Source organism: Manis pentadactyla, chromosome 8, assembly GCF_030020395.1.
Source record: "Manis pentadactyla isolate mManPen7 chromosome 8, mManPen7.hap1, whole genome shotgun sequence".
NCBI classification, from domain to species: domain Eukaryota; kingdom Metazoa; phylum Chordata; class Mammalia; order Pholidota; family Manidae; genus Manis; species Manis pentadactyla.
The window spans coordinates 66,071,428-66,215,606 of NC_080026.1; the positions used below are offsets into that span (position 1 = coordinate 66,071,428).

Sequence of the window (144,179 nt, forward strand, 5' to 3'; positions counted from 1 at the left end):
ATGACCCAAACTCCACATGCCCGATTTTCTGTATCTACTTTTAATTTAGAACCTACTGAAACAAGGAATAAGGAATGATTGACTTATATGGGGACAGTGTATGACTCACGATAACATCCACAAATGCAGAGGGAAAAGGACTTTCCAGACTGAGGGGACTGCATGAGTCCGGCATGAGGCTTGAGAGCCTTGAGTAGTCCAGTATAGCTAGAGAGGAGAGGAAGCGGAAATGGGGATGTGGTAAAGTGGCAAACAACTGCAAATGCCAATGCAAATGCCAATGGATATGAATTTATCTCTGGTAGACGGTGGGGAACCACCGAAGTGTTTTTAAAAGAAGGAAGTGGTTCATGAAATTTGTGTTTCAGTAATATCATTCTGGTGGCTGTGCAAGGGTGAATTCATTTTTTAAAATAGACTTTTCTAGAATAGCTTTAGGTTCACAGAAAAACTGAGTATATAGTACAGAGTTCCCATATAGCTCCCTCTCCCCAGTTTATTATTAATGTCTTGCATGAGTGTGGTATATGTTATAATTAATGAATCAAGATTGATATATTGTTAACTGAAGTTCATAGTCTACACTAGGGTTCACTCTCTATGTTGTACAGTTCTGTGGGTTTTGACAAATGCATAATATCACAGACTCACCATTAAGTACCATACAAAATCATCTCCCCGTGCTAACAAATCACTTGCACCTTACTTATTCATTACTCTTCCTCCTTGTAAAGCCTTGGCAACCACTGATCTGAATAGTGTTGCCTTTCCCAGAATGTCATATAGTTGGAATTACATGCTATATGGATGTTTCAGACTGGTTTCTATCTCTATCTCTTAGTAATATGCAGTTAAGGTTTTTTCAAGTCTTTTTGTGACTTGATAGCTCATTAATTTTGTTAAGTCTATTTTTTATATTTTCCTTCAATAAATATTTATTGAATTACTAAACTTCTAGATCAGTGTTCAGTGGACACACGCAAGACCTGAGGACAGTGTAGTACTGTATTGGATGCTGAGGATAGAGCAGGGAACAGAATGGACAAGGTCCCTGCTGTCATAGTTGACAGTCTAGCATGGGAGACAGAGAATAAAGAAGTAAACAAATCATTTCAGAGAGTGATAAGTGTTACTGAGAAAATAATACACTAGTATTACTTAGAGACTGGGAAGCTGATTTAGATTGCTCGGGTAGTAAGGAAAACCTTTCTGAGGCAGACACCCAAATGAGGAGGCATTAACCATCAATTATCTAGTGCCACAATAATACTGTATAATAAACCACTCCAAAATTCAGAGACTTAACATAATAACTAGTTATTATTGATCATGAGTTTACAGGTCAGCTGGGCTCACACATGCATCTGTAGGCTGCTATAGGTCAGGTACGTGGCTATACTGACCCTGGCTGGGGCTTGTGTGTTTGGGGGCTGCGGGCTGTTGACTGGTGTAGGATGACCTCAGCTCTTTCCCACGTGGCTTCTTACTCTCCAGCAGGCTAGTCCAGGCCTGTTCTCACGGTGGAGGCAGGGATCCAAGAGAGAATGTGGAAGCATTCAAGGTTTCTTAAGGTTCAGGCTCAGAACTATATCATTCCTGCTACATTTTTTTGGGGGCCAACCCAAGTTACAAGGCCAGCCCAGTTTCTGGGAGGAGTTGCAAAGTCACATTGCAAAAGGTGTGGCTACAGGGGGGTTTAGCAAATTCAGGTGATTTTTCACACTTAATATCCCATTTTACTTAAAAAGCTTTTAATTCCACCAGGAAGTTCAAACATTCTAGACTTAATACATGCTTAATAAAATACCCTCAAAATATAAAAATAAAAAATAGAACTACAGGGAGAAATTAACAAAATTAATCTTACAGTGGGAGGTGTTCTGTGTATGAGGCCCTATTTTAGTTGTGTGGGGCACACAGCAGTGAACGAGTCAGCAATCTCTGTCCTCAAAGAATTCATATTCTAGTGGAAGAAAACAAATAATAAACAAGTTAATATGTAAATAAAACAAACATGACAACTGCTCTGGAGAAAAACAAGAGGAAAAGGAGATATGGAGTGCTGGGATGGCAGGGTGAGGGGTTTAACTTCAGTAGTCTGGCCAGGGTAGGCACCATGGAGGAGACAGTAAGAGAAGACATGAAAGAGGCGAGTGAGTCACGTGCTTATCTGCAGGACTAGTGCAGGGAACAGCAGTACAAAGCCCCTGAGGCAGGAGCTGGTTTGGCAGGTTCTAGTAGTAGACAGAGGTAGGCTTAGAATGTGGGATGGGAGGGATGGGAGGAGTCAGGGCCGGATTGTGTAGGGCCTTGCAGGCCATGAGAAGGATTTTAGATTTTAGTTTTGGTGATGGGACATCCCAGGAGGGTTTTTGTTTGGTGGTGGTAGAGTATCATAGAGCATTACAGGTGAGGACTCTGGGGAGAAGAGGGCTGTTTCTACATAAGGGTCAGGTAGCTAGACCTTCAGAGGTTGCTGGGTACCAATCTTTGTCAGGCAACATGTCCGCAGAGAATTTCCCTTGCTTTGTCTTTCAACAACCTAGATATCAGGTTATTCCCCAAGGGATGTTGCCATCTCTGGAGAACATATTCCAATTATCCTGGAAAACAAGGTAATTGGGATTATAGTAGTATTCACCTTCTCAATTCTCAGAATGACAATTTATCCAGAGCAAGAACAAAAGGTAACTCCAGAAAGCACTCCCCTTCCTCTTGGGAAGACTCAGTCAATAATCTGTGGAGCCACAGGTCATGTGAAACTATTGTTAGTTTCAAGTCACTTCTAAGATATAATCTTACATGAAAGAAGGAAATAAATGGCATTTATAAATTTATGAATAAATTTATATTTATTGAGCACCTACTATGTGCCACACACTCTTTTAGGCACTAGGGATATAGCAGAAAACAAGACAGGCAAAGATCTCTGCCTTCATAGGGAAGATAAACACACAAAATATGTTATATGTTAGAAGATAAATGCCCTGAAGAAAAACAAAGCAGCAATAGTGAGCAAGCATTTGGGAGTGGGAGGTATTACAATTTAAAATAGGCTGGTCTGCCCAGTATGGGAGGAGATCAGGGCTGAGGAGTGTCAAAGAGGTACGGGCAGGATGCCCACAGCTTGTAGGGCACTGTAACACAGCCATTACCACATGCAAGTGTGTGATTTAGAATGTTAATCCACTTTATGACAAGGAAAAATTTACCACAGCTAATGTAGTAATTTCTAGCTTCTAGTTCTCTGAACTGAATCCTATAAGTTGTAATGTATTTTACTACAGATTATCAGAAAAAGCCTACACAGCTCTATTCAGTAACTCCAGTTCTGACAGTTCTTAATCCTGGGTGAGAATAAAGGCACAGCAATGGTAGAGCAGATTCTTCTATTAGCATTCTTTGCAGGATTTTCTTTTTTCAGCTAATGGAAAGGAGTCCACTTGAGGACTCAAGGTAGTAGGGATTCCACCCTCTTCCAGGCAGCATACAGGAGGGTAGCCTGCAGCATCAAAGGGAACGAGCTTGGCTCAAAGCTGTGATTTCAGTTTCTGGCATAAATATGAGATTTAATTAGGAAAAAAATCACACACCACAGAGCTTGCATAGGACATTCTCACAAACAAAAAAGCACCTACTGGCTACCTAGTTTGTGTATGCAAAGCAGATTTGAATGAATTGAAGAGAACCAATCTAGAGTGGGGGACAAGCAAGTGGTAGAGTATTCGCTGAGGGAACAAAAGCAATAAACAAAAGCAATAAAATGAAAAAAAGCTGCCTGCCCATGTGTAACCCATGGTGGAGGTGAGCTCATTCTGGTGTGGGAATTCAGGGCCATGGCAAGGGAATCGGGTAGGGTTGCCGGACATTTGCTTGCTTCAGTGGAACCAAGGAGTAAAGGTGGTTGTAGGCCCAGAGTCTAAACTTCCTCCAGGAGGGGCCAAAGCTTGTCCATTCCAGCCATCATGCAGCAGCTACAGCCAAGGGGCGCATCCAGGACACAAGGACTGTAGAAGCAAATAACTGTGATTGTGGGGGGCCACTTTGCTGTTATTCCAGGAATACACAGGAGGCCAGCTTCCAGGCCTTTTCCCCAAGGTGCTAGAAGAGCCAGCCATCACTGATCCATGTGTTGAAATGTCCACGGCCACGTCCATTTTATTCCTAATTGCTGCACCCATCCTTGCAAAGCATGTTCAATAAAGTGGGTGCTTTGATTGCTCTTAATCACCTGTGGCCGGCCATAGGCTGCAAGGAGATGCATTAGGCCCCTCTTGGTGGTTTGTTGATCTGCACGTGCAGGGAACTCCTTCTGGGCTTGGCTGACTTCTTCAAAGGTCAATGGCAAGCCCCACCAGTGGCCTACAGCCCACATGGGCAACAAATGCTGATATGGCCATTGGGCCACATCAGAGGCAGGATTTCCTTCCAGCCAGCACACCTGGGCCAGTGTGTCTGCTTCATCATTCACTGGGGATGCCAAAGGCAAATGGCCAGTCACATGATATATGGTAGGTGTCTGTGCCACACCACTCCATGGCCTTTAGGTCCAGTCTCTCACCCACCCTGCAATGGGATAGGTGGTTATTACCTTGGTTGGAGCTGTTCTGGCAATGGGCTCCGTAGCCAGCAAGGCGTGGTATATAGCAGCCAGTTGCTTCTCTATCAAGGTGACCTGGACCTCTGCTCCTTTCTATAGTTGTGACCAGGCTCTGGCCAGCAGCAGGAGCAGCAGCAGTGGCAGAAGCAGTAGCTTTGGGTTTGGGCCACGGGCAGGGGTCAGCATGTCCAGCAGTGGTGATGGTGCTTCCACAACCACATAAGTGTAGACACATGTCCCTCGGCGTGAGCGCCACTTCTCCCCATCATTTCTAGGGGCAGCCCAACCAAAGGTTGCACCCATTATAACAGATTTTGGGTTCAGAGGAACCCTATCGACTATGCCAGATGTAAGTCCGGGGAAAGGAAATCCCGGGGCAAAATACCTCTAAAAACCGAAATCAGTCAAAGAGAGAAATGAAGCTTAAAATCCATTTATTGCTCACAAACTGCAGTTCTGGGCTGTCTCTCTTTCCTGCTCCAGCAGAAGCAAAACCGGCCTCCCCTCCCCTCTCAGGTACAGATAAGCCCTCTTTGCCCAGGTAATTACCCCTTGATATGGAGATGAACTTCTCTCCACCCCTGAGGAATGATGCAAATACACTAAAGCCATACTTCTTTCCACCTCTGAACGCCTATTGATATGCAGATATACTAAAGCCAGGTGAGATATTCTGGAAATATTACAATTTTACCCACACACATATATAAAGCTTGCATAAACTAAACACAATGTTTTACTTTTCATCATACCATTTTCTACCAGATTCAAGAACATCTCCCAAGTAGTAATGAGTAACCAGTGTTAAAGTTTGATTCCCTCATTAGTTACACCTTGAGCAAATGTCATCCTCTTTCCATTTCCTCACCTGCAAAACAGGGATAATGGGCAGGGATGCAAAAGAAGTCTGGCACCCAGAAGAGCCTGGCATGGTACCTGATGCATAATAGATCCTTGGTGTTCACCCCTGCTCCTCCCTGATCTTAATGAAGAAGATTAGATTGTTGTCAAATGTTCTGGGTGTGCTTTAAAACAGTGCTTATCAACTGTTAATGTGTGGCCCAATTACCTGGGCAATCGTGTTAAAGGTCAGTCTTTTGATTCAGTGGAGTTGGGGACAGGGCTTCTGCCTTCTCAACAAGCTTCCAGGTCATACTTATGCTGCTGACTGTAGATTAGGCTCTGAGCAGCAAGAATTTAACACGAACTTCATTATTTAACACAATTACCACACAAAAAGTCCTTAAAAGGGCTCCACAGCTTATGTGTTTGTTTAAAAAATTAACTCTTCAGCTTCATGCAGTCACTGACCCAAACACCCAGCACCAGCCAGGCCAGGGCAGAATGAATATGTCCTTTGGCCCTTGAGGTTCACAGCACTCAACTCTTCTACAGGAATGGTCCCTCCACCTCTCTTGGCTTTTTGGTCTTAACCTTTGCCTCTGATGACTATTGCCCCTTAATTAGCATCCACTACTCTGTCATCTGAATAATTACAGTAAGTGCAGCTTGCACTCCTGCTAGCAATCTTCAAACTGATAAAAAACAAGATTTTACGCTGATTTTTTAAGAAGACAAAAGTGACCCAAATAGAAGTCACCCGCATACCACCAACAGTGGAATACATACCTGTTCTTCCATTCAAATATGCTATGGGAAGAGTTGATTTATTTTGAAATAATCAAGAGAAAGTACTGATGTATTTGGTTAATTGTAAATACCAATATAAGTGTAGCAAGCAGTCGGTAAAACAATTCAACCACACTAAAATCCACCTTAAACTCCTACTGGGAAGGGCTGCAGGATCTCTGAACGGTTTTTTTCTTTTATTCGGAGTTTCCGCAAATACTGGAGGGTCTTGGTAATTTATGGGTGCATTCAAAGTAAATTATCCATTTGTAGAAGAGGGGGCGGGCTTTTCACTGAAAGCAATTAGTAGTTTTCTAATTTCCCAGGTGGATCTCCATTAACAACCCACCAAACAGCCGGGCCGTCTGAGCCGGATGAATCACGCATCGCAGAATGAACAGAACGCTGTCTTCCCACTGCAGCCTTAAAAACCAACCAACCAACCAAACCTTCCAACTTTCTAACTTTCTGAATAGGTAATACATTTCCTGGAAAAAAACCCTCGAACAGCACAAAAGAGTGTACAGCGAAAAATATTCTCCTCCCATCATTACCCACCTCCCTGTCCTCCCAAGAGACGATCACTGGCTCATTTCCTAAAACTTTTTATTAGGGAAAGTTTAAAGAATGCAAGCAGAGATACTGGTATGAGCCCCATGTACGTGTCCCTCTGGCTTGTTTTACTCTTCCTCGCCCAGTTTGTAGTTATTTTAAAGAAATTCCAGATGCCATATCATTTTACCCACCAAAACTTTAGTATGTCTTTTTTTTTTAAAAAAAAACATATGAGCTATCGCACCCAACAGGTTAACGGTAATTCCTTAATATCATCCAGTATTCTCTGGCTCACTTTCAACCGGTGCGAGACAGACGGACGGAGAACTACGAAGCCAAGGGTGAGAGGTTGGAGGGGGCGCATTAAACAGCCGAGGTTGACATCTCTCGCGGTCGTCGCGTGCCTAGGGTCCCCGGCCTATAGGTTTCGGTCGTCGTTACCTGCTCCGGGCCAGCACCGGCCAAGCAGAGTCGAGGGCGTCTTTGAGACACGAGCAGGGTCCCGCCTCCCCACTCCCGGGCGGTGGCCCCAGAGGGCCTGGCGCAGCTGCACAACCCACCGTCCCCCGACACTGGCGGGTCCCTGGAGGGGAAACGATTGACACAGCTGCCTGCACTGTGCCCTCCCCCTCCCCCGTGGCACGTGAGTCTCCCGGCATCGCCAGCAGCTGGAAGTAGCTCCCGAACCCCCGCGGACCAAACCCGCTGCAACCCTTATCCCGCCTCCCGCTCCCGCGCCAGGCTCTCATCGCAGCGACCTCGCGGACCCGGACTACAACTCCCGTCGGGCCTCGCGGTTGGGCCAGTGGCGGGGGCCGGAGCATGCGGGGAGCGGCGCCTGCGCGGCGGTTTGAGTAAGCGGCCGCGCGATTGGCTGCGGGGTCAAGTATCCGCGCGGGGCCTGTGGGAAGCGAAGTGACGGAGCGAGCCGCTGTTGGAGGAAGGAGGTGGGGGCCGGGAGCGCAAATGGCGTTGAGATGGTTCAGGGCCCTGTTCAAACTCCAGCGCTGACCATTCACCGGCGGAAGCGGCGGCGCAGGAGGCGGCGGTGGCTCAGCGGGAGCACGTAGGGGACTCTGGTACCGGCTCCGGCAGCGGCGGCCAGAGAGGCCTAGGCCCGGGCCCGGCTGGCGGCGCTCAAGGCGGGGAGGGAAGTTGCGGTGCCGCCGCTCCTCCCCCCCTCCACCGGTTTCCTATTTACCCAGAGCAGAGTTGCGGGTTCTGACGGTGGCGGAGCCCCTTGCCTCTTCGAGCGCGAACCGGCCCTGTTCTTCCGCGCGGGGCTCCCGCGCCCGTCGGTAGGCCTTTGGGAGTGGGAGAGGTGGAGGCGGCCCGAGGCCAAAGCACCCGCCAGGCGCCAAGGGTAAGTGAGGTTTCGGGCGGCTGCCTAGGCCCGGAGCGAGCCAGTAAGGGTAGGGGAGACGGGGGTCTGGGAAGAGGTGATGGAAGTCTCGCTAATCTCATCCACCTAGCCTCTGAGGAAGTTGGGCAGGGAACGACCTAAAGAACTCTCTCCTTCCTCCTATTTTTCCTTTTTCTGAGTTCTTTCCGGGCGGCTGCTGATTACTTTGCTCTACGAGCGTGATCCAATGTGTTGGTTTCAGCCCTGAGTCGTCTGCGGTCTTTTCTTCCGTCCCGGCCGCCACCGAGGCCTTGCACTGCCCTGGGGATTCGGTGGCAGAAGCTTCCGGGGCGTCGGAAGCAACATCCCTTTCCTGGGCGGTGGGGGTGGGGAGGAGAAAAGTTGCTTGAGCTTGCAGCGGAGGGGGCCGCCTCTGCAGCTACCTCCCGGCGCACCGCCGCCCACAAGGTGAGGATTTCTGGGTGGTTAGGTTTGCCTTTTCCAGCTTTCATTTCTCAACGAAACCCCTAAACCTTTGGGGATCCGAAAGACGCTACATTTGGATTGGGGTTAAGTGTGAGGACTTTTGATCGCAGTGTAATTTGCTGGAAATTCGACCTGCTTTAGGTTTAAAGGCAGAGGCCCAACGACCGTAGAGAGTTATGAATCATTCTTTCCTTTTTAGTTAGGTTAGTCTTTGGAGTTTGAAGCCTGAGCAAGATAGCCTGTATACTTGAGATATACTTAACATATCATGTCAATTATGTCCACTTATTTTTGAATTTGTACGTACTTTACACGCTAGGCTTAGAAAATGCCATTACAATAGTGTGTCTAGAATTTAAAAGCATTATGGGAAACTATAAAGGAAATCAAAAGTAGGGGGTATTATATAATGAACTGCCAGGTACTCGTCGTTCAGATTCAGCAGTTACTAACTCTTAACCAAATATTTCTTATCTACACACTTTCCATTCCACACTTAGAGAATTTCTTGACATTTCGTCAATATTTGAGCATTTATTTGTAAAAGACATGGACTCTTAAAATAGAAGGATGATTTTCTAATCGCTTAAAATAATTAACTCCTTAATAGCAAATATTTATCTGCAGACTTTCAACGTGGCAACAGCGAATGCTTTGAGCCATTTTTCCAGTTAGGTTTCTGAGGGTCTAAAGGAGCTCAGGTCTAGATTATCGGTTTGGCTTTTTTATGTGACTACCGTGTACTTGTATCCAAAATGTTCCAGCTTTGTTCGTGTTTATGTAAATGTAGGTCTATAGAACAGGGCTTTACGTTGTTGGAGGAATGAAAGAAATGACTATTTGTTCATGTAGTTGCCAAATATAGTTTTGTTTAGGCTATACTTAAGAAATATAAGAAGATTATTTAGTGTAAATCTATCATAGAAATAGAAATATATCTTAGAAAAGTTTTGTGACTTCTTAAAAGGTCTTCAAACAAACAATATTCTCTTAATGCAGGTGTGTATGTTGACTAAATTATTATTTTGTCAAATTAGAATTGGCTTCTAACCAAACAAGGTTTGAAGCCTTGGGAAAATCCTCCAGTTGAATATATGTAGAAGTAAATTCATAGTGATTCATTATAAATTTCAAGAATTAAAGTTAGTAAAGAGAAGACATACCTATAGGTCAAACACATTCAAAAGTATAAATCAAATATCATTACTGTATTGTAAATTTCAAAGTATGAATTTTTTTCCAAGTTCCTAGGCAATTCTTCATTTTTTTTCTAGTTTAACATACTGATATTTAAACTTCAGAAAGACAAGCTTTAAGAAATTGGTAAGAATTGATAGTTTAAAAAGTACTATAACTTGCTTTAGAAAATGTTTGGCTTTTGACTTACTGTCCTTAAAATTTGTCCTAGTATTTGTTATTATGATGTAGAGAAGTCAGATAAATCAGTTTACCCTTTATAAAGCGAAGGGAAAAATAAAAGTTACTTGTTTGTATTGCTTGTATAATAATCCATGTACCTGTGTAATAATATGCTGGAATTAACCAGCTCCAGAAAATGTAACTCAGCAAAAAAAAAAAAGCACAGCACTATAGGGACAAGGAAGATGAGTAAGTGTGGTTTCTTAACAGTTAGGGAGATGACCAACTAAGGAACGTTTTTCAAGTACCGTGCAAATTATGAAGGATCAGAATATATAAAGCTGGGTTAAAAGCTGTAGATTCTAATACATGAGAAAATAACACAATTTTTCTGACTTTTTCTTCCTCATATGAATAAGTGCTCTGAAATTTCAAACAACTAAATTTAGCCAATTATTTGATATTTTTGGGATCCTGAAAAAAATGGAGCATTTTATGCTTAAGATTTTATACAGGGGTAATTACCTTATTCAGACTATTTCTTTTAAAGTGATTTTATGAGACTAGTAAGTAGATTGATGTGATTGATTTTCTACTATAAGTTGGTTTTGGCGTTGTTGTATCATAAAGTTGGTTAGTGCTTTCTTCCTTCGTAAGTAGCATATGAATAAGTACTCATTGTAAAAGAAATTGACCTGTGGAAGTTTATAGAGTAAGAAAGAGCCTCTCTTTACACTTCTGCCCCCAATTTATTCAGTCATTTAAAAGATTTTTGTCTTGAATGTTGAAAAGACGCATGAGGAGAATCTCTGGATTCTTTTTATATTCAGTTTTAACACTTGTTAAGTATTTGGTGATTATATATTTTCTTGCATTTTTTTTTTTCTCCACAGAGAATATGAAACAGGTGTCAAAATGACATCCAGATTTGGGAAAACATACAGTAGGAAAGGAGGAAATGGCAGTTCAAAATTTGATGAAGTCTTTTCCAACAAACGGACCACCCTTAGCACAAAATGGGGGGAGACCACATTTATGGCTAAATTAGGGCAGAAGAGGCCCAATTTCAAACCAGGTATCCAAGAAGTTCCGAAGAAACCTAAGGTGGAAGAAGAAAATACTGGAGATCCTTTTGGATTTGATAGTGATGATGAGTCTCTACCAGTTTCTTCAAAGAATTTAGCCCAGGGTAAGGGTTCTTCTTACTCAGAATGTAGTGAAGCTGCTCAGCTGGAAGATGTCACTTCTGTACTTGAAGCTAATAGCAAAATTAGTCATGCTGTGGGTGAAGACAGTGTTGTATCTGATAAATGCTTAAATTTGGAGGATACTTTGCTTGGGAAAGAAAAGAGCACAAATCGAATCTTAGAAGACGATGCAAGCAAAAGTAGCTGCGCTAAATTAATAACTGCAGGTAAGTTTTGATTTTCTTTATTCCGAGTCAAGAGTTTTGTGTAGGCCATTTAGTTAAATCACTTAAATTCTAAAGTATACTACTTGGAGTTTCTTTTGCGTATATCACTAATGGGGACTGTAGATATTTTGCAGAAGAAATTTGAGAACTTTAAAGAAACTAGTTGGGAGTTGAAATTTCACCTAAACAACTTGAGTATTAATGTTTCCAGACTATTATTCATGGTACGTTTTAGGAAGAGTCTTTCCCTAACTCTCCATTTCCAATAAGAAAAATTTCATTTTATTGTGTTACAAACAAATATATCTCATTGCTGTTAACTGTGGAGGATTTGGATTGTTATATTGATAATGAAAATGAGATGAGGATTAGGTTTGGGAGTGTTAGACTTTCTCCCAAAACTAGTTTAGAAGGATTAAGGAGGTATTGAGTGGAAATACCGAAGAGTTAAACTTAATTGCAAATTGAGACTAGTTTGGATTCTGTTCAGCACTGGTTGCAACTTGAATTAATGGGTTCTAATCTACAAAACTAGTTGTATTAAAAAAATTTTTTTTTTTTGGTATCATTAATATACACTTACATGGGCAACATTGTGGTTACTAGATTCCCCCTATTATCAAGTCCCCACCACATACCCCATTACAGTCACTGTCCATCAGTGTAGTAAGATGCTATAGAATCATTACTTGTCTTCTCTGTGGTATACTGTCTTCCCCGTGTCCCCCCACCCCACGTTATGTGTGCTAATCGTAATGCCCCTTATTCCCCTTATCCCTCCCTTCCCACCAGTCCTCCCCAGTCCCTTTCCCTTTGGTAACTGTTAGTCCATTCATGGGTTCTGTGAGTCTGCTGCTGTTTTGTTCCTTCAGTTTTTGCTTTGTTCTTATACTCCACAGATGAGTGAAATCATTTGGTACTTGTCTTTCTCCACCTGGCTTATTTCACTGAGCATAATACCCTCTAGCTCCATCCATTGTTGCAAATGGTAGGATTTGTTTTTTTCTTATGGCTGAATAATCCATTGTGTATATGTACCACATCTTCTTTACCCATTCATCTACTGATGGACACTTAGGTTGCTTTCATGTCTTGGCTATTGTAAATAGTGCTGTGATAAACATAGGGGTGTATATGTCTTTTTCAAAACTGGGCTCCTGCATTCTTAGGGTAAATTCCTAGGAGTGAAATACCTGGGTCAAATGGTATTTCAACTAGTTTGTATTTTTAAAATGTTAATTTGTAAATATGGAATCTAGTGTTCATTCTGAAAACACTATTTTATCAGTTGTATCCCTACTCCTTTTGTAAAGGATTTGAGATTTGTAGTAAATGATAGAAGTTCAATTGACTAAAAGACTGAAGAGCTACAAGTGGAGGTTGCAGGGAGAACAGTGTACATGCCTTATCAGCAACAGGGCAAGGATGGCACCATAGTTGGAAACAGACCTTAGTTTTCGACTTCTTGGCAAAGTTTAGGGATATCAAAGGTTATGTATAGGTCTTGTATTTTGAAAGGAAGTAAATAAAAAACTTTACTAGTACTGAATTTTTGAGAGGAATTTGTCCTTTGGAGGCTTTAATATAAGGCACCACAGACAGTATAGTAAAAGACCACCTTGAATAATTCTGCTAAAATGCTGAACATTTTCCACTTTTTTTCTCACCCTGGATGGGAGGATGAGCCAACTGTTATTGTCATTCCCTTGATCTTCCCAGTTAATTCTGATTTGGCTGTCCTTATGCTTTTCTCATATTTCTCATGAAGCATCTTTCATAACTTAAGTAGATTAAATTTTCATTTAAAAAAAGCATAAAACTCCTAGATCAACTCCTGAAAAATGTATTCTAATCATAGAACTAATGAGCCAAAATGAACTGTTAACTCAGCTGTCATTTTTTTAGATGAGGCTCAGAGAGGTCAAGTGACTGTCCAAGGTTGGCAAGTGGCAGAACTGGAATGAGGTTTATTTACTGATTTTCAACATGTTGAGCACCTTCTGTGTGTCCTCCACTGTGTTAGGCTACGGAAGTGCTGTTCTATTTCAGTTACCTAGTGTTCTCACACCATATCTTGCTAGTGTTGATTCTGTTAATTCTGATAGTTAATCCACAGTGCAGTGCAGATAGCCTGGAGAAAGGAAGATGAGGCTGTGGAAGTGGTGCAGCTGGTAAAGAAAGGGAGACACAGGCTTTCCCAACAGTTATCTTTGGGAGAGGGTGGTGTTTAAGTGGGGGAGAATAGGAATTTGGAAGTTAAATATTCATAGGCAGTAGGTGCTTATATAGCTTTGCTGATGTTACATCTATATATGTCCAAACTGCCATTTGAAGTTGTTTGGTGAGAACTGGAAACCTTTTTCTGTAGAAATGAGATACTAGGTTCCCATTCTAATGTAGCTGAATTGTATTTGTGCTGACAGGGTGGTCTAACTAGGAATCCAGACTCCATTATGATAGGTTTGTGAGGAAAAAAATGTATCCTAAAGTAAATGTTCAAGAAGATACTGTCACTCTTCCTTCCTCCTTCACAAGGCACCCTTAGTGGGAAGGGAATGGTGTAGTACTGTGAATATTTATTCCCTCCTCTCCCATGGCTGCCTGGAGTTGCTGCAGTGCTGGCAACCCCTGTAGGATAAGAAGGGAAATTTGAAGGAGTGCTTTTAATTGTCACGGCAGTGGGGGTCTTAGCCCAAGTTCCTGTAAACCATGTTTATAAGTTGTTTATAGTTCTGGGAATACTTTTATGTTATGACTTTTCTTTGCTTCTCACCTGTAGCATTTGGGCATTTCCCTGTGTCTGAACTCTTCTTAAATTATGTCTGTCAGGTTGTCGTCATTGCCTTTACTCTTACTCAGAAAGTCTCTGGTTTTAGCTGAAGTTTACAAACCCAAACCTAAGTCTTTGATAAAAGGATTCTGCACATCTAAAGTGGCTCCTAACACTTTTTGAATTGGAGATTCTTTTGGTAATGATACAATTTTGGACTCAAGTAAAAGTGTTTGTACATGTACTTAGTGCAGAAATTCTTTGCAGGTCATGTTCAGGCATTTTATTCTAGACCCTTTGAGAAATTTTATGGTCAAGCTTATTCAAAATGTGCAAGTTAGGTTCCATAGTATCCTTCCAGTGAAGTGTTCCTGCTCATTCAGATCATTTTTCACTTTAGAATCATATCACATCATTGAGAAGGGCTTATGCAAGCTCCAGCATATTGTATCATTACTGTTACAGTAAAACATATCATAAAAACATTAAGTTTTATACAAGGAGTATGTGGTTAATTATTAGCTAGTATTATAGTTCTTCGTTTTAAATTATTATGCCAAGATAGTACAATACCTAAAAAAAAATGTGTCTTATTTGAAGAGGAAACTCAATGAGGTTCTGATAAGACATAATGGTTGCCATTTTCCTATAGATGCTTGATGGGTAAGGGAACCAGAAGCAAGATTACAAACTGTGAGTGAAAACTGGAAGGAAGGATTGAGTTGCCAAAACTTCCTAACTCTTAATTTAAAAACAAACAGAAAAACTTGTACCAGCTTCAACAGTTGTCAGTATATGGCAAATCTTGTTTTCATCTATTCTACACACTACTTTTTCCACTTTCCATCCTGTATCCCCTGGATTATTTTAAAAGCAGGTCAGGATTTCTTATTTTATCTGCCTATACTTTAGTTGTAGTTAGTATTAAAGCCAATAAATTCTAAAACAGGTGTGCCACTTAAAAATGACTTAGCCAGGACCTAAAAGTTTGTCCTTTTAAGAGACCTCAGAGTAGTCTTTTAAAAGTGTGGAATCCATGGCTATGTGCATTAGGAGTAAAAGAAGGCTGCTTTTGACATACATGAGGCTACTTCCATTTTCCATCTTTGTGCTTTCTGCTGCAGGTTTTTAATCTGGACTTTACAGTAAAGTGTGCAAAGACTTACATTTTTACTTGGCAACTTGTGTTGCCAGCCAGCTGGAATTCAGTCTACACATCCTGCCAGATACTGAGATAACTACTGCATAGGCTCTTAATTTGCATGACTGGTTTTGTAGCCAGTAAATTTTTCCCATTTGCTTAAAGCTGTACTGATTATTTAAATAAATAAGTTAGAAGGATGTTATTGTCAAAAAGTTAAGAATTTTGATTTAGAACTGAAGATGATTTTTAGAAATTAATTGTTTTATTTCTGAAAGCACTAAATGGACTGGGAACTTGTGACCTGAGATGACATTGTCTACTGGGTAAAGTGCAGGTGATTAATAAGGATTATTAAATAATACTGAAAGTATTGTATCAGCAAGATTTACTTACTTTCAGTTAGATATTTCATTAGATTATTGTATAGGATATACTTGTCATACCTAAAGTCAGCTTCTTTGAAGAGAAGTGGATAAGAGACCTATTCCTTATTGAATTCTTACTTTGTGCCAAGCCCTTTATATATCCATTGATCCTTAATCACAATTTTGTAAGGCAAGTGTTAACTCACATTTTATAGAGGGTAGAGCATAGTTCAGAGAGGTTGAAAAACTGAACTGTCACATGGAAGACCTGAGAACCTCCAGTGTTATTTTTGTAACAGTGCTGCTGTATTCTGATGAGAGTGAACCTAGTTTTATCATATTTAAAGCCTGTGTTGAGAAGAACAGATTGTCACTATATGATCACGTTTATCTTGATATTGGGAATAACCCCGTTTTAATAAAGAACAAATTATGGATTTACCTTAATACATTGATAATTTCTATTGCCTCTATTTAAATAATTTTCAGTAAGAATGATGGCCAAACAATTTATTATACTCAGTGAATAAAATTGACATTTTTAGAAGTAATAAGTATCTTCTTTTAATTTTTTGTGCTGCATACAAATGGAAATTCAACAATATCATTCTCATATTTTAATTGAAGTATACTTGACATTATATTAGTTTCCTGTGTGCGCCATAGTAGTTGTACGTACATATATGTTACAAAATGCTGTAAGTGTAGTTACTTACTATCCCCATACAAAGTTATTACATTATTATTGGCTACATTCCCCATGCTGTATTTTTCATTCCTGTGACTTAACATATTTTATAACTGGAAGTTTATACCTCTTTACCCCCTCACCTATCCCCTAACCTATCTTCTAATTCCCCTTTCCGCTGGCAACCACCAGTTTGTTCTCTGTGAGTATTTCTGGGTTTTTGTTGTTTGTTATTTGTTTTTGTTAGATTCCTCATGTAAGTGAAGTCATATGGTGTTTGTCTTTCTCTGACTTATTTTACTTGGCTTAGTATTCTCTAGGTCTGTCAATGTCAAAATGGCAAGATTTCATTCTTTTTTTGTGGCTGAGTAATACTCCATTGTGTTTATATTACAGCAGCATCTTTATCCATTTATCACATATTCTATCTGTTGATAGACACTTAGGTTACTTCCATGCCTTGGCTATTGTAAATAATGCTGAAGTAAACATAGGAGTGCATATATCTTTTTGAGTTAGTGATTCTGTTATCTTTAGGTAAATGCTCAGAAGTGGAAGAACTGAATAGTATGGTAATTCTGTTTTTAGTTTTTTGAGTAACTTCCATTCTGTTTTCTGTAGTGGCTGTACCACTCCCACCAACAGTGCATGAGGGTTCCCTTCCCTCTACATCTGTGCTAATACTTGTTATTTGTTGTCTACTTAATAATAGCCGTTCTTACTGGTGTGAGGTGAATCTCACTGTGATTTTGATTTGCTTGTTTCCCTGATGATTAGTGATATTGAGCATTTTTCATGGAGACATGAAATTTCATGGAGCATGTCTTCCTGGAGACATTGTAATTTTAATTTATCTTAAAGTAGAACTTTAATTTCTTGTGGAAGATTTTCTTAGTAAAAAGAGGATAATTCTTAAGGTTTGAGCAATAACATACCTGCAGGTGACCGCTGACAAGTATCTCCTCAGATCCACATTTGACTACCTTCCATGGAGGGTAGTATATTGGAAACTGTAAGCATAGTGCCCTCTAGGAATAGCTATTGACTTCTGCTCGTAATGATAAATAATGGCTTCTAAAACAATGACAGCACGTTTGTATTATACTTGATACTTTTCATACCATTTTCCATATGTATTCCATAGTCTTCTAATTTAGAGCCTGATGATAGATTTTTCTGGTCCAGTTCCTTACTCTGTAGGAAGCAGTCCTCAACTTTTCCAGAGCCCTGATGATAGAGGAGGATGAGTTTGTTGATAGGAAGGTCTAGAGACTGCCTTCCTTCCTAGCATCGAGCTATTATTTTAGAGTTCTCTATGTGCTGAGTGTTGGGTGTATGTCCATTACACCTGCTTATTCACATTCTAGTGAGCAAGACAGATAGAATAAAGAATAAGGTGTGATGAAAATTATGGGAAAATAGAGGGTGCTGTGAGATGTATAATAGGTTCATTTACCTGGTCTGAGTGAGGAGTGGGGCAAGGTTGACATTTAACTAGAGACCTACTGGTACACGAGAAAGGTAAAAGTGGCAAAGCTTGATGACATGGGCAGTGAGGAAAAAGGAGATACCAAGAATGATTCCCAAGTATCTAATGTGAGCAGCTGAGTAGATGGTAGAGTCATTCATTTAGATAAGGGGATGTCTTAAGGGAAAGTAGTTCAGTTTGGGGCATATTGGGGTTTAAGATATTTTTGATAAGTTCAAGAGGCAGTAGAATCTCCTGGTGTGGAACTTAGATCTAAGTCTTGGTTGGAGATGGTAAGTTTGAGGTTCAACATGTAAATGTTTGAAAGTATAGGATTAAATAAAGTCATTAAGGAGAATGTAAGAGGAAAAAGTACTGAAATAATGGGGAAAAGAGGAAGAAAAACTAGATAAGGAAATTGAGTAAAAGCAGTGAAAGTACCTGAAGGAAAATCAGGCAAGTGGTATTTTATAGAAGCCAGCAGAAAGGTGTTGTCATGAAGGATCAACTGAACTCATATGCAAAGTCAAAAAAAATGAGAACTAAAAAGCACAGATACTGAAGTTTGCAGCTTGGATTGGTGTGGTCTTGAGTAGCGAGTACATAGTGAGGAAATGGGGTTAGCAAGTGCATGAAACTTGTTAAAGATGTTTGAAGGGGAGAAGAAAAAGTGAAGCTAGAAATGTGTGAGGGGTTCTGAAAGGTCTGATGGCATGAGAGAGCCTTGAATCATAGAATCCAAATCATGGGGGAGAGAGGTCTTGGGAGAAGGGATGCTGCATTTCCTGGACCAGAGGAAAGATAGGTTTAAATGTGAGTTTAGTGGGAGGATGGGAGATGAGGTGATCTATGGATGAAGTATTTTTTTCCCCATAAAATGACAGAAGAGGTTATCTCTGAAAGGCAGAAAAGGCAGGGCAATGTGGGGATGGGAGGGGAGGGGCAAATGTGTTGCAGAAAGTGGAAGAAGGAGCTGTCAGGAGAATTTCTGGACATTATTAAGGCCTTACTTTAAGTTTATATCACTAAAAACTTAAGGTCACTAATCTGCTTACCGTGTGAGTGAGTGTGTTCCCACCTCTAGTAGATCCTGTTGGCTGGACACTGCACAGAATATAGAATACTAGATTGGATAATTAGCGTTAATTATAAATGTGGAATGACCACATAGAGGAGAGAGAGAAAGAATTTAGGATATTGCCGAGAGTGATTGAAATGATGGACTGTGGGATTTAAAATGTTTAGCAACTGGACAAAGATGGTACATAGGAGAAGGGACAGATGAGTGGTTGGTATACTGAAATTCTTCTAGGTCAAGAATGGGATTACTAGAACAAGGAAATTGGAAAGTTAGTAGATTGTGATTAAAAAGTAGGTTATTTGAAAATGGAACAAAATAATAGCAGACTCACAGACACTGAGAAAGGACCAGTGGTTACCAAGGGGGAGGGTTGGGGTGGGTGTGGGGGAGAGTGAAGGAGATAAAGGAGCACAGTAATTCGCAATCACAGTGTAAGTTGGTCTTGATAGTACAACACAGATAATAAATACAGTTAATGATTCTGTAACATCTTACTACATTGATAGATAGTGACCTCACTAGAGGGGTTAGGATTTAACTGTTGAACCACTGTGTTGTATATTTGAAACCAACATGAGATTGTATGTCAATGGTACTTTAATTTAAAAAGTGGGTTATTTGATTTTAATATTTAAGAGGCAAAGTCTCTTGGGTTTTGTCAAGTTTGTGGCCGAAACTGAGAACTGGTGGCTGAGATGGAGTGTAGAAGACTTGATGGAGAAGGTTAATGAACTGGGAGGTCAGAGGTTTGGGATTTGGTGGAGTTCATAATGATAGCAAAACTGGCATGGAGAGGTAGATTATAGATTTCATGTAAAATCCTTAAATAAGTGAAGAATAAGGTTGTTAGATGACAGTTGGGAAAATTTGAGAGCTAACTAGGTGGCTCAGCATCAAAATAATGAGTTTTTAAAGAGGGTGAAGGAATAATAGATTTATAAAAGGTTCTGGAGAGCCTGCTTAACAGTGATCTCAGACCATCTTGCTAAGAGATAGTAGAGGGCCCTGCAGGAGAAGAGGCATCCTTAGGCTTCAGGTGGGGCAAGGAAGTGGTAGAGGGAACCAGCTCTCAGGTATATGTGAGTGTGCTGATCACTGAGGCCTCTGGTCTTAAGGGTTTGGGTGGTGGTGGGTTTTTGGAATATGAGATTGGAGAGTAGTGCAGATATATTTTGAGTATTAGAGTACAGGAGAAGGTAGATGACAAGATTTGTTTACATTTTGGATCATGACCTAAAGAAACAGATGAGAGGCATAGTGGCCTTAGAACCAAATTTTCCTAGAGTAGTTTTTAAACCTTTGGTCACAAATCATCTGACAAGTTTTTAAAAACTGTTCTCACTTCATGGCTCACTGTATTTTTAAAGTTTGCATCTTGATTTACCAGTCAGGGTCTTAACTGGAAGAAGATGGCATGCTGCATTTAGGCTAAGACCAGGAAGGTTTTTTTTTTTAATAAAGAAGCTTTTTACAAAGGTGTGAGTGGGATGTTAGGGACTGTACAAAGGATGATGCCCTAGCCTTGGTTACCTGTGTCAGTAAGTTTTCTTTCTGGCCTTCCTTTTTTTATTTAAAACACTACTGTGTTGTGGTGTGTCAGATTCTGTGTGCTGTAAATTCCTTGATCAGTTCCTTTTTGATGTTGGGCTTCCTTTTAAGTTGCTTAATTTTTCAAACACCACTTAATAATTGTGACTGTCAACCAGTAACTTATATCTACTATCCCTCATCCAAAGAATGGGAAACTTATTCACATTTCCTTATCGTGTCAGTTTAATCTTGGAATTTAGGAAATATTTTGGATTATAGGAAGTGTGTATATTTTACATTAACACCTCATCAGGGTCTGAGGTGGCACTCTAATCAAAGATAGCGTTTCTTCAGAAAAAGAAAATACCATCCCAAGTAGGAAGAATACAGTAAGTAGCCTCACTTAGATGAGGTCAGGTTTTACTTCAGAATGCATTATGAGAAAACTTAGTTTTCAGAGCTTTTGGATATTGGAACTGAGAAAAAAGCTTGTGAATTTATAATGGTACCTGTCTCAGGTGGATGCTATGAGATTAAATGAATTAATAATGGAAAGTATTTAGAACAGTACCAGGACATAACTGAGGGCTTGGTAAGTATAAATATAGGTTGACTTTGAATTTTTTTTCCAGCTTTGACATAAAACATTATGTACTTGGATTTTTACTTGTGAGCGAAGAGTATATTTTTATAAGTTATTAACTCATTTCTATGTCTTTTTCTTAATTACCTCTTTGTAGCTCTAGCTTCCTTTTTCACTGGGATGTTGCACTTCCTGAGATGTAAGAATTCTTAACATATTAAGGAAATTAGCCTTTTGCATTTCCCTAATCACTAATGAGCATGTTTCATGTGATTATTTTATTTTAGTATAGTTTCTTTGGTGATGTCTGTTCAGATTTCTTGTTCATTTTTAATTGGGTCATTTTCTTATTGAACTTCAAGAGTGTTTTATTTATGTTGGACATAGGTCTTTTATCAGATATTTATTGTAGACATTTCCTCTGAGTCTGTGGCTTGTGTTTGTATTCCTTTAACAGTGACTTTTGCAGAGCAGAAGTTATTAGTTTTAAGTCCCATTTTTATCAAATACTTTTATGACTAGGGAGTACACTCTGTTCCCTTGGCATCTTCTTTGTTGGACAGCTCTAATTGATCTTTAATGTTCTTGTTCATTAGCCCTTACAGTTTTGAATTGAATAGTTATAGCCCTTAATATAGTTACAGAAGTGAATGATGTCTACACGTGGAATAAGCTTGTTCCCTCTTTTCATGACAGCCACTTAGATATTTAAAGGCAGCTTACATCTAATGGCAGCACCCCTTATGTCCCAAATTGAACTTTTATAGTTACCTCAACTGTATGTCATGGGTTATGGTCTCCAAAGCCACTTCTCTATCATCTGTACAGTCTCCTTATCAGAACTCAAAGGTTTTGTTTAAATTTAGTACTCAGCACATCATGTGATATACATTTATTTGCCCTACACATTATAATTTTAACTTCTTCATCTGGCCCTCTTTCTATTAGTGTGGGTTAAGATGGTTACCTGCGTTAGTACTTGGGCTTTTAGTAACCACCATTACAGGTAGTGTAATATAATAGAACTTGATGTACAGGTCATTTTATGAGGTGTTGGCCATTGGTTTGATTGGTAACCTTTGACATCAGTAGCTTCTCTGAACCTGTTTTTCCTCATCTGTGTAATGATTTGTTTGGTGAAAGTGAAGGAAATATTGTTACTTTCTGACAAGGGTGAAGGAAATATATGTTGTTAATGTATATAAGACCTAGCATAGTTATACAGATGTATACATCTGTGTGTGTGTGTGTATCCAGTTTCAAAATACATTATTTTATAGCCAGTCTTGTTTCATTTTTATTCCCACCTTTATCCCCATTTTTTCGCAATAGATTATTTTGAAGCAAATTCCAGACATTGTACATCATACATAAATATAATCCTTTAACAGATAAGGACTCCAAAAAGGATAACTACAGTACCACGGTTACACTTCAAGATACTTAATATGTACGTTTGCCAATTACTATGTTTTAAGCTTTCAGAGAGACTATTTATAAATTGTATATAATTCATGAGATATGAAAGTCTTTTCCCTTATCCTCATCCGTCAGGGCAACCATATCTGTACATAATGTAGACCTGCCTTATTATTTTAATTTTTTATTGGCATACAGTAAAATGTAGGAATCTTAGTGTACAGCTTGATGGATTTTCACATGTGTATACACTCATGTAACCATTGCCTTGTTAAACATACCAAAAATTCTCACTATTATTTTTCCCTGCTTCATCTATTTCACCCATAGTTCAACTCCTACTCCTCCCACAGTAAGGTAACCACATTCTGTTCTCTGTGTTTACAAGTCTGTTTTAGTTTTGCTTGTTTTGTTTTTTAGATTATATATGTAAGCGAAATCATACAGTATTTATCCTTCTCGGACTTATTTCACTTTTATAATACCTTCTAGATCCATCCAAGTTGTTGCAAGTGGCAAGGTTCATTATTTTTTGGTTGAGAATATTCTGTCATGTATATGTACACCTCTCTTTTTTTATCCATTTATTAATGGACATTTAGGTTGTTTCCTTATTTTGGCTGTTGTAAAGAATGCTACAGTAAACATGTATGGGTACATTTATCTCTTAGGATTAGTGATTTTTTTTCCTTTGTGTAAATTCTCAGAAGTGGAGTTAGTGGGTTGTATGGTATTTGTATTTTTAGTATTTTGGGAAACCTCCATGCTGCTTTCTAAAGTGGCTGTAACAATTTGCAGTCCCACCAGCAATGTACAAGCAAGCGTTCCCTCTTTTCCGTTGCCTCATCAGCACTTGTTATTTCTTGTCTTGTCGATATTAGCTGTTCTCATGGTGTGAGGTGATTATTTCATTGTGGTTTTGATTTGCATTTCCCCGATAATTAGTGATGTGGAGCATCTTTTCATGTGTCTGTCGGCCATCCCTGTGTTGTCTTTGGAAAAATGGCTGTTCGGGTCCTATGCTCATTTTTTAATCAGATTGTTTGTTTGTTGTTGAGTTATGTGAGTTCTTTGTAATATTTTGGATGTTAGCCCTTATCAGATATATAATTTGAAAATATATTTTTCCATACATAGTTTGCCTTTTCATTTTGTTGTTGATGGTTTCCTTTGGTATGCAAAGCTTTTTAGTTTAATGTAGTCTCATTTGTTTATTTTTGCTTTTGTTTCCCCTGCCTGGGGGAGACATCCATAAAAAAAATTCCTAATGCTGATGGGCAAGAGTTTATTGCCTTTGTTTTCCTCAAAACAGTAGTTTCATGGTTTAGGTTTTTATATTTATGTCTTTAACACATTTTGTTTTTGTGTATTGGATAAGAGAATGATCCAGCTTCATTCATTTGCATGTAGCTGTCCAGTTTTCCCATCACCATTTATTGAAGAGACTGTCTTTTCCCCATTGTATATTTTTGCCTCCTTTGTCATATATTAATTGACCATTTAAGTGTGGGTTTTTTCCTGAACTTTTTTGTTTTGTTCCATCGGTCTGTTGACTCTGTTCTTGTGCCAGTACCATACTGTTTTGGTTACTGTTCCTTTGTAGTATAGTTTGGAATTGCAGAGTGTGGTATCTCCTGCTTTGTTGTTATTTCTCAAGATTACTTGGGCTCTTCGTGTGTGTGTGTGTGTGTGTGTGTGTGTGTGTTTCCATATAAATTTTAGGGTTATTTGCTCTAGTTCAGTAAAAAATGACTGGTGTTTTGATAGGGATTACATTGAATCTGTATACTGCTTTAGGCAGTGTGGCCATTTTAACATTATGAATTCTCCCTATCAGTGAGCATGGAATAGCTTTCCATTTATTTGTGTCTTCAGTTCCGTTCACCAGGGTCTTACAGTTTTGAGAGTAATGGTCTTTTACTCCTTGGTTAAATTTATTCCTGGGTATTTTATTCTTTCTAATGCAGTTTTAAATGCCTCATTCTTTTTTTTTTTTTTTGATATCATAAATCTACAGTTACATGAGGAACATTGTTTACTAGACTCCCCCCATCACCAAGTCCCACCCCATACACCCTTACAGTCACTGACCATCAGCATAGTAAGAAGCTGTAGAATCACTACTTGTCTTCTCTGTGTTGTACAGCCCTCCTGAGCCCCACCCCCACAATATGTCTGCTAATAGTAATGCCCCCTTTCTTCCCCCCCTCCTTACCCCTCCCTTCCCACCCATCCCCACCAGTCCCTTTCCCTTTGGTAACTGTTAGTCCATTCTTGGATTCTGTGAGTCTGCTGATGTTTCCTTCCTTCAGTTTTTTCTTTGTTGTTATACTCCACGGATGACTGAAATCATTTGGTACTTGCCTTTCTCTGCCTGGCTTATTTCACTGAGCATAATACCCTCTAGCACCATCCATGTTGTTGCAAATGGTAGAATTTTTCTTCTTCTTTTTTTTAATTTTGGTATCATCAATCCACAATTACATGAAGAACATTATGCTCACTAGGCTCCCCCCTTCACCAAGTCCATCCCACATACCCCTTCAGAGTCACTGTCGATTAGTGTAGTAAGATGCTGTAAAATCACTACTTGTCTTCTCTGTGTTGTACAGCCCTCCATGTGCCCTCTCCACACTATACATGCTAATCGTAATGCCCGTCTTGATCCCCGCCCTTGTCCCTCCCTTCCCACGCATCCTCCCCAGTCCCTTTCCCTTTGGTAACTATTAGTCCACTCTTGTGTTCTGTGATTCTGCTACTGTTTTGTTCCTTCAGTTTTCCTTTGTTCTTATACTCCACATATGAGCGAAATCATTTGGTACTTGTCTTTCTCCGCCTGGCTTATTTCACTGAGCATAATTCCCTCTAGCTCCATCCATGTTGTTGCAAATGATAGGATCTGCTTTTTTCTTATGGCTGAGTAATATTCCATTGTGTATATGTACCACATCTTCATTATCCATTCATCTACTGATGGACATTTAGGTTGCTTCCATATCTTGGCTATTGTAAATAGTGCAGCGATAAACATAGGGGTGCATCTGTCTTTTTCAAACTGGAGTGCTGCATTCTTAGGGTAACTTTCTAGAAGTGGAATTCCTGGGTCAAATGGTATTTCTATTTTGAGCATTCTGAGGAACCTCATACTGCTTTCCACAATGGTTGAACTAAGTTACATTACCACCAGCAGTGTAAGAGGGTTCCCCTTTCTCCACAACCATGCCAACATTTGTTGTTTGTCTTTTCGATGATGGAGATCCTTACTGGTGTGAGGTGATACCTCATTGTGGTTTTAATTTGCATTTTTCTGATGACAAGTGATGTGAAGCATCTTTTCATGTGTCTGTTGGCCATCTGAATTTCTTCTTTAGAGAACTGTCTATTCAGCTCCTCTGCCCATTTCTTAATTGAATTTGCTTTTTGTTTGTTGAGGGGTGTGAGCTCTTTATATATTTTGGATGTCAACCCTTTATCAGATCTGTCATTTATGAATATATTCTCCTATACTGAAGGATACCTTTTTGTTTTATTGATGGTGTCCTTTGCTGCACAGAAGCTTTTCAGCTTGAAATAGTCTGTCTTGTTCATTTTTGCTTTTGTTTCCCTTGCCCCAGGGAGATATGTTCATGAAGAAGTTGTTCATGTTTATGTCCAAGGGATTTTTGCCTATGCTTTTTTCTAAGAGTTTTATGGTTTCATGACTTACATTCAGGTCTTTGATCCATTCAAATTTACTTTTGTGTATGGGGTTAGACAGTGATCCAGTTTCATTCTCTTACATGTAGCTGTCCAGTTTTGCCAGCACCATCTGTTGAAGAGACTGTCATTTCCCCATTGTATGTCCATGGCTCCTTTATCGTATATTAATTGGCCATATATGTTTGGGTAATGTTTGGAGTCTCTACTCTGTTGCACTGGTCTGTGGCTCTGTTCTTGTGCCAGTACCAAACTGTCTTGATTACTGTGGCTTTGTAGTAGAGCTTGAAGTTGGGGAGCGAGATCCCCCCACTGTATTCTTCCTTCTCAGGATTGCTTTGGCTATTCAGGGTCTTTGGTGTTTCCATGTGAATTTTTAAACTATTTGTTCTAGTTTGTTGAAGAATGTTGTTGGTAATTTGATAGGGATTGCATTGAATCTGTATATTGCTTTGGGCAGGATGGCCATTTTGACGATATTAATTCTTTCTAGCCAAGAGCATGGGATGAGTTTCCATTTGTTAGTGTCCTCTTTAATTTCTCTTAAGAGTGTCTTGTAGTTTTCAGGGTATAGGTCTTTCACTTCCTTGGTTAGGTTTATTCCTAAGTATTTTATTCTTTTTGATGCAATTGTGAATGGAATTGTTTTCCTGATTTCTCTTTCTGCTAATTCATCGTTAGTGTATAGGAAAGCCACAGATTTCTGTGTGTTAATTTTGTATCCTGCAACTTTGCTGAATTCTGATATTAGTTCTAGTAATTTTGGAGTGGAGTCTTTAGGGTTTTTTATGAACAGTATCATGTCATCTGCAAACAGGGATAGTTTAACTTTTTCCTTACCTGTCTGGATGCCTTTTATTTCTTTGTGTTGTCTGATTGCTGTGGCTAAGACCTCCAGTACTATGTTGAATAAAAGTGGGGAGAGTGGGCATCCTTGTCTTGCTCCCGATCCTAAAGGAAAAGCTTTCAGCTTCTCGCTGTTAAGTATGATGTTGGCTATGGGTTTGTCATATATGGCCTTTATTATGTTGATGTACTTGGCCTCTATACCCATTTTGTTGAGAGTTTTTATCATGAATGGATGTTGAATTTTGTCAAATGCTTTTTCAGCATCTATGGAGATGATTATGTAGTTTTTGTCCTTTTTGTTTATGGAGTGGATGATGTTGATGAATTTTCGAATGTTGTACAATCCTTGCATCCCTGGGATGAATTCCACTTGATCATGATGCATGATAATTTTGATGTATTTTTTAATTTGGTTTGCTAATATCTTGTTGAATATTTTTGAATCTATGTTCATCAGGGATATTGGTCTGTAATTTTCTTTTTTTGTGGTGTCTTTGCCTGGTTTTGGTATTAGAGTGCTGTTAGCATCGTAGAATGAGTTTGGGAGTATTCCCTTCTCTTCTACTTTTTGTAAAAGTTTAAGGAGGATGCATATTAGGTCTTCACTAAGTGTTTGATAAAATTTAGCTGTGAAACCATCTGGTCCAGGTCGTTTGTTCTTAGATAGGTTATTGACTACCAATTCGATTTCTTTGCAGGTAATTTGGTCTATTCAGATTTTCTGTTTCTTCCTGGGTCAGCTTTGCAAGGTTGTATTTTTCTAGAAAATTGTCCATTTCTTCTATGTTGTCTAGTTTGTTACCATATAATTTTTCATAGTATTCTCTCATAATTCTTTGTGTTTCTGTGGTGTCTGTAGTGATTTTTCCATTCTCATTTCTGATGCTGTTTGTGTGTGTAGATTTTCTTTTTCTCTTGATAAGTCTGGCTGGGGGTTTGTCTGTTTATTTTCTCAAAGAACGAGCTCCAACTTTCATTGATTGTTTCTATTGTTTTATTGTTCTTGATTTTATTTATTTCTGCTCTAATCTTTATTACGTCCCTCTTTCTCCTGACTTTGGGTGTCATTTGTTCTTGCTTTTTTAGTGTCATTAATTGTGAGTTTGGACTGTTCATATGGGATTGTTCTTCTTTCCTGAGGCAGGCCTGTATTGCAATATACTTCCCTCTTAGCACAACCTTTGCTGTGTCCCACAGATTTTGCAGTGTTGAGTTATTGTTGTCATTTGTCTCCATATATTGCTTGATCTCTGTTTTAATTTGGTCATTGATCCATTGATTATTTAGGAGCATGTTATTAAGCCTTCATGTGTTTGTGAACTTTTTCGTTTTCTTTGTGTAATTTATGTCTCGTTTCATACCTTTGTGATTTGAGAAGCTGGTTGGTATAATTTCAATATTTTTAAATTTACTGAGGCTCTTTTTGTCGCCTAGTATATGATCTATTTTTGAAAATGTTCCATGTGCACTTGAGAAGATTGGATATCCTGTTGCTTTTGGATGAAGTGTTCTATAAGATGTCCGTTAGGTCTATCTGTTCTAATACATTGTTCAGTGCCTCTGTTTCTTTACTTATTTTCTGTCTGGTTAATCTGTCCCTTGGAGTGAGTCATGTGTTGAAGTCTCCTAAAATGAATGCATTGCATTCTATTTCCCCCTTTAGTTCTGTTAGTATTTGTTTTACATATGTAGGTGATCCTCTGTTGGGTGCATAGATATTTATAATAGTTATGTCCTCTTGTTGGTCTGACCCGTTTATCATTTTGTAATGTCCTTCTTTGTCTCTTGTTACTTTCTTTGTTTTGAAGTCTATTTTGTCTGATACAAGTGCTGTAACTCCTGCGTTTTTCTCCTTATTAGTTGCATGAAATATCTTTTTCCATCCCTTTACTTTCAGACTGTATATATCTTTGGGTTTGAATTGAGTCTCTTGTAGGCAGCATATAGATGGGTTTTGATTTTTTATCCATTCACTGACTCTGTCTCTTTTGACTGGTGCATTCAGACCATTTACATTTAGTATGATTATCGATAGGTATGTACTTATTGCCATTACAGGCTTTAAGTTTGTGGTTACGAAAGCTTCAAGGGTAATTCCCCTACTGTCTAACAGTCTAATTTAACTCACTTCCTATGCTATTACAAACATAATGTCAATTTTCTTTTTTTTTGCCTCTTCCATTCTTTATATGTTAGGTATCATATTCTGTACTCTTTGTCCCTTGATTGACTTTGGGTGTAGTTGATTTGATTTTGCATCTGTTTAGTAATTAATTGTTCTACTTTGCTGTGGTTTTATTTCTCCTGTTAACATGTATTTATTCTTAGGAATATAGCAGTACCTCCAAAATGCACTGTAGAGGAGGTTTGTGGGAGGTAAATTCAGCTTTTGTTTATGTGAAAAATTTTAAATCCTTATTTCAAATTTAAATGGTAACCTTGCTAGGTAGAGTATTCTTGGTTCATGGCCCTTTACTTCATTGCATAAAAGATATCATGCCATTCCCTTCTAGCCTATAAGGTTTCTGTTGAGAAATGTGATGATAGCCTGATGGGTTTTCTTTTGTATGTGATCTTTTTTCTCTCTCTAGCTGTTTTTAAAGTCTGTCTTTAGCCTTGACCTTTGCCATTTTAATGATTATGTCTTGATGTTATCTTCCTTGGGTCCCTTTTGTTCAGAGATCTGTGCCATTCCATTGCTTGAGAGACTATCGCCTTCCCCAGATTGGGGAAGTTTTCAGTAATTACCTCCTCAATAGCACTTTCTATCCCTTTTTCTCTCTCTTCTTCTCCTGGTACCCCTGTATTGCAGGTACTGTTTCATTTGAATTGGTCTCACAGTTCTCTCAATATTCTTTTGTTCTTAGAGATCCTTTTTTTCTCTCGGTCTCAGCTTCTTTGTATTCCTCTTCTCTAATTTCGATTCCATTTATTGTGTCTTCTGCTACATCTAATATGCTTTTAAATCTCTCCACTGTATGTTTCATTTTAGATATGGAATTTCTTAATGGCTGAATTTCCATTTTAATTTCGTCCCTGTGTTCTTGAATATTTTTTTGTTCCTCCATGAGCATGTTTATGTTTTTTTTTAATCTCTCTTTCAGGAAGAGTGGTGAGTTCAGTTTCACTTGACCGTTTTTCTGGGGTTTGTGAGAGTTTGGTCAGAACCAGATTCCTTTGACGTTTCATAATTCTATATAGTGCCCTTTAGTGCCCAGAAGCTCCAGTCACTGGAGCTGCTCAGCCCCTACAGTGAGGTTGGGAGTTGTAGGGGAGCGGTGCTGTTGCCGGGGGGAGGGGATAGAGTTGTTTTCTGATTTCTGGCTGCAGTGCCTGTCTCCAGTATCAGAGCCAGTGGGCCAAGCACACAGGTGTAATCCTCTGTGCTTTGCGTCTCTATCTGTTGTACGCAGGGCCTCCCTCTGGTTGGCCTGACGCCAGTGCAGTGACTGTTGGTTTGTGAGGTGATGCTTGCAGGCCAGGCAGAAGGTATAGCAGGCTTTGTGTCACAGTGGGGGGCCTCTGAGCTGAGTAGGCAGCCAGGAGGATGGAGCTCCTGAAGCTCCTTAAAGTTCCCAACCTGCTGGGTTGAGCATAGCCCGGCAACCTTGTCCACCTATCCCTTGTCCCGTGTACCAAACTTTGTGCAGACCCTTCCCCTTCAGCAGCCTTTCTGCTGCTAGGAAGCCTCTCAGACTGCCTGCCTTTCCTTTGTCCCAGAGCAGCCTGATGTGGATCCCTGTCCTCCACAAATGGCCGGAATCTCAGTCTCTCAAGCACTCCTCCTGTCCCATCTCCCCAACTTCACCAACCTCCAGAGCACCACGCAGTGCAGGCTTGTGTTCCAAAGCAGACCTCCGGGGCTGGGTATTCAGCAGTCTTAGGTTTACACTCCCTTCCCGCTCCTTTTCTCTTCCTCCTTTCGGTGAACTGAGGTGGGGGAAGGGTTTGGGTCCCGCTGGATCAAGGCTTTCCTATGTTACCCTGTTTTGTGAGGTCTGTATGCAGTCTGGTGCAGCCTTCTTTCCTGTTGCTGTTTTAGGGATTGTTGTATTGTGGGATTAATGGGATTAATACATAAATCAGGTAATACAGAAATCAAATGTAGAAATACATATGACCTGATTGTTTCTCCTACAACTCCTGATGCATGATCAGTAACAGAATGAATAAAGACAAAACAGTTCCTACAACTCGTGATCGCCCTCACATGCTTTCGGTGTCCTTGAGGAGCATCACGCCCTAGGGCTGGACTCAAGGTCAGATAATGATTGTGTGTTGATCATGTGTTGAATCCCGTACTCAGAATTCTTTGGATATTTGGGTTCATTTGCTCAATAAATAGGAGTGCCTTTTTGGTGTTACTCTTACGCTGTTACGCCTTGAGTCCCCTGGCTGGTCCTTTCAGATCTTCGATATCTCATCGTGTCTCCTCTCTTGTCGCGGGTCAGAAGCAGGGAGGGAACCAACATGTATTAACTATATTTTCACACTATATGTGGTTTTGGGAGGAATTCTCTGTCTCACCTCTCATGCTGCCATCTTGAATGTCCAATCTATGTTTAGCTTTTATAAATAATGCCAGAGTGGTTAGTCCAGTTTCGTCTCCCACCCCTTTAAGTAGCTTTACCTTCTTAGCAGTATTTAGCATTGTGAATTTTAGCTCTTTTGGTGGTTGTATAGCGATATCTCAGTATGGTTTTAATTTGCATCTTCCTAATATCCAATGACTATAAGCAGTATTTAATGTATTTATGTATGTTTATTGATATTATCAAGTGATTGATAAGTCTCTTGATCATTTTTATATTGGATATTTTATTGAGTGGTAGACATCCTTTATTGTCCCAACTGCTTGCCTGCCCCCACCCCCCAACCATGTCTGTCTGGTTGTTCTCTTTTATAAATGTTTTTTAATTTTTATTTTTTATTAAAGTATTGTGGATACACAATCTTACGTTGGTTTCTAATATACAACACAGCAGTTCAACAGTTAACCCATATCATTAAATCCTCACCCCCTCTAGTGCAGTCATTATCAACATCATAAGATGTTACAGAATCATTAACTGTATTCTCCATGCTGCACCACTGTCCCCATGGCCAGCTTGTATTGTGTTTACAAATTACTGTGCCCCTTTATCCCTTCACACTCCCCCAGCCACCCACCCCAACCTCTCCACATTTGTAACCACTAGTTCCTTCTCTGTCTGTGAGTCTACTGCTATATAGTTTCTTCTGTTTTGCTTTATTTGTTTGTGTTTTTATATATATTTATTTATTTATTATGGTGTCATTAGTATAGTCACATAAGCTACATTGTGGTTACTAGATTCCCCCCATTATCAAGTCCCCACCACATACCCATTACTGTCACTGTCCATCAGCATAGTAAGATGCTGTAGAGCCACTACTTGTCTTCTCTGTGCTATACTGCCTTCTCCGTGACCCCCCATATTGTGTTCTAATCATAATGACCCTTAATAACCTTCTCTCTCCCTCGCCACCAGCCCTGTGCACCCCATTTCCTCTGGTAACCACCAGTCCCTTCTTGGAGTCTGTGAGTCTGCTGCTGTTTTGTTCCTTTCATTTTGCTTTGTTGTTATACTCCACAAATAAGTGAAATCATTTGGTACTTGTCTTTCTCCACCTGACTTATTTCACTGAGCATAATACCTTCTAGATTCATCCACGTTGTTGGAATGGCAGGATTTCTTTTCTTTTTATGGCTGAGTAATATTCCATTGTGTATATGCAACCACATCTTCTTTGTCCATTCATCTATTGAAGGACACTTAGTTTCCTTCCAAATCTTGGCTATTGCAAATTGTGCAGTGATAAACAGGTGCGTATGTCTTTTCAAATCAGGAATTTTGTTTTCTTCGGGAAAATTTCTAGGAGTGGAATTACTGGGTCAAATGGTATTTCTATTTTTAGTTTTTTTAGGAACCTCCATATTGCTTTTCACAATACTTGCACCAATTTACATTCCCCTTGGTGTAATATTTTTTCAGTGGGTAGAGTTAATTTTGATGAAATTAAATTTCTTTCATTGTATCTTGCTTAAATACTTCACTGCCTGAGGTCATAAAGATATACTCTTGTATTCTAAACTTTACATTGCTCCTTCATAGTTAGGTCTACTTCATGTGGATTTGTAGGCACTCTTTAAATTAAGGAAATTGACCTTTTTTGGTAAAAGGAGTTGCAGCTATTTTTTTCACGTTTTGTTGCTTTTGACATAACATTTTTTTTGCCATGTTGAAATTTCAGATTTTATGTAAATTAACTTGGGTTATGGGATTTATATCTGAGAAAGAACTTCCCCATTCCCAGGTAATGTAGTTTTTAAAATTCCCCTTTCTTTATTATATGTATCTAGTTTCATTTTCTGTGTTTAAGTCTTTGATTCACCTAGAATATATTTTCATGTTTGAGTTTAAAAACCAACTTTTGTTTTTCACCAGACATTCCAGTACACTTTACTGAATAAACCGTCATTCCTGTAGATTTGAAATTCCACAATCAACACATATTGATTTCCCTCTTATATTTTGCTCATTTTCTTTTAAACCAAAAAAAAGATATGTTTTTGAGTCTTTGAAAACTTGGCTAAAACTATAAACTACTCTCCCTAAAAAAATATGTGCACAAATTTTGTTTTCATACAGCTTCACAAGATTTGTAGAACCCATAAAATCTATTCATAGATTTGTGATCAAACTTCTCGTCCCACTTTTTAAATACTTCAGAGTTCATTCACTGAATCCTTAAATCATCCCACCTGTTTGTTTTCCTTCACATAACTGTGAACTCACATTATTCCAAGTACTGATAGATTTTATTTATTTATTTATTAAATTAAAGTAGCATTGCTATGCGATCTTATGTTGGTTTCAAATACGCAACACTATGATTCAACAGTTACCCGTATTATCAAATCCTCACCCCCTCCAGTGGGGTCACTGTCTATCAATGTAGTAAGATATTACAGAATCATTTGATATGTTTTTTTATTTTTAAGGGTATCATTTATTTCCTTTAAAAATTAAGAATTCATGTGGTAATAATAGGCATTTAATTAATCTTTCGTGAGGTTGCTTACTTTTTTTAAATAAGCAGGATGAGGCTTAGAGAGGTAATATAACTTGCCAAATTTTATACATCTAGTTATTGACTTAGCTATGTGGTTCAATCCCATGTTTTTGAAACTCCAAATTCCATGTAATTTTCTTTAAGATAGACTCCCTCCCTTTTATGTTACCTAATATATTAAAGATTGAGTATTTAAAGATGTTAAAAGGCATTTATTAAGTATCTGATTCCAGATGGTGATGGTCTAAATAAATTTAGTCTTATACTGAGAACTTTGTTTACATCCAGTCTTTGCCTCTGGCTTGAGGAAGAACAGTAGACCATAAAATGTGGTTTTGGATTCCTTTGCATGAACCTGATAGACAGGGAAGTATTGCTGAATTTCAGGTTAAAATTCACTAAGAAAAATTACTAAAAGATTATTTGAAAAATGTCCTGTATTGTGGCAAAGTTGTAGTAGCTGTAATTTGCATTTGTGTGATGCTGAATAACCTGCAAAATACCCTTTTGTATATTATCTTTTATCTGTTCAACCTGCCCTAGAGACAGATTTTTTTAGTTTGTTTTTTCAGGCAAAGAACCTGAACTTCTTAAGGCCTCATTTTAGCTAGTAGTTGACACTAATCCATTTAACTCCTAATCTTAGCTAGAAATACATTTCTTCTTATATAGGTAGAATCCTTAAGTCATCCCACGTTTGTTTTCCTTCACATAACTGTGTGTACTCACATTATTCCAAGTAATGGAATCTGGGATCTTAAGACAGAGTAATGCTTAGCCTCTCGGTAAGAAGAGAACTCATCTTTATTTACTTCTTTTTAAAAGTTTTAAAATACAGTTGATGTTTGAGGTATTAAGTGGGCTTATCTGACATGGAAGGTGGGATGTTTGTGGGATTAGGACAGTTGAAAATAATTACTGTTCAGTGCTTTAGGATAAGATAGCTTTCTCTGAAGGAATAGTTATGAATATTTATTGGAGAGCTAAATGATGAAGGACTATAGGAAACATTTTATATATTAGGAAGCTGTTGTGGAGAATTTGGACAGCTTATCATATGTTGAACTCTGTTGAATTAGATTGGTTTTTATCTATGTAATGTATTTCAGAAGTTTAAAAATATGTGCTTTAATAAGCCATCTGTGGGATTGTTTATCTTATATAATTGAGTCATGAATAAATTATACTTCCTAATATAACTTTTAGTGAGAATACTTCGAATTAAGAGGGCTCTTTATTATTACTCTTTGCACTTAAGACAAATTTTACAAGATAAAGTTAGACTTATGTGAAAGGCAGCTTATTTATGAGAATAGTAAGTGTTAAAACTACATTGAAATAGTAAGTAAAACGAAGTAGTAATTTTTAGAAACATGGATATTGTTCACAGAAACTTTTTAGTTAGAAGAATGTTTATTACATAAAGGATGAGTAGTCTCAATAAATTTTGTGACATTAAGACAGTGGAACTCTATATAATTATAAAACAGACACTGCTGTTTAATGATGTCTCCTAGACCTTTGTGTAGCTAAGCATTCCCATAGGTATTTATTAGGAAAAATTCTTCAGTAGTGCTGTAAAGCAGTCTCTAGGTCAGTGGCTTCTCTTTTGAGCAGATGAGAAATTGAAGCCCTCAGGAGAATCCCAAAGTTAGATGGGTCTTGCCTGAGCTCTAAAGAGCTAGTTTAACTAGGGCAACAAAGTCTCCAGACTCTGCTACCATTGCTTTTTCTGCTTGGTTTGGGTTTAGACTTGGCTTCCCTTCTAACCCTTTAAAGGTATCAGGTGTTAGACTCAGCTTTTCAGTATTTTATGCTCTGTGATTGGTACTTCTGAGGTTATGAAAACCATAGTTCCTTGTCTTTAGCTGGGGATTATCTAAGAATAAAATGTGTATAACTGTAAATTAAATGCCTTTTAAAGGTAGGTAAATATAAATCCTAAGTCATATTTAAATCCCTTGAGTAACATAAAAATTTGTACAATGAATTCATGTAAAGCATCCTTTTCCTATATTTGATGGTTTGTTAATTGAGATCTATAAATGGCTTTTAAATGTAGGGGCACTTTTTTTAAAGTAATTTTATTGTTTGGCATAAACATTTTTTTTTGTCTTTTTTTAAATTATGGTATCATTAATCTGCAGTTATATGAGGAACATTATGTTTACTAGGTTTCCCCCTTCACCAGGCATAAACATTTTGCTGGTGTTTTTTCTACCCATAAGTGCTAGAAGAATTAATCATAATACCAATTTGAATCATACTTCCATCTTTCATTTAGAAAGGTTAACAGAAATGTTACCAATAAAAATTAACAACAGAAATGAATTCCCCAAGCTAAGTAGAAAATGAATAGGCAGTTTAAGATTTTACGATTAGAAAAGTAGGAAAACAGAAGGAGCTAAAGAAACCTGACTCTGGGACAGGTTTTTAGACCAAGCTGGCATGTCTTATGAGCAGTAGTGCCCCAGAGAAATACAGACACTGCTGGAATGTTTTCATTTATTGTTTTAAACTATTTAGATTCTACTAAATAATTTTTAACTTACATTTTTTTTTATTTGAAAAAACCCATAATACCTCCAGAAAGGTTTGACTGAGTCATTTTACGTCATTCTCGATAGATCAGTTGCTTAACACTGCTGAAATCTCTTGAATTTTAGGGTAACAATGTTAAGGGGCTTGGATGCCTGAGGGGGGGTCACTAGTAGACATGAAAGCTATATACTAAAAAGGTAAAAGGGGAAATGTCAACTATGTTAACATTAGTTTTTTTAAATAATTTAAAACTGTGGCAATTATTTGAAGATTGATTCTATACTATTAAATAGCCAGCTGTCCATTACTTTTACCTTGATGTCACTCATGTTTTTATCCTTTGACTTATTTCTAATTTTTATAGATAAAGTGGAGAATTTTAGTGAAGGATATGAAAAGAATAGTCACCATATTTACAAAAATGCTGAAGACAGTACTAAAAAACCCAATGCAGAAACTACAGTGGCTTCTGAATACAAACCAGATGAAATCAAGGAAACAAATGATACATGGAACTCCCAACTTGGAAAAAGATCAGAATCTCCGTCAGAAATATCTACGATTAAGGGATCTGTAAGAACTGGTTTGTATGAATGGGATAATGATTTTGAAGATATCAGATCAGAAGATTGTATTTTAAGTTTGGATAGTGATCCTCTTTTGGAGATGAAGGATGAGGATTTTAAAAATCGGTTGGAAAATCTAAATGAAGTCATTGAGGAAGACATCATGCAAAGTGTTCTTAGGCCAAGCAACTGTAGGACGTACTGTAGGGCCAATAAAGCAAAATCCTCACAAGGAGCATCAAATTTTGATAAGCTGATGGATGGCACCAGTCAGGCCTTAGCCAAAGCAAACAGTGAATCAAGTAAAGATGGCCTGAATCAGGCAAAGAAAGGCAGTGTAAGTTGTGGGACCAGTTTTAGAGGGACAGTTGGACGGACTAGAGATTACACTGTCTTACATCCGTCTTGCTTGTCAGTTTGTAATGTTACCATACAGGATACTATGGAACGCAGCATGGATGAGTTCACTGCAGCAGCTCCTGCAGATTTGGGAGAAGCTGGCCGTCTAAGAAAAAAGGCAGATATTGCAACTGCTAAGACCACTACTAGATTTCGACCTAGTAATACTAAATCAAAAAAGGATGTTAAACTTGAGTTTTTTGGTTTTGAAGATCATGATGAGACAGGAGGTGATGAAGGAGGCTCTGGGAGTTCTAATTACAAAATTAAGTATTTTGGTTTTGATGATCTCAGTGAAAGTGAAGATGATGAAGATGATGACTGTCAGGTGGAAAGAAAGATGAGCAAAAAAAGAACTAAAACAGCTCCATCATCCTCCTTGCAGCCTCCTCCAGAAAACAGCGATAATTCCCAGGACAGTCAGTCTAATACTAATAATGCAGGTAAGACTTAAAAAAAATAAAATAAATGCTTTTTAGGTTTAAATAAACAACTACTTAGTTTCCTTCTAGATACTCTATTTTAACTTGTTTTTTTGCATTTAATCCAAAGGGTGTTTTATTCAATGTCTACATTAACTTGTTATATTTACTTTTAATTTTAATAGAAATACTATTTAGAACAAGATTACTTTATTCAGAGGTTCAGTATTTTAATGTTAAGTCCCGTGTTGTAAGGGGCCAATTTGTAGAATTGAAGAGTCTTTCCATATTTGTGTTTTAATTCTGTAGACATTAGCACTTGAAAATTTTCAAGAGTGTGTATGTACACAGAGATACCAGACCTTTTGATGTTTCAACTTTGAATATCCCTGAGAGACAAAAGAAATAGGTTTGTTTTGCTGTAATTATTATTGACAAGGACTTTGTGAGTGGATTGGCTTTTGAGTGAGGAAAAAGTTTGTGAAAGCCTCTGGGACACAGGGGCTATATTTGTTTATATTTAACCAAATACAGTTTTTCTGTGCCAGTTTACTTGCTAAAGAATTAGGTTTTGTTCTGTTAGGATCATAGAAGTGTCATTATGGTGAATCAGAATTCTGGTAGCATTCATATGTATAGATACTCTTATAGAGTGTAAGTCATACTTCAGACTACCTACCAGTTTGATTTATTTGGCTTAAAAATAGTTTTGTTAGATTAGAATCACTTTTGCCTTCAAAACTGGAATTACACAGGAGTAGCCACCAAAGACTCACCCCTTAACTCTCCACTGCAAAAAATAAATAGATAAAATAAGGATATAGTTAGAATTCATCCAGTACGTCTTGAATCTCTTCTGAAGAACTGGTTTGCTAGCATCCTTGCTAGTCACTTGAGATCTGGCTGGGCAAACAGCTTTACAGTTATTTTCTCAGGAGGATGATAAATAACACGTATGAAACCTGAGCTCCTGTCTTGCAGCAACTGACTTAGCTTTTGAGAGCAAATTATCCTAATGTGCAGTTGAAAATCTGGGCTGAAAGTTACATCTAGAGGTAATATAACTTTTTAAACTTCAAAATGTGAAATCATTAGGCTCCCTTTGAAAAACTTCAAGTTGATACCAAATAAAAATTTAAAATTAGAGACCATTTGATTGATGTATCTAAAGTTGAAATTTGAGTCTTACTATACAAAACAGCAAACATTTTTAAGGGTTGGGTTAGAAAAAGTATTTTTTTGTTTTGGCTGGAAAAAAATTGTTAACTATTGGGAATTAATCTAATCCTTGGTTAGTTTTGTGTGGAGACCCACAAATCATTGAACTACATTATAGTAGTAGGTCTTTTATATCTTTCAGCAGGGATAATAATCCTCTTGTTTTTTAAAAAATGTGGTCTTTGTAGATGTAAACAGGCATTCATTGAAGGCCAACATATAATTCAGTGTGTTTAAATTCTAGAAAGGTGTCAAAGGTAGATACCGGTTGATTTTATGCATTTGTCATAACTAGTCCATATCAGTGTCCATAGATATCTAGCAATTATTTTGGAAAAGAATTAATTTTGCCCCTTAAACAAAACAAAACTGAAGCATATACACAGCAACTAGGTTTCTGATTTTCTCTTAGTTGGGTAATAAGCAGGGGGTGAGACAAGTGAAATAACGAGACAGTATCACTGGGAGTATTTTGTGAACTGCATGGCACTTTTAATCCTTTATTCTTTTCATCCCATGATATGCACCCTCAGTTATTCCTAGGTTGTTTGATAGATAATTAGCGATATTAGAAAGCTAGCTAGTTTTGATTACCATTTCAGAAAACTTGGATTTTACAGAGGACTTGCCTGGTGTGCCTGAAAGTGTGAAGAAGCCCCCAAATAAACAAGGAGATAAATCAAAGGAAAATACCAGAAAAATTTTTAGTGGCCCTAAACGGGTAAGTAAAGCATTGTCAGTGATTTGTGTTATCTAGGGGGCTCAACTCTTAATTTTTTACTAACATGGCAATTAAATTTTTTCTTTCAAAGAATTTAAGTCATTTTTAAACATTGTAACCGTTTTTTTGAAGTGTGGTGAAGTATATATAACATAGTATTTATCATATGTAAGTGTACAATTCAGTGACATTAACTCATTCAGTGTTGTGTGTAAGCATCACCATTTATATCCTAAACATTTATACCCTATTTATACCCTAAACATGTTCATCATCTCTGACAAAAACTCTGTACTCATTAAACAATAATTCCTTTTCTGTCCTTCCTCCCCACCAGCCCTTGGTAGTAAACACTGTTTTACTTTCTCTGTCTCGATGAGTTTGCCTATTCCAGGTACCTTGTCTTGTATAAATGGAATCATACGATACTTATCTTTATGTATCTGGCTTATACCACTACACATAATGTTGTCAAGGTCTATTGATGTTGTAGAATATATCATAATTGCATTCCTTTTTAATGGCTGAATAATCCAATGTATGTGTATACCACATATTGTATATTGTCCTTTCATCTACTGGACTTTGGGGGTTGTTTTCACCTTTTGGTTATTTGAGTCATGGCTTTCATTCTTTCAAATATATACCTAGGAGTTGAATTTGGGGGGCATGGGATAGGTCTTATATTCCCACTAGCAATGTGCCAGGGTTCCAGTTTCTCCATATCTTCACCAACATTGTTTTCTGAGTTTTTCTGTTTGTTTTGATAATAGCTATCCTAATGGATGTGAAATGGGATCTCATTGTGGCTTGATTTGCATTTCCCTAACTGGTGATGTTGAACATCTTTTCATGTACTTACTGGCCAACTGTTGTGGAGAAATATCTGTTAAAATCCTTTGTCCATTTTTTAATTGAGTTGTCAGTTGTTGAGTTATAGGAATTCTTCAGATATTCTAGATAACAATCCCTTATTATGTACATAATTACACATGGAGTCTCATTCTGTGAGTTGTCTTTTTATTCTCTTGATAGTATGCTTTGTTGCACAAAACATTTATAATTTCAGTGAAGTCATTTATCTATATTTTTTTTGTCTTTGCATTTGGTGTTAGATCAAAGAAGACATTGCCAAATTGATGTCACATAGCTTTTCTCCTATGTTTACTTACAAGTTTCGTAATTTTAGGTGTTACATTTAAGTCTTTGATCCATTTTGAGTTAATTTTTATATACACTGTGAGTTAGGGTCCAACTTCATTCTTATGCATTATTTAAGTCATTTCAATATAGTCCAGCGTAGGTTGTTGAGAATAAGTTGCTTGACTTTACTATGTTTTTTAAAAAGTTGCTTACGTAATTGTTATAGTGTTAAATAGTTTTGTTATTGAAAGTTTGAATCTCAACAACTTTTATAGATTGAACAGCTTTTAAGCAACTGAAGAATAATGAGTGGTCTGTTTCTTATGGCCTTGCTTCATTTTTATTCTCTTATCTCTCTAAAGAGCCAGTTGAGAATCTTTTCAAAGTAATCATGCTGTACTTTTGCACCACCAGGTGCCCACCCCCAACCAGGATAAAAAGTGCATAATGATTTCAACAGAGCTAACTTGCTCTAGGGCCAGGGACCAGGGGCCAGGGTAGTGTGTTGTAAGGACTATTGTTATTAATGCTTAGGTGAGGCTTTTGCTTTATGTGAAAATGTGTATGGCACATATTGATTTCCTTATGTTGAACTGGCATTTTATTTTTTACCTGTGAAGTATGTGACAGTGAAGAATATGACTGCTTATATGGTTTGGAGCCCCTTACTTGGTTCATGTTGAGGCACCAACAGCTTTACCTACCATTGCTTTTGTACCTCTGTACAAATGTCAACAACAGTGAAAAAGTGAAACAACATCTTAACTATTTTGAAAATTGTTTTGGCTTTGTAGACATTGTAAAAGTTTAGTGGGTCCCGAGACTATACTTTGAGAACTGCTAGTTTATTGCATTCTACTTTATTTTCTTCCCTCTCAACTTTTTATTATGTAAAAGACCAGCATGATGAATACCCGTATTCCTTTGCCTAAACTGATTCCCAGTTTTGACATAATGGCACACACAAGGGCCTCTCGTTTTCTCCCTGCTGTCATCCCCCCATATAGGTATATATATATTTTTTTCTGACCAAAATTTCAAAGTTGTAGATAGTATACATATCTTAAGAAAAAGGACAATCTCATATGCAACTAATCTGATGTCTAGTCCATGTTGTTTTCCCTATCTGTCTCTAAAATGTCTGTGTTTTTTCCTCCTAAAATGTAACTATTTAGTTGTTACTATCTCTTTGTCTTGAACAGTCCCTTCATCTTTTAAAAATTTCCTGTGGCACTATTTTTTTTTAAGAGTCCAGGATATTTACCTGGAATTTATCTGATTATTTACTGATGATGATGACGATGTCATTTAAGTTGTTGCTTCATGATATTAAAGTGGTACAGTGTTACAGAACACTGAAAGTTAAGTCTGTAATCTTGATTAGGTTCAGGTTAAATATATCTTGGCAAGAATACTTAAAAGTGGTATTTTGTATGTTGGTTCACATCAGAAGCTACATTATACCTGGTTGTTCTACTTTTAATATTTGACCACCTAGTGAAGGTTGTGACCAACTGCCCAAAATAAAGGCACATTTCCTTTTATGGTTTAATTGGTAAATAAACTTGAGGGTGACACCCTGTAAATATCCTGTTCTCCATTATTGTTTCACCTCAGCATTGTAGTATCCACTGTTGATCTTTGCATGCCATTACTTGCTAACATTTATTCTGACAGTTGCAGAGTGGTGAGTTTCCAATTGCTCGCTCTTCTACATTTAATAACTGAAATTCTGTAAAGAGAAGTTTTCTTCCTTTCCCGACCCCTTGCTTTCAGCTTCCTATCAGTATAGACAGACTCAATAGTTTTTACTTAATAAGTGTATTCATGATACATTTGGCCATTGTGAACCATTTTAAGCTCTCTCTCATGTTTCATGGGTTTGATAAAACCCATCATTTTTGAGTACTTCCTTTGCTTTTTGCACAAAAGATGTCCCAGGTTTATCTTGTACTTCACTTGTTTCGGTCATGGTATCACCCTTTTATCCAAGGATCCTTGGTTCTTTTTGTGGGGTTTAGTATTTAGAACTGAGATCTGAGTGCTGGGTGTATTAATTCTGTGCTCTTTCATTGGAGAGAACTAGGAATATGTTGAAGAATAAACTATGAGTTCATATTGATAGTGTCATTTCAAATTTAATATAACAGGATTTTGTACTTAGCCTACTTGCTTTATCCTACAGCACATTACTTTTAAAATTATAATAGCTGTATTGCTATGAACAATCAGTACACTAAAGTTTAAGACTTTTTACTATTTTTGCTATTTCACTAATAAGGATGGGATCATAGTAATGTGTTTCAAAGTTTTGAAATAATTTTATTTTGTGTGCTTCTGTTAATACTCATTTGAGTTCATGTGTACTTGTGTTCAGTTCTTTAACTTAGTTTTAAACTTAATATTGGAGTTATTTTGCTACCAGCGTGGCTTAGAAGGCAGCCAAGGTGTACATGCAGTTGACCTGATTATAGGAATCTCTGTGGCCTGAAGTAAATCAGGTCATGCAGCCTAGTAGGCTGAAGACCTATTTACTGTTGATAAGTGTCAGAAGAAAATTAACGAAATTATTGCTAATTTACAAAACCAAAAGAGCTGTGAAATTGAACTCATTTGGAAGATGTAATATAGGTAAAGCCCTGCATTAAAATAATAATCCTAACATTTTATTACGTAAAGAAACTTAACTTAAATAAAAGTTTTAATTCCCCTTTTAGCTTCCTACTGAAATATTTGCCGAAACTCTTAAGTGGAATTGTGTCAGAATTTCTTCACTTAGATATTAACGCTATTCAGGTGGACCAGTAACTTTAAAGAATAAAACTTTGATCCTAAGTGTCATAGTACTTTAATAAAAAGTAATAAAAAATGCTTTGGATCCCATGGAAGTTATTTATCCTTATGAAAATATCTAGGTAAAGAATTTAGAAGCCTACTTCAGGAAGAGAGCAACAAGAAGTTAAGTGGAGTAAAATTCCTAGCTCTACAGGAAATAGGTCATCCATTTGCCTTCAAACACTAAAAGACTACTTGAGACTTTTTAAAAAGGAGAGAACCATTGAGAAGCAGAAACAAGGGAAATTTTATTTCTTGCAGTTTGATGAGTGGAAAGCAATACAGGATCAGTTTTAAGCACTTAGTTAAATGGCATGTATAAAAAACTAATAAAATGGAAATGGTAGGTTTGTTGTATTTACAAATTAGGATTCATGTTTTCTGTGCAAGAAAAAGATAAGCTCAATTCTCCAAGGAATTTTTATGTAGGTCATTCCCCAAATCTCCAGAGAAAAAAGGGGGTACTAGGTAGGTGGGTGTAGGACATGTTTTCAGTAATTGTTCCAGTTCTCTGTTATAATAGAAACACCCTCACGCATCTAATAGGTCAGTGGGAGTACCTGGGGCTTCTCTAATCTGATTAGATTTAAAGACTGATGATCTCATTTCTGAGTGATAAACAGGTAGCCCATGGCTTGTAGTGGCAAGAATTTTCCTCTCTACCTATCAGGCATTTTTAGCCTCCACACTGTAGACGTTTTTGACTCATTAAGTCTTTGTAGAGAGGGGCCCTGTGCATTGCACAGTATTTAGGAACATCCTTGGCCTTTACCCACTAGATGATAGCGCCAAACCCCCTGCTCCCCTCCACTTGTTTAAACCAAAATGTCCTCAGACATTGGAATGTGCTAAACATGCTGTGGGAGTCAAAATGGGCCCTCCCTTTGGTGAGTGAGTGAGTGAGTGAGAGAGAGAGAGAGAGAGATACAGACAGAAAGACAGACTGATTTGAGAGAAAGTTGCAGGCTTGATGCCCATTATTTCTCAATACTTTATATAGTTCACACTTTCCAAACACAAAGTACTCTCCTGTATTGCTACAGTATACTCATCAAAACTAGGAAGTCAATAACATTGATCATTAGATCCCATTCAGATCTCACCAGTTGCCTCAGTATGGCCTTCATAGCAAAACAGGTAAGCCATCTGCTACATCTCCCAATCATGAGCCCATGATTCATGATTAAATCCAAATCATGTGTTGTGTTTAGTTGTCACAAGTTTCTTACTCTCCTTCAGGCTGGAACATGTGTGTCTTTCCTGTCTTGACAAACTTAAGATATTTGTAGAATGTTCCTCAACTTATGTTTGTCTAATGTTCCCTCATGATTAGATTCAGGTTATGTGTATTTGATGAAAATACCACAGAAAAGATGCTCTGTTCTCACTGCATTGTGTCAGGGGGCACACAAGGTCAGTTTGTACCATATGGTTGATGTTAACCCCATCAGACTCCTCAACTATCCTCATCAAACTTTTACCCACTAGTTTTAGAATTGAGTCTTTCCTGAATCAGTTTTTCCTGTGATGGCTGTTGAATATATTTTTCCTGATTACATCAGTCCTTATATAGGTGGCCTTCTACTGTTAGGTAGATCTTTTCCTCACCTCCGTTTATGTAAGAATATGTTATTTATAAAGTTATTATATAATATATATACATGCATTATATATTCATTTATATATATTCATTCCTTATGTCAGTATGAATATAGATACCTATTTTATTCAATCATTTGTGACTATTATTTAAATGATAGTACGACTATTATTTGGATACTCAGATTTTCTTAGATTTGGCCTATGGATGTTTCTTCATACTGGCTTTTGATGTGTGTCCCACCATTTTGTATTTCTTTACTTAACTAGCATGCTAAGATGTTTAAGCCTCATCATATACATTCCTGACCCTGGAATCAGCCAGTTTTCCAACAACTTGTTTTCTTTTAGTAGAGAATGGTATTTAGAAATAAAAATACAGTCCTAGGTATGGTCATTGCTTTCTAGGCCTTCTTTGAGTTGACATAGCTAGGAAGCATGTAAATGTATGCATATTCTCTTACACAGGTACACACAGTTACTTTGTGTCTATGTATATTTAGAACCATGAGTTCATACTGATACCTCTGATTCTAGTTCAACACCACGTTTGTTTTAGCCTTTCCATTTTGCACATTTTACTTCCCTTGGCCTGCTGTGAGAAACCTGGTTCCCATTCTCTTCAACGTATTTGTTATTTGCTCAGTACTCAGGTACATAACCAATTTCTTGACCATGCAGGCTATCATCTCAGTTTTAGTGCCACTAGCGAAGAGATCTGTTTTCCCTCCCCTGATCTCCCCATGTTAGAAAACATTAACTTTTTAAGCATGCCAGCTGTGAGAATTTTCCCCAGCACCTCAGCATGATACAGAGAAAGGTTGTTCATAACAGGATTGAGGGCTGGCTATGGGAACAAATGTGACAGAAAGAAGCTAAGGGGAGGGTGAAGAAAACTTCTGATAACATAGTTGAAATGATTACTCAGGAAAGTAGTTATTTGCTAGGGAGAAAAGTAAAGATAGGGTTTGAGGGATTAGGTAGGACTATATCTGGGTTTAAGTATCTGTTGTTTCTATGTATAGTTTATTTGATCATTTGACAATTTTAATGCTTTTTTTTCTTTAATGCTCTCCTATTTCTGATTGCTGACTGTAGATTCCCTGCATTCCATTATTTGCAGTTATATTGCATATTGTATATATGTACTAATATACTTAGATCTCTTCTATATACTTAGATTTCTTCTGCCTGCTTTGCTTTTTGATTTCTAGCTTTCCATTCAGCTTCTGCCTTGTCTTAGTAAGGCATCATCTGTGTAATCATCCTAACAACCTTCAGTGCTTGGAGGGTTGTAAGTGTACCTGGTTTGGCCATATCATTTTGCCATTTTAGCCTGCTGCTGGGTCATTGATGAAACTAACTATAATGCCAGTCTCAGCTTCAGTTCTCAAATATTTCTATCTCCACTTTCATGTGGTTTAATGCTGGGCCCATCTGGCCCTATCTTGTGTGTGACTCTAAAAGAAACATTCTGGACTTTTTTCTTTCTTCCCTTCTGTCATTCAGTATGACATTGGATAGTAGGCTTCTGGGCAATTGAATAAACTTTGATTATCAGTATAAATCATAGTTACATATTTAGTTTTAAAAGAGTTATTGCTTAAAGCTGCAGCTTTAAAGTTAAGTGTATCTAGCTTTATAGATTTTTAAACTCATTTTTTTTCTTTCATAAAATGAGTTTATATAGGGTTATCAACTTAAAAACAGAGTCTTACAGTTGAAGAGTTTTTAAAAGACAAGTAGTTCTACCTCTCACCCAAGAACAGATGCTTCTTCGCAGTATCCTTTTCTAGCAGTTAGAACTCACTCATGAAACAACTTACTTTTCTGTCAGATTGTTTATCCATGGTACCTTTGATATGTATCTGAGGATTCACTGACTATCCTAAGATTCAGTCATCAAGGTGGCAGTGTGAAATTTACTATATTCTTACTGCCTAGAAACCTAAGACATAGATGGATATAAAGCCTGAAAAAAAGAGACTCTAGCCATTGGTTTGCTGATGAGAGATAATGGCCAAAGTGTAAAAGTAAAAAGCCACTGCTACCCATTTATAGACCTTAGATTTGTGATCCAAAGAATTGTTGAAGCTGGGTTATGGAAAAGGGTCAGTTTTAGACTTTTGTCATTGTTTTTGTTCAACATCTGCTACATGCCTTATAGTAGGTGCTTGGGATACAAAAAGGAATGTATATTGAAAAGGCTGTCAGGTGAGGTAGAATGTTTTTCCCCCATGGAAACTTCTGAGTAGCCTTAGTATTTCTTCAATGTGTGAGTTCCAAAGCAGAAGCATTTATCTTCCTTTTATATAGATAGCATTTAACTTAAATATTAAACTAGGTGCTTAAATCATTGATCCGTGTTACATAAACACTTAGAAAAATATAAATATTTCACTGTGTGATCTAATTCTTGGGGTTTTTTTTTCCCAGTAATATTTTATATTGGAAGGATTTAATAAGGAATAAAAGTACTAATCTTTTTATTGCTTTTAGTTCAAGTGCCTTTAAATTTGAAAGTTCAGAAAATTTCACACAACTTATTTCACAGAATATGAAGTTTGAAATGAGAAAATGTAGCTGTTGATTAATCCAGAGCCAGAGAACTTTGACATACATTTGACACTTAGCCAAAGAATGAGTGTGTGTATTAGGGTGTTTATAGTTGGGAATTTTCTTTTAAATTGGTAATGTATTTTAATTTGAGTTAGTTGGTATTCAGACATCCAGAAAACTTTTTGCTGGACTGTCTTTTCTTGTACAAGGTGATGACTTCATGGTAATAATAACCAAAGACCAACATAAGATGTATAATAATAGGAATTTTTTGAGGATGGTGACCATATTATTATTTTTACTTAATTCCCAGTGTTTGTGATACAGAAGGAATTCATAAATGTTCATTTCTGGAATTCTTTGTATCTCTCAGCAGTCTTCATTTAGTACTAAATATATATATATTTTAATGTTTGAATATATTGGTAAACCTATCAAAATTGGAAAATTTTCAGCATTACAAGTATTTTTGTCTCTCTGTCCTCTTTTGAGAACTCTAATTATACTTGTCTTACTTATCTCAGCTTAAAGTCAACAGATAAAATCTGTCATCTGACAAAATTAGGCTTACTGACTTACTGCTAATACTGTACACTGGAGGAATCATGAGGCATCTTACCAAAGAATAGTTTTTGTAGGATTTTGGGGAAACTGGAGAATTTAGGTGAAAATTAAATGGAACAGTGTTTCAGAGGCTCAGAGTAAAGTGAAGCTGTATATAAAGGGATAAAAGTACACTCAGGGGTCCTGTTTACTTGGAAACTCTGAAGTAATTATGGAATGTATCCAGAAACTCCTTATTTGAAGCTCTGAATCTCTCCAAAGTAACTTAGATCCTCCAAGCAAGAGTAAGACATTTTAATGTTACTGATTTTCAGACTGCAAAGTTTTTGATAGTTTATGGTTTTAGTAAAGAAAGTTTCACTGTAAGAAAGCAGTAGTAGCAAAGAAGAGCAGCTTTATAACACTTTACAGCTGGAGCATGTCTTTTGGAGCAATATTGTTTCCTATTAACTTTACAGCTGGTTTTATCTGTGTTATTCCAGTTTGATGAATGGCAGGGCAGATATTTAGAATCACAGCTTAATTTTTACAGTCTCATGTATTTATTGGGCTGGATGAACTTGTCCCAGTGTACACTGACACTGTCCATCTTTCTAATTTTTTCAGTCTTTTTTATCTAGGTTTCATTTTAGATTCTGTTGCTACATTTTTAGGTTCTGTAGTATCTAATTAGCTATTAATCCCAACCATTGTAATTTTCATCTCTGAACATTTATGTTTACAAGGTTTATATATAAAGTTAATATGTGTTGTTATAATCACTATGTTCTATTCTCTTATAGACTAGAAATTTTTTTTCATGAGGATTTAAAAATAAAGTTAGTTCTAAAACTAATAGCCCATTCCTGTTTCCTTCTCTTTTGTTTCCCCCCATTCCCCTTCTAGCCTTACTTTTGACTTGACTTGGAATTCCATATTAAATTGAAATGCAGTTGTATCTACTTACATTTAGTTATGATTTATATGTGACCCATATTAAAATCATTTGAGAAAGTGTGCAGATACAAATTTGATAGAACCAGATTGAAAGTATATGAGGAAATTGTGTTAAGGAATAGATTAAGATGAAGCCAAAATTCAAGACCTTTTGTCTGGATAGATTTCCTAGGATTTACCACAAATAGAACTTTGATTTTCTTAGAAGGTAGGACATTTCGGTGACTTTGTTGCTTTTTAGGAAGGACTATTTAAAACAGAAAACTTACTACATTTTCGTAAGTATAGGTTATATTTTAATTTTTTTCTGTGCCTCAACCAAGGAACTATTGCTATTAAATTTTCCTTTGTTATTGATGGGTTGTTTAATTAACATTTAATTTCAGAATATAAGTGAAGGATATCTTTAACCCCCCTTCCCTTTTTGTAGGATTGCTTATATTAAGTTATGTTCCTCTTTTTACTACTCTTTGGTTTTTTACTTTTTAAATTGTCTGCATTTGATATAGTTAATTCCTGAAAATTAAAATATGAATTGATAGAATAATAAGTAATTTATACTTTTCTATTCTACAAGTTTTTTGAAATTTAAATTTTAAAAAATATTTTTTATTTGGCAATAATTTCAAATTACCAGAGTTGCAAAAAAGTACATGAAATACTCTTTACCCTGATTATCTTAATATTTGCTTTTCCATTTGTTCTTTCTCTGTAGTTATGTATGTATATGTATATACACACTTGATTCTTTTTCCTGAATATTTAAGGGTAAGTTACATGTGTATCACATAGTCCTTTAACATGTAAATTTGGTGTGTATTTCTTAGTCAGTTATATGTCCACATCACAGTAATCAACTTCGGTAAATTTAACATTGTTCCAGTATTATTACCTAATCTGTTGTGTCAATTTTGTCAGCTGACACAATAATGTCCTTTGTAGCATTTCCTCCTTTCTGGCATAAGATTCAGTCTAGGGTGAAGTATTTCATTTACCTGTTAAATCTCTTTAGTCTCCTTTAACCTGGAACATTTCCATAGCCTTTGTCTTTTCTGACATTGACATCCCTTTATCCCCTTAAAAAAATGCTTCTTGTTTGATTTAGTCTACAGTTTCCTCATGATTGGATTCAGGTTATTCATTCTAGGCCCGGATACTATGTAAGAGATGGTAAATTCATTGCAGTGTACTGCATCTGGAGGATGTTAAGTATGATCACCCAGTCAAGGGTTTGTCTATTCCTCTAATGTATAACTATTTTTGTTCCCTTGCAACTCTATTCTTCATTAGAATATTCTCTTAGATTTAGTGTACATAATTCTTTCCTGATCAGTATTTACTATGCTGGTTGCAAAGTAATCATTTGCCATCTCTCACACTTTCTCCATATTCACCAGTAAGTTCTCAACACCCTGCTGTAAATATGAGCCTACCCTTCTCCCCATTTTTTTTTCTTTTATCAATATGGACTTATAAAATAAGTGGTTCATAATTCATTATTTTGGAGCTAAATTTGTCCTGATTTGTCTAGTGTTGCCTCTTTAAGCTGGCTTTTTTGTCCTGTGACATGCAGCCACTCTAGGAGCACTTCCTTACTTTGTGGCATCAACACCATTTTCCAGGTTTATCTGGTACCTGCTTATGCTCCAGGGCTGGTATCAGGCCCATTTTCTGAGGAGTCCTCATTCCCTTTTGTGGGGAGCAGTATTGGCTACTAAGATCTGGGCACTAGATGTGCTGTTGCTTTTTGGCTATGTTAGCAGAGGGCTGTAGGCAATATACATGTATATGCATATGCATATCTAAAGTAGTTACAGAATGCTTTGTCCATTCCACTACAATAAATAAAATCTAATGTGTTCAGGGTTTGTTTGCAATCCTACACTTCCCCACTCTACGTTGCCCCTGACAGGGTTTCAAGTCAAATACTGTGTGTGTGAGTTACTTAGATTCATTCTGTCTGCCTGCTTCTTTGTCTTCTAGTCTTTTATATGAATAGGTTTATCTGTTCTGGAGTGCTGTCAGTTTTAGTTTGTCCCTTTTATTCTCCCTGACTCTTTTGAGTATGTACAAAAGCCAGAACTAAACAAAAAGGTAAGGTAAGTGATGGGTCACTTTACTGAGCTGTATTTCAGCTCATCACCCACACCTTGTAGGGAACTGACTTCATTGTTTTCTCCTTTATCTATCCATCCAAATTGGAGCCACAGCTGTGGCTCCCACAGCTGCCAGTCTCCCCCTTGGAGGCAGTTCCCACGGCGCAAAAGGATGCAGACTATAGGGACTGGCTGCAGAGCGCGGTGGGCGGTGCCCTGCTCAGCCTGGTGGGTGAGGCCACATAGGTTCTGAGGGCACTGCTTGCTCTGACCCGTTCAACCAAGTGGGCCTCAGTTAGTGGGTGGTTCTCTGTGCCACGCAGTGGGATGGGGGACGATACTCTAGACCCCGCCGTTGCAAGCTTTTCCAGGCCCTGGCATGCTCTATTGAGACTTGAGCTGAAGCTGATATTCTCAGGCTCCACACTGAGCAACTGGGTGGAGGTGGGGAGGTGTGAGAGAGAGTGAGTTCTGTGTCTTGTGGCTCTGTGGGGCACAAGCATGCTTTCATGGAGCAGTGGAACCCAGCCCAGTGGTGCGAAGAGGGCAGGAAAGAAGAGATTGAGCTGCTGTCTGATGTGGCCTACTTTGGCCTCACTACACTTGCACGCTACCAGACCTTCAGGGAAGAGTACGTGGGTGTCATCCAGGTGGACTCCTCTAGCTGAGTGCCCTCAAGGCTACTCCGCAGTGTGCTGGTTACATTGTACACTGTCCTGCAGTACCTGCTGGACAAGGCCCTTTACCTGGAGCACGAGCTGCAGGCCGACCATGACAGTTCCTGGCCCTCACAGGGGGGTCTGGCGCTCAGCATGAGTGGCCGGTCGGGTGCACACGGCCACCCTGATGGGGTAGCAGCAGAAGGGGCCCCTGCGGGCAGTGCTGTTGCTTAGGCAGGGCCTCAGCTGCCTCCAGCAGCTGCGTGTCACCTGGTTCTACATCCACGGTGCCTTCTACCTCCTGGCCAAAGAGGCTCATGGGAGTTCTTATGAGCCACATGGAAGACAGACTTTCCCAGGCGCTCCCTGTGTGCCTTGTGCCTGGAGGAGAGCTGACACCCGACAGCTTATCTCTTTGTCCACCTCTTTTGCTGGGAGTGCATCACCCAGTGGTGTGACACCAAGATGGAGTGTACCCTCTGCAGAGACAGGTTCCTGCCCCATAAGCTCCTGTGTCTGTGGCATTATCGTTGAGCCCATGAAGATGGATCCATGAGTCTTTCCTATTGTTGGGAAATAATTCTCAAAATTACGTGCACAGAAATCACAAAATTCTCAAGTTCTTTTTTTTGTCACGAGACACAATGCCAGCAGCTCAAGAGGAGGCTGGAAGCTGACCTGGCTGCAAAATGGCCAGGCAAAGATCTTTAGAGCCGGATTTGGGCAGGGGCTCCACCCAATCAATAACCGTAAGCCTGATGCTGACAGACAAGCGGGCCCTCCACCTTAAGGGTCTCCTACCCATTGTGCCAGTTTAGTCCCTTCCTCAGGGACCTGTCTGGACAGGGCTTTAGGTTTCTCCTCCAAGCTGTGACTACTCAACTGAGAACTACTTTTAGAAATAGGCTCAGATCAACTATTCACTTACGCAGTGTAAAGATGGCTTGAGGCGTGAATGTGGGTAAGAGTGGGGAAGGTGGCTGTCCGCTCGACAGTGTGTTCGTCAGCCAGCCCCAATGCCCTGTGATCTCATAGTTGCTAGCGCCAGGCTGCCAAGTGGTGCTGGCACATCTGTTCAGCAGAAAGAAGCCAGGGAGTTGTATCTCCACCGAAAACATTTGGCATGCACCTTTTAACACACGTCAAGTTTGTCACTCATTTTAGAAAACAGAAGCCTACATCTTGGCCTTATCCAAACTCTGAGGGTTTTCCTCCCTCTCAACTCCTGGTGGGGCAGGGCTTGGTGGAGTGAGAGGAGGTTTTCCTAATGCCTAGCATGCAGATACCACCTCAGACCCCACTCTCCCAGAGGCTGGGGTAGGACAGCCGCTTAAACCCTGTCACCACTGCATCTACCTTGTTTCTGTGCCTTCTTAATGTCAGAAGTTTAAAACTGATTAGCTTTGGCATAGGCATCCTTAGGAAACGACACAAAAGTGTTGGTTGAGTTAGGAAAGCCACAGGCGTAGCTGAAAATGTGGCTTCATAGAGGACAGTGAACGTGCCCTGTCCAGGGCCTCTGTCAAGGAGGTGACATCCCTGCTGTAGGCATTGCAGTGCCGGCAGACCATTTCCAGAGTTGATACAGTGGACTGGGGTGTTCGGAAAGAGGGATGGCTCCAAATTGTTTACTCAGTGAAACTGCCAGAGACGGCTGCTGTGGCCATGGGAAGCAGGCTGTCTCCAGAAAGGGAGGATTCCCGAGAGTCTGCGCCATTCCTAAAATCCTTTACTTAACACTAACCAAGCATATAATTTCCCATCATACCCTAAACCTGAGCATTTCCTAGGAAAACAGTATGAAAAATGAAGAGTGGCGAGTTGAAACATGCCAGGTGCCATGAGGTGGTAAAAGTACTGATTTGGAGGAGCATTTCAGTTATGAAGCTTGCAATACAGGATCAGGTATACAAAAGGCCTTAAGAGCAGCTTAGTTTCAGATCAGCAAGGAATTGGCAACAAAAAAAATCCCACCATTTGCTGTCTAAAACCATAAGAGGGATGGGAAACTGTTCAGAGCTACAAGCCTGAACCTCCTGAGGATGCAAGAGAAGATCCAGGGGGTGGGGGTGGGGTGGGTGGCAGCCATGGGCAGGGCATGACTGCTCTGCTCGTTTTGACAGCAGTTCCCTGTCAGGCTGGTGCTTCTCTTCACTGGGCTTTAATTTTAGATAAAGACTACGCGGGAAGGGGGTCACTGTCTTTAAATAAAGTTGGAATTAAAGTCACTTAATAGAAAAAAAAAGAAATTTCCCTATTTGCCCTCTTAAAGGTAGCATTTATATGTGCTGCTTAGCACTTTGCTTTTAAAACTTACTAATAACTCTTGGAAATTACTCTGTGGGTTCATAGAGATCTTCCTCAGAGTATATGTATTTATAGGTTTGTGAAAGTTGGCTTTAGATTATTTTGCTTAGTTTCTTAATTCTCACATGTATTTATATATTTTAAACAACCTTTTTTTAAAAAAAGATATGTGTGTAGGTTATGTATATGTACAAATCCAGTGTTGGCAAAACTATGTATTCAGCCACCCCTATCATCATTTGTTCCTAGTTTCAGGAAGATTGTTCAGAGATTGTCCTAGGATTTGGTTCAGCTACTATAAAAGAAAAAGTAGTTTTTAAACAGGTAGCATTTTCCCCCTGGCTTACCAGTCCCTGACTATCTCTGGACTGTTTTCAAGTTGTGTGTCAGGGTCAACCTTCCTGTGGTCCTTCCTGTTCTGCCATCTCCAGAGTATTGAAGAGTTAGAAGGAATGGGAAGGGAAAGATCCCTAGAAGGCTAGGACCCAGAAGGTGTACCTCACTTGGATTCCCACTTCACTGACTGAAACTTAGTCATGTGCCCACACAAGCAGTAAGAAGTGTTGGAAAAGCAGGACAACATATATCCAGCTAAATATTCTTTTTTAAAAATGGTGAAATAGTATTTTCTAGCCACAGGTATCTCAAGATATTTATAGCTTCTCTTTTTGTGTTTCTAAATTTGATAATCTCCCTAATAAAACTGATCCATTGTATATTTAGTTACATTTCTAGTTGTAAACACTGATGCCTATTTCAGCCATTTTTATCATGGCTAATTCTAGTATCATAATTTTATTATATAATTTTGAATCGTAGGGCTGAGTTGTATTAGTTTTCACAAAGTGCGAAGTACTGAATTTTATGCTTTGTTACGTGGACATTTTAATTACCGTTTATGCTCAGATTTGCTATTTCAAGGTGATACCCTGATGTGACTGCTTTTATACGACTCACTACCAATTACACTCTTGGTTATTCTCACAAACAGCTGAGTAGTAGTATGCATTGTTCTTCACGTAGACAGGAGTTAACAATTTTTTCATAAAAATAGCAGTTTTCTCTTTAAAAGGCTTATCTGTAGAGCTTAATTAAGTCAGGCAGGAAAGAGATTTTTCAGGTCTACTCCCTTGTACCTGTAGATTATACTCTCTGCATAGTTCTCTGTATTAATACAGTCTAAATGTCTAGTTCTTGGCAGCATAGACATTCTTGGTTTTAGTTTAGGGTTATCTGAAGTTTCCTCAAATAGCATTCTGAACATTTAACAGATTATGAAAATTTATTTTCAGTTTTGTCGTTTAGGACAATTTGAGATTTATGAGCATGCTAAAGAAAAGTTCTAAAGAGGTAAAAGGTATCCTAGTATATATTCTCTCTGCTTCTACCACCCATCTTTTTTAAAAACTCTTAATAGCTTTTTTAAAAAGCCAAGTCCAAATTAATTTCCCCCCCCCTTTTGAATTGCTACTACTATCATAAACACACACAGTTGTACATTGTAGCACCTTGTTTTGTTTTTTCCCCCAGAACTCAATTGTAGAACATGGTGATTGAATTACTGATGAGGGTGCACTTGTGTTCTCATGGTATCTTTGGGTGAGGCTGGATGAATTCTAATGAGCTTACTGTATTTGTCCATATTTTTTACTACCCAGTCTTCTTTAAAACTCAAATTTGTTTGGTACTGTTTAAAAAATTCTGTGGCTTAAAATCAGCTATGTTTTTCCCTTTTAGTTGCCCGCAGAATGACAGATGGATAGTGTAATACTGTCATTTCTTCTTTGCATTCATGAAGGAACTCTTCTTTCTTCTGCTTTCTAATTGTAATTCAACAAATCAGTCTGTTAACTACAGCCTTGGCATTATAATTGTAAAAGTTAATTTTTATCCATTGTTTTTATGGAAACTGGATTCTCTGGATAAATGCTCCATAGGTCTGTCATTGGCATCTTTTTTCCTTAGCTGTAATAGTGTTATATTTGAGGTTTTCCTTGTTTGCTGTTCCCCTGGAGAATGTAATAGCAAAGAATAGCATGTTTAAGATTACTAGAACTGAAAAATGCTAAAATGATTCCAAATCTTTAGAATCTCTGAGTATCCTTAAGAACTTTCTACTTACTTTGTTCCACATATTCTTAACATAAGATTACAGAGCAAACTGAACCCACAAATATTTTAACACAGAGAAAAGTTAAGGAATCTTGTTAATATGATGTGTCTGCTTTTTAAACAAGATTAAAGATAAGCCCAGGGTGCAATCAGAATGATTCAGTTAAAACTTAGGTTGATACATGGTAAGGATGATTTTCATTTTCCATGACAAGTAGATTGCTATATGGTACTTTTGCAGGTATGCAGATATATAATCACTTTCATTGAGTTATGTGTGGATTCCATATACAATGCACAGGTGCAGGTGGAATTGTCATACCATTTTGGAATCATGTAAACAGCTGAGTCATTGTTGGTATCTTCATACATCCTTCCCTTGCCAACCCTTTGTGTGTGTTTTAGCCACATCCAGATGTTAATTTTTAATTGAGGTGTATGTTCAGCACCTACCCGTCTCCTATAATAAACTCTGTATTAACCTGTAAAACTTGGAAATAATTATCAAGGAAAAGTTCTAACTAGATTCACTTTCTTTTAAACTACTCATTAGCATTCAAATGGTGAAATATCAAAACTTTCATAATAATAGTATTACTGAATCTCCTTGTTGAGCAGAGTAAACAAAGTTCATTGATTGTGTACTTTTAATATAAATCATTCAGTTATGCTGTATACTTTCAGGTTCCAAAGGCTTTTTGAAAATTATTTGTAAAAATAACACAGCATGAGATCTACTTAGGAAATTCTTAGGCATACATACTTTTAACTGTAAGTACAATGTTGTACAGCTGATTACTAGAACTTTCTCATGTTGGATGTCTCAAACTCTTACATACATTGAACAGCAACCCCTGGTTTCCCCTGCTCCCCCAACCCATGGCAACCACCAGTCTTTATGTTTTTATGAGTTTGTGTACTTTAAATATGTCATGTAAGTGGAATCCTGCACTATAGGCCTTCTGTGACTCACTTAATTTAGCTTAACATCCTAAAGGTTCATCTGTATTATAGCAGGTGATAGGATTTCCCTCTCTTATTATGGCTTATTTTATGGCAATAATAATCTATTGTATGGATATATCACATTTTCTTTATCCATTTAATCGTTGATGGACACTTCTGTTGTTTCCATCTCTTGGTTATTGTAGATAATGTTGTAGTGAACATGGAAGTGCAAATCTTTCTTTGAGATCCTGATTGCAATTCTTTGGGATAAATACCCAGCAGTGGTATTACAGGATCATATGGTAGCTTTATTTTTAATTCTTTGAGGAACCTCCATATTATTCCTTAATGGCTTCATTTTAATTCCCACTAAAGGTTCCTATTTTTCTGTATCCTCACTAACACTTGTTATTTCCTGTTCTTTTCGTAGCTGCCATCCTACTGGGTGTGAGCTAATAACTGGTTGTGGTTTTGATTTGCATTTTGCTTATGATAAGTGTTGTTGAGGATATTTTCATAGACCTGTTGGCTCTTTGTATGTTTTTATTGGAGAAATTGCTGTTCAAGTTTTTGCCTATTTCTTAATTGGTTTGTTTGTTTGTTTGTTTTCTACTGAATTGTAGGTCCTTACATGTTTTGGAGAGTAATCCCTTATCATATACATGGTTTACGAATATTTTCTCCCATTCTGTAGGTTGCCTTTTTTCATTTTTGATTGTTTCCTTTGCTGTGCAGAAGCTTTTTTGTTTGATGCGGTCCTACTTTGTTTGCTTCTGTTATTTGTGCTTTTGGTGTCACATCCAAGAAGTCATTGCCAAGACCAGTTGTTAACTATCTTTTCACCCATGTTTTCTTCGAGGAGTTTTACAGTTTCAGGTAGTTGATTTTTGTATGTGGTATGAGATAAGGGCCCAATGCCATTCATTCATTCATTCATTCATTCATTATTTTGATATCATTAATTGACAGTTACATGAGGAACATTATGTTTGCTAGGCTCCCCCCTTCACCAAGTCCCCTGACAAACCCCATTACAGTCACTTGTCCATCAGTGTAGTAAGATGCTGTAGAGTCACTACTTGTCTTCTCTGTTGCACAGCCCTCCCCGTGCCTCCCCCCACATTATACATGCTAATCGTAATGCTCCCTTTCTTCCCCCCCCCCATCCCTCCCTTCCCACCCATCCCACCCATCCTCCCCATCCTCCCCAGTCCCTTTCCCTTTGGTAAGTGTTAGTCCATTCTTGGGTTCTGTGGTTCTGCTGCTGTTTTGTTCCTTCAGTTTTTCCTTTATTCTTATACTCCACATATGAGTGAAATCATCTGGTATTTGTCTTTCTCCGCCTGGCTTATTTCACTGAGCATAATACCCACTAGCTCCATCCATGTTGTTGCAAATGGTAGGATTTGTTTTCTTCTTATGGCTGAATAATATTCCATTGTGTATATGTACCACCTCTTCTATATCCATTCATCTACTGATGGACACTTAGGTTGCTTCCATTTCTTGGCTATTGTAAATAGTGCTGCGATAAATATAGGGCTGCATCTGTCTTTTCCAAACTGGGCTGCTGTATTCTTAGGGTAAATCCCTAGAAGTGGAATTCCTGGGTCAAATGGTATTTCTATTTTGAGCTTTTTGAGGGACCTCCATACTGCCTTCCACAATGGCTGAACTAATTTACATTCCCACCAGCAGTGTAGGAGGGTTCCCCTTTCTCCACAACCTCGTCAGCATTTGTTGTTGTTTGTCTTTTGGATGTTGGCCATCCTTACTGGTGTGAGGTGATATCTCCTTGTGGTTTTAGTTCGCATCTCTGATGACTAGCCATGTGGAGCATCTTTTCATGTGTCTGTTGGCCATCTGAATTTCTTCTTTGCAGAACTGTCGGTTTAGCTCCTCTGCCCATTTTTTAAGTAGATTATTTGCTTTTTGTTTGTTGAGGTGCATGAGCTCTTTATATATTTTGAATGTCAGCCCTTTATCAGATCTGTCATTTATGAATATATTCTCCCATACTGTAGGATACCTTTTCCTGTTGATGGTGTTCTTTGCTGTACAGAAGCTTTTCAGCTTGATACAGTCCCACTTGTTCATTTTTGCTTTTGTTTCCCTTGCCTGGGGAGGTATGTTCATGAAGTAGTCGTCATGTTTATGTCCAAGAGCCAATGCCATTCTTTTGCATGTGCTATCCAGTTTTCTCAGCACCATTTGTTAAAGATGTCACCTCCATTGTGTAGTCTTGGCTCCTTGGTTGAAGATCATTTGACCATATGTATGTGTGGATTTATGTATTGGTTCCCTGTTCTGTTACATTAGCATGTGTATCTGTCTTTATGCCAGTACCCTAGTATTTTGATTACTATAGTTTTGTTGAAATCAGGAAGTGGGAGGTCTCCAGGTTTTTTGGTCTTCAAGATTGTTTTGGCTATTCAAGGTTCTTTGTGGTTCCATATGACTTTTAGGTTTGTGTTTTCTGTTTCTGTAAAAAAAAAAAAAATAGAGATTTTGATAAGAATTGCATCAAATCCATAGATTGCTTTGGGTAATATGGACATCTAAACAATATTAAGTTTTCCAAACCATGAACACAGGATATCTTTCCATTTATTTGTGTCTTTATAATTTCTTTCAACAGTGTTTTGTAGCTGTCAGTATACAAATCTTTCACCTCCTCAGTATTAGGTTTATTCTTGAGTATTTTCTTTTAGATGGTACTGTAAGTGGGATTTCTTCCTTTTTGGAGTGTTCTTTGTATAGAATTGCAACTGATTTTTGAGCATTGATTTTGGGTTGTACAACTTCACTGAGTACATTTATTAGTTCTAACAGGTTTTTTTGTGTGTGGAATTGTTACATTTTTGTACATATAAAATTATGTCATCTGTGAACAGAAAATTTTACTTCTTTTTGATTTGGCAGCCTTTTAATTCTTTTTGTAGTTTATTTGCTTTTGTTAGTATGTTTAATAGAAGCAGTGAAGAGAGGGCATCCTTTCCTTGTTCTTGATGGTAAAGGAAAAGCTTTTGGTGTTTCACAGTTGAGTATGATATTAGTTGTGGGCTCTTAATAAATGATCTTTATTATGTTGAGATAATTTCCTTCTGTTCCTTGTTTGTTGAGTATTTTATCATGAAAGGATATTGAATTTTTTAAAATGCTTTTTCTGTACTAACAGATGATTGTGTGATTTTAATGTGGTCTGTTTTCTTAATGCTTGTAATTTTAATGCATTCTTTTAATGCCAGTGTATTATATTTTTTGATTTTCATATGTTGAACCATCTTTGCATCCCAGGGATAAATCCCAGTTACCTGGTCATGGTGTATGGTCCTTTTAATGTGCTGTTGAATTTGGTTATCTAGTATTCTGTTGAGGATTTTTTGCATTTACAGTTGACCCTTGAACAACTTGAGTTTGAACTGCAGGGGCCCATTTATATGTGGGTTTTTAAAGTAAATATATTGGAAATTATTTTTGGAGGTCTGAGACAATTCGAAAACCATTTTTTCTCTGGCTTTATTATATGAATATGGTAGGTAGTACCTATAACATACAAAGTATGTGTTAACTATTTATAATCACTAAGGCTTCTGGTCAGGTATAAACTATTAATGGTTAAGTTTTTTATGTCAAAATTTTACGTGGATTTTGAAATGTGGGGAGGCATGCTGTCAGTGCCCCTACCCCCTGCATTGTTTAAGAGTCAGTCAACTGTATATTCTTTGGGGATATTGTTCAAGGGCTTTTAAGATGAATTAGAAGAGTGTATCCCAGTCTGATTTTTATACTGACAATACTTGATAGCAGTGCTTTCATGCCAGTTACCCCATTTGCTTATTTTAGTCCCTCTGTGAGGTGGATAGACCATACATTCCAATTTTCTTAGGAATGTGCTGGACTCAGAATTGCACATTAGTACATAATAAGTATTAGTATCAATAACAATACTTGCATAGCACATATTATTTCAGGCACTCTTATAAATGTTTTATATACATTTAATCCTTAACACAGCCATTTTTGGTAGGTAATGTTATCAATTCTCTTACAGATGAGAAAAGTGTTGAATAACAAGTAGCTTTCTATTTGTCTTGTTAACTGTTAGGTATATTGCCACTCAATGAATAATTAGTAGGGGGTCTGTTTAATTCAGACCCTTGACCTACCCTATTATTTTGTTACCCACAGAACCAGATAACCTTCTTATCCAAAAGATTGTTATTACCTGAAGTCAGTGCTTTTTAAAAAGAAGTAAAATGATTGACCCATGAGGTACTTATTCTTTCCAAAAGTCTGTTATTTTTCTGGGCTTGTGACTGTACTTTGGCTACTAGAGGCTTAAGTGAGAGATCTAACAACTAGCAGGCGTATGTATTACATAGCTTGTGTTTGAGAGAAAAACAGTAAGGAATTGAGAGCTAGGTTTTAAAATTTATGTTGAGTCTGCTCTGTGTGGTTGTGCCTCAAAGAGGCCTAATCATACCGTTTCATGAGTGTATAAGTTGCTTTAGATTACTAATTTAGTGTATCATCACTTTATGCAAACCTGGCATAAAAGAATAATGGGTTTGTATACACAATACAACTGAGAAATTTTTAAAAAAATACTTCCACTTAATGCAAGTTTCACAGTAGGATTTCTTTTAGCATTAAGATTTCCTTATTCTCTTAATATATGAATCAATTCCAACATTATCTTTTAATAAACTACTTCTTGTGGCACTTATACTGTTGTCTTTATGTCACAACATAGTTATTTTAAAGATATTTGTATAAAAAGATAACTGTGTGATGCTAATTATGTTGGTTCACTGCAACTAGTAAGGGAAGATGGTTAATTTTTTTATGTAGATTTTTGGCCTGTTTTGAAGTATCTCTCTACTTGTACTCTTAATTTTTATATGTAGTACTGAAAATAAGATTATTACACTGTTGTGAAGAAAATCTCTAATGAGATCAGATCTCTTATTTGAAGTTTAAAGAACAAAATTTAACATCACTTTTGTAAAGGGTGGAAAAGGAAATCATCTTTTTTTAATCAATCTCCTTTTGAAAGTGAGGATTTGTTCCTTTCATACAGATTAAGTCCTGTAGAGTTGATTGTAGAGGCTCACAGTTGTTTTACTCTCAACTCTGAAATTGAAAGTGTGAAAACTGGAAGTTTTTTCATTGAGTTTATAGTAAATTGATTTGCCACCAAAATAACCTGAAATGAGATGGGCAGTTTACATCTTTATCCCACTCTGTGTGAATATGTGTACATTCTGCTGCCAAAATCATGTGTTTTATTACATAGTACTGCTTTAGACTCCACTCTGTTATGCAATATGAAGTATGCGTGCCATATTTACCTTTATAAAATTGGAAAACTTTTGAATAATGGCACTCATTTGGCTCCAGCGTTTCATATAAATAAATATGGACCTTTATCACTTGTCCTCAGCTGCCTCATTTCCATTTTTGGAAGAATGTGGGGTGTGAATCAGTAGTATTCCTCTTATGAGGAATAAAGAACTTGTTGAATTAGCTGTATTTATTAATAAGTTAGTATAAGCCTGGGAGTGATTTAATTTCTTTTCTTCGTTAGTAATAGTTGCCCGGAGCATTATTTGTCAATTTTGTGATGGAATACCAGAGTGATTCCATGTCTGCCATAGCCATGGGAGCATGTTTGGAATATAAGCCAGATACTGTCTGTCCTGCTCCATCTCAGATACATGTTTATGTGTCTAAATTATTATTTGAGTTTTGCTTTAACTAAATGAGACAGTTATATAAATATGCAGTGTAAGATGGAGATAGTTGTTTTTCTCATTTTTCTAGTCTCCTACAAAAGCTGTATATAATGCCAGACATTGGAACCATCCAGACTCGGAAGAACTACCTGGGCCGCCAGTAGTAAAACCTCCAAGTGTCGCAGTAAGTGAACTGTACTTCTGAATTTTGTGTGTTTTTTTAATAAATGATAAATTAAGTAGTTGCTGTCTTCATCATAATTTGAAAATCTCTTTTTCTATTTAAGAGTTTATTTTGGATTTTCTCCCTAAAATACAGTGACTTCAGTTTAATTCATTGGAAAAGTGAGTATTGTGGACAGGATTACAGAAATTCTGGTGCCACTAGGTTATAAATAAAAGCCTTAAAAAATATTGGACCAGTTTTTATTCCTGACCTTCATTTTATGGAATTATCATATTTACTGTTTAAGGGCAAATTATTCCATATTTGAAGCTTATATTAACTATTAAGGACTATATTATAAATTACATCCTACATAGATCTTAAAAGTGGCTTTGAGTGGTTAATTTGCTTTTCAGAGAACTTCTTCCTGCATTCCAATAATATCTTTCAATTCAAAACACATTTGAGAAAGATTCTTACCAAATTATTGTCAGAATAACTGGTAGAACCATAGATTAATACTTCTAGATTAACGATAACACCTGTCATTTGGAGCTGTCAAGAAATGTGTTCTGTATAACAACAACAAAATTAGGGATAGAGATCTTTAAAAATATAATGTACAGTTCCCTGTCTTCTTAAATTGAATCTATTAAACTCCTTTTACTAGTGGGAAAATCATCGTGCATATACATTATTATATCATACTTTTATTATGGCTATTCATTCCTCCTATAAACTACAGATTTTCTGTACTTTCATAAAAGTTTGTCTTTCTGTTGTAGTTTTCTCCCATCCCTGTTTATTAATGCCATTTATTTATGTAATTGTGGTTCTTTGTTTATTCTAATGGTCCTGGAGGCAAATAAGAAATTGTGTGAAATGATACGTTTTACACAATTAAAGGTTAAACAGTTGTTAAAAAAACCAGAAGGAGTGAGTTCCTGATCTTTAAAAATGGTTTAAAAAAGATGAGAAGAAGTTCCTGAGTGATTCTTTTGTGAGTGAAGTATATGTGAGTCTTACCTCGTAGTACGTGGAATCTAAAGTACCCCTTACGATCTTTCAGAGTCCTCCTCTCATCACTTTTTTTTTTTTTTGGTCAGCTAAATTTGCCAGGGAGATGTTACTATTTTCATGTGTTTATTTAGAACAACTAATTTGATTCCTTTATTTATAGGTGAGGCTGTCTTCAAAGGAACCAAATCAGAAAGATGATGGAGTTTTTAAGGCTCCTGCACCACCACCCAAAGTGATAAAAACTGTGACAATACCTACTCAGCCCTACCAGGATATAGTTACTGCACTGAAATGCAGAAAAGAAGACAAAGAAGTAAGGAGCCATATACAGTTTTACTGCGTGTGGATAGATTTTTGTATGTAACATTTAGCCTTTTAATGTCTTGAACAAATATCAGTACAATGGTATTTATAGTTTTGAGCCACGAACTTAGTCCTACTACTAGCAGTGTTTTTAAACAATTTCCTTTGATTGCCATATAATGAACAATTTTTAAAATAAAGTACATCAGATCTATAGATTTAAATACGCTACTTCATAGTTATAAGAGAGGTGGACTTATTTTTTTCTTGGCAGTTATATACTGTTGTTCAGCATGTGAAGCACTTCAATGATGTGGTGGAATTTGGTGAAAATCAAGAGTTCACTGATGACATTGAGTACTTGTTAAGTGGCTTAAAGAGCACTCAGCCTCTGAACACACGTTGCCTTAGGTAAGATCTTATTTTTATATTTGGCAGTTGTGTACATGTTATATCTCATTAAAATGTTCAAACTGGGTAGGGCCAACATGGGATTTTGTTATCATGGACGTAGTTTATAGCCAGTGACAAGTTAGAATATGATTGACTTCTTATAAGAGATTTGATTCTTTATGGACAAAGGAAAGTTGAATAATACAACCTTTCAGCATACTATAGGCTTCAATTTCCAGATGCTTAAAAGAGATGTTATGCTAAAGCATCTCTATGCTCTTTTTTAGCCAAGAATTTTAGACATACAAGTAATAAATTTGTTTTAGCATGTTTTAATTTGAATCATCTTTGCATACTATAATGGATTGAATACCTTGATTTGATTGGGTTATCCAGTCGATTGGAATATATTCAATCAAATGTTATTTATAATCTTCATGTGTCAGAAGCATTATGAAAGGTAGCTGAGACTTTGCTTTTTATGGTACTAGTAATATAAGGAATACACTGAAGACAGTCATGTTATTTATACTTTTTAGTACAGCATACTTAATCACATACTATGCCTTAGTAAATTTTTAATACTTTGTATTGATATGTGTTGTTTTATATTATGATCTGTATAGGCTATGCTTTGATACCCCCTAGTTGCTTGTTGGTATTGTGCAAATGAAAAACTAATGCACTATTTTTCTTCCTTTTTTTACTGAAGTATCATTGATTTACAATCTTACATTGGTTTCAAATATACAGTACAGTGGTTCAACGGTTACCACATTACTAAGTCCTCGTCCTCTCTAGTGCAGTTACTCTCTGTCAACATAGAAGGATGTCACAGAATCATTGACTATATTCTCCATGCTGTACTACTATCCTATGACCAACTTACATGATGATTGAGAATTTTTGTGCCCCTTTATCCCCCTCACCTTCCCCACCCACCCCAACACCCACCAACCCTTCCGCTGTGGTGACCACTAGTCACTTCTCAGTGTTAATGAATCTACTGCTGTTTTGTTCATTCTGTTTTGGTTTGTTTTTATATTCCACAAATAAGTGAAATCATATGGTGTTTATGTTTCTCCACCTGGCTTATTTCACTGTGCATAATAACCTCTTAGACCCATCCATGTTTGTGGCAAGTGGCAGGATTTCTTTTCTTTTTATGGCTGAATAATATTCCATTGTGTATATGCACCACATCATCTGTTGATGGTCACTTAGGTTGCTTCCATATCTTGGCTATTGTAAATAATGCAGTGATAAATATATGGGTGCATATATCTTTTTGAATCAGAGATTTTGTTTTCTTCGGGTAACTCCTGAAAGTGGAATTGCTGGGTCAAATGGTATTTCTATTTTTTTAGTTTTTTGGGGAACCTCCATACTGCTTTCCACAACAGTTGTACCAATTTACATTACCACCAACAGTGTAGGAGGGTTTCCATTTCTCCATATCCTCGCCAACACTTGTTATTTCTTGTCTTTTGAATAGTGGCAGTTCTAACTGGTATGAGGTGATACATCATTGTGGTTTTGATTTGCATTTTCCTCATGATTAGCAATGTGGAGCTTCTTTTCAAATGCATGTTGGCCATTTGTATTTCTTTGGAGAAATGTCTATTCAGATCCTCTGCCCATTTTTTAATTGTGTTATTTGTTTTCTGGGTGTTGAGGCGTATGAGTTCTTTATATATTTTGTATGTTAGCCCCTTATCAGATGAATCATTTATGAATAGATTCTGTAATACTGTTAGGTTGCCTTTTTGTTCTGCTGATGGTGTCCTTTGCTGTACAGAAGCTTTTTAGTTTGAGGTAGTCCAACTTGTTCATTTTTTATTTTGTTTCCCTTGCCCGAGGAGATGTGTCCAGGAAAAAAATCACTCATAATTAAGTTCAAGAGATTTTTGCCTGTGTTTTCTTCTCAGAGTTTCATGTCTTGACATTCAGTTCTTTGATCCTTTTTGAGTTTACTGTTGTGTATGGAATTTGACAGTAATCAGTTTCATTATTTTGCATACAACTGTCCAGTTTTCCCAACACCAGTTATTGAAGAGATTGTCTTTTCCCCATTGAATATTCATGGCTCCTGTAGCATGTATTAATTGACCACATATGCATGGGTTTTTATCTGGGTCTCTATTCTGTTCCATTGATCTATGGGTCTGTTTTTGTGCCATTACCATACTCTTGATTACCATAGTTTTGAAGTATAGCTTGAAGTCACGGAGTATAATACCCCCAGCTTTGTTCTTCTTTCTCAGGATTGCTTTGGCTATTTGGGGTCTTTTGTGGTTCCCTATAAATTTTAGAATTATTTGCTCTAGTTCATTGAAAAATGCTGTTGGTGTTTTGATAGTGATTACAACTAATGCACTATTTTCAATTCTCTTAACCTAGTCTGTTTTCTTCTAGTGTTATTAGCTTGGCTACTAAATGTGCAATGCCCAGTTTTCGAATGCACCTGAGAGCACATGGAATGGTAGCAATGGTCTTTAAAACTTTGGATGATTCTCAGCACCATCAGGTATTTTTAAGCTTCTGGGATTGAGAAGCATCATTAAAAATTCTAGTCTATTTGATTATCGAAAAATGTCTTACTGAGTATTCATATATTACTAATTATGGGTTGAATTTGTTTTATTTGCTACATATATAGAGCTTAATGCCAGAAGCTTTTGTCTAATAATAATTTAAGATTATTTGCTCATGACATTTTTTTTCCCTTGTCAGTTTATACTATTTAAACATAATTCAGTTACCAAATCTAACATATCATACCACACTGGATATTTAATTCTGTAAACATTGATTTCCTCTAATCAGAAAGTACTGAAAAAAATCTTTTACTCTTTGATACTAATAGCATGGAAACAATAGTTTTGAAATTAAAAAATAAAATTTTGTTAGCATTTTGTCTAGATGGTGAATCTAGGACATAGCCCATTGTGAAAAGGAGTAAATTCCTTATTTTCATTATGACTTTAATGTTTTCTCTTACAGCATATGTAATAAAAGGTTTAACATTTTCAAAGTTAGAAAAATATCATTACTAATCATTATCAATAGTGGTATTCTGAGATGGCCTTATATAGTTTTGTTCAAGGAAATTAATGGTCCAAATACGAATTAGGTGACACAATCTAATACTGAGTCTTCTGAAATGGAAAACAATGTACTTAACCCTGAGTGAGGATAACTCCATTACCAAGTTACAGCAGCTACAGAACAATGAGGGGGAAGAAAAGAACTAGGAATTAATTTGTCTTCTTATAGAGTTATGAGAGAAGCAAGGCATTAATGTGTGTTCTTGGGGACAGTGGCTCTCCCAAATCCTGACATCCTTATTTCCAAAAATAATTTGCTTTGTAACCATTTAGTTAGTTACCCAGTCTGAAATTTCTCTATATCTGGGGATTCAAAGTTTAAATTTTCAGAGTTAATTATATTGCTGTGCATTGAAATAAGTAGAGTATCCTAAATGTTGGACTATGTCAGCGTAAGACCTTTTGTTCTATTAATGCTTAACTAGATAGAATATATCACTTTCAGTACTTCTGTATTGTATTATCTGATATAACCAGTGTGCTAACCTGATCTTGAATGATTTTCAAAGCACATTGTATTAATGATTTTTTAAAAATTACTTGGTTCAACCAGAGCTGATTGGTTTATTTTAAAGAAATGAGTCTAAGTATGTTTATTGGAGCATCTTAACTTTATATATTGATATAATGCAGTTGTACTTATTTTATAGAATAATAACAAAGTTTCTGATATAGATTTTAAAGCACATTATTGATTTTAAACTGAAATTGGACTTCATCTTAAAGAATAAAGAGTATATTGTAAAACACGATCCCCCCACCATATATGTGTGTGTGTGTGTGTGTAGCTGAAATTTTTTTCTGTAAACTTCATTTAATTAAGAATGGCCAAATAATTAGGTAATTCCACTCAACATTATTCTAGTTTTGGGGCATTCATTTAGGGAAGGCCTATGGAAAGGAAAATTGTAAGCAACAGTGCTTTCTTTCTTTAATTATGTAATTCACATTTCATACCCTAGAGTATTTTAAGATAGAGGGTGTCACTGGAAAGAATTTCAAGGTTTCCAACATGTGAACAAATGTCAAAATTGTTGTATTTCCTGAAATTGTCACTAATTGCTACATTAACTTTCTTTTTTCTCTTTTAAAGAATCTGTCCCTTTGTACAGCTGCCCTTATGTACATATTGAGTAGAGACCGTTTGAACATGGATCTTGATAGAGCTAGCCTAGATCTAATGATTCGACTTCTAGAACTGGAACAAGATGCTTCTTCAGCTAAGCTACTGAATGAAAAGGACATGAACAAAATCAAAGAAAAAATTCGAAGGCTCTGTGAAACTGTACACAATAAGCATCTTGATCTAGAAAATATAACGGTGGGTTTCTTCCTTGTTTCCTTTATAAGATGAAAATTGCTTTCAGACAGCTTTTAATTAGTTAAAGCAGGTGTGTGACTGGATCAATCATTTTAACTTCTCCACTTCCAATTCTTCTAAGATTCATTGTTCTAAAGGCTTCCAATTCTTCTAAGGCAAATTCTTCTAAGGTTCAGCTCTGAACATAATACTTTCCTTCACTGAAATTCCAAAACTAGTCCATATGTATTTAGATCTTTTTGCCAGTAAATTTTCTGTTGCACTTTGCTTATCCTTTTCCCTTGAATTTTTTTTTTTCTGTAGAAACTACACACGTTATTAGGAATTTGAATTCTTATTCTCCATGAGTTTCAGAGCAAAGATTCAGAAGATTTGCAAGATCCATTTTCAGTGAGCATACATTTATTCTAGAGTATCTCAGGATGTCTGATTAACTGCTTCAAGGGACCAGGACTCAAAAGGAAGATTTCCTGTGAACCTGTCTTCCCTAGAGCAGTGTCCCTCACAATGGGTCATCACTGTAGCTACCCTAAATGCAATTTAACTCCCCAAGTTTAAGATGGCTGTATTGTTTTTGGTTGATTCCAGTTTTACTTCCCTCTGGCTTTTTTACTTGTAGTATCGATTATATCCCCAAAGGCCAGTAGAAGATAAATTGGCCTGTTGTTTTGAAAAAATAAGATTTGTTTATATATTCTGACTTTCAGATATTTCCAACATCAAAAGTGTGTAAACATTGCATTTTCTCCTGCCTACTAAACTGTAAGGCTGCAGCATTTGCCTCAAAAATTACAGAATGCAGGATACACATTCTTCTCAAGTGCACATGGAACATTTTCCAGAATAGACCACATACTAGGCCACAAAAAGAGTATCAGTAAATTCAAAAAGATTGAAATTCTACCAACCAACTTCTCAGATCACAAAGTTATAAAACTAGAAATAAATTATACAAAGAAAACAAAAAGGTTCACAAACACATGGAGGCTTAATAACATACTCCTAAATAATGAATGGATCAATGACCAAATTAAAACAGAGATCAAGCAATATATGGAGACAAATGACAACAACAATACAATGCCCCAACTTCTGTGGGACGCAGGGAAGGCAGTTCTAAGAGGAAAGTATGTAGCAATCCAGGCATATTAAAAGAAGGAAGAATAATCCCAAATGAATAGTCTAAAGTCATAATTATTGAAACTGGAAAAAGAAGAACAAATGAGGCCCAAAGTCAGCAGAAGGACGGACATAATAAAGATCAGAGAAGAAATAAATAAAATTGAGAAGAATAAAACAATAGAAAAAAATCAATGAAACCAAGAGCTGGTTCTTTGAGAAAATGAGCAAAATAGATAAACCCCTAGTCAGAGTTATTAAGAGAAAAAGAGAATCTACACATATAAAAAGAATCAGAAACGACAAAGGAAAAATCACGACGGACCCCACAGAAATACAAAGAATTATTAGAGAATACTATGAAAATCTATATGCTAATAAGCTGGATAACCTAGAAGAAATGGACAACTTTCTAGGAAAATACAACCTTCCAAGACTGACCAAGGAAAAAACAGAAAATCTAAACAGACCAATTAACCAGCAACGAAATTGAAGCAGTAATCAAAAAACTACCCAAAAACAAAACTCCCAGACAAGAATGATTCACCACTGAATAGAGAAGACATAATATCCATTCTCCTTAAAATTTTCCAAAAAAATAGAAGAGGAGAGAGTACTCTCAAACTCATTCTATGAAGCAAGCATCACTCTAATACCAAAACCAGGCAAAGACAACACAAAAAAAACGACAGACCAATTTCCCTGATGAACATAGATGCAAAAATACTCAGCAAAATATTGGCAAACCGAATTCAAAAATACATCAAGAGGATCATACACCATGATCAAGTGGGATTCATCTCAGGGATGCAAGGATGGTAAAACATTCGAAAATCCGTCATCATATACCACATAAACAAAAAGGACAAAACCACATGATCATCTCCATAGACGCTGAAAAAGCATTCAACAAAATTCAACATCCATTCATGATAAAAACTCTCAACAAAATGAATATGGATCCCAAGTACTTCAACATAATAAGGCCATACATGACAAACCCACAGCCAGCATTATACTTAACAGTGAGAAGCTGAAAGCTTTTACCCAAAGATTGGGAACAAGACAAGGATGCCCACTCTCCCTGCTTTTATTCACCATAGTACTGGAGGTCCTAGCCATGGCAATCAGAAAACAACAAAGAAGTAAAAGGCATCCAGTTTGGTAAGGAAGAAGTCAAATTGTCCCTGTTTGCAGATGACATGATATGTACGTAAAAAACCCAAAAGAATCCACTCCAAAAGTACTAGATCTAATATCTGAATTCAGCAAAGTTGCAGGATACAAAATTAATACACAGAAATCTGTCGCATTCCTATACACTAACGATGAACTAGCAGAAAGAGAAATCAGGAAAACCACTCCATTCACAATTGCATCAAAAAGAATAAAATACCTAGGAATAAACCTAACCAAGGAAGTAAAAGACCTATACCCTGAAAACTATAAGACACTCTTAAGAGAAATTAAAGAGGACACTAACAAATGGAAACTCATCCCATGCTCTTGGCTAGGAAGAATTAATATTGTCAAAATGGCCATCCTGCCTAAAGCAATCTACAGATTCAATGCAATCCCTAGCAAATTACCAATAGCATTCTTCAATGAACTGGAACAAATAGTTCAAAAATTCATATGGAACCACCAAAGACCCCGAATAGCCAAAGCAATCCTGAGAAGGAAGAATAAAAAAGTAGGGGGGATCTTGCTCCCCAACTTCAAGCTCTATTACAAAGCCACAGTAATCAAGACAATTTGGTACTGACATAAGAACAGACCCACAACCAATGGAACAGAATAGAGACTCCAGACATTAACCCAAACATATAGTCAATTAATATATGATAAAGGAGCCATGGACATACAGTGGGGAAATGACAAGCCTCTTCAATAGCTGGTGTTGGCAAAACTGGACAGCTACATGCAAGAGAATGAAACTGGATTATTGTCTAACCCCATACACAAAAGTAAACTCGAAATGGATCAAAGACCTGAATGTAAGTCATGAAACCATGAAACTCTTAGAAAAAACATAGGCTAAAATCTCTTGGACGTAACATAAGCAACTTCTTTATGAACATATCTCCCCAGGCAAGGGAAAGAAAAGCAAAAATGAACAAGTGGGACTATACAAAACTAAAAAGCTTCTGTACAGCAAAGGACACCATCAGTAGAACAAAAAGGCTTCCTACAATATGGGAGACTATATTCATAAATGACATATCCGATAAGGTGTTGACATTTAAACTATATAAAGAGCTCACGCACCTCAACAAACAAAAAGCAAATAAGCCAATTAAAAAAATGGGCATAGGAGCTGAACAGACACTTCTCCAAAGAAGAAATTCAGATGGCCAATAGGCATGTGAAAAGATGCTTCACATTGCTAATAATCAGAGAAATGCAAATAAAAACCACAATAAAATATCACCTCACACCAGCCAGGATGGCCACCATCCAAAAGACAAACAACAACAAATGTTGGTGAGGTTGTGGAGAAAGGGGAACTCTCCTACACTTCTGGTGGGAATGTAAACTAGTTCAACCATTGTGGAAAGCAATATGGAGGTTCCTCAAAAAACTGAAAAAGAAATACCATTTTACCCAGGAATTCCACTCCTAGAAATTTACCCTAAGAATGCAGGAGCCCAGTTTGAAAAGGATATATGCACCCCTAAGTTTATTGCAGCACTGTAGATGAATGGATAAAGAAGAGGTGGTACATATACACAATGGAATATTATTCAGCCATAAGAAGAAAACAAATCCTACCATTTGCAGCAACGTGGATGGAGCTAGAGGGTATTATGCTCAGTGAAATAAGTCAGGCGGAAAAAGACAAGTTATCAAATGATTTCACTCATCTGTGTAGTATAAGAACAAAGCAAAAACTGAAAGAACAAAACAGCAGCAGACTCACAGAACCCAAGAATGGACTAACAGTTACCAAAGGGAAAGGAACTGGGGAGGATGGGTGGGAAGGGAGGGATAAGTGGGAAAAAGAGGCATTACGATTAGCACACATGTAGGGGGGCAGGCACCGGGAAGGCATTATATACAGAGAAGACAAGTATTGACTCTATATCGTCTTACTATGCTGATGGACAGTGACTGTAATGGGGTATGTGGTGGGGACTTGATAATGGGGGGAGTTTCCCATGTAATTATTCATTAATGATACCAAAAAAAAATATTACAGAATGCTTTGTGCTAGCCAGACGTGACTTAGGGATATTGTTCTGTTTAGTTAAGGTAGAGTAGGAAGTAGATTCAGGTGAAGTGGGGGACTGAGGAGAAAGCAAATTCACATTAAAAAGGCAAGTTACCAAATTGACATACATTTAATTCTTTCACTTACTGAAATTGGAAAATAGCTGATATGCTCAGATGGGACAAATGATCCCTGTTTCTCATCAAAGTATTTGTAGATTACTTTTAAAATGTATTTGTAATTTTTACTTTTAACATTTTTCAATGTATATGCTTATTTTTAATGACATGGAAGAGTAAATTTGGGCCTAAAGTTATTTGTTGCATAAGTGAATTCGTGTATATATTTTTTGTTTTGTTCAGTATTTAGATCTTTCCAGGTGTTTGCTGTTACATAACCTGATCATAAACTTGTTCATTGAATTTTATCCATGGTTTGTTGAATTTATTAGGATAGTATATACCATTATAATACTTTCTTATATTGTGTTAAATAGTTACTTCTGTGATTAAAACTGAACAGTTGTTAATTTTAGGATGCCTCTTCCCTGCCCTCCACCTTCAGGCTATTCTTGATTATTGTGTTTGTCTTAAATCTTACAGTAGACATTGTATTGAACAGTAACTGTCCCCTATATATTTTTGTTCGATTGTTTAACTTATTTCTTCAGTATACTACAGTATATTACTAGTCATGTGCCATGGAAAGACAATTTAAAATATTAGTATTATAATGTTTTCAGATATAATTCAAATAACTGAGAGCTAACAGTTGCTGAGTAGTATTCTGATTAATGATTTTGCTGTGTTTTAACTCTGAAGACTATTCCAATTTTGAAATCACATGTTCAGTTGTAGGCTATTTTTAGTGCTAGCTATTGTATACTGAATATAGCCTAAAATATCAAACAGTCCTTTTTATGCCACCAGAAAACAAGAAAGTCCCTTTTTAGCATAAAAACTTACTATGGTAATATCAAATTACTATCCCCTTTCTTCCTAAACAAAGCAAGCCTCATTAAGGCTTTAGTTTCACTACTGTGAGTTAAGGAGCTAATATACCCAAACTGATCTCGGTAAATTACTCTTTCAGAGATGTAGAATGAGAATTGGGCAGAATTGAGTCTTGATTTTGTAATACTGTGTTCTAGTGCTATATTTGTCATCTTGGACATCAATCTTCTTTTTTCAATACACTAAAGTACTCTAGATCTCTTCTAAATCTGTACTATTGATATTTTTGCTGCTAAGATTTTCCTTTTGCATTTCTAAATACCTAGTTCATATTTAGTTCCAAATGTGCCAGAAGGACTTAATGTAAACTTGCATCTTTCAAAGGAAAGAAGGTTTGGGATGAAAACTGGGTCTTTTCAACTTTGTTAATTTAAAGCATTTCTTTCGTTATGCTGAAGTTCCTTACTTCACCAGGAACCAGATTGTTCTTTTTTGGGAGGTGGCTTTATATGCTTTAAAATAGAAAAACAATGAGAGGCAAATAAAGAGAAAGAAAAACTTTACTATGGTTGTAAATATGACTCTTAACTGTTCTGTGCTTCCTCTAGTGGTGGTACTGAATCATTGTATAAAATTTTGTCATGGTGGCCACATGGTGTGTATCCTAGTTGCCAGCCTTGCAGTATAAAGTTTAAGACTGGTGAATCTGAAACACTGAAAGTAACAAAAAAGACTTTTATTCAGACTAGATAATACAGAGCAATAAGAAGAAGACAAGCAGCCCTGCAGGTAAATAAGGAAAGAATAGTTGACAGGAGACTCAACAGTAGAAGAAATACAGTTAATAAATAGGTGAAAAAATGCTCACTGTCATTGGAAAAACACAAACCAAAGCACTTTTTACCCTCAGGCACAAATTTAAAGTGCTAACTCATTTTTTTGAGGATTCAGGGCAACTGACAGGCAAACCCATGACTTGCGCATGGAATTGTTGCAGCCTTTGTGTTTAATCCAACATTGATTTAGTTAAAATACATGTACACTTGGATTCAGCAATCCCGCTCTTGAGCCCTCTGTACTATAAAATCTGTAGTACCTGTATATATTTTATTGAACTGACAAATGACAGACTACTTTTAATAGTGGGTTTTCTTTATGGAAACAAGACAGTAGTTAAAAACATTTCTTCAGCTTAAGACTATTCTGATAAAATTAAAATTAATTAAGTTCTACTTATAATAGCACTATATTATAAAGAAATAATGTGGGCTGGTAGGTAGTATGCAGTGAACTTTTCTAAAGAAAAACAAAATCTCCACAAGTGTTGCCTCAGTTGTTGCTAAGAGTCAATATTCATTAATGGGTGCTTCTGATTTTTAGACAGGACATTTAGCTATGGAGACATTACTATCCCTTACTTCTAAACGAGCAGGAGACTGGTTTAAAGAAGAACTCCGGCTTTTGGGTGGTCTGGATCATATTGTAGATAAAGGTACGATACATACATGTATAACATTTTTCTATGTTATTTAAAAGCCTGAAGAAGGTATTCTATTTATATAGTTAAAAAGATAATCATGTCATTTTGAAAAGATCAGTTCTTTTATTAGCATCCTGTAAATTTTAAAGGAAAGGCCATTCATTAACACTTTGATGTTGGGGAGTTATGGAAATATAATAGAGTCTAAGACATTTCAATCTCTTACAGTGTAAGACTTAGAATAAACAATGTTCAGAGAGGTTCCAGAATATTTATAACATGTGTATAGACGGCTTTTAATGTTAGTTTAAGGGATTAGGTATTGAGGTTATGAGACATACTAATTTATATCTATTTCTTTTCTCCTAGTGAAAGAATGTGTGGATCATTTAAGTAGAGATGAGGATGAAGAGAAACTAGTAGCCTCATTATGGGGAGCAGAGAGATGTTTACGAGTTTTAGAAAGCGTAAGTCTAAGTATGGACAGCTATTTGGGGAAAATTATTTAATCTTAATTGTGACTGTGTGTGTGAGTGACTGCCAAATATTTTATATATCCCTAAAGTTTTACTTTTGTTAATCCAAATAGATTGAGGAACCAGTGTTACTGATCAAGTCAAATGAGCAGTTTAGTTTTATAAGAATATGTATATTGTGCTATATGAAACCTTGATTGTCAAATTTGTTTATATTCCCAGATGTTATTGTTCATTCCCTAATGCAGAATTCTGCTTAAGTGTATTAACTTGTTTGTGGAAAAATCATAGTTAAATGCAATCACGTTTTTTTTTTAATAAGGATTTTCTTGATTTAGCTATCATTTGAATCAGATTACTTACAATCACAGCATATAATAAAATTTGGCTTGGAAGAGTGATACCGTTGAACTGCATGCCATAAGTAGTATTTGTTCTTTGGCATTTGATGATGACTTAACACATATCAATGTAGATTAAAATTTTTCCTGCCAGTGAAATTTCAGTATACATAAATTGTTAACTAGATTGGGTTAGCTAAGTACTTCTGGAGAGATGTATGGGAAAATAATCAAATGGGAATTAAAAGTTCCTGGTATAGATGAAAGTGAATTTGTCTCTTCTCTCTTCTAGAGTACTTGAGGTACATTAAATAAACAGGCTTTTTTTTTTATAATTCTAAATAAATCCACTTTAAGAGCTTTAAAGTATTTGTTTATAAGTGAGAGACTGCTCTTTTCTGACATTGAGAGTGCTTGGTAATTGATTAAAGTAAATGTACAGTACAGGATACATTAATAGCGATATTTTAATTTTGTAATAAAGTAATTGCTCTTACTATGTTAAATCTAGAATGTGTGGGTTATTCCCTTTGAAGATAAAAGCTGATTCTTCCTCATCTTTATATCTTTGAGAGCATAAGGCAGAGTGTGTTGCATGTGAATGAATGAAAGTCAGAGATTACCACAATCATTTCACATTTTTCCCTTTTTAGGTAACAGTGCATAATCCAGAGAATCAAAGCTACTTGATAGCATATAAAGATTCACAACTCATTGTGTCATCAGCTAAGTAAGTTACTGAAATAATCGTGCTATTTATTTAAAGCATTTGGATTGACCATAAAGGTTATATGATTACATCACCTTCTTCCATAAAATGCTTCTGTCTTTTGAGTTCTGTGAACCAGAAGCAGTGTGATAGTGTAAAAGTTAGGAGTACACATTCTGGAACAAGAATAACTGAGTTTGGAACCCAGCTTTATATAACTCAGCCCCATAACCTTGGGCAAGTCACTTACTTGCTACAAGTTCTTCAGAAGAGGCGTAATAATTTTATCTACTTACCCAGCGTGGTTATTACACTAAAAAGAGTTAACTTTACATGTTAATATGTGTTTAGTTATATATGACATTTTAAGAAATGTATAATGTATATATATAAAATACATAGCTTTAAAGATTTTTAAACATCTGGTGTTAATATAATTAGAGAATGTATATATATATATTGGCATATAGTAAACATTAAGTATTGGTTCTTATTTTTATTATAAATGAACTTTATTGGCCTTCGTCTGCCCTTTAATTTATACCTGTTTTCCCAGGTCTGTATGTAGCTTTCCCCTTCCACACACTCTCCGCCCAACTTGTATGACATTAAGTGATTGCTATCACTTCAGTGCATGTAAAATTTCCAATTATGTCTTCATTCCTGGTTCTAGTTTATTCTATCTCTTTTCTAGTTCTTGATGTATCTGGCTCTAGTTCTTTGGCTTCTAGCCTGTCCAACACAAAACCACAGGGGGTTAACCTTCCCCAAGTCTCTGCTTTGTAAAAATTATCTCAAACTCCAAATCTCTGTGATTTCTTAACTATATTTGGATACATGTTCAAAGTCTTTAGTGTAGTATTGGTGGCCCTCTATGGTTTTTATCTGTTCTTCATCTGATTCAAGTTTATCTGTTTCTAACCTATTTTGGAGAATTTCAAACATGTACAAAAGTAGAAAAGTAGTATGATAAACCCCAATTTACATGTCATTCAGCTTGAATAATAATCAGTCATGACCAGTCTTGTTTCTATCTGTAATCCTGTCCATTCCCTGTTTTTCATTACTTTGAAGCAGATTGCAGATTTTGTGTCATTCCATCTATAAACACTTGAGTATATTAATCTCTAAAAGGGGACTCTAAAAATATAACCCCAGTACAATTTTCATATTCTATAAATTATTATTTAATAGTGTATGTCCAGTCAGTATTCAAGATTCCATTTTTCTTGAGAATTTTTGGATGGAGTTGATACCCTTGTGTGGCTTCTAGAAGACATGCCAGTTAAATGACCCTGTTTTAAAAATATGATTTGCTGTATTGTGTATGAAATATTTAATACCTGTCTATATAAGATTATTTCTTATGCAATGTTAATATAAATAATATTTTCTACTTGCTAAGTGCTTGCATTCTAAATGGAAAATATCAAAATGAAATTCTAAAGTGTTGAATGTTAGCTCTTAGGTTTTTACCTTGTCTGGGAAGGAGTTGTGGAAGAGCCGTTGTGTTGGAGAGATTGGTTGGTAAAACAGGGCATAACTGTAGGTAATACAGATGAAACTTAGTTGTAGAGTTGACAGTTTCAACTTGCTTACAAAAGTTTAAATGACCAAATTTTCACAAAGTAAATGTGGCACATAGTGTGATATCAGACATACTTGTTCCATGATTGAATAGTCAACACATTATAACTTCTGAAATAGGAAAATTAGTCAGCATTTGGGATCAATTTAAAACATTAAGGTAGAAATTCTTGGTATACCTGTTTTTGTTTAGCATAATAGTCTACATTTTGTTTTCTCTTAAGAGCATTACAACATTGTGAAGAATTGATTCAGCAATATAACCGTGCTGAGAACAGTATATGCTTACCTGACAGTAAGCCTCTGCCTCACCAGAATGTCACCAGCCATGTAGGCAAGGCGGTGGAAGACTGCATGAGGGCCATCATTGGGGTTCTGCTCAATTTAACTAATGATAATGGTAAGTAATATTTTCTACACACATTCTCATTGAAAGATTGTATATTACATGTAAGAACAAATTATTCCCCTTCTTGATGTTGTGATTTTTTTAATTGCCATTCATTTACTCATGAAAGACTTAACTGCTTTTAGGAGCTGATATATTTAGAACCAGCCTTGTAACTTGGCTTGGACATAGTATAGCCAAAAATATATTTTAATAGAAATAGTCATACATTCCTATCTTTTATTATCTGTGTTAATAAATATTGGTTGTAAGTGTTATACAGAAGAATCAATAACAATTTTCATACTCTCTCCATTCCCTATTTTCAGAGTGGGGCAGCACCAAAACAGGAGAACAGGATGGCCTGATTGGCACAGCAATGAACTGTGTGCTTCAGGTTCCAAAGTACCTACCTCAGGAGCAGAGATTTGATATTCGAGTGCTGGTGAGTTGGAGTGACTATTTCAGAAAACAATACTTGATCTATTAAGATAAAAGCTTCATCTTAGTTTTGGGTTTAAGAACTAGTTGTTCAATACATTGTGAGTTTCAGTGGATTCCTTATGAACATACCTTTTATTGTATAAAAGAGAGCCGTAGAGAGCCTTGGGTAAAAACAAAAATTATAAGAACTAAAAGAAGTAAAGATATTCTTAGAAAAGACTATTATTTTATGTACTGGTTTTTAACCATTTTATAGATGGTAGAATGCTGGTTAGGTTTTTAACTGCCAATAAATTTATGTATGTATGTTGTATTCATTTGTTTTTAATTTTCACCTATGGTAATATGTATGTTTTAATTTTTGTAGGGCTTAGGTCTACTGATAAATCTAGTGGAGTATAGTGCTCGGAATCGACACTGTCTTGTCAATATGGAAACATCATGTTCTTTTGATTCTTCCTTCTTTAGTGGAGAAGGAGATGATAGTTTAAGGATAGCTGGACAAGTTCATGCTGTTCAGGCTTTAGTGCAGGTAAGCAGTAACTTAAACACCATCAGTTTGATGCATCTGTCCAGTTTCTTTATCAGTTGCATCTTTTCTCTCCTTCCCTCCCTCTCCTCCCATCACTCTCTCACTTCCCTCTTTCTCATTCTCTCTCTCCCCCCGCCTTCTTCCTCTCTCATAGTTCAATGAGAGGTACACTGTGTTAGAATATGTACTCTTACTTTGCTGACTGTCTTCAACTGCTGTAGTCATTCCTTAGGCATCATTAGTGAAAAAGCAGAAACAGTGTCTATTTGCTCATGAATCAAAAGTAGATTATTAATAACAAATTAGGAATCATGTTGCAGCCCTGTCTCATCCGGTGTAAGTCCTCCAGCATTTACTGACTGGTCTGTTCTCTGCCCAGGACTGTGTACCTAAATATTGGGTATCTTTAAAATATGTTGGTGAAATAATTTCCTGGCTTAGAAATTGTGTCGGGATATGTATATTTAAAATTGATGTCCCCAACTTGCCCTGCCCCATTTACCAAACACACATGCCCTCTCCCCTCAATTTATATGTCCCCCCAAAAAACTGTCTAAGTCCTTGTTTCTTGACAGCATTGGGCATTATAATTTTTACTTTTTGCCAGTTTAATAGGTTCTTAGCTACCTTTGTCATTTCCTTAAATGACAGTTCACACATGTTGAAAAGTGATCATGAGCCATCCTTCTCGTTGGTTCTGAAGCCTTTGCTAATCTGTTAATCATTTTGGCCCTTTTGAAACTAGTAATGCTGGAACCTGGGTCTACAGAAAGTAGTCCACAACAACTTGACTTTTTTCTGAGTCATAACTAAGAGCCCATCATTCTCTTCTTAATTGACTTTGAACTCAGGACTTCTTTATACTCTTGAAAAATTTTGGAGACTCCAAAGAACTTTGGTTTATGTGTGCTCTATCAATATTTATTGAATTTGAAATCAAAATAAAATTGTAAAATAGGCACTCATTCCATTAGAGTAGTAACAATCACATGGCATGTGTATTCTGGAAAACTCTATTGTACCATGATGAGAGAATGAAAGAAGTCAGTTGACTTCTTACTGTTAGGAATGCAGCTTTGACCTCATAGATTCCCTGAAAGGATTTCAGGAACTCCTAGGACTCCTTGAACTAATTTTAAGAAATAGTGGGGTATATAAAGCTAACATTTGTTCTCTTAAGTATATGAAAGTTTATATACCACTGTTCCATATACTCAGCAGATCTTTGAGACCTGCTTCGCATGTGATTTTCAGGTAATTGTCTTTAGTGACTTATGGTTTTTCCTAAATCATATCACTGAGTATATTAAGTTCTTTCTGTACATTCAGCAGTGTACCAACACAGGGAAAATAAACTACACGAAGGGAAGGAATTTGGAATTTTGTGTGTTCCCTTTGACTTTGAGTTTTCATTACATACATAAATTGATAAGTGTACTTCCATTGTTACTATTAACTGAGAGCCAGTTCTAAGTCTTTCTCTGAAGAGCTTTTACTTTTTACTTTTACTGGTTCTTGTTTATCTCTCTATCCAGCCTGCTTGAACTAAAAAAAATTTTTTTAATCTTATTTTTTCTTGCTTGGATTTTCTGTCTGTATTATCAAAAGTAAGGGAAAATGTTGAGATTTCTATTCTTAAAAAAGAATTCCAGCATCCACGCTTCATTGACTTGATGAGTCCCAGCAGCATTTATACTTCTGCTTTGGCCTTCATTTCAGTTGGATGCAGAGAAACAGCTTTTACTGATTCTTACTCTTTTTACCAGACAAGATGCTTCTTAGTATTAGTGATGTTTAAAAGCAAATAGAACCTTATATTTGGGTGCATACATCTTGATTGCTGATCTCTTTAATGATCTTCAAAAATAATTTTTATCAGCTATTCCTTGAGCGAGAGCGAGCAGCCCAGTTGGCAGAAAGTAAAACAGATGAATTGATCAAAGATGCTCCCACCACTCAGCATGATAAGAGTGGAGAGTGGCAAGAAACAAGTGGAGAGATACAGTGGGTATCAACTGAAAAGCCTGATGGTACAGAAGAGAAACAGAAGAAGGAGGAAGATGATGAAGAACTTGACCTCAATAAAGGTATGTTTAAGTGGTGTATTCAGATTGAAAATTTTTTCCCCTTTGAAACATACTTTTAATTCATGTGCATCATGATCTTCCTATTGTTTTATGGTCTGTAGTTCAGTACAGACATGCTGTGGTACTTGAATGCTCGTAGGAGTTCTTCACTGACTTCCTAGCAGTGAGGAAGGCACATGTGCGGTGCAGGAAAGGTCTGCCTTTCCTTCCTTGGCAGGCCTTTCTTTACTCATCTGTAAGAAGTGGCTGAACATTATGACCCCTAAAGGTTTTTACAGGTTTTAAATTTTGAGATTTTTTTTTACAGCCTTTTATTATACACTGAGATGTGTTGTCCTAGATTCCAATAATAGTTGTTAAATGGAATATAGTAGGTAACAAACACAGTAAGGAATACACTGAAGGCAATGCCTTCACTACTCAAAAGTTTATAATCTGCTGTTGTCCGGAACTATGATGATTGATTCATGCAAATTCTGCAAAATTGCCATTTGTAATTTCATGTCACTCAGGTTATTAAATTTAAAGTAATATGTTAGGGTTCACCCAGCCAGGAAGCAAGGTCTAAGAGTGTCTTGTTCTGAGCCTAGTCTTTCTCTTATGCCCACTGCTCCCCAAGTCTAATGTGATTAGTTCAGATAGTGTTAAGAAATCTCCATTCAATTTTCTCAATTACTAAGTTTTGATGTTTCCTTTGACATAATACTTTTGGGTGCTTAGCAGTCGTTTAAAGAACTTAATTGGATAACTTTGTTTGCCAGGGCTACCGTAACAAAGCACCACACTGAGTTGGTTAAACAACAGAAATCTATTTCCCACAGTTCTAGAGCCTGTAAGTCTGAGACCAGGGTGTGGACAGGGTTGGTCTCTTCTGAAACCTCTTTCCTTGGTTTGTAGATGGCTGCCTTCTCCTTGTGTCTTTATGTCTTTCTTCTGTGTATGTCTTTGTTCTAACTCTTCTTTTTTTTAGTATTTTTTATTATTTATTATTTTGATATCATTAATGTACAGTTACATGAGCAACATTATGGTTACTACACTCCCCCCACTATCAAGTCCCCACCGCATACCCCATTACAGTCACTGTCCATCAGCGTAGTAAGATGCTGTAGAATCACTACTGTCTTTGTTATACTGCCTTCCCCATGTCGCTCCCCCCTCCCCTACATTATGTGTGCTAATAAGAATGTCCCTTTTTCCCCTTATCCCACCCTTCCTGCCCATCCTCCCCAGTCCATTTCCCTTTCGTAACTGTTAGTCTGTTTGTTCTAACCTCTTCTTACGAGGACAGCAGTCATACTAGATTAGGGCATACCCTAATGGCCTCATTTAGACTACCTACCTCTTAAATATCCTAAATGCAGTCATACCCAGTGGTATGAGCTCAGCATATGAATTTGGGAAAGGGTGGTACACAATTCTGCCCATAACAAGATAAAATTCACCCCTTTGAAAAACTGAGTAGTTTTCAGTATATTCCAAGGTTATGAAACCATCACCACTATTTAATTTCAGAGCATTTTCATCATCCCCAAAAAGGAACCCCTGTACCTATTTGACCATCACCCCCCCGTTCCCTTCCTTAGTTGCTGGCAACACTACTTCTGTCTGTGGATTTGCCTATTTTAGACATTTCATATAAATGGAATAATACAACATGTAGCCTTTTATGACTGTTTTTTTTTTCACTTAGCCTAATGCTTTTAATGTTCATTGACATTACAGCACATAACCAGTATTTATTTCTTTTTATAGCCAAATATGCTGTTGTATGTATGTGCTCCATTTTGTTCATTTAGTCGTCAGTTGATGGACATTTGGGTTGTGTCTGCCTTTGGTGCTTATGAATAAAGCTGCTGACGTAACATTCATGTGCAGGTTTCTGTGTATGAACATACATTTTCAGTTCTCTTGGATATATACCCAAGAATGGAATTGCTGGATTTTTTAACTCTATGTTTTAAAAATTTTAAGGAACTCTGCCAAACTATTTTCCCAAGTGGCTGCACCATTTTACGTTCCAGTCCACATATAAAGGTTCCAGTGTCTCTACATCCTTATGAACAATTGTCTCTATTTTAGCTATCCTCATGGGTTTGAGGGTGTATGTCACTTGATTTACAGTTTCTGGATGAATAAATGGTTGAGAATATTTTCATGTGACTATTGGCTATTTACATAGCTTCTTTGAAGAAATTGGGTTGTTTTTTTGTTGAATTGTAGAGGATATCTAGATATACTTGACTCTTACCAGGTACCTGGTTTTTTGTGAGTTGTGTTTTTGCTTTTTTGTTGGTGTCTTTTGAAACTCAGAGGTTTTAAGTTTGAAATCCAATTTATTTCTTATTTTGTCTCTTGTAGTTTTGGTGTATCTAAGAAACCATTACCTAGCCTAAGATTACAAAGAATTTAGTCCTATGTTTTCTTCTACAAGTTTTATGGTTTTAACTCTTATATTAAAAGGTCCCTCTTCTATTTGAGTTGTTTTTTTGTTAATTTGTGTGGATATCCTATTTTTTTAGTACCATTTATTGGTGTTTAGCAGTTGAAAGGAAAAGATACCTGAGTTGTTGGTTTCCTGTGTTTCTTATTTCTTGGTGTACTGTTATAATTCTTCTTTTTAAATATTCTCAGCTCTTCAGCATGCTGGCAAACACATGGAGGATTGCATCGTGGCCTCATACACAGCGCTACTTCTCGGATGTCTCTGCCAGGAGAGTCCAGTAAGTAAAGCTCAGTGTTGTTTCATGTTTAAAAATACTCCATTGTGACAGCTTTGTGCCATTACCTAAATAACTTAGGACTTTGTTTTTCCCTTATGTTAAAAACTTTCCAATTTGTTGAACTTCTGAAGGGCATTCCAAAGTAAGAGTACATTGGATTTAATGAGGAGGTTCTTGATTGATAGATCAATCAGTTCACATGCCTTTGGTTGAAGTAAAAGAGAGCATGATATAAAACCTGCACTCAGCTGGCTTTAAATTTTAAAGTGAAAGGGAGGTTTTTCCTTAGGAGCAAGGGCATTCAGGAAGAAAGAAAGAATGGAGGTCTTGGGTACAGTGGGAGGGTTAACTTCTCTTTTCTGAGGCCAGAGGTTTGGAAGAAAAGAACATGGTGATAATACAAAAGGCTTAATTAGAAGAGGTACTCATGCTGTGGGCCTGTCCACTCATATTTCTTCAAGTCCCGTGTGTTTTTCTGAATTGTTCTTATCCTTCTCTTCATATTTATATTGTAGTCAAGCTGTAATCTAAATACACGCCAGCCCACTCTAGTGTGGCCTTTGCTGGCACCATTGCTTTCTTATCATGGCTCTGGAGGCCCTGCAACATCTTTATCCCCTTTCTGGTATCTCCTCAGTTCAGCCCTTTGTCTTATTGCCTTAAAATCCAGAGATTTTAAGGGCAAATGAAAAACAAATGTCAAGCCAAGAGGAAGAGGCAGGTTTCAAGAAAAAAATGGACTTACTATTTAAATTTAAAGATTTTTGGTTACTTTATTTGGCATACACCCTAGCTTCAATCCTGTCCTTTCTTAAATAATGGTTCTTGAAACTGTCTCATTACCAAATGTGATTTATCTTAGGCCACCTTGTCTTTAAGGGATCATAAGGTCCTTAAGTTGTAGGTAAGGTTGTGAATTCATAGAGCCCCAGATGTCTTTATTGCCTTGGAGATTGTTATGATTAACCCTCAGAAGTTAGCTGATACCACAAAATGAAGAAGAAGGTGGTTTACCCAGCGTGTGATTGGGAGCGACAAGGATGCAGGAGGTTGTACATGGTAAACGCTGCTTTCTGGTGCAGGGCAGCACGCTGTGCACCCCCAGTAGGCTCAGGGGTCTTCCACTGCCCAGTGCAGTTGGTGCTGTGCGACAGTCAGTCTCTTTGCTGGTTGTCCTGTCCTTCCTGCTTTCAACTCTGCCCCTTCCTGAAACCTTGTACACTGCCACCCTCTAGAGCTAACTCCCTTAAGAGCACATCTGACTTCCTTAAGAACAACTCTCATACAGATCTTTCTTGGCTCATCATCATTTAGGTAATGATGGCTTTATTGACTGCTACAAGAACCCAACTGCTTTTCCAATATCTAAACCTGTCTGTCTACCTCTTGGGCACTTTCTAAATTCCCCAACTAGGCCATGCTGTTTCACACTTTTTTTTTTTTTTTTTGGTATCATTAATATACAATCACATGAGCAACACTGTGGTTACTAGATTCCCCCCATTATCAAGTCCCCACCACCTACCCCATTACAGTCATTGACCATCAGCGTAGTAAGATGCTATAGAATCACTACTTGTCTCCTCTGTGCTATACTGCCTTCCCCGTGCTGCCCCCCTCCCGAGTTATGTGTATACTTTTTTTTTTTTTTTTAAATAATTATTTTTTTATTGAAGGGTAGTTGACGCACAATATTACATTACATTAGTTTCAAGTGTACAACACAGTGGTAGAACATTTATATACATAATTCTAGGTTCCAGCTATCACCCTACCAAGCTGTTACAATATCTTGACTATATTCCTTATGCTATACATTATATCCCGGTTACTTATTTATTTTACCATTGGAAGTCTGTCCTTTTTTTTTTTCTTTTTTTTTTTGTGAGGGCATCTCTCATATTTATTGATCAAATGGTTGTTAACGACAATAAAATTCTGTATAGGGGAGTCAATGCTCAATGCACAATCATTAATCCACCCCAAGCCTAATTTTCGTCAGTCTCCAATCTTCTGAGGCATAACAAACAAGTTCTTACATGGAGAACAAATTCTTACATGATGAATAAGTTACATAGTGAACAGTACAAGGGCAGTCATCACAGAAACCTTCGGTTTTGCTCATGCATTATGAACTCTAAACAGTCAGTTCAAATATGAATACTCATTTGGTTTTTATACTTGATTTATATGTGGATACCACATTTCTCTCTTTATTATTATTATTTTTAATAAAATGCTGAAGTGGTAGGTAGATACAAGATAAAGGTAGAAAACATAGTTTATTGTTGTAAGAGAGCAAATGTAGATGATCAGGTGTGTGCCTGTAGACTATGTGTTAATCCAAGCTAGACAAGGGCAATAAAACATCCACGTATGCAGAAGATTTCTCTCAGAACAGGGGGGGTGAGGTTCTAAGCCTCACCTCTGTTGATCCCCAATTTCTCACCTGATGGCCCCCCTGCGACTGTGCCTGTCTTAGGTTGTTCCTCCCTTGAGGAATCTTACCCGTCTCTGGCTAACCAGTCATCTTCTGGGGCTGTGTATACCTTTTGTTTTTGTGCCTGCTGCACTCTTTAAAAATAAGTGGAATGGCTTTTATGCCTCAGCTGCTGTAATTGCATTCTGTAGTGTGCTGATAGAAAAGGATTTGATTTGGATTATTGAGGGCCTTGCACACAAGACCTATGACCCAGTCATCTATTCTGTATTACAGAAATTCACTTTTCTACTGAGGTAGACACCACAGTCACTACTCGTCCCACCACTGTGCTGCCACGCTTCTTTCCTAAAAATGGGTTAAAGGCATTCTTAAATACAGCTTGCCTTGAACTCTGCGGCTACCTTACAATAGTCTCCACTTCCATATATTTTAAAAACTTTTTGTAAAATCTCTTAAGTATTGTGGCTGTAAGATTTGTTAACTCAGTACGAGTGAATTTGTACTCAAGCTATTAGAGAGGGACCTGTAGTGGCTTTTGGTGAGGATGGGAACTTTTTTATTAGATCTTTTCTGAAACTATAGTCATTCCATTATTTTTCTTCCTTATAATTTCAAAAGTACCCTAACAGGAATTTTTAAAAGGGAGTGGGGGAAACTGGTACAAATTTCCTAAGAGTAATACATAGTCTCTCTTGAATCCCTATCAACAAAAATAAAATCAAAAGCCCTTCACCCCCAGTTCCTTGTGGCCATAAGCTTGGGACAACCTGTTTTCTTTTGTGCTTTTTATTATAGGTGAACCTTCTTGGAAGGGCTTTTTCCTTTTATTCTTTATGAACCTTTAAAGTATTTTAAAGAGACATTAAAACGGAACAGTTATTTAAGCAGGCCATACATTTTCTTTAACAAGTTGGTTTGGATGTAGTTTGGCTGCTGCTTGCTAACACTGAAAGGAAACATCTTAATCCCCTCTCCTGGCAGGGTGGACATTGTCCTTTTGATAGATGAAACTAGATTGTCTTTGGAAGGATTTAGTTACTTCCTAGACTACATAGTAACATGAGGAATTTTCTTTAATATATATTTTTTCTTTTTAGTCCATAAGTATCTCTATGGATACATTCTGAAATACAACATTTTAAGTCTGCACTCCTTCCCTGTCCATCCTGACAGACACTCAGCAGCGTGTTTTGTTACTTCAGGTGTATTTCTGTGCATTTTCAAAAGTAAATAGACACAGAGTGTTGCTTTTTAGCCTTTGCCAGCTTAATCTTTCTCCTTTATTGCCCATGATGGGATGGGCTAGAGAATGGACACACCTGCAGAGCTGTGAGGGGTGTGGAAAAGGAAATTGCCTATTGACCAAGGAGTTCACGGACCTTGTAGAAGCCTGGGACAGGACCTGTGCCAAATCCTGTGCCCAGTGCAAGGTGCAAGCTCCTTTTCTGTCACCTGACCAGTATTTCTGGTATTTCTTTCCTCAGATCAATGTGACCACTGTGCGGGAGTATTTGCCAGAAGGGGACTTTTCAATAATGACGGAGATGCTCAAAAAATTCCTGAGCTTCATGAATCTTACTGTAAGAGGCTTCTATTGCAGTTTCTGTGGTCTTCAATGTATGATACCCCAATAGCAGTAGAAAGTAAAATACTATAGCCATAGTGAGCAGAAGCAAAAGGGGGGTTCTCTTCTAATAATTGTTCTATTTCTTTAAAAATAATCGTTAATACATATTACATGTTAATATCATTCTATAATAATTATCAAAGCCACAATTTAATCTGTGTTTTAATTCATAGTGTTCATTTTATTTTTTATTTTGGTATCAATACATAGTCTTAATTTTAGTAAAGCTAAAGAATTTTAAGCTTTAATACTTATAAAATTTGTTAAATATTAACTGTCACTTCCTGTCTACCTCCTTTGCCCTGTCTTCCCCCTTTCAGTGTGCTGTTGGAACCACAGGCCAGAAATCTATCTCTAGAGTGATTGAATACTTGGAACATTGCTAGCTGCTTACCTTTGCTTCAGGTGCTCGGTAATGCTGGAGCTGTTCTTACACAGAGAAAAGTCATGAAAGACAACCTTGAAGACAGACCGGGAAAGTTCATCAGTGTCAATCATGTTTGGATTTTTAAGGCCACCTGATTTCTTCATCATGCATTCTGCATTTGCTAAATGACAGTTACTACATCAATCTGCAACTATCAAAAATGAGGGAAAAGGTTCAGGCTGTTAACAATTCCATGCAGTATTGAAAAACACTCACTTTGGCAGAGTTTATACTCTCCCCTTGTTGTCTGGCTTTTTTCTGGGCAAGTTTTAAGGGGAATATTTGTGCTGCTGTTAGTGCAACTGCTGTGTATGTTGAGCCACTGTTGTCATGCCAGTCAGGTGCAGAGGCAGCCTAGCTACTGAGGGATCGGATGTTCTGAGGACATTCTAGATGACAGCTTAGTTCCTTTTTCAGGCTCATTTGCTTTTGCTTTTTTGTTGAATGATTCCAATCGTAAATAAAGCTTTTAATAATTTTGTGAAATTTTTTTGTTGTTGTTCCCTGAACTACTGTCTATTTAAAATTAGATGGAATCCAAAGACACAAGGGATTAATAGTATATTTTTTTATTGATTTGGTTTGGGTTGTTGAACTATTTTTCACTTTGAGACCATGACCATATTCATTATCATACCATAATAAGTAATAGCTGTATAGATGCAAGAAAACAAATCACAGTTTGAGGGAATATTATGTAAGATGATGTGCCCTGTTAAAGGATGAGGCAAAATAGACAAACCCAGGGTAGTTTACGCCTAATGCTAGGGAATGCTCTTGAAACATGAAGTTTTGAGGGAGGACTCTCTAGATATATTTTCTAATGTTCAGTACAATAAATGTAAGGAAGCTAAAACACCAATGTGGAATTCATGTTTCCAGATGACATGTATATTCTTCTATAGAGTGACAGGATCAAATGCATAAACGCAAAGCCTTAAATTGCTGGTTAGAGAAGATCCTTTTTTCATTCAGATTCTTAGTTCATGGAACAGTGTGTTGTTTGGAAAACAGTCGTGGAACACACACATTTTATATGTTTAATTTCACAACATTGCAAATTTTTCTTGAATTAATTATTGCTCAGACCACTGGTGATGCATTTTTTTTTTTCTTTTTCATTGATTGAGCCTAAATACAGGCTTTCCAGAGAGCTATTTCAATACTTTCAAATACCTTTCAGGTTGTCATATCATGTTTCCTCATTGGATTTGTAAAACTTGAAGCCATAAAAATATTAGTTTGGTGTGTATTGGGGAAAATAGCTGAAAGTCTAATTTTTACCCATTTAGACTTTGTTATTTCCTTGTATAAAGTGACAAATCGGGGCTCTTGTATCAGTGCCAGCTGTAATGTTTTTTAATGCAGTGGCTGCCTTCTATTGTCTTCCTATTTTTGATAATGCAGATTGTTGGGAAATCTATAAGGAAGTAACTGATTTCAGGCAACTGTTTTCTTCCTACTCACCCCAACCCCCACCCATCACCTTTTAAGAGCATAGTATGCCAGTGTAACTTGGGAAAGACTGAGGTGGTATTTTCCTTGAGTCTAAAAACTAGCTTAGCAAACTATTTTAAAAGCATAACAGTAAATGATATCCATAAAGTTCAATTAGTTAGGTACATTTTATTTTAAAATACATTGATATTTATTAATCATTGAATTTAGGAAAAGGAACAGATTTTGGTAAAATTGACTTGTGGCAGATGGTAAGGAATTTTATAAAGACATTTGGATGAGAACAATCAGGGTGAACTACATTTTTCTGTTACACTGGTAATCATTGGAGAATTGATTTACCTCAGTGTTTAACAGTTTTTGTTTTGTTTTTTAAATAATAACTAATTGTCAAGCACTGATAGACATGCAGATTTTGGTGGGGGATGGTGGGGGGAAAATAACCTCACCAGCTGCAGTGCATTTGTGTGTCTTTAACCCTCAGAGAACTCTGCATTTTAGGGTACTTGAGGCTGACTTGCAAATTAAAGTTTTAAAGTAACCTTTTTTTCCATTGTAAATATTTCTGTAAATACTACCAATTGGAAATTAGAACAGTAGAGTACTTTTCTGAATCCAATCCTATTTTTATTTTATACAGTATTTCTCAGCTGTGATCTTTGGAGCAAAAGCCAACGGCAGGAAAAAAATAGTTTGTACCAGTTTCATGAAGTATGTCTTCGGGTTTTTGTAAATAATTTTAACTCAAATAAAATTGCTACTTTCAATACACATGTTGTCTTTAACATAAATCTATTGAACTGTTTTGGAGAAGTCTCACGAACTCGATACAGCCAGCTAATGGGAAACACTATGTATCACCTAAGTGAATTTCATACTTGCAACATACACATAAAAATTGAACCAGTTTTTCCTAAATATTGTGCATTTATTCATGTTTTTTAATATTACTCATGCTAGTGTAATGTCAGTGCTTAGCGATTTAGGTTCATTAGGGATGGTAGTTTTCTGGTTATGTAGTTATACCCTTGGTGTATTTTTTAAGTTGCTTTAGTCTTTCTGCCCCTCTGAATATGACCCAAGACTTCTTTACTTTTGAATTTTAATAGCTGCTCTTTAGTTTTCTTCTTAGTTGTCAACCTTTACATTTCATGCATTTACTACAAATGGATTCCTCAACTTCCCTTCACAGCTTTTAACCACAAAAGTAGATTGAAGGACCTCTCCTGGGAGCTCCCATCTACTTTCTCTTACACACATAACCAACAGTGTGAACCTTGTGTAAGAGCACAGACTATGGATATAGAAAGACCTAAATCACACAGATAAATTTTGAAAACTGGTACTACTTTATTGACTTTGAGCAAATTTTTGAACTAATTTTTGTCATGTTTACTTAACTAGAAAATGGGGATAGTGCCTCAGGGTAGTGGAGATTAACTATGACAGTGCATCCTAAACATTAGCACAGTGTTCTGAATTTAGGTCTTGGTAAATGGTAGCTTTTACCGGACAATTCTGTTGTCATGCTGTCAGAAAATCAGAAAGTTATAAACAACAGAGTAGAATAGTGTGACTACTATTTCAGATACCCGGGGTAATGCCTTCTCATATTGCTGAGATCACTGGATTTGGGGTACTTCAACAGCAAGTCTCTCAAATTTCCAGAATTGGTATTGTCAATATTTAGTAGAGACTAAAGGGGGTGGGGGTAGGAATGGAACAAACCTCAGTGATGATTAAAAATGTTCCAACATGTTCCTCAGGCTTTTTTCTTATATTAGGACTGGAAGAGGTTTGCACAATTCACTGTCAGTTAATGGTCTCCCGATACTGGATGCATAGATTAATAACTTCGTATAGAAAGTCTTTAACTGAACAAGAATTTGAAAAAAAAACACTGAGCATTTTAGTCAAACCTCTGTTTCCTTAACTTCTGTGTTGGTTTGTAATTTGAATACTCCAAAGGCTATATACTGGCTTGGGAGCAAAAACAGAAAACCAGATCTGTATACTACCTAGTTTTCAGTTACCTAAAAGGACATGTCTGTATCCAGAGTTATATTACAGAGGGTATGCGTAAATGGAACTATATTGTTGGTAGGTTCATAAATCTTAATAAAAAGCTGTATAATAGTTAATAGATTGTAATAAACTGAAGATGCATGTTACAATCCCTAGAATATCCAATATATATATTATGCAGAGACATACAGCTAGAAATGTTTACAAGAATCAAAATGGAATACTGAAAAATGATTAACCAAAGGAGGATGGGGGAAGTATAACTTTAAGAAATAAACATAGAAGTGGAAAATAAATAGTAAAAGCAAACCAGATGTAACTATAAAAGCTAAAAATGCTTTTGTCCTAAGATAGGAATAAGCCAAGGATGTCCACCAAATATAAATTTGTGACTTCTAACTTTTCAAGGAACCTAATTTTTGGCTTTGGTAAACTCAGTAGCAAAACAATCCAATTTTAAAATGGGCAAAAATATTGACTAGTACTTCACAAAGGAAGACAGATGAATAACATGAAAAAATGCTCAACATCATTAGTGATCATGGAAATGCAAATTTAAATTATGAAATACTCTATATTCAGTAGAACAGCCAGAATTCAAAAGATAATGCTGAATTTTGGTACAAATGAGCAAAGTTAAATTGTTAATATTGTTGGTGAGAAGGTAAAATCCTAACACCACTTTGGAAGAGTTTTAGCAGTTCATTGTAAAATTAAAGGTACTCTTGTCCTTCAACCTGGCATTTCCATTTTGTCCAGAAATGAAAACATTCAATAGCAAAACTAGTGAAAAAATGTTCGTAGCTGTCTCCTAACAATAGCTAACACCAGAAGCAACCTGAATATCTGTCAACAGGCAATGTATAATCACATTGCTGTGTATTGTGTAGGTATTCGTATACTTATTTAATAGAACAATAGCAATAAAGAGGGATGAACTACAATTTCAGTCAACAACATGAATCTCATAATGCTAAGTGGAAAAGGCTGAATGAAATAGCACACATATAACATGAATTGACATAATTGCTAAGTAGGGAAAACAGGTGAAAACGTTCACAATTCATTTAAAAGATAAAAATGAAAATTTATTGATGTTTAAAATACTAAAACACCTCTTGATAACTGGTTAAATTATAGTGGAAATATCACTAGGAATGATAATATCAAAAGTCACGGGATGCAGCAAAACAGTATCTAAGGAGAAATATTTAACCATAAATGTTTATATTTGAAAAACAATGGCTGACAATTCTAAACTATGAACTCGACTTTAAAAATAGAACAAGAGCAGCAGTATAAACACTTGATAAATAGAAATAAGGTAATAGTAATTTTTAAAAATGGGCAAAAATCAGTTCTTTGAAAAGGGCAACCTAACTTTGGGGACACTGACCAAGGAGAAAGAAATCAAGCATAAATTTTAAAGTATATAAATATATATGTACAGAGTCAGACTAAAAGGACATTAATTGTGCTGAATATGCTAATGAGTTTGATAACTTGAAGTTAACAAATTACTAGAAAGTGAAAACTGACAAAAAATGGAAAGCATAAGTTTTATATCTTCTAAAATCAAATTATTAAAAAATTACATAACATGAAGTTAATGGCTTTGAAAGTTATTTCCACTAAATTTTCAGGAAGCAAATAATTCCAATGTTACACAAATATTTCTGGAGCATTGAAAAAGAGGGAACTTACCCATAGATCAATAGAACAGAATAGAGGGCCCAGATACAAACCCACACATACACAGTCAATTAATAAACGATAAAGGAGCCATGGATATACAATGGGGAAGTGACAGCATCTTCAACAACTGGTGTTGGCAAAACTGGACAGCTACATATAAGAGAATGAAACTGGGTTATTGTCTGTCTCCATATACAAAAGTAACTTAGAAAGGGATCAAAGACGTGAATGTAAGTCATGAAACCATAAACCTTGTAGAAGAAAACAGGCAAAAATCTCTTGAATATAAACAGCAATTTTTTCCTGAACATGTCTCCTTGGGCAAGGGAAATGGAAAAAATGAACAAGTGGGACTACATCAGACTAAAAATCTTCTGTACAGCAAAGGACACCATCAGCAGAACAAAAAGGCATCCTACAGTATGGGAGAATGTATTTGTCAATGACTTATCTGATAAGGGGTTGACATTCAAAATATATAAAGACTCAACATGCCTCAACACCCAAAAAACAACCCGATTAAAAAATGGGTGGAGGATATGAACAGACACTTCTCCAAAGAATACGGATGGCCAACAGGCACATGAAAAGATGCTCCACATCACTAGTCATCAGGGAAATGCAAATTAAAACCACAATGAGATAACGCCTCACACCAGTTAGGATGGACACTTTCCAAAAGACAAGAAACAACAGATGCTGGCGAGGTTGTGGAGAAAAGGGAAACAACCCTTCTACACTGCTGGTGGGAATGTAAATTTGCTCAGCCACTGTGGAAAGCAATATGGAGGTTCTTCAAAAAAAATTGATTGCCTTCCAGTAAAACAGCTTTTTACTCCCCTAGGTACAAAACTGTAAAAGTACAGAAAATGTTGTGATTTTTGGGAGGATGGTTGGAATATGAAATTAGGATTGGCACAAATCCTAAAGTATGTGGTATGTGAGCCTTGGATTTTGTTTACAGAGCTTTTTCATGACTGCCACTGCAAACTTGGAAGGGCACTACCATTTCGCTGGTCCAGTGTGGGGCTACGTGCCTTTAAGTGTCCCTTCTCTACTGCAATCTCTGTGACATCCTGGAAGGGCAAGTGCTCTTGTATTTCACAGAGAAAAACACTGAGGTTCTGGGAGTTTAGTTAGGTGGTTACCTGAAGTCCCACAAGGGGCAGAATCAGCATTTAAACCTAGATGTGCCTGACTCCAGGGGTAGGGATCTCAGCACCCTATGCTGTCCTCCCTGGGTTGACCTCTCCTGCTATGTATACTTTGCATCTGTAGATTTCCCTGCCTCTTGCTGTGTCATGGCTTTCCCAATCCAGACTGAGTTTGTAGAGGGCAGGTAGCAGGACTTACTCATGTTTGAATGCTCAGGGTCCTGATGAAACTACCTTAAAACAACTTTATTTTTATGTCAACTAATTTCTAAAATTCGTATTTCTTACTGCAAGGAAGAGAGTAATTAGAAGCAGGAGGACTCTAGGAGGCACACAATGAAGAAGAAAAGTAAGCTGATAGGGTACGGTTCTTGCCAATGGGTTTCAGCCCTGGGCAAGTACACTACAGGTTCAATGTGACCAAAGAAATTGTCAGCAAAACGTTTTTTGGGGAGAAAGGGTTTATTACCCAGCTTGTTCTCCTGGCAGTAGATCAAGCACTAGCATCTCTGCCTCCACCCAGAGCACTGGGCCCAGCTCTCTATATAGTGCAAAAATAGCTTATTGCCTAAAGGTGTGGAAGCGGTAGCATAGCAACAGGCCAATTACATCATCGGGTAGTTTAAGTTCAGTGAGGATCATGGCCATAGGAACCCCAACTTCCCCACACTCCACCCCTCCAGGATTCTTGCCTTACAATCTACATGCTTTCATTCTTCTGCAATGGTCCCTGTGTGGGAAAGCTGGAGCACTGTAACTGGATTCCACAACAGCAACAGAGGATAACAACTTAGAGATAATAACAAAAATTAAGATACAGCAAGATTTTGATACAGGTAATAAAAATTATAATCAAGTCAGAGGAGGTTCCTAATAACAAAAATTATAATAATCCTCAAGCCAGAGGAAGTTCCCAATCCACAAAGACCTTAGGGGTGATAAGACACTTGTTTTAATAACACCAACATAGGCAAATCTTGTCCATCAGGTAGGATGCATGCAAAAGAGTGGTCCTGTGATAGGACTGTAGCAGGAAGGGGATCCCTTCCAGGTCTAGTGTACCATACTTTTACCCCTTTCCCCATGGGGGTTACTAAAGGATCCTTATATAGTGCTACTGGAGGTGTATGCACTGGCCATAATGATAAAACAAAACTCCCAGGTAAGATGCTCCTACCTTCTGGCCATTCAGGATATACTACTGTGACCTTTGGGGGTCACTCTGCTGTTATTCCAGGAATACACAGGAGGCCAGCTTCCAGGCCTTGTCCCCAAGGTGCCAGGAGAGCCAGCCATAGTTGGTCCATGTGTCGAAAGGTCCAAGGCCAAGTCCACTCAATGGAGTCTCCGGGGTTCAGTGCAGTTGTTGCTGGCAGCAAGATATTATTCTGATGGCCAAACCTCAGCTTCAGTGATTCTTCCTTGGTTTGTACTTGCAGTTGTATAGGGGAGGCAGTCACATGTGTTAACATGTCTATGGGGCTCAGGATGCCCTTTCGGGGTCTCTTGTTCAAATGCTGTAGCACGGTCCATAAGCGCACTGACCATCCCTGCAGACTATTGGTATCTGACTTTAGTCTGGCTTTTAACAAGCCATTGTGCCTCTCATCATGCCTGCTGCAGTAGGATTGTACTGCACATGAAACTTCCATTTGGTTCCCAGCTGACACACCCATCCTTGCAGTGCATGTCCAGGAAAATGGGTGCCCTGATCACTCTCAATTACCCGTGGTTGGCCATAGGCAGCAAAGAGATGCTCCAGTCCTCCTTTGGTCATCTGCTGGTCTGCACAACAGGTTGGAAAAGCAACCAGAAGTACAGTAGCTGTGTCCACACAAGTCATGGCATACTGATATCCTTCAGACACAGGCAGAGGCCCAATAAAGTCTATCTGAGCCCTGAAGAGGGGTATAGGCCCCTTAGCTACTGTCCCATGTTGCTGTGGAACTCGGTGTAAGTGTCCCTTTTAGAGCAAACGACACACTCCTGCCGGGCTATACTAACTTCTACAAAGGTCAAAGTTAAGCCCCACTGACTGGCTACAGCCCACACTTTTTTTTTTATTTGGTAACAGTTACATGAGGAACATTCTTACTAGACTACCCCCTTCACCAAGTCCCCCCAACAAACCCCATTACAGTCACTGTCCATCAGCGTAGTAAGATGCTGTAGAGTCACTACTTGTCTTCTCTGTGTTGCAGAGCCCTTCCTGTGCATCCCCCCACATTATACATGCTAATCTTAATGGCCCCTTTCTTTTTTCCCCCCCTTATCCCGCCTTCCCACCCATCCTCCCCAGTCCCTTCTCCTTTGGTAACTGTTAGCCCATTCCTGGGTTCTGTGATTCTGCTGCTGTTTTGTTCCTTCAGTTTTTGCTTTGTTCTTATACTCCACAGATGAGTGAGATCATTTGGTATTTCTCTTTCTCCACTTGGCTTATTTCACTGAGCATAATACCCTCTACCTCCATCCATGTTGTTGCAAATGGTAGGATTTGTTTTCTTCTTATGGCTGAATAATATTCCATTGTGTATATGTACCACTTCTTCTTTATCCATTCATCTACTGATGGACACTTAGGTTGCTTCCATTTCTTGGCTATTGTAAATAGTGCTGCAATAAACATAGGGGTGCATAGGTCTTTTTCAAACTGGGCTGCTGTATTCTCGGGGTAAATTCTTAGAAGTGAAATCCTGGGTCAAATGGTATTTCTATTTTGAGCTTTTTGAGGAACCTCCATATTGCTTTCCACAATGGTTGAACTAATTTACACTTCCACCAGCAGTGTAGGAGGGTTCCCCTTTCTCCACAACCTCGCCAACATTTGTTGTTGTTTTGTTGTTGTTTGTCTTTTGGATGGTGGTGATCCTTACCGGTGTGAGGTGATATCTCATTGTGGTTTTAATTTGCATTTTTCTGATGACAGTGATGTGAAGCATCTTTTCATGTGTCTGTTGGCCATCTGAATTTCTTCTTTGGAGAAGTGTCTGTTCAGCTCCTCTGACCATTTTTTAATTGGATTATTTGCTTTTTGTTTGTTGAGGTGTGTGAGCTCTTTATATATTTTGGATGTCAACCCTTTATCAGATCTGTCAGTTATGAATATATTCTCCCATACTGTAGGATACCTTTTTGTTCTATTGATGGTGTCCTTTGCCGTACAGAAGCATTTCAGCTTGATATAGTCCCACTTGTTCATTTTTGCTTTTGTTTCCTGTGCCCAGGGAGATATGTTCACGAAGAAGTCACTCATGTTTATGTCCAATAGACATTTGCCTATGTTTTCCTCCAAGAGTTTTATGGCTTCATGACTTACACTGAGGTCTTTGATCCATTTGGAATTTACTTTTGTGTATAGGGTCAGACAATGATCCAGTTTCATTCTCTTACATGTATGTGTGCAGTTTTGCCAACACCAGCTGTTGAAGAGGCTGTCTTTTCCCCATTGTATGTCCATGGCTCCTTTATCATATATTAATTGACTATATGTTTGGGTTAATGTCTGGAGTCTCTATTCTGTTCACTGGTCTGTGGGTCTGTTCTTATCCCAGTACCAAATTGTCTTGATTACTGTAGCTTTGTAGTAGAGCTTGAAGTTGGGGAATGAGATCCTCCCGACTTTATTCTTCTTTCTCAGGATTGCTTTGGCTATTAAGGGTCTTTAGTGGTTCCATATGAATTTTTGAACTATTTGTTCCAGTTCATTGAAGAATGCTATTGGTAATTTGCTAGGGATTGCATTGAATCTGTAGATTGCTTTAGGCAGGATGGCCATTTTGACAATATTAATTCTTCCTAGCCAAGAGCATGGGATGAGTTTCCATTTGTTAGTGTCCTCTTTAATTTCTCTTGAGAGTGTCTCGTAGTTTTCAGGGTATAGGTCTTTCACTTCCTTGGTTAGGTTTATTCCTAGGTATTTTATTCTTTTTGATGCTATTGTGAATGGAATTGTTTTCCTGATTTCTCTTTCTGTTAGTTCATTGTTAGTGTATAGGAAAGTCACCGATTTCTGTGTATTAATTTTGTATCCTGCAACTTTGCTGAATTCTGGTATTAGTTCTAGTATATTTGGAGTGGATTCTTTAGAGTTTTTAATGTACAATATCATGTCATCTGCAAACAGGGACAGTTTGACTTCTTCTTTACTAACTGGATTCCTTGTATTTCTTTGTTTTGTCTCATTGCCATGGCTAGGACCTCCAGTACTATGTTGAATAACAGTGGGGAGAGTGGGCGTCCCTCTCTTGTTCCTGATCTTTGAGTAAAAGCTTTCAGCTTCTCACTGTTAAGTATGATGTTGGCTGTGGGTTTATCATATAATGGCCTTTATTTCATTGAGTTATTTGCCCAGTATACCCATTTTGTTGAGAGTTTTTATCATGAATGGATGTTGAATTTTGTCGAATGCTTTTTCAGTGTCTGTGGAGATGATCATGTGGTTTTTGTCCTTTTTGTTTATGTGGTGGATGATGTTAATGGATTTTCGAATGTTGTACCATCCTTGCATCCCTGAGATGAATCCCACATGGTCATGGTGTATGATCCTCTTGATGTATTTTTGAGTTCGGTTTGCTAATATTTTGTGGAGTATTTTTGCATCTATGTTCATTAGGGATATTGGTCTGTAATTTTCTGTTTTGGTGGGGTCTTTGCCTGGTTTTGGCATTAGGGTGATGCTGGCTTCCTAGAATGAGTTTGGGAGTATTACCTCCTCTTCTATTTTTGGAAAACTTTAAGGAGAATGGGTATTATATGTTCTATGTATTCTCTGATAAAATACCATGGTAAATCCATCTGGCCTGGGAGTTTTGCTGGTGGCTAGTTTTTTTTATTATTGCTTCAATTTTGTTGTTGGTAATTGGTCTGTTTAGATTTTCTGTTTCTTCCTTGGTCAGTTTTGAAAGGTTGTATTTTTCTAGGAAGTTGTCCATTTCTTCTAGGTTTTCCAGCTTGTAATATAGGTTTCATAATAGTCTCTAATAATTCTTTGTATTTCTGTGGGGTCCATCATGATGTTTCCTTTCTCGTTTCTGATTCTGTTGATATGTGTTGAACTCTCTTTTTCTCTTAATAAGTCTGGCTAGAGGCTTATCTATTTTATTTTCTCAAAGAAGCTGTTCTTGGTTTCATTGATTTTTTCTATTGTTTTATTCTTCTCGATTTTATTTATTTCTTCTCTGATCTTTATTATGTCCCTCCTTCTGCTGACTTTAGACCTCATTTGTTCTTCTTTTCCAATTTTGATAATTGTGACATTAGACTGTTCATTTGGGTTTGTTCTTCCTTCTTTAAATATGCCTGGATTCCTATATACTTTCCTCTTAAGACTGCTTTCGCTGCATCCCACAGAAGTTGGGGCTTTGTGTTCTTGTTGTCATTTGTTTCCATATATTGCCTGATCTCTATTTTAATTTGGTCGTTGATCCATTGATTATTTAGGAGCATGTTATTAAGCCTCCATGTGTTTGTGAGCCTTTTTGCTTTCTTTGTACAATTTATTTCTAGTTTTATAACTTTGTGATCTGAGAAGTTGGTCGGTAGAATTTCAATCTTTTTTAATTTACTGAGGCTCTTTTTGTGGCCTAGTAGGTGGTCTATTCTGGAAAATGTTCCATGTGCACTGGAGAAGAATGTGTATCCTGCTGTTTTTGGGTGTAGAGTTCTGTAGATGTCTGTTAAGTCCATCTGTTCTAGTGTGTTGTTCAGTGCCTTTGTGTCCTTACTATTTTCTGTCTGGTGGATCTGTCCTTTGGAGTGAGTGGTTTGTAGAAGTCTCCTAAAATGAATGCATTGCATTCTATTTCCTACTTTAATTCTGTTAGTATTTGTTTCACATATGTGGGTCCTCCTATATTGGGTGCATATATATTTATAATGGTTATATCCTCTTGTTGGACTGACCCCTTTATCATTATGTAATGTCCTTCTTTATCTCTTGTTACTTTCTTTGTTTTGAAGTCTATTTTGTCTGATACTAGTACTGCAACGCCTTTTTTCTCCCTGTTATTGGCATGAAATATCTTTTTCCATCCCTTGACTTTTAGTCTGTGTATGTCTTTGGGTTTGACGTGAGTCTCTTGTAAGCAGCATATAGATGGGTCTTGCTTTTTTATCCATTCTGTTACTCTGTGTCTTTTGATTGGTGCATTCAGTCCATTTACATTTAGGGTGATTATTGAAAGATATGTACTTATTGCCATTGCAGGCTTTTGATTTGTGGTTACCAAAGGTTCAAGGGTAGCTTCTTTACTATCTAACTGTCTAGTATAACTTGCTTATGGAGCTATTATAAACACAGTCTGATGATTCATTATTTCTCTCCCTTCTTATTCCTCCTCCTCCATTCTTTATATGTTGGGTGTTTTATTCTGTGCTCTTTTGTGTTTCCTTTGACTGCTTTTGTGGGTAGTTGATTTTATTTTTTGCCTTTAGTTAGTATTTGGTTGGTCTGCTTTGTTTGCTGTGATTTTATTTTCTCGGGTGACATCTGTTTAGCCGTAGGAGTGCTTCCATCTAGAGGAGTCCCTCTAAAATATCCTGTAGAGGTGGTTTGTGGGAGGCAAATTCCCTCAATTTTTGCTTGCCTGGGAATTGTTTAATCCCTCCTTCATATTTAAATGATAATCGTACTGGATACAGTATCCTTGGTTCAAGGCCCTTCTGTTTCATTGCATTAAATATATCATGCCATTCTCTTCTGGCCTGTAAGGTTTCTGTTGAGAAGTCTGATGATAGTCTGATGGGTTTTCCTTTGTAGGTGACCTTTTTTCTCTCTGTGGCTGCCTTTAATACTCTGTCCTTGTCCTTGGTCTTTGCCATTTTAATTATTATATGTCTTGGTGTTGTCCTCCTTGGGTCCTTTGTGTTGGGAGATCTGTAGGATTCCGTGATCTGAGAGACTATTTCCTCCCTTCAGCAATTATTTATTCAAAGACACTTTCTATCCTTTTTTCTCTCTCTTCTTCTTTTGGTACCCCTATAATGTGGATATTGTTCCGTCTGGATTGCTCACACAGTTCTCTTAATATTGTTTCATCCCTGGAGATCCTTTTATCTCTCTGTGTGGCCGCTTCTCTATGTTCCTGTTCTCTGATTTCTATTCCATTAATGGCCTCTTGCACCTCATCCAGTCTGCTCTTAAGTCCTTCCAGAGATTGTTTTATTTCTATATTCTCCCTCCCAACTTTATCCATTAGCTCTTGCATATTTCTCTGCAGGTCCATCAGCATGGTTATGACCTTTCTTTTGAATTCTTTTTCAGGAAGATTGGTTAAATCTATCTCCCCAGGCTCCTTCTCAGGGGTTTTCTGTGTGATTCTGGTCTGGATCAAATTCTTCTGCCTTTTCATGATGATAGAGGTAGTCGTGGGCAGTTCGCACATGTGTCAGCTGCAGGAAGAAAGTCCCTTCTTGGTTGCTGGTCACCTTCCTTTCCTGAAAGAATGGTCTCCTAGCAGCTTGTGCTGGGCAGCTGCACGCCAATGGGGCCTCTGAATCTGGCCTAGGCGGCTGTGAAGGAGGCTCTGAGTGGTTGCTGTGGGCGTGGCCACTCTCAGGCCGCTCTCCTGCTATGGCGGGGCCATGCCAGAGGGGGAATGGATAGGAGGCTGTTTATCACCATGAGGGGCCTCAGAGCTGCACTGCCTCCCAGAGGGTTAGGGTGCCCAGAGTTCCCTGGGATTCCCAGCTGCTGAGCTGAGTATACCAGGATGCTTCTGTCCATCTGTGAGGCCCCTGACCCTTTAAGACTTTCAAAAAGCACTCACTTTCCTTTTGTTCCAAGGGTGCAGGCTGTGGGGACCCGCTTCCAGATTTTACTGTTCTGTTTCCCTAATATTCAGCACACCATGCACTGTGTGTCTGTGCTCCTGGTGTGGGTGACTAGGGATGGTTATTTAGCAGTGCTGTGCTTCAACTCCCTCCTCACTCTGATTCTTTTCCACCCGCTGGTGAGCTGGGGAGAGGTGGGCCACTCGGGTCCCACCGGACCACGGCTTATATCTTACCCCCTTCATGAGGTGCTGAGTTCTCGCAGATGTAGATGTAGCCTGGCTGTTGTACTGTATCTTCTGGTCTTTCTTTTAGGAGTAGTTGTGTTTGTTGTATTTTCAAAAATATGTATGGTTTTGGGGGGAGATTTCCGCTGCCCTTCTCATGCCACCATCTTGGCTCCTCCTTCAGCCCCACGTTGTCTTTTGCCTTACATGCAACAAATACTATTGTAACCATTGGGCTACATCAGAGGCAGGCTTTCCTTCTAACCAATGTATCTGGGCCAATTTATCTGCTTCATTATTTCCTGGGGATGCCAGTGGCAAATGACCTGTCACACAGTATACTGTAATTATTTTAGTGTGACCAAAGGACCATAAGTCTTGCCACAATTCTTGCCCCCAAAGGCATCAGTGACCAACCAGCCAGTTGGCATGGTACCAGGTTGGTAGCCACAGAGTCAAGCCCCAATAGAGAGCCCAGCTGTCAGTGCAGACAACTCTATGGGAGGGCTCCTGGCTGATCATGAGCTACACGGCCCACAACTCTGCCCATTGGCTGCTCTTTCCCTCACCATCTTCCATCCATATTGTCTCAGTCTTGGGATGGAAAGCTATGGCCCTCCATTTTGGGGACTAGAGCCATCTGTGTACCATACATCTTCAGGTATAGGGGCTCCTCCCTCCTGATAGGGACTCTCTGCTACTAATGGTTCAAAAGCCAGCTCTTCCTGCTTTTTACTAGTATATGTCACCGGCCCCAATAAGCATTGGAGTTCTACACTCAAGGGGCTACTAGAGAGGGCACTACACTGCTGTAGGTAAACACCCAACTTGGCCAGTGTGGGCATTTGTGCCACACCACTCTTTGGCTTTTGAGTCCAGTCTTGTACCTACCCCAAGATAGGATTGGTGGTTATTACCTTTATCAGGGCCATTCCAGTGATGGGTTCTGTAGCCAGCAAGGCATGATACATGGCAGCCAGTTGTTTTTCTATCAAAGTGTATCATACCTCTGCCCCTTTCCAGAGTTGTAACCAGAATCCAGCAGGTTGGCGAGTTCGTTCAAGCCACTGCAGAGACCCCAGCCATAACTGTCTTCAGTGACATGAACATCCAGCTCATAGGGCCTTGATGGGTGTATCACATTCAAGGCATGCATGGCCTTGATTGCTTCTTTTGCTGTAGTAAAGGCAGATGCACATGTCTCATCCCAGTCCCACCTGACACTCTTTCATACCAACCAGTATAAGGGCTTCAGAATTTGTGCCAAGTGTGGGATAAACACTCTCTAGTAGCCTAGAGGACCTAGAAACTCCTGTAGCAATGCTACAGTTGTAGGGCTAGGAAAGGCCTGGACTTTATTTATAGCTGCTTCTGGTATAACTTTGGTCTTACTGACCAGACGACCCCCAAGAATTTGACAGACAAACCAGGTCCCTGAACCTTGGTACTGTTCACAGCCCACCCTTTCTCCTGTAAATGTTGCAGCAGTCTAGGTGCACACCTTCTAGATCTGAAAGAGAACCAGACATGAGCATGACATCATCAATATAATGTTACAGTCGTACCGTTGGCAGTTTCTCTCATGTAGCCAAGTCCTGGGCTACAAGTCCATGACAGATGGTGGGGCTGTGGAGGTATCCCTGTGGAAGGATGGTGAAAGTCCATTGCCGTCCATCCCACATGAAGGCAAACTGTTCCTGACTTTCCTGCTCAATGTCAATGGAAAAGAAGGCATTAGCAAGATCTACCACATAATGGTATGTTCCTAGTTCATGGCTGAGGGTATCCATCAGGCCTGCAATAGAGGGGACAGCAGCATGCATAAGGGGTATGACTTTTTTCATTTCTCTGTAATCCACAGTCATATGGCAGGAGCCATCTGGCTTTTTTACTGGCCACACTGGGGAATTGAAAGGACTATGGGTGGGCTTTATAATACCCACCTTTTCCAGCTCTTGGAGAGTTTTTTCAATCTCTTTATGCCCTCCTGTCAGTTTGTATTGTTTGGTATTAGTCCCCCACCGAGACACAGGCAAAGAAATCATGTCCCCTCAGAACTGCCTTCACCACACATATTCACAGTCTGAACTCACCTGCAATGGTCTGCAACCATAGACCCTGCAGGATAGCAATCCCCAAAATGTACTCAGTTATAGGAAGTAAGTACACAGGATACTCTTTTGGGGGTAGATGCCCTATTCCCAAAGGGATTTGGGTTTGTTTCACTTTGATAGCCCTATCCCCATATCCATCTATGATAGTGGGGGTCCCACGGAACCACTCAGGGTTACCATGAATCAGTGAACATTCAGCTCCTGTGTCCACCAGAGCCAGGACATGTTGTATGTTCACTGGGGCCCAATGGATAGCTATTTCAACATGTGGCCTCCAGTCCCCTCCTAGTCCCTCAGGGCAGATACCTTGACCTTCCCCTCAGTGAAACTGTGTTCCCCAATCATCTTCCTGTGTGGGCTCAAATAAGGTTGGCTCACTCTCCAGCAGGAAGTCTTGCAAACACGCAGGCCAGACTTGTGGCTCTGTCTCTGACCTCTGCCTCTTTCGCCTTAATGGCTGGAACTGCTGCTCTGGTTTCAGTTGTTGCCATAGCTCTAGTAAGATCCTATTTGACTTCTCATCTAATTTCCTTCCATCTCCTCCTGCCTGTATTAAATCAACCCACACCTCGGTCCTCATAACCTTCATGGGGCCCTTTAAACTCTTCCTGTGAGTAGCAGACCTTATTTCTTTGCAAGTTCTCATTGCTTCAATTTCTTCTAAGTCTGCTACTGTACGTGTCACCTCGCTTATGGGATGCCCTAAGTGAGGGGAAAGAATGGCTACTACAGAACCAAAGAGGGATGTGGGAGCTATTTGAAGCACAATATTTCTCATCCCAGTAGTGAAAATCTCTTCATCTGGGCCATAATTCTCTGGACTATAGATGGCATTTCTTATGCCTAGCTCTTGTAACACCTGCTGGAGCTCAGCATATGTCTGCTCTCTAACAGGAGAGGATGACAGATCACCCGGATTGGGTCACACAGCATAAAGTGCAGCCATAAGCCAATCGAGGAGGGAGTGGCTCCCTGGGGTCTGATGTGTATTTTGTAATCGCTGCCTCAAGGCGGCTGCACTGTCAGGGAAGCCAGCTTTCCCATCTCTGATCCCGACAGAACAATTCCATCCACCCCTAAGTCCCACAGATGCAGGAGCCAAGCTGATATTGACTCTGAGGGCTTCTGCCTAAACCAGGACACCAAATCCACCAGCTCAGCCTGAGTATAGGGGCGGACCATAGAGTGCTCCACGACCTGCGGAGGGGGCTGCTCCTCTCCTTGGGGAACTTTCAGCTGCTTGGTCTTTATTTTCTTTACAACCACTGGGCGTGCTTTCAATACAGGAGGGGTCAGTGCCTCCGGCACCATCCCTTCATCCTTCCTCAGCTCCTCCATTTCTGGGGCTGACGGCACCTTTCTCTCCCCTCCCCCGAGTGCCTCCTCTGCTACAACCTTTATCTTTTCTACTGTGCCTCGCAGCAATGCTACCTCAGTCTTCAGCAGCTCTCTTACCTTCAACTCAATGCTTCACAGCTCCCGTTCTCGTGCCACCTCTGCCTGTGCTTCCCTCAGGAGTTCGTCTTTTTCCTTGATGGCCTTTTCCTCCTTCAGAGCACTGGCTGTGCTGCTATTTCCATCTGTAAGGAATCTTTTACCTCTTTAACAGCACCTTGCTGCTGGTATTCTCGTACTGCCTCCTCTTGCATCAATACCATTTTCTAACTCAGGGAATCCACCGAAGTTTGCAACTCATGTTCTCACGCTGCCATTTCTTGGGTCTTTTTCAGGAGCATGTCTTTCTCTTCTGTAGGCTTTTTTAATACTGTGAAAAGCAGCCAACCCACAGTCCCGGCTGCCTCATGGGCACTCTGTCTCTCAAAAGACCTACTTACTATACCAAGGGCCACCCCTACTGCATGAGGTGTCACCTCCACTTGCTTCCAGTCCTTGGGTGGGGCCCAGTTCTCTGGGAGGCAAGCCACCTCAGACCACATTCCCATTGGGGGATGATCCACTGTCTCCCCATTCACAGGGGCAACCCACTGAAGCACCCCTCCCATAAGGGCAGCCTGTCTTTTTCCTTGGTGAGCAATGAACCCTGCCAACTTTGCCAATTGTCTTGCCAATGGGTTTTGGCCCCAGGCAAGTTCACTATGGATTCAATGTGGCCAAAGAAATTGACAGCAAAATGTCCTCTGGGGTGAAAGAGTTTATTACCCGGCTTGTTCTCCCGGTGGTAGGTCTAGTGCACTGGGCCGAGATCTCTATATAGTGCCATAATAGCTTGTTGCCTAAATGTGCGGAAGTGGTAGGCTAGCAACAGCCCAGTTACATCATCAGGTGGTTTAAGTTCTGTGAGGATCCTGGCCATAGGAACCCCACCTTCCCCACAGTACCTCACTGGTTTGAGAAGCAATTTCCATGTCAGTTGGCAACATGGGGTGAGTTAGGATAGGTACTTAGACAACTAAGCAAATTATTAATTTATAGGGCACAAACATTTGTACAAGCAATGTTTTCTCCTAGTTTTCTAGGGGAGCCAGTCAATGGAAAAATCAAGAAATAGCAGTATAAGTACATAGTTTAGAACTGTTGTGGGAAAGGCAGCAGAAAGGATTGAAAGCTAGAAGTAGGTACTTCTGGGCAACGGGGACTGATTGGGTCCACTGGAAGAGTGCCAAGGGAACTGTTACTTTTCATTGTAAAACGTTTGACTTTTTAAGGTCTAATCACATATTACTTTGATAGAGGTAAATCTTAAATTATAAAAGTAAAGTGAGTGGCAGCTGGGGCTGGCTTCAGGGTGGAAACCACATCCTGAGTTGAACCTTTAGACCATGAACAGTTTCTAAAGTATGTGAGCATGAACCCCTGCATGATTGGCCATGTGAAGCATCAAATGATTTTTGGTGACTAACTGAAAATAATAAAAATGAAATATTCAGGTTTCGGCACTTATCTGTGTCAGTACTCAGCTATACAGCATCTCTCATGGAAAGCAAAACAGTGCAAACCAAATGCTACTGAGGCACATATTTCTATGCCTATATTTTCTGTTTTCTGATTTGCTGTCATTTTCACAAAAATAGCTCACCTGTACTGAACATTTACTATATATATACCAGACCCTGTATAAACCACATCCTGCCTTTAACCTTTGGATCACTGAACAGCTTCAGAAGTGGTGAGCACGAGTTACTGCACCATCTACCATTCCAGCCAGAAATAGCTTAAGTGGACTAACATTAAATACAACTTTTATTTTTAGGGCTTTAGGAGTGACATAGCAAAATCACATACAAGAAAAACTAAAATGGAGTAAAATCAACCGTTTTTTTTTTTATGACCACCTGTTATTTTTCCAACTATTACTCATCTTGCCTCTCCAACTGAGGATGACAATTTAGGTGATGTTTTAATGCAAACTGCTAACATTCACTGAGCGTCTTGGGCTCAGGAAATGTTTAGATACTTCTGGAAGAGCTGATGTTTCAGTTTCTGGGGTTCCAGGTCTGGGCTTAAAGAGTTCATAAAGTGTGAACCAGCTAAATTTTAACTAATTTTCAAGGCAGTGTGAAGTTTTAAAAAATGGAGGCTTACTTTGTGTTTTACCTAGAAGTTAGTGAGTTATTTATGATGTAGCATGTAGATCTCTTTTTTTCCCAGAAAAGGGTATTTTTTAAAATTCAAGTAACGGTGAACAGGAAACCAGATGGGGGGCCCATCTGGAATGGGATGCAGGTAGATCTCTTTTAATCAAATTTTCTACCTAGTGAAATGACTTCACAGTAATGTACATAAGAGGGGTGAGCCATAGGTACGTACAGCCCCATGTAGTAGAAAAAGAATAACCCCTTTTTTAAGAGATAGTGCCAAGTGGGGACAGCCTACCAAGATCTGGTTCCATTACAGTTGATAAAATGGGTAGATACAGCCAGCTGTCTGCTGGGCTGCTCTAGTTGGCCCAATAGAAGCCAACATCTACTGAACGCCTATTAGGTGCTGTGTCTGGTACTAGGGGGCTTTACATGCACTGTCCCATGGACAGATATGGGAACTGTGGCCTACAGAAGGACAGGATCACAGTTAGCAGATCAGGGCTAACTCAGTGCTGTAACCCAGTTCTCCAAGCCTGTCCCCTAACAGTGAAGCTCCCTGCCGTCTGCAAGCCCTGAAGGGCATAAGAACTACCTGTCTGAGCTCTGTGGGTGTTTCCTGAAATAATCTGCTGGGTCAGAAGGCTGACTGATGTATTTTTCCATGCAGTCTTTGACATTTATTTCCGTTTTGCTCCACCTACGTTTGTACTGATGATTTGGTTTGATGGAGAAGCAGCCTGAAACAGAAAGCCGGGAAGAAGCCGGGTGTGGTAGGAGCAGTGTCAAGAGAAGGCACTGACCTAGCTGTCCGATCTGGGGTTTACTCAAGGTAAAGCTTCCTTTTCTCTCTTAAAAGAAAATGAAATGTTTTTAGACCAGCGTTAGTCTCTTAAATGTAGATTGGACAATATCTCTGTGTGTTTTCTGTTGTGAGTGATACAGCACACTGTGCAGACAGCATGCAAAGTTCTCCTAAGGATCAGGCCATGTTATTTACCTATCAGCAACAAACTAGCTTGGTCTTCCCCTTCTTAGTGACTGTTTCCCTCTATCCCTGCCATTCTTTCTTACCTTTTCACCCTCTTCTCTGAGGACCTTTTATGTCTAATGAGTTTAACTTGGATGTAATATCTTTTTCCACCTCTTCACTCTGTCTGTATGTATCTTTTAGGGCGGAAGTGAATCTCCTGTAGGCAGCATATGGACAGGTCACTGTTTTTCATCCATTCAGCCATCCTGTGCCTTTTGATTGATTATTGATAAGTATGCCTTATTGCCATTTTGTTAATTATTTTCTTGTTGTTTTGTAGTTTTTCTGTTTCTTTCTTTTTTTTCTCTCTTCCCTTGCAATTTGATGACTTTATTTAGTGTTATGCTTCAGTTCCTTTCTCTTATTTTTGTGTATCTATTATAGGATTTTGACTTGTTATCATGAGGTTCCTACAAAACATCCTATATACATTAGCAGTATATTTTAAGTTCATGCCAAACACCTAAAAGCACTACATTTTTACTGCCCCCCCAAGTTTTATGTCTGATATTGTATTTCACATCTTTTTATTTTGTGTATCCCTTAACTAATACTGTAGATAGAATTGTTTTGACTACTTTTGTCCTTTAACCTTCATACTAACTATATAAGTGATAGATCTACTACCTTTACTATAGGCTTGATTTTATCAGGGAAATATTTTCCTTTCATAATTTTCTTCTAGTTGCGGCCTTTTTTGCTTAAAGAAGTCCTTTACATTTCTTGTAAGGCCAGTTTAGTGGTGATGAACACCTTTAGCTTTTGTTTGTCTAGAAAAGTATTTCAATTCTGAATGAACAGCCTTGCCAGTTAGAGTATTCTTTTTTCTTTTAATTGAAATACTGTAAATATACAATATTATATTGGTTTCAAATATACAACACAGTGGTTCAACAGTTACCTGTTATTAAATCCTCACTCCAACTAGTACAGTTACTTTCTGTCAGCATAGGAGGATATTATAATGTCATTGGCTATACCATACTCTACTATCCTCCCCATCCCCAATCTGTATTATGATTGCGAATTTTTTTTATTAATGTATCATTGATATATATTCTTATGAGGGTTTCACATGAAAAATAATGTGGTTACTACATTCACCCATATTATCAAGTCCCCCCCATGCCCCATTGCAGTCACTATCTGGGGATCAAGCCCCATGTTGGGCACCCCTGGCCTGGGGACCTACACCAGGAAGACCAGCCCCCATAAGGCCTGGCTTTGAAAAGCAGCAGGGTTTACCCATGGGAGAGCCAGAGGACTGAAGGAAAACAAGACTTCGTTTTTAAAAGCCCAGTGTGCTGTATCACTCACTCTCAGATCCAGCACATAGGCAGCAGTTTGAAAAGCACCTGGATTATACATGAAGGAGCTTTCTTGGCCATCAGCTGATTTTCCAGCAGCAACTTGGCAGGAAGGTCAGAAGGGAGTGGCATGATATAGTCAAAGTGCTGATAGTAAAAAACCTACAACTAAGAATAATTGCACAAAAATTCTCAATCATATAAAGAAGATGTGATACATATATATATATACAATGGAATACTATTCAGTCATAAGAAAGAAAGAAATCTTACCATTTGCAACATGGATGGAACTAGAGGATATTATGCTCAGTGAAATACGCCAGACGGAGTAAGACAAGTATCAAATGACTTTCCTCATTTGTAGAGAATAGCAACGAAGCAAAACTGAAGGAACAAAACAGCGGCAGACTCACAAACTCCAAGAAGGGACTAGTGGTTACCAAAGGGGAGGGGTGGGAGAGGGTGGGTGGGGAGAGGGGGAGAAGGGGATTGTGGAGTATCATGATTAGTGCACATGGTATGTGTGGGGTCACGGGGAAGATAGTGTAGCTCAGAGAAGGCAAATAGTGACTCTGTGGCATCTTACTACGCTGATGGACAGTGACTGAAATGGGGTATGGGGGGGGACTCGATAATAAGGGTGAATGCAATAACCACATTGTTTTTCTTGTGAAATCTTCGTAAGAGTGTATATATCAATGATACCTTAAGAAAAAAAGACAAAAGAAAACACACAGAGATACTGTCCAATCTACAATTAAGAGACTAAAGCTGGTCTAAAAACATTTTATTTTCTTTTAAGAGAGAAAAGGAAGCTTTACCTTGAGTAAACCCCAGATCGGACAGCTAGGTCAGTGCCTTCTCTTGACACTGCTCCTACCACACCCGGCTTCTTCCCGGCTTTCTGTTTCAGGCTGCTTCTCCATCAAACCAAATCATCAGTACAAACGTAGGTGGAGCAAAACGGAAATAAATGTCAAAGACTGCATGGATAAAATACATCAGTCAGCCTTCTGACCCAGCAGATTATTTCAGGAAACACCCACAGAGCTCAGACAGGTAGTTATGCCCTTCAGGGTTTGCAGACGGCAGGGAGCTTCACTGTTAGGGGACAAGCTTAGAGAACTCCCAGTGGCCCGTCCCCTGCTGTAACCTTTTCTGAGGCCAGCTGAGCCGGGCTGACTCGCCCTTCTGTCCCCAAGACTGCTTAAGGGGGAGGGCAGGAGATTGCCCTGGGTGTACTCCCAAGTTCAGCGCCTGTCTATGGGCGCTTCTCTACACTGGCTGGATCACGGAGGAAACCGCGTCTCTGACCCTGGGCAGTTCAGATGTCACCCACTTAATTCGCAACACCCAGCCGCTGAATCGGAGGTCCGGGGAGGGGCTCGCTGCCCGAAGGCTACCAGGGGAGGAGGCCTTAGGCCTGGCGTCAGTCCTCTGTCCTCCGCCCCCTCCTGGCTTCTCGCGGGCACTCGGGGGCGGGCGGCGCAGAGTGGGTGTCACCTGCTCCGGTAAGTGGATGGACGGAGTGACGTATTCGCGTGTAGGCACCGCCTCCAGGTTTGCTCTCCGCGCAGCCGCTTACGCTGGAGATGGTGGGAGCGGCCTTCGGAGGCACTGGCACCTCCGGACCCCAGTCACACCCGAGGCCTCACGCTCCCAACCAGCGAAGTGGGTGCTCAGAGAAGGGAAGCCGGGCAGAGTCGCCTCTCCCACTCCACTCCATCCCTGAGGGAGCCAACCAGCTCCAGTTCCAACCTCCTCTGTCCCCGTGCCCACCGGCCCTGGCCCACCTCGGAGACCATGACGCCTGGGGGCGGCAGGACCCTTGGCTTCCATCCTCCTCGGCCTGCTGCCGCCCTCCCTCCTGGTCTGGAGCGTGTGGGTGTGGGCGAGGCTGACCTAAACCCGGCGCCAACAGCTCAGGAGCCCAGAGCCAGGCTGGGAGTGCGCCCAGGCGGGGCGGAGGCCGTCAGCGACGTTTCCCCTTGGCGACCGCGAGACGAGGTCGCAGAAAAACGCAGCGGGCCGGACCAAAGGAGCTGCCGGGACACGCAGAGTCTGGCGGTGGGCCAGCCGCGGGGAGGGTGGGGTTCGGGGCGGGGCGATTGCCGGCCGGGACTTCCCCAGCCCCAGCCGCGTGCCCTGCCTGTCCAACCCTGGGCCCTGCGCCACCCGCTGCGGGGTGAACCCTCGGCGCCCTCCTGGCTCCGATACCCGCAAACAAGCGCACGGCCCAGGGCACTCTGAGCGGAGGGTGGAGGGCGGAGGGCGGAGAGCGGAGGGTAGGGGTCTGCCGCCTCTCTCCTGCCCTAGCTCTCCGATTCTTAGTTGGACGGGAAACAGACCTCTGGCGCCCCTCGGGCCAGTTCCCGAAATTGCAGCCCTGTCCTTGGTCCCAGTGTGCCTACAGCGCCCCCTGCAGTGAGTCCTCTGCACTGTACCCCAGACACATTCCTACACCCATCTGTGACTGGAGTCCCCGAGTCCAGTCGAGTTCTTCTACCTGGTTGGTTCGCCCATATGGGCTATAGGCTGAGGAGTTGGAGTTAGAAGTTCTTAGTTTGAATTAAATCTCTAATATACAGACAATGACAACACTAATGTGAAGCTTAATTATTATAAAATGGACACCCTTGTAACCACCATCCAGGCCAAGAAATTATACTTTTCTAGCCATCCCAGGATACCCTCCCTATACCCTATCTATCCCACTCTTGACTACCTCCTTCCAAAAGTATCCATGGTCCTAGCTTTTATCATAATTACTCTCCTTGAGTTTTTTTTTAAAATAATTACTCTCAGGTTTCTTCGTAATTTTTATCACAGAAGCATGCCTCTCTAGATGCTATGGATTAGTCTTGTTCATTTTGTTGATGTCTTTTAAATTGTTCTTAATGTGCAGATTCCTTCTCCATCTTTTTCTTTCCCTTGCAATGTATACAGGGGGTGAGCCATTCCCCCTGTATGGTTTTTCAGTCCAGATGTTGCAGATTGCATTCATATAGTGAAGTTCAACACATCCCTCTGTTCTCTACATTACCTGGAAATTGATAACTGGATTCAGAGGCTTGATCAAACTCAGGATCAAGATTTTTTTAATGAGACTCTAGGTATTTGTTAGGCTGGAGGAAGGAAAAACAAGGACATGCAAACAGAACAGAGAGATGCCATAGAGGGAGAACAGACCAGACCCCAAGGTCCGTGCCTTATATGGAAAGGGGACAGCTCTTCCTGAATTCCATCCTTCGGATGTGCCAACTAAGACCCGGATGTCAGCCTCCTCCCTCTTGGAAGGAAAAAAAGTTTCTAGTTGTCTATTATGTCACATTTAGTCAATCATACCGCTTCACACCCCCTAGGATAGCTTGCCCACTCCTCCCCCTCCTAATCCCTTATCAGCCCTCACCTCCCTGACTGGGTGTGACTTCCCTGGCCTGTAATACCCAGACCATGGAACATCACCAGGGAGTTGCACTCAAATAAACTACCTGGCCCTTTTTTTGTCTCTCTTCACTTGCTTATTTTGGGTAAAATTTATCTTACAGTATTGACATGCTCTTTCACCTGGGGTGGGGGACTGTAAGTCCAGGGAGAGGAAATCCTGGGGCAAAATACCTCTAAAAACCGAAATCAGTCAAAGGGAGAAATAAAGTTTAAAATCCGTTTATTGCTCATAAGCTGCAGTCCTGAGCCATCTCTCTTTCCTGCTCCAGCAGAAGCAAAACCGGCCCTCCCCTCACCTCTCAGGTACAGATAAGCCCTCCTTGCCCAGGTAATTACCCATTGATATGGAGATGAACTTCTCTTCACCCCTGAGGAATGATGCAAGTGAACTAAAGCCATACTTCTTTCCACCTCTGAACACCTATTGATATGCAGATGTACTAAAGCCAGGCGAGATATTCTGGAAATGTTACAATTTTACCCACAGGGGCATACAATGTCTGGTTGCCTCTTTTCAGATGTTAGCAGAGATGAGGTTCAATGCTTACATTCATTCATTCATTGGGGGTGTAAATGGTGATATTCTAATTATATCATTTCTTTTTCATTTATCAGTTGGATTAATTCTATAAAGAGACACTTCCCTTTATGTACTAGTTGATTACCAGTGGAACAGTTTATAGAGGAAAGGCAGGATAGATGCTTGTTTCTTTTAATTTTATTTTATCTATTTCAAGATAATGAATTGCTACCCCATTATCCTCTGAAGATGATGAATAAGTTTTAAAAAATACCATGATGAAATAAAAGATTTAAACATATTTGATGGATTTCAATACACTGCATGATCATTATTGATGTTCAACTTGTCCCATCTTTGGGCAGTTGGAGCCTTTTCAAGTTAACTCTTAAGCCCTTTAGATGAGAACCTACCAGTGTGAAGGCTTCCTTGGGATCTGGTTTGGCAAGATGTTTCAAGCTCATTTTGTATATTTCCTGCCCAACACTAGAATTAGCCATTTCTCCAAGAGACCTTGGTTTCTTTTAGTGGGGAGTAATGAAAACCACAAATGGGATTCTAGAATCCTCCTGGGCTGACCATTGAAGACCTAGAAATTACATATACGATAAAAATCTCTGGGAGTTTATACTGATACATCCAGTTCAAATTGATGATTGTAGGGTTTTTACATAACCTCTTCTGTTACATCTATATCTCGTTTCTTCCACAGTAGGAATCCTGGTTCTCAAGGACACAGAATCACTGAATTGGAATATCCAATTAGTCATTTATTTTATCTCAATTTATGCACACCCTGGTTCAAAATTACCATATTATTGTTATTATTATTATTATTATATCACCCCCTGTCAGGTTTTTTTTGTATCATTAATCTACAATTACATTAGCAACATTATGTTTACTAGACTACCCCAATCACCAAGTCCCCCCCACATACCCCATAACAGTCACTGTCCATCAGCGTAGTAAGATGCTATAGAATCACTATTTGTCTTCTCTGTGTTGTACAGCCGTCCCCGTGCCCTCCCCTTTATATCATGTCTGCTAATAGTAATGCCCCCTTTATCCCCTTATCCCTCCCTTCCCACCCATCCTCCCCGCTCCCTTTCCTTTTGGTAACTGTTATTCCATTCTTGGGTTCTGTGAGTCTGCTGCTGTTTTGTTTCTTCAGTTTTTTCTTTGTTCTTATACTCCACAGATGAGTGAAATCATTTGATACTTGTCTTTTTCTGCCTGGCTTATTTCACTGAGCATAATACTCTCTAGCTCCATCCATGTTGTTGCAAATGGTAGGATTTGTTTTCTTCTTATGGCTGAATAATATTCCATTGTGTATATGTACCACATCCTCTTTATCCATTCATCTACTGATGGACAATTAGGTTGCTTCCATTTCTCGGCTATTGTAAATAGTGCTGTGATAAACATAGGGGTGCATCTGTCGTTTTCCAACTGGGCTGCGGCATTCTTAGGGTAAATTCCTAGAAGTGGAATTTCTGGGTCAAATTGTATTTCTATTTTGAGCGTTTTGAGGAACCTCCATACTGCTTTCCACAATGGTTGAACTAAATTACATTCCCACCAGCAGTGTAGGAGGGTTCCCCTTTCTCCACAACCTTGCAAACATTTGCTGTTGTTTTTCTTTTGGATAGTGGTGATCCTTACTGGTGTGAGGTGATATTTCATTGTGATTATAATTTGCATTTCTCTGATGATTAGCGATGTGGAGCATCTTTTCATGTGTCTGTTGGCCATCTGAATTTCTTCTTTGGAGAACTGTCTGTTCAGATCCAGTGCCCATTTTTTAAATAGGATTATTTGCTTTTAGTTTGTTGAGGTCCATGAGCTCTTTATATATTTTGGATGTCAATTCTTTATCAGATCTGTCATTTATGAATATATTCTCCCATACTGTAGGATGCCTTTTTGTTCTACTGATGATGTCCTTTGCTGTACAGAAGCTTTTTAGTTTGGTATAGTCCCACTTGTTCATTTTTGCTTTTCTTTCCCTTGCCCGGGGAGATATGTTCATGAAGAAGATGCTCATGCTTATGTCCAAGAGATTTTGCCTATGTTTTTTTCTAAGAGTTTCATGGTTTCATAACTTACATTCAGGTCTTTGATCCATTTCAAATTCACTTTTGTGTATGGGGTTAGACAATGATCCAGTTTCATTCTCTTACATGTAGTTGTCCAGTTTTGCCAACACCAGCTGTTGAAGAGGCTGTCATTTCCCTATTGCATATCCATGGCTCCTTTTTCATATATTAATTGACCATATGTGTTTGGGTTAATATCTGGACTCTCTATTCTGTTCCAATGGTCTGTGGGTCTGTTATTGTGCCCGTACCAAATTGTCTTGATTACTGTGGCTTTGTAGTAGAGCTTGAAGTTGGGAAGTGAGGTACCCCCTGCTTTATTCTTCTTTCTCAGAATTGCTTTGGCTATTCGGGGTCTTTTGTGGTTCTATATGAATTTTAGAACCATTTGCTCTGGTTTGTTGAAGAATGCTGTTGGTATTTTGATAGGGATTGCATTGAATCTATAGATTGCTTTAGGCAGGATGGCCATTTTGACAATGTTAATTCTTCCTAGCCAAGAGCATGGGATGAGTTTCCATTTGTTAGTGTCCTCTTTAATTTCTCTTGAGTATCTTGTAGTTTTCAGCGTATAGGTCTTTCACTTCTTTGGTTAGGTTTATTCCTAGGTATTTTATTCTTTTTGATGCAATTGTGAATGGAATTGTTTTCCTGATTTCTCTTTCTGCTAGTTCATCGTTCGTGTATAGGAAAGTAACAGATTTCTGTGTATTAATTTTGTATCCTGCAACTTTGCTGTATTCTTATATTAGATCTAGTATTTTTAGAGTGGATTCTTTGGGGTTTTTTTATGTACAGTATCATGTCATCTGCAAATAGTGACAGTTTGACTTCTTCTTTACCAATCTGGATGCCTTTTATTTCTTTGTATTGTCTGGTTGCCATGGCTAAAACCTCCAGTACTATGTTGAATAAAAGTGGGGAGAGTGGACATCCTTGTCTTTTTCCTGATCTTAGGGGAAAAGCTTTCAGCTTCTCACTGTTAAGTATGATGTTGGCTGTGGGTTTATCATATATGGCCTTTATTATGTTGAGGTACTTGCCCTCTATACCTATTTTGTTGAGAGTTTTTATCATAAATGGATGTTGAATTTTGTCAAATGTTTTTTCATCATCTATGGAGATGATCATGTAGTTTTTTCCTCTTTGTTGATGTGGTGGATGATGTTGATGGATTTTTAAATGTTATACTCTTCTTGCATCCCTGGGATGAATCCCACTTGATCATGGTCTATGATCCTCTTGATGTATTTTTGAATTTGGTTTGCTAATATTTTGTGGAGTATTTTTGCATATATATTCATCAGGGATATTGGTCTATAATTTTCTTTTTTGGTGGGGTCTTTGCCTGGTTTTGGTGTTAGAATGATGTTTGGAAGTATTCCCTCCTCTTCTATTTTTTGGAAAACTTTAAGGAGAATGGGTATTATGTCTTCTCTATATGTCTGATAAAATTCAGTGGTGGATCCATCTGGCCTGGGGATTTTGTTCTTGGGTAGTTTTTTGATTACCAATTCAATTTCATTGCTGGTAATTGGTTTGTTTAGATTTTCTGTTTCTTCCTTGGTCAGTGTTGGAAGGTTGTATTTTTCTAGGAAGTTGTCCATTTCTTCCAGGTTTTCCAGCTTGTTAGCATATATATCCTCATAGTATTCTGGAATAATTATTTGTATTTCTGTGGGGTCCATCGTGGTATTTCCTTTCTCATTTCTGATTCTTTTTATGTGTGTAAATTTTCTTTTTCTCTTAATAAGTCTGGCTAGGGGTTAATCTATGTTGTTTATTTTCTCAAACAACCAGCTCTTGGTTTCACTGCTTTTTCTATTTTTATTATTCTCAATTTTATTTATTTCTTCTCTCATCTTTATTATGTCCTTCCTTCTGCTGACTTTGGACCTCATTTGTTCTTTTTCCCATTTCAATAATTGTGACTTTAGGCTATTCATTTGGGATTGTTCTTCGTTCTTTAAATAGGCCTGGATTGCTATACACTTTTGTCTTAGAACTGCCTTCACTGCATCCCACAGACGTTGGGGCTTTGTGTTGTTGTTGTCATTTGTCTTCATATATTGCTTGATCTCTCTTTTAATTTGGTCATTGATCCATTGATTATTTAGGACCATGTTGTTAAGCCCCCATGTGTTTGTGAGCCTTTTTGTTTTCTTTGTAGAATTTATTTCTAGTTTTATACCTTTGTGGTCTGAGAAGTTGGTTGATAGAATTTCAATCTTTTTGAGTTTACTGAGGCTCTTTTTGTCACCTAGTATGTGTTCTATTCTGGAAAATGTTCCATGTGCACTTGAGAAGAATGTGTGTCCTGCCACTTTTGAGTGTAGAGTTCTGTAGATGTCTGTTAGGTCCATCTGTTCTAGTGTGTTGTTCAGTACCTCTGTGTCCTTACTTATTTTCTGTCTGGTGGTTCTGTCCTTTGGAGTGAGTGGTATGTTGAAGTCTCCTAAAATGAATGTATTGCATTCTATTTCTCCTTTAATTCTGTTAGTATTTGTTTCACCTGTCAGTGCTCCTGTGTCATATATATTTATAATGGTTATATCCTCTTGTTGGACTGACCCGTTTACCATTATATAATGTCCTTCTTTATCTCTTGTTACTTTCTTTGTTTTGCAGTCTATTTTGTCTGATAGAAGTACTGCAGCACCTGCTTTTTTCTCCCTATTGTTTGCATGAAATATATTTTTCCATCCCTTCACTTTTAGTCTGTGTGTGTCTTTGAGTTTGAGGTGAGTCTCTTGAAAGCAGCATATAGATGGGTCTTGCTTTTTTATCCATTCTATTACTCTGTGTCTTTTGATTGGTGCATTCAGTCCATTTATATTTAGGGTGATTATTGAAAGATATGTACTTATTTCCATTGCAGGGTTTGGATTCATGGTTACCAAAGGTTCAAGGGTAGCTTCTTTACTATCTAACTTCTAACTTAACTCTCTTATTAAGCTATTGTAAACACAGTGTGATGGTTCTTTATTTCTCTCCCTTCTTATTCTTCCTCTTCCATTCTTTGTATGTTAGGTGTTTTATTCTGTATTCTTTTGTGTTTCCTTTGACTGCTTTTGTGAATAGTTGATTTTACTTTTTGCCTTTAGTTAGTATTTGGTTGGTCTGCTTTCTTTGCTGTAATTTTATTTTCTCTGGTGACATCTGTTTAGCCTTAGGAGTGCTTCCATCTAGAGCAGTCCCTTTAAAATATCCTGTAGAGGTCATTTGTGGGAGGCAAATTCCCTCAACTTTTGCTTGTCTGTGAATTGTTTAATCCCTCCTTCATATTTAAATCATAACCATGCTGGATACAGTACCCTTGGTTCAAGGCCCTTCTGTTTCATTGCATTAAATTTATCATGCCATTCTCTTCTGGCCTGTAAGGTTTCTGTTGAGAAGTCTGATGATAGCCTGATGGATTTTCCTTTGTAGGTAACCTTTTTTCTCTCTGTGGCTGCCTTTAATACTCTGTCCTTGTCCTTGGTCTTTGCCATTTTAATTATTCTATGTCTTGGTGTTGTCCTACTTGGGTCCCTTGTGTTGGGAGATCTGTGGGCTTCCATGGTCTGAGAGACTATTTCTAAGGTCCCCCAGCTTAGGAAGTTTTCGCAATTATTTATTCAAAGACACTTTCTATCCCTTTTTCTCTCTCTTCCTGTGGTACCCCTATAATGTGGATATTGTTCCATTTGGTTTGGTCACACAGTTCTCTTAATATTCTTTCATTCCTGGAGATTCTTTTATCTCTCTGTGTCTCAGCTTCTCTGTATTCCTGTTCTCTGATTTCTAGTCCATTAGCAGTCTCTTGCACCTCATCCACTCTGCTCTTAAGTCTTTCCAGAGATTGTTTCATTTCTGTAATCTCCTTTGGACTTTATCCCTTAGCTCTTGCTTATTTCTCTGCATGTCATCAGCATGGTTATGACCTTTCTTTTGAATTCTTTTTCAGGAAGATTGGGTATATTTATCTCCCCAGGCCCTCTATCCAGGGTTGTTTGAGTGATTCTTGACTGGACCACAGTCTTCTGCCTTCTCATGGTAATAGAGGTGGTTGTAGGCAGGTGGCACGTGTGTCCGCTGGGAGAACAAAGTCCCTTCATGGTTGCTGATCACCTTCCCTTTCTCCGCTGCATGTGTTCGGTTACCCTCAGACAGGGAGCAGTCTCTGGGATAATCTCCTGAGCTGCCATGGGCAAGGCAGCCCTCGGGATCACCCAGGCCCCTTTGGGGAGTGGCAGACCTGCCGGGTGTGTTCTCCTGCAAGAACTGCACCCCTTCATGCCTTGCCCCAGCTTCCTCTGTGTGTGCTGGGAAGGTATGTGCCAGTGGCAGCCTCTCAGTCTGTTGCAGTTAGCTGTGCTCTGGGAGGAGACTCTGTATGGTTGCTGTGGGCAGGGCTGCTCTCAAGCTGTTCCACCACTGTGGTGGGTTAGCCAGTTTGTTTGCAGCGCTGGCCAGGGGGGAATGAAAGGCAGGCTGCTTATCACCATGAGGGTCTTTGGGGCTGGGTTACCCTCCAGGGTTGGGGCACCTGAAGTTCCTTAGGGTTCCCAGCCTGCTGGGCTGAGTGTGCCAGGACAATTCCGTCCAGCTGTTAAGCCTCTGTCCCTTTTAGACTTTCAAAAAGCACCTGCTTTTCTTTTGTCCCAGGGTAGCTGGCTGTGGGGACCTGCTTGCAGTCTACATCTCGGATTTTACTTTTCCGTTTCTCTAATATCTGCTACACCATGCAATGTGTGTCTGTGCTCCCAGTGCAGATTACTAGGGCTGTTATTTAGCAGTCCTGTGCTTCCACTCCTTCTCCACTCTGATTCTTCTCCTCCCACCAGTGAGCTGAGATGGGGGGAGTGCTCAGGTTCCACTGGGTCACGGCTTTGTACCTTATCCCCTCCATGAGATGCTGAGTTCTTGCAGCTGAAGATGTAGCCTAGCTGTTGTACTGTATCTTCTGGTCTCTCTTTTAGGCATAGTTGTATTTGCTGTATTTTCAAAAATATGTATTGTTTTGGGAGGAGATTTCTGCTGCCCTACTCATGCCACCATCTTGAGCCTCCTTCCAAAATTACCATATTATTAATACCATATAAGACATTGATGAAAAAAATTGAAGACACAAGTAAATGGATATTTCATCTTCATGGAGTTTGGAAGAATTAATATTGTTAAAATGTTCATACTACCCAAAGTAACCTACAGATTCAATGCAATCCCTATCAAAATTCCAAAGACATTTTTCACAAAAATAGAACAATCTTAAAATTTATGTGGAACCACAACAAACTCTGAATAGGCAAAGCAATTTTGAGAAAGAAGAACAAAGTGGAGATATCACATTCCTTAATTTCCAGCTATATGAGAAAGCTATACAGTATAGTATTGTCATATAAAGAGATATATAGATCAATAAAATGCCACAACAAAATACACACAACAGATGTGGTAATTAATTTATAGCAAAGTAGCCTAGAATATACAATGGGAAAAAGACAGTCTCTTCAATAAATGATGTTGAGAAACTGGACAGCTACAGGCAAAAGAATGAAACTGGACAACTGTCTTACAGTATACATAGGACTAACTCAAAACAAATTAGAGACTTAAATGTAAGACCTGAAACCACAAAACTAAAAGAAAACATAGGCTCCACCATATTAGTCTTGCCAGGGACTTTTTGGATCTGACTCCAAAAGCAAAGGAAATAAAAGCAAAAATAAATGAGTGAGACTACATCAAACTAAAAACCTGCACAGCAAAGGAAACTAACAACAAAATCAAAAGGCAACCTATGGAATGGGAGGAAATATTTGCAAATCACATCTGAGAAGAGGTTAATATCCAAAATATATAAAGAACTCATACAACTCAATAGCAAAAAACAAATGAAAAATCTGAATTAAAAATGGGAATATCTGAAGAACATGTGTCCAAAGAAGACATACAGATGGCCAAAAGGTTCGTGAAAGGATGCTCAACATCACTAATCATCTGGGAAATGCAACTCAAAACTACAATGAGATATCTCTTCATACCTTTTCGAATGTCTATTATCAAAAAGATAATATATAAAAAATGTTAGTGAAACTGTGGAGAAAAGGGAATCCATGTACACTGTTGGTAGGAATATAAATTGGTGTAGTCACCATGAAAACAGTATGGAGATTCCTTAAAACATTAAAAATAGAATTACTACAGGATCTAGCAATTCTAGTTCTGGGTATTTATCTGAAGAAAATGAAAACAGTAACTTGAAAAGGTATCTGTACCTCCATAGTCACTACAGCATTATTTATAATAGCTGAGTTATGGAAACAAATGTCCATTGATGGATGAATGGATAAAGAAATTGTGGTGTGTATACACACACACACACACACGCACACACAAACTGGAATATTATTCGGCTGTAAGAAAGAATGAAATCTTGCCATTTGCAACCACATGGATGGACCTTGAAGGCATTATGCTAAGTGAAATAAGTCAGATGGAGAAAGACAAATACTATATGATCTCACTTATATGTGGAATCTTAACATCTGCTCATAGATACAGAGAGCAGATTGGTTGTTATCAGAGACAGGGTCAGGGGTGGGCAAAATAGATGAAGTCAAAAAGTACAAACTTCCAGCTACAAAATAAATAAGTCATGGGGTTGTAATGTACAGCATGGTGACTATAGTTAGTAATATTGTATTGCGTATTTGAACCTTGCTAGGAGAATACATGTTGAATTTTCCCTTCACAAGAAAAAAAATATTTTGTAACCATCTGTAGTAATGGATGTTACCTAGACTTACTGGGTCATCATTTCACAATATATACAAATATCAAATCACCATGTTTTAGACCTGAAACTAATATAATGTTTTATGTCAACAATACCTAGGGAAAAAATATTGGAACTATGACTTTTGAAAACTAAAACTTGCATATTTCAATTTTCTCCTCTCCCTCCCCCATTTTTTTGTTTGTACCATATCTACATTCTCAGAACATAAAGCATTATATACTACAATCTTTCTTTTTTAGCCCTGATTTAATCTTAATTCTACAAGTAACTATACATTTTACTGCTCACCACCAATCCTTAGTGTGATCCTTTATTTTGGTTTCTGAAGCTGGTTCTTTAGTAGATTCCTCCAGAAGGACTGCTGGAACACTACTGAAACACTGTCACAAAGACAGGGGCAGTATTACTGATTTTCCCTTTTGCCTCAGGCTCCAGTAGGCTCATGCAAGACTCTTAATGATTCTATTTTTACTTAAACAGTTGACTTTGCTCAAGGATTGTTTTTTTTTGGCATTAAATTTGCTTTAAAAAATGCATTAAAATCTCACTTATCTCGAGTACTGGGTAGTGCTGTGCTTTCTGAAATTTTGTGCCCTGGGCCAGTGCCTTTCTCACTTCACCTTGGTTCTGAGTTGGAGCTTCTCTTTCCTTTGTCTTTCCTGTACCCATTCTACTTAATTTTGATTCCACTCCCAACAGCTGCTGTCCAGACCCAAGGGAGTCATTGTAGCTCAGTGTGCGAACTCACAAACCTTCAGACCCTACCTGCACCCCCAGCCCACTCGCTGGTGGAATGAGCCGAGACCCTCCCAGTCTCAGTCACATGTCCTCGCTTGGACCCTGCACCACGCATGCGCGGGGCTTTTCTTGTGAAGGGGGAGATGGGGGCTCACTCTGCTCCCATATTGAGCATGTGCAGGGCCCTCAGGTGTCCAGTTCCCCTTTCTTCCACTTTCCCCTACATTCATGTGATATACAGTCCTCATGGCTGTTGTCCACCCACTTGTATTTTATGGTGACAGAGAGAACCTTGTTATCTATTTTGGTAAATATTGTCCAATGAGTTTGGCTTTAATATCTCATTGCTGTCTGTGTTTATGTGGGGAAGACATAAAACTATGCTTCCATCACCACTGCCATCTTCTCAGAATTCTTAAATTTATTTTCAAGAGGACTCTTTAAAAGAAAACCACAGAGAGCCAGAATTTTTTCATGTACAGAAAGCATTAACAAAATAAAAACTGCATAATAAAAACAGAGACTGTGTCTGCTCAAGGCCTAGGTGTGTTCTCAGTGTTAGCAAGGGAGATAGCAGCTGTGAGGGATGTTACAGTTCCTGGTCCAGGCAAGGTGGCAGACCAGCCAGTCTGGATGTGCTACACTACAAACACCTGCATTTGATGGGCCTGGCTAACCTCAGAAGGCAGAAAGGCAAAAGCCCTATGAATGAAGAGAGAAGGGAAAACCAGGGTACAAGTTTGTGGTCCAAGGCTTCAGCTGCCCCAGTGGGGGTCCTGCTATTGGCCCATGCAGCCAGGTGACTGACTGAGTTTTACTGCCTTGTGATGGGAGAGGAGGCAGGGATTAGAGATGGAGAGACACACACATAAATCCCTCTAGATTGTGCCTCTAACAGGAGGTTGAGGAGAAGACATTCTACCCAGTGAGGAACGTTTAATTGTCTGGACAATGGGTGAAAAAGAAAGAGACTCCTCTGAGGTGGAAAAATTCCTAGGCCTGTGCTAAAGACTGAGTATTTACGTTCCCACAAGATTTCTATGTTGAAATCCTAATTCCTAAGGTGATGGCATTAGGAGGTGGGGGCCTTTGTTAGATGATTAGTTCATGAGGGTGGGAGCCTCATGAATGAGATCAGTGCCCTTATGAAAGAGGCCCAGGAGAGCCCCCTTGCCCTTTCCAGTATGTGGGGGCACAGTGAAAAGATGGCCATCTGTGAACCAGAAAGTAGGGCTTCACTAGACACCGAATCTGCTGGCACCTTGATCTAAAACTGAGAAAGAAATTTCTTTCTACTTCTTCTTTTTTATTTTTTCCACTCTCTATAGTATTTTGTTACAGCAGCCTGAATAGAATAAGGCAGCCTGCAATTCTGACAGCCAATGTCTGACAGTTTTATGGGTAAAAATAAAACAGAGGAAGGTGGTGGTTTATTTTGTTTATCGGTTTTATTTTAACTAGGGTGATAATTGAAGTCTTTGTCAGGAGGGATGTAAAGGAAATAATATTTAAGACTACTATAAGAGCTTCTCCATAGAGCCTGAAAATGCATTTGAGAAAATCCAGTACTTTTTCTGATAAAATCCAAAACAACACTTAACAAAATGGCAATATGTAAAATGTCCTTAGCATGACAAAAATACATAAATATACATCTCAACCCCAAAGTCAGCAAAGATCCATTATCACCAAAACACGTCCTGATCTCACCATGAATAGGAGTAAACAGACACAAAAAATGGGAGGATTAAAATCCCAAGAACTTCAAGAAATAGAATAATCCGATAAAACTATAAGATAAATTTCTCTGAATTGGTTAAAGACTCAAAAGATCACATTGAAATCCTAAGTGATTAAGATAATATAAAAAAATAACAGGAAAATTAGAAAAACATGATAAAAGGAAGTTCTAGAAGTGAAAAAACAGCACCATGGAAATTAGAACTCCTCCATTTGATGGGTTAGATAGATTAGCCATGGTTAGTGAACAAGAATGTTGGAGATAAAATGATGGAAAATAAAAATAAAGGACACTAAGAAACATGGAGTATTTTAGAATGAGAAATAAGAGTAGTGAAGAAACAATATTTGAGGATTTTTAGAATTATTGAAAGACATGGATCTCTGTATTCAAGTTCTGATCAGGAAGAATAAAGACTCAAACCTTGCTCTGTAATAATTAACTTGTAGATTAGTAAAGACAAATGATTCTGTAATGGAGGAAAGGCTGACTAAAAGGAACAATGATGAGACTAACAGCATACCACTCAGTTGTAACAATTAAGGTGGAACACAATGGAATGACATCTTCAGAGTGCCAAGGGAAAATCACAGTAACAGTCTGAGCTTTTTTCATTCTAAATTATCATTGAAGAATAAGGGCAAAATGCGAACATTTTCAGATAAGGGAAGACTAAGAGAGTTTGCCTCTCTCAGGTTCTCACTGAGAGTGTGAAAGGATATATAAGGAAGAAGTTCATGAATCCCAGAAGGAAGGCCTGAGTGCAAGAAGCACAGAGGGTGAGAAATGGGTAAATGCATGTCTAAGTCCAATCAATCATTGACTGTATAAAGCAATAATAGGAGTATAATAAAATAATAAGGACTAATGTAGGAGGCATAAAAATCACCCCTTATTCATCATGCATATTATCTTTGTATAGCACTTTTGGTTCTATTTCATTTTTGTGCTTTCTAAATAAGTCATGTTACTTTATTACAACTTTTTTATTGTGGTTTTACAGAGTCAAAATGAAAATGCTAGGCAAAGATAACACATGAGTAAGGGATGAGTGAAGTTAAAGCTTTCCTCCAGTCTTTGTGTGGAAAACAGAAATACTGGTTAATTTTAGGCTTTCCTAGTGTATATGTTAAACATTTAAGTACAATCATAACAAAACAGAAATATATAACTCACATGAAATACAGAAGTTCATCATGTACTACCTGACTGCCCAAGTCTCATTAAGTCCAAAAGAACTTACATCATGAAGATTATGTAACACTAATAGGAATTGAAAACAAAAAGTCATAAAAATTCTCATACATCTAGAAATGAACATTTCTAGATAATCTAGTGGTCAAAAAGAAATCATAATGGATATTAGAAAAACATTTGAAACTAAACTGCTGTGTAAACACTTCTTATCAAAACTTATGGCTCATAGCTAAAGCAGTTGTTTCAGGGAAATTTCCAGAAGGATCAAAGACCTAACCCTATAAAACAAAATTGTAAAATGTTTTGTAAACAAATAAAGAAAACTACCTTATGATATCAGAGGTAGGAAGAGTAAGATACAAAAAGTAAAACCCATAAGATAAAAGAATGATTAATTTTACTACATTAAATTTATAAACCAAAAATAAACAGAGAAAAGGCAAAATGCAAGACAGATAGGAGAAGGTATTTCCCATGCATCTAATTGACAATTAGCCTACAAATTTATGACAGATTCCCACAAAGTAATAGGTGAAGATAAGCAACCAAATAAAAAATATGGGTGTGGGAAAAGAACAGGCAATTTGCAAAGGAGAAAAAATGACTGGCCATGAAGAATCTCAACCTCATGAATAACAGGGAAATGCTAATTTAAAAAATGAGATACATACTTTTACATACCCATAAGATTTGTAAAAAATTTAGAAGTCTGATAATACACTGAACCGTTAAGACTGAGTTAGAAACAGGAAATTATATCCTCTGCTTGTTGGAATATGAATCAGCTTATCATTTGGAGAGCAATTTGGCAATCCTACTTAGACCACTGCACACCCCATGATGGAGACAACGTGTCTGCTCTAGAGAAGCCTTTCCCATATTCATTAGGACACATGTGCCAATATGTTCACTGGGTCACTGTTGATAATCTAGAAAGGTGAAAATGACCCATGTCTACCTTGGTAGGGGAATGGGTGCATGAACTCTGGAACTGTTCTAAAGCTGCAAAGCCTGGGAGGAAGAACTCCACCTGCAATGCACCTCAATATCAAAATCATGATGCAAGGAAGAAGCAGTTGAAACATGATATACACAACATAATAATAATTTTTGGAAAGTGAACAACACTGAAACTGAAATATACACCATTAATGGAAACAGACACATCAAAGTGTAGAAAGGTCATTTAAATCTTCCAGCAGAATCCTTAACACAATAACCCACCCTGCACCCCAAAGCCATGGTGGTGGGGGTAGTGGTAAGGGAGGGGATGCTTAGCTGTATCCAGGGTGACGCATGTCAATTACATGGAGAGAGTAAGTGCCCCAGAGCAAAAGGACATTGTGGGCTGTTTCTACATGATGGGTACAGGCAATTTGCAAAGTTATATATTTTGTGTCTGTTATATATTTACCTCTCTGCATGTTTAAAACTTTTATAATTAAAATATATCAGCTTTGTGTTGGTACTTTCTGTGCTTCAGTATTGTGTACCTGGCGATGTGAAAATGCCTCGCACTCTGCCAGCGTTTGGAATGTCTGAGATGAGGAGTAGGAGCGCTGGGCCATGCCCAGGCGCTTTCCCTGATGCTCCCCTTGCTGGCCTCATCCCCCACTGCTCACTCCCATCCCTCCCTCATCTCCCCAGCAGCCCCTCCACCTGCCCCTTGCAGCCCCTCCACTTGCCCACCCCCCACAACTCTCCCCTCCCTCCATCCCCTCCCTTTCTGAGCATTCTCTCTCTGCTGCCTTAACAGACTTGGGACTCCATCCCCTCTGGAGAGCAGGTGGGGTGGGGGCTGCTTCCTCTTCCCCTACCAGCAACCTGGGCTTCTGGCAACCTGGGCTAGTGAGAAGCTGGAGTCTACAACCTCCTTGCTGCTTTTCTCCTTTCCTCGCAGGCTCTCACTTTTCACGCCCCTGACTCCTGCATGCCCCACTTTGGAGGGGTCTTTGGAGGACAGCAATGCCATGGTGGAGCCCCTCGTCTCCCCAGCCCCACACACCTTCTTGCCTAGCACCCCCTTCCTCACTCTGACATGCGCCCAGGTGCTCAGCACAGTTCTCTCATCCCTCAGGGGCCTGCTCCCATGCTCCCCACCTTTTTTCCACCGGAGGATTCCCCCAGCACCCAGTGTGCACAGGAGGCCCCAACCTAAAACAGAAACAAACCAAATTTCCCTTGACTCCATGTCTCCCTCCAGCTACCATCTGCTGTCTCCCCATCTTTACACCTACAATCTTCTAAGAGGCATTGTCTACACACATCCTGCTACTCACTCTCCTATCTCTTGGTGCCTCCACTATCCAATTTTGGCCTCTATCTCCATCCAGTGTCCTCTCTGCTAAGGTCACTAAGGACCTTGGGGGTTATGTCCAAGCCCTGCTGCCCTGGACTTCTGCCGTCCTCATGCCTGTCTCTTCCCTTGTCTCTGGGTGCTCCTGGATTTGATCCCACCTGCCTCAGGGCCACATGATCTTGGCCTCCTTGATGGCATCAAAACTGGCCTCTAAAATTGCACCCCTAGCCTCCCTGACTTCTGCTTAGCTCTGTCTTCTCTCTTTCTGCCTGACCTCCCTAGACCAGATGTTCTCAGCCCTAGCAGGGCCCTAGAATCACTTGGGAAGTGATTTCAATCTCTGAAATGCTGATGCCCAGGACGACTGAGTCCAAGCCAGGTATGTGTGTGTGTGTGTGTGTTCATTTGTATTTTTTTCAAAGCTCCCAGATGATTCTGTCTGATACCCAGTTTGCCTCAGCCTGACCCTTTGCTGAGCTCCAACTGCCTATGTGATAGCTCCATGTAGTGACTGTGTCAGGACATGGGTGGGGTGGAAAGAGAAATACCTGTTACTTGTAAAATCTGGTGAGCTTATTAAAGAAATCTGTGGCTGCAATTTGAGCTAGTTCCTTATGTGATGACAGTTCTTCCTAATCAAATAGCAATCTCTTTACAGCCTGCTGGCATTGTTGTAAGTACCGTGACACAATCATATGACACAGATATTATTGATCCCATTTCTAGATGAGTAAACTGAGGCACAGAACCTTGCCCAAGGCCATGCAGGTAGCAGGAGCTGGGATTACAGACTCAGACAGTCTAGCTGGACTGTCCACACTCATTACCATAGCACTGGCTGTAGCGCGGCTGCTGCCTTCTTGGCAAACAGAGGCTGTCAGCTTTGAGTGGGCACATAGTAGCTCAGAAACAGGCAGGTGGATGACAAGCTGCCATCACCAGATACAACTGACAATCTCACTTGCTGTTGCCTTTATACTCCTGTCCTTAAATGCCTCTCCCCAAGACTGAGGCTGATTGTAACATTTTGTCCAGGCCCAGCCCCACTATAAACAGGGTCCAACGTCACCAGGTACAAGAGCATTTTTATTAGCTGGAGTAAAAAGATCCTCAGCTTCACTGGAAATCTCCTGGTAAGCACTTTCTCCCAGTGACTTCATTAGGAAAGTGGAATAGATTTGGTCTAATTTTGTAAGGTTCTAAGGTTTAATTGGCCCCAAACTGCTTTCTGGAACTCTCTTCCACCACATTCATGCAGCTGCAGCTCCTTCTCCTCAGCTGCTCAAATCAGAACCCTGAGGATCTGTCTGGTTGCCCTTTCTTTTCCACTCCACATGCAATCACCTCATCCCCATGTCCCATCGATTCCAACTCCAAATACATTGGTCACCTCTATCTCCCTCCACTCCCCTGCTCCAGCCCACCACGGGTGCTCTCCTGATTCATGCTCTTTGCTTCTGTCTCTCACTCCCTGCTACCCAAGAGAGAGGTGTTTAAAAGACAAATCTGATTCTGTCACTCTAACAGACAGTAAAAATGTCAGTGACATTTTGGGGAAAAGCCCAAATCTGCAACCAGACCTCAAGCACCTTGTGGGGAAAATGGAAGTTCCTATGGCCAGGATCCTCACCTGAACCTAAACTACTTGATGATGCAACTGGCCTGCTGCTAGGCGGCTGCTTCCACATGGGTAGGCAATAAGCTAATATTGACTGGGTCACTATATAAAGAGCTCTGCCCAGTGCTCTGGGTGGAGGCAGAGACAGAGGTGGATCACAGACCTGCAGCCTGCTGGAAGCAGACCTAATTCTAGTGCTCTACCTACATGGGAGAATAAAGCCAGGTGTACACCCTTTTACCCCAGGAATGTTCCATTTTCATTTCTCGGTCTCACTGAATCCATAGAGAACATGCCTGGGGATGAAACCTTCAGGCAAGACACCCCTCTTCTTCCCAGCAGCCCTCCTTGCCTTACTCCCCTCAGACCAGCCATCCTGGCCGCCTTTCATTCTTTCCTGTAACCCCCAGGGAGGCTACTTCAGTTGCAGAGCCCTGAGGCTCTGCCCCGCCGCTAACGCCAGGAGCGCCCAGCGGGCTCTGTCGCCCCCTGGTGGCAGAGGCGGACCTGGCCCTCTGGTCCTGTCACCGGGCCGTGCGAAGCCTGGCATCGTCCCTGGCCCAGGGAGAAGAGGGTCGCCGCGCTCCTGGGCCCTGCCACCCGCTGGCTTTCCACGTGAAATTCAGGGAATCCTACGGAACCAGGAGAAAGCAAGCCTTAGCTGGGGGCGGGGCTTCCCGATACTGACCCCGCCCCGTCTCAGGCCCCGCCCCCTTCTGTTTCCTAGGCGTTAAACAGGTAGGTCTTCTCAAGATCCGTGGTCGAAAACACCTGGGTGCAAATCCTCACTTCTGCCGCTTTAATTGCGACTCCTGCAAGTCACGTTTATTCTTCTAATAAAGGGTGATTGAGCCCCTTCTACGTGTCAGGAACTATTCCAGGCACCGCAGTGAATATTACTGACAAAAATCCTGTCCGCTTGGAACTTAGTCTAGTGTGGGGAGAATGGTAGTAAACAAAATAAATAGGTTTAAAATAGTATAGCATGTTCGATAATGGTAAGTTCTTAGGGGGAAAATGAAGTAGGAAGGGAGGATAGGGGCTTTGGGAAAGAGAGTGGCACATTTAAGTGCGTGGTCTGGGAAGGCCTCCCTGAGAAGTGGCATGTGATTAAAACGTGAAGATGTCGAAATCTGGGGGAAGAGCATTCCGTGGCACAGGTTTGTTCAAGGGATTCAAACAGGCCACGGTGCTAGATGCAGGAGTCGGGAGGCAGCGTGGGATAAAACCAGGGAGGAAACTCTTGTGAGAAGCTAGGCTTTCCTCTGAGCAGGGGTGGAGGCAGGAGGGCTCTTGGCTCAGGAGTGACAGGATCAACACACAATAACTGAATCTTTTTGGCTCCTGCAGGGGATAAGAGAGGAGTCCCAGACCATTTAGATCAGTTGCATGTCAGGACACCATGGTGGTAGCGGTGGGAGGTAAGATGTAGCTGGATTCCAGATCTGAGTAGAAACTAGAGAAGGTAGGATTTGCTGTTGGATTGGATGTGGGTTTGAGGGAAACAGAAATTTCTGAAAATCAGAAAGGATGGAATTGTCTGGGATGGGGAAGGCTGTAGGAGAAGCAGGTTTGGAGGTGGGGAGATGAAGGAGCTTACCTGTGGACAAGTCCAGTTAGAGCCGAACATGAACCTCTAGGTGGTGATGCTGGTTAGATGCTGACTGGATAAGAGAGACAGGAATTCACTGAAGGTCTGGGCTGGAAATCAAGATTTGGGAGTCATAATGTAGAGATGATATTTGAAGTCATGGAACTGGATAAGATCATGCAGATAGTGAACATAGGAAGAAAGGTGTATGTAGGTGTTGGGGATGTGGAGGAGACTGAGCAGGAGCAGTAAGAGAAAAAACAGGAAGGGGGCACCCTGAAGCCACGTGAAGAGAGTATTTCTCCGAGAAGGGGATGGGCTGACGGGGCAAGAGGAGAACTGAGAGGTGACCGCAGTATTTAGCAGTATGGAGGCCCATTCGTGACCCTGACAGAGCAGTTTGGGTGGAATGGTGGGGGTAAAGCCTGACTGCAGTGGGTTCTGGAGAGAACTGAAAAGAGGAGTGGGAGGTGAGTATAGACACTCAGTGTTTGCTGTAAAGGGAAGGAGAGAGATGGGGTGGTAGCAGGAGGGAGATGAGACTTGTCTAGAGTCAGCGGAGAGGTAAACATATAGTGCAGGAGAGGGGACAATTGCTGGAGCAATGTCCCACAGTGGACAGTGTGACTTTCCAGGAGTGAGCACACCTCATGCATGGTCAGGGGGAGAGAGCAGATGGTGTAGGTTCAGCTAGATGGGAGCTTGCGGGAACTGGTTTGTTTATGTTTGCACATAAAACACATATATACCATTTTATGAATAAAGTAGGTACCTATGTAACCATCACCTAGGGCAATAAAAAAAATGACATTATTAACACCCTAAAAAAATTCTCCCAGTGGTCTTCTCTAATCAGAGTCCTTTCCATCTGCCCTAGGTATAACCACTATTCTGGCTTCACTGACAATCTGTAAAAACATTTTACCATCTGTGTTCCTAAACCATTTTTGGCTGTTATTTAATTTCATTTACTTTTCAAAATTTTTATTTTTTCAGCTTTATTCAGTTATAATTGATAAGTAGAATTGGAAGATATTTCAAGTGTACAATGTAATGATTTTATATATATATATATATACACACACACACACATTGTGAAAGGATTCCCCCAGTTAATTAGTACCCATCACCTGCATATTTACCTTTTTTGGTGAGAACACTTCTCTCTTAGCAAGTTTCAATTACACAGTACAGAGTACAGTCACCATATATTAGATCCTCAGACCCTGTTCACCTTGTAACTGAAAGTTGTACCCTTTTACCAAGCTCTCTCTCTTCTACACACAGTCCCTGGCAACAACTTTTTTGCTGTTTCTATGATTTCAATTTTTTTTTTTTTTTTAGATTCCATGTATAAATGATGCCATGTGCTATTTGACTTTTTCTTTCTGGCTTGTTACACTTTATTTGAATGGAAACCTACTGCATATAGTTATTTTTGTTTTGTTTTTGTCTTTTGTTCACTATATTTGTGAACATCATGTTTTGTGTAACTTTAGCTCATTCATTTTCACAACTGTGTAGTATTCCATTGTAGAACTAGATCACATGTTATTTATCCATTCTACTGAGATGGAAATCTGGGTTGCTTGCAGGTGTGGGCCATCACAAACAGTGCTGCAGTGAACGTTTGCATATCAGTCATTTATGCACTTGGGTGGGAGTCTCTCTAGGGGATAGTGGAATTGCCGGGCCAGAGGCATGTGTGTATCTTCAGCTTGAATAGATGATACCAAACTGTTTCCAAACTGGATTTATGAATTTACACTCTTATAGTTTTAATGGGTGTGCACTGGTTTCTCTAGTTTTAATTTGCATTTCTCCAATCACTAATGGATTTTCTCCCTTGAAAAGTGCCTTTTCAAATCTTCTGTCCATGTTTCTGTTGGGTTGCTATTCCAGTTCTTTATTGCTGCATAAAGAACCACACTGAAACTTAGTGGCTTAAAACAGCAACAATGATTTACTTGCTCATGATTCTTCAATTTGAGCAGGGCATGTTCTCAGTTGGGAGGATTCAATGGCTAGGATCTGGACCAGCTGGGCAATGGCTTCCTCACAGTACGGCAGTCCCAGGGTAATCAGGCTTCTTACATAGCAATGGGTTTCCTCTAGAGCAAGCATTGCAAGAGATCTGGATGGAAGCTGCAAGGCTTTTTCTGACCTAGGCTGGTATGTGCCAGTTGTGTTCTATATTCATGCAAGTCATTAAAGCTAGGCTAGCCCAGATTCAAGGGAAGTGGAATTAGAGCCCACCTTTCAATGAGAGGACTAGCGAGGAATTTGTAATAATCTTTCATCTCCTGCAGTTGTTTAGATTTTTCTTATTGGTTTTCATGGGTTCTTTATATATTCTGTATTTGTCTAATGTCAATTACATGTTTGGGAATGATCTCCTCCATCATGGCTTTCTTTTCACTCTGTGTCTTTTCCCCCATTTGTGGCTAATATTTTTTGAACCTTGTTTGAGAAGTTTTTATCTCCCTCAAGGTCATGAAAATATTCTCTTAAAAATTTTCTAACTTTCTAAACATCTAAAAGCTTTCTAACATTGTCTTGCCTATGTACATCTTTAATCCACCTGGAATTCATGTCAGTGTGTGTTGTAAATGGTTTTTTCCTATATGGAAATTTAATTGATTAAATTATTTAATCAAAATTAATTCAATTTGAAAGGAAAGGAGCGACACACAGCAGCAATTCACCGGAGAATTCCGCTTTATTAGGGAAAGGTGCTGGGTTATATAGGAAGGGGCATGGGGTGATTGTGGTGTTACTTCTACAGGGCTGGTGGCTATTGGCTAGGTGCTGGGATTAGGGGGGCGAGGGGTGATTGGGCTTCAGGTGGCGCCGGCGGGAACCGAGGACCTGGAAGAGAAGCAGGAGGTTCGCCATCTTATGGGTGGGGGCCCTTCACAATTGATTACATTAATTAAAGTACCATTGATTAAGAAGAGTAGTTCCCCTGCACCCCACTCTGCAGTGCCCTTGGCCAGGTATCAGCTGTTTGTGTATGTAAGTGTCCTTTCCTGGTTCTCTGTTCTGTTTCATTATATTTTTCTCTCCTCAGGTCAATATCACACTGCCTGAGTTTGTATTGCTTTATAATAGGTCTTGCGATCTGGTAGATAGGTTTTCCCATCTTGTTCTTCATTAAGTGTGTCTTGCTATCTGGGCCTTTTACACTCCCTACGAAGTTCAGAATTGCATGACAAGTTCCACAAAAATATCTGTTGGGGTTTTCACTGGAATTGACATCTATACCATACTTACTCTTCCAACATTTATTTATCATATATCTATCCATCTTTTTAATGTGTTCTTTGATACTTGTCAGTAAAGTTTTATAATTTTCTCCATGCACTCTTTTTGTTCCATGTAATCCATAGATTCTTAATTAATACTACTGTACATGCCATCTTTTTCTTTTCAATCCATTACACTGTGGTGAATATCATTGATTTTCTAATGTTAATCCAATTTATTCTTAGACTAGACCAGATTTGGTCATAATGGATTATCCACTTTACATTTAGTTGGCTAATGTTTTGTTTACAATTTTTGCTTTCTTAAAAGCATTTAGCTTGCAATTTTCATTTCTCTGTCTTTGTGAAGTGTTAGTGTTAAGGTTATGTTGGCTTCATAAACAAGTTGGGATATGTTTTCTCTTTTTATATTCTCTGTTTTGTGTTTGTGTAATACTGACATTATTTCTGCCTTCCATTTAGGCCTGGAAGATTTCCATATCTTTAATAATTATAGAACTATTCAGATTTTCCATTTCTTTTGTTGTAAATTTTGGTAATTTGTATTTTTGAAATAAATTTATTTCATATGAAATTTCAAATATATGTTCATAATATTTTCTCATTATTTTTAATGTCTTTAGGATCCTTTAATTTCTCTTTTTGTTAATATTGGTTGTTTTTTTGTTTTTGCTTTTTCTCTCTTTGATCAATGTTGGCAGGAGTTTTCAATTTTATTAGTCATTTCAAAGAATCATTTTTTGGCTTTTTGTTTTATTTTCACTTCTCCAGTGTATGTATTAGGTTTGTTTTACATTTTATTAATTTCTAGTCTATATTATCTTCTTTATTCCACTTTTTTGGAATATTTTACTTTTCTTTTTCTAATGTCTGAAAGGGTGCTTTCTCATTAATTTTCTGCCTTTCTTTCCTAAGACTATATAAATCTCCTAAGGACTACTTAGAAGCACAAATTTTGATATGCAGTATTTTTGTTATTCTAAGTGTTTTCTAATTTCTATTTGTCCACTCACTTGCTTGGGAATGTGTTTCTTAATTTTCCAATACATGGAGATTTTTGAATTATCTTTTTATTATCAATTACCAAGTTAATTACATTGTTGTCAGAATCATGTTTAATACTATTTCAAACATGGTCTAAAGTACTGCTTATGAGTAGTCTTCTTGTAAATGTTTCATGTATGCTTGGAAAGAATGCATAATCTGCTCTGGATGCAGAGTTCTATATATGTCCATTAGTCAAATGTGTTAATAGTAACATTGTTCAATTGTTTATTTCTTCACTGCTTTTGACTGCTTTTTCTATCTATTACTGAGAGACTTGTATTACATTCTTCCTTTATGATTTTGGATTTGTGTAGATCTGTAATTTAGGGTTTTATATATTTGAGACTCCATTATTAAGTGCATACAAATTTAAAATTGTCATGTCTCCTTGGTGAATCGAACCTTTTATCATCATGTAATACCCCTCTTTATCTCTAATAATATGTTTTTGCTTTAAAATCTATTTTGCCTGATATTAAAGAGCCATGTTAGCTCTTTGGTTAGTGTTCATATGGCATATTACTATTATTCCTTTTACTCTTAAACTTTCCATGTGTTTATATTTTAAATGTAACTTTGGTAAACAACATATAGTTGAATTTTTAAAAAATCTAGTTTGCAATCATTTCTATTTAGCTAAAGCATTTAATTATCTTACATTTACTACAATTACTAATGTATTTGTGCCTAAAAATACCATAGTATTTTGTGCCTCCTAATTGTCACAGTTCTGTTTCTTTTCTTTCCTATCTTGTTTTCTTGGGTTTTATCATATTTTATATTTCCATTTCCCCTGGGAAGTTTCTTCTGTCTTTTTGTGTATGTGTATTTCCCCTCCAAATTAAAATCTGCATTCTTAATTCACCAAAGCCTACATTTCATCCTTTTACCATTTTCCAAGACAACCAAAGTATTATATTTTAATTCTGATTTTCTTCTTTCCCCACAGGTGTTACTGTGGCAGACAGTGTTCATTCATATTTGCCACACATTTAAATGCTTCTTGTTTTTCATTCTTGCTTGTCTGTCAGTCCTTCCATCTGGGATCACTCTCCTTCTGCCTGAAATAGCTCCTGCAGCCTTTCCTTCTGTGCATATCTGCTTCTTAAAGAACTCTGAGTTTTTGTTTGCTTGAAAAATCTTTATTTCATCTTTGTTCTCAAAAGATTTTTTTCCCTCAGTCTGAAATTCTAGGTTAGAAATGTTCTTTCAGCTCACAGAAGCTATTCTTCCACTGTTTTCTGCTGTGCATATGCATGCTGTTGAGAAGTCAACTGTCAGTTTAAGGAATCTGTTTTTTTCTCCAGCTACTTTGAAGAATTTTCTTAATGTCTTTGTTTCTGTTGTTTCTCTAGGATGCATGCAGATGTGGATTTCTTACTGACCACGTGACTGACCAGGAGTTCCAGGGGGTTAGTGGAGGGGTTTTGGGGGTTGGGAGGGCTGGACGATAGGATCAGACAAGCAGATGTACAGCTTGTAGGGTGCTAGTTTGGGATTCCATATCTTTGAACTCCAGTTGTTGATTCTATAAAAGAGGGTTGGTGGTATTTACTTTGAATGGTATATTCATTCAGTAAGCAGTGAGCATCCATTAGGAACCAGATCCTAACCTGAGTAATGGGGACACAAAGATGAGCCTCTGCTTTTGAGATTTTTCCAGCTAGTTGGGAGGCAGACATGTAAATAGATTTGTGTGATGGAGAGTGTTACAGCCAAAGGCAGTGCAAGGATGGGTCTGTTCTGGGTGAGGTTGGTGGCCGGGGGACAAAGTCCTCCTGTGTGGTAGAACTTGAATTTATCTTAAAGGCTGAGCAGACTTTCATTGGACTACTGTAAGGTAGTGCTGGATGGCTGGTTGGTACAAGCACACCCTGAATGCCCCAGTTTTCATTATCTTGAGACCATAGGGCTCCCATCCTTGCACTGTATGCCCACCAAGCAAGATGTAGCAAAACAAGCTGTTTGGAGTGCCAAGGTCAAAGATTCCAGGGGTGGCCAACCTGGGGTATCTCCTTGGGAATGAAAAATGTCTGGATGGCAGGCCTCGATCTTGGAATGCTGGTGGCTATTGCTGTATATAAAAGCTTGCTGCGTGTAGGTCCCAATAGGGGATGCTTTGTCCAGTCAGCTGCTCCTGGGCTCCTTGTACATAAGTTCCCCCAATAAACCTATGTCTCACTTGCTTTCTCCAGGTCTTTTCTTCAGTTTCCCTGGACCACCCTCCATCCCTGGCTTACAGTGGCAGGGATGCAGCTACACAACCACCCAGAAGAGAAAGGTATTCCTAAGAGAGGGACCAGCATAAGCAAGGGCTGGAGGTCAGAGACGGCAAGGTTCACTGCATGTTACTGGAAATTTCTGTTTTAGGCATTCGTCTTTGGTTGCTAGAGGCTAGAACTCAAGGCACAAACTCACACTGTAACTGTAAGGGTGGGCAGGGGAATGGCCACCATACCTGGTCTCTGCTTTTCTGGTTTCCTCCACTCATCAGGAATCATGTCACCCCACCACACCTGAGTGTCTCTTAAATTACCATCACCTGAGCGAGACTGATTATTTCGGTTGGAAATGGGGAAGGGTGCTGATTGGCCTAATCTGGATGAGGTGACCATCTCAAGACCAATCAGGAGTAGGCTGGAGTGGGGCCTGGTAAGGGCTTGGTCACCCAAGCAGCCCCCAGTGTTGGTGCAGTTCCCATGGGGAAGAGGCCTTTCTGGGTGTGGGGCCTGCAGATATTCATTCCAGCTTGAGGAGTGTGACTTTTGCTCTGGTCAGAGGGGCCGGTAAAAGATTTGTTTAATTTTTATTTTTAATGGTGATAAAATACACATAGCAAAATTTACCAGTTTAACCATTTTTAAGTGAACAATTCAGTGGCATTAAGTACGCTCCCATTTTTGTGCTACCATCACCACCATTCAACTGCAGATCTTTTTTTTAATGTTGCAATTATGTTTATTAGTGGTAAGAAATATAACTTATTTCAGCATGATTCTTCATAACATCCATGTTAACTAAATATTCTGGACTGAAATACTATTTAGACAATATAGTTACGTGTTTCATATTTATATACATTATATATTGTTTTAAGATTAAATAGTAAAAAATTAATTTTCAAGTCAATTTTGAGTAAAACAGACATTACAGAACTACAGGATTGTACATTTATCCAGAACTTCTTGACCTTCCCAAGCTGAAGTTTTGAGCAGCTGTTATAATCCCTCCCCTCAGCCTCTGGTAACCACCATTCTACTTTCTGTTCCCATGAATTTGACTATTCTAGGAACCTTATATGAGTGGAATCATACTGTGTATATCTTTCTGTGACTTGCTTATTCACGTAGCATAAGGTTCTCAGGGTTCATCCATGTTGTAGCATATGTCAGAATGTCCTTTTTTTAAAGCAGCCTTAAAATATTATTCAGCAATTATATTCCTATGTATGTTTGCACCACAATTTGTTTATCTGTTCATCTGTTGGACATTTGGGTTACTGCCACCTTTTGGCTACTGTAGATGCAAAGAACATGGGGATACAAATATCTCTTTGAGATCCTGCTTTTATTCTCTTTCTTTTCTTTTTTGACCAGTATCACAATTTACTTTGTTTACTTATTTATTTTAAACTTTTTAATACTGTGGTACATATAACAAAATGCACAAGTCTTAGTGTACAGCTTGACGATTTTTGACATGTGTATACACTCTGATTTCAATTCTTTCGGATGTATACTCAGAAATGGAATTGCTGGATCAGATGGTAACTCTATTGCTTTTTTCAGTCTTTATATTGCTAGGATTTTTTTTTGAGTTATAATTGACATATTAGTTTCAGGTACACCACATAATAATTCTGTATTTGTATATATTGTGAAGTTATTACACAAAGTCTAGCTATTCATTACCACATGTAGTTACAGATTTTTTTCTTGTGTAGTAGTTTTACTTTTAATTTTTTTGAGGACCTCCCATACTGTTTTCCATTGTGTCTGGATCATTTTACATTCCCATTAACAGTGCACAAAGGTTCTAATTTCTTCACATACTTGAGAATACTTGTTTTTTTGTTTTTGATCCTAATGGGTGTGAGGTGGTATCTCACTGTGGTTATGATTTGCATAATCATAATGACTAAATGACTAAATATATTAAGCATCTTTTCACATGCTTGTTGGCCATTTGTGTATCTGCTTTGGAGAAATATCTTTTTAAGTCCTTCACCCATTTTTAAGTTGGGTTGGGTTTTTCTTGGTGGTTAGTTGTAGGAAAGGGCTTTACGCAGGCTGTCATAATTTGACCTGTGGCTTGGAGAGGACGGAGGTTAAACTCTTTGAAGTTATCAGGGTGAGAGTAGAGGAGGGTCCCAGCTACCTGCTGCCAGGAGGGCAGACGCTGCGCATGGATGCTTTTCACAGAGGCCCGGCCCATTCCTGCTCTGAATTTTGGGTGGCCTAGGATGAAGGTAACCTAGGTTATTTCCTTGGATTCTGGGATCCTAACTTTTGAATGCTCCCAAGGAAAGTTTCCCATAGGAAATTTAGGGCCCCAGTCCTTCTATGTGGCCTGGAGAGTGGTTTATAATTGGGGCTATGGCATACCTGTCTGCTATTCTGCTGCAGTGACCGGGCCATGGGGGTTGGGCTTTAAAAATTGCACAAAGTGATACCATGTTGGGACATGTATAGGCACTTGCCCACTCCCCTTTCTGACTAGCAAATGGTGAAGAGGGCTGTGGAGCTGGACTGCCTGGCTTCACATCTTACTCTGCCACTTACTAACTGGGCAAGTTACATATCCTTCTATTATCTCAGTTTCTGCCTCTGTGCAAAGGGAATAATTAGCATGCCTCCCTTATTAAGAGTTGAGTGAGGTTTAAGTAAGTTTATAATGTATGTAAAGCTTTAGAACAGTGTCTGCCTCATTGTAAATGTTGGTGAATTTTTTTGTTATTTTCATTGAGAGTAGGACCTGTTCGGCTTCGGACCGCCTGCCAGTCGCCCGCAGTTCTTTCTGCGCAGTTCAAGGTGCCAATACTCCTGAGCGGCGGTCCTCTCTCCAGAGGCCTCTTGGCTGGCGCAGCCCGAACCTGTTCCCCCAGTCGCCGGCAGAGGGCAGCATCGCACCATGGCTGTCCCAGGGCGGCGCAGTAGGTTCATCCCGGGAAGCTCCGGCGCTGCGTCCTCCGTGCAGTCTCCGCTGGCCCAG

At 38.6% G+C, this 144,179-nt stretch overlaps 1 protein-coding gene and 1 pseudogene across 3 annotated transcripts; both read left to right on the top strand.

Moving 5' to 3' along the window:
* The first annotated feature begins 7,726 nt into the window (after positions 1 to 7,726).
* WAPL (WAPL cohesin release factor) lies at positions 7,727 to 92,522 on the top strand. Of its 3 annotated transcripts, none has more exons than XM_036926546.2 (19): positions 7,727 to 8,147; positions 10,865 to 11,385; positions 36,979 to 38,022; positions 39,822 to 39,940; positions 63,525 to 63,620; positions 64,783 to 64,935; positions 65,200 to 65,336; positions 67,734 to 67,845; positions 69,519 to 69,746; positions 76,410 to 76,521; positions 76,879 to 76,976; positions 77,980 to 78,056; positions 79,847 to 80,022; positions 80,340 to 80,455; positions 80,822 to 80,986; positions 82,866 to 83,073; positions 85,708 to 85,796; positions 89,724 to 89,819; positions 90,187 to 92,522. In XM_036926546.2, exons 2-19 carry the CDS (start codon positions 10,887 to 10,889, stop codon positions 90,250 to 90,252), a joined length of 3,591 nt encoding a protein of 1,196 aa, XP_036782441.2. In that variant the 5' UTR covers positions 7,727 to 8,147; positions 10,865 to 10,886; the 3' UTR covers positions 90,253 to 92,522. The 3 variants fall into 3 exon arrangements, with proteins under 3 accessions (XP_036782441.2, XP_036782442.2, XP_057361825.1); XM_036926547.2 differs by having other exon boundaries at positions 39,840 to 39,940; XM_057505842.1 differs by lacking the exon at positions 7,727 to 8,147 and adding an exon at positions 8,198 to 8,594.
* On the top strand, positions 43,301 to 54,379 carry LOC130684571 (peroxisome biogenesis factor 10-like; annotated as a pseudogene).
* Positions 92,523 to 144,179: the final 51,657 nt, after the last annotated feature.

Bases quoted from the DNA above. Each gene is read 5' to 3' on its own strand.
- WAPL (XM_036926546.2), top strand. From the start codon at position 10,887: ATGACATCCAGATTTGGGAAAACATACAGTAGGAAAGGAGGAAATGGC. The intron at 11,386-36,978 runs GTAAGTTTTGAT...TAATTTTTATAG, and splicing joins CGCTAAATTAATAACTGCAG to ATAAAGTGGAGAATTTTAGT. The intron at 85,797-89,723 runs GTAAGTAAAGCT...TTCTTTCCTCAG, and splicing joins GTCTCTGCCAGGAGAGTCCA to ATCAATGTGACCACTGTGCG.